The sequence below is a fragment of the Dermatophagoides farinae genome, chromosome 7, assembly GCF_024713945.1.
Source record: "Dermatophagoides farinae isolate YC_2012a chromosome 7, ASM2471394v1, whole genome shotgun sequence".
Taxonomy (NCBI): Eukaryota; Metazoa; Arthropoda; class Arachnida; order Sarcoptiformes; family Pyroglyphidae; genus Dermatophagoides; species Dermatophagoides farinae.
The window spans coordinates 995,619-1,118,125 of NC_134683.1; the positions used below are offsets into that span (position 1 = coordinate 995,619).

The 122,507-nt window shown below is 29.6% G+C and overlaps 22 protein-coding genes and 1 long non-coding RNA gene across 35 annotated transcripts in view; 12 read left to right on the plus strand and 11 right to left on the minus strand.

Annotated features, from left to right (window-relative positions):
• The window catches only part of LOC124497277 (uncharacterized), a 4,135-nt gene extending 1,242 nt beyond the window's left edge, over positions 1-2,893 (plus strand). Inside the window, exon 2 of the mRNA XM_047060916.2 lies at positions 1-2,893. This exon is cut by the window's left edge and continues 718 nt beyond it. Within this exon, the coding sequence (XP_046916872.2) occupies positions 1-2,737 (2,737 nt within the window). The 3' untranslated portion in view covers positions 2,738-2,893.
• Positions 2,894-6,658: 3,765 nt separating this feature from the next.
• On the plus strand, positions 6,659-8,445 carry LOC124497278 (uncharacterized). Its single transcript, XM_047060917.2, has 2 exons — positions 6,659-7,307; positions 7,468-8,445. Exons 1-2 carry the CDS (start codon positions 7,140-7,142, stop codon positions 8,152-8,154), a joined length of 855 nt encoding a protein of 284 aa, XP_046916873.2. The 5' UTR covers positions 6,659-7,139; the 3' UTR covers positions 8,155-8,445.
• An 11,819-nt stretch (positions 8,446-20,264) lies between these two features.
• LOC124496572 (uncharacterized) lies at positions 20,265-22,782 on the plus strand. 2 transcript variants are annotated; one of them, XM_075732421.1, is made up of 3 exons: positions 20,265-20,932; positions 21,010-21,976; positions 22,039-22,782. In XM_075732421.1, the coding sequence occupies exons 2-3, from the start codon at positions 21,141-21,143 to the stop codon at positions 22,175-22,177; spliced, it is 975 nt and encodes a 324-aa protein (XP_075588536.1). In that variant the 5' UTR covers positions 20,265-20,932; positions 21,010-21,140; the 3' UTR covers positions 22,178-22,782. The 2 variants fall into 2 exon arrangements, with proteins under 2 accessions (XP_075588536.1, XP_075588535.1); XM_075732420.1 differs by having other exon boundaries at positions 20,267-20,928.
• Positions 22,783-24,521: 1,739 nt separating this feature from the next.
• LOC124496859 (uncharacterized) lies at positions 24,522-26,315 on the plus strand. Its single transcript, XM_075732422.1, has one exon. The coding sequence runs from the start codon at positions 24,576-24,578 to the stop codon at positions 25,410-25,412; it is 837 nt and encodes a 278-aa protein (XP_075588537.1). The 5' UTR covers positions 24,522-24,575; the 3' UTR covers positions 25,413-26,315.
• LOC124496860 (uncharacterized) lies at positions 25,409-26,315 on the plus strand. The gene has a single exon (XM_047060423.2). It carries the CDS (start codon positions 25,409-25,411, stop codon positions 26,267-26,269), a length of 861 nt encoding a protein of 286 aa, XP_046916379.2. The 3' UTR covers positions 26,270-26,315.
• A 781-nt stretch (positions 26,316-27,096) lies between these two features.
• Positions 27,097-28,681, minus strand: LOC124496861 (uncharacterized). Its single transcript, XM_047060424.2, has 2 exons — positions 27,886-28,681; positions 27,097-27,819 (listed from the first exon to the last, which is right to left on the minus strand). The coding sequence occupies exons 1-2, from the start codon at positions 28,679-28,681 to the stop codon at positions 27,104-27,106; spliced, it is 1,512 nt and encodes a 503-aa protein (XP_046916380.2). The 3' UTR covers positions 27,097-27,103.
• Positions 28,682-29,271: 590 nt separating this feature from the next.
• On the minus strand, positions 29,272-33,569 carry LOC124496400 (uncharacterized). The gene is made up of 5 exons (XM_075733090.1): positions 32,436-33,569; positions 31,682-32,361; positions 31,525-31,591; positions 31,376-31,459; positions 29,272-31,307 (listed from the first exon to the last, which is right to left on the minus strand). The coding sequence occupies exons 2-5, from the start codon at positions 31,752-31,754 to the stop codon at positions 30,197-30,199; spliced, it is 1,335 nt and encodes a 444-aa protein (XP_075589205.1). The 5' UTR covers positions 31,755-32,361; positions 32,436-33,569; the 3' UTR covers positions 29,272-30,196.
• A 1,826-nt stretch (positions 33,570-35,395) lies between these two features.
• On the minus strand, positions 35,396-36,668 carry LOC124497282 (glutamine synthetase). Its single transcript, XM_047060924.2, has one exon. The coding sequence runs from the start codon at positions 36,653-36,655 to the stop codon at positions 35,420-35,422; it is 1,236 nt and encodes a 411-aa protein (XP_046916880.2). The 5' UTR covers positions 36,656-36,668; the 3' UTR covers positions 35,396-35,419.
• A 233-nt stretch (positions 36,669-36,901) lies between these two features.
• LOC124496863 (leucine-rich repeat-containing protein 47) lies at positions 36,902-39,174 on the plus strand. The gene is made up of 3 exons (XM_075733086.1): positions 36,902-37,410; positions 37,477-38,672; positions 38,735-39,174. Exons 1-3 carry the CDS (start codon positions 37,119-37,121, stop codon positions 39,014-39,016), a joined length of 1,770 nt encoding a protein of 589 aa, XP_075589201.1. The 5' UTR covers positions 36,902-37,118; the 3' UTR covers positions 39,017-39,174.
• Positions 39,175-39,700: 526 nt separating this feature from the next.
• LOC124497327 (uncharacterized) lies at positions 39,701-47,388 on the minus strand. 4 transcript variants are annotated; one of them, XM_075733154.1, is made up of 3 exons: positions 46,820-47,388; positions 42,759-44,947; positions 39,701-41,772 (listed from the first exon to the last, which is right to left on the minus strand). In XM_075733154.1, the coding sequence occupies exons 2-3, from the start codon at positions 43,189-43,191 to the stop codon at positions 41,255-41,257; spliced, it is 951 nt and encodes a 316-aa protein (XP_075589269.1). In that variant the 5' UTR covers positions 43,192-44,947; positions 46,820-47,388; the 3' UTR covers positions 39,701-41,254. The 4 variants fall into 4 exon arrangements, with proteins under 4 accessions (XP_075589269.1, XP_075589267.1, XP_075589266.1 ...); XM_075733152.1 differs by having other exon boundaries at positions 46,558-47,388; XM_075733151.1 differs by having other exon boundaries at positions 46,424-47,388.
• A 93-nt stretch (positions 47,389-47,481) lies between these two features.
• Positions 47,482-52,271, minus strand: LOC124497287 (uncharacterized). Its single transcript, XM_047060931.2, has 5 exons — positions 51,295-52,271; positions 50,353-51,216; positions 48,799-50,273; positions 48,377-48,748; positions 47,482-48,321 (listed from the first exon to the last, which is right to left on the minus strand). Exons 1-3 carry the CDS (start codon positions 51,504-51,506, stop codon positions 49,973-49,975), a joined length of 1,377 nt encoding a protein of 458 aa, XP_046916887.2. The 5' UTR covers positions 51,507-52,271; the 3' UTR covers positions 47,482-48,321; positions 48,377-48,748; positions 48,799-49,972.
• On the minus strand, positions 51,966-53,356 carry LOC124496484 (uncharacterized). Its single transcript, XM_047060002.2, has one exon. The coding sequence runs from the start codon at positions 53,114-53,116 to the stop codon at positions 52,115-52,117; it is 1,002 nt and encodes a 333-aa protein (XP_046915958.2). The 5' UTR covers positions 53,117-53,356; the 3' UTR covers positions 51,966-52,114.
• Positions 53,357-53,404: 48 nt separating this feature from the next.
• Positions 53,405-58,182, minus strand: LOC124496486 (solute carrier family 15 member 2). The gene is given in 6 exon segments (XM_047060003.2): positions 53,405-53,840; positions 53,917-54,555; positions 54,557-55,186; positions 55,271-55,851; positions 55,917-56,085; positions 57,582-58,182. Coding segments are annotated over 6 exon segments (2,454 nt in total). The 5' UTR covers positions 57,741-58,182; the 3' UTR covers positions 53,405-53,564.
• On the plus strand, positions 58,146-60,067 carry LOC124496487 (RCC1 and BTB domain-containing protein 1-like). The gene has a single exon (XM_047060005.2). The coding sequence runs from the start codon at positions 58,146-58,148 to the stop codon at positions 59,925-59,927; it is 1,782 nt and encodes a 593-aa protein (XP_046915961.2). The 3' UTR covers positions 59,928-60,067.
• A 625-nt stretch (positions 60,068-60,692) lies between these two features.
• Positions 60,693-61,696, plus strand: LOC124496540 (uncharacterized). Its single transcript, XM_075733155.1, has 2 exons — positions 60,693-60,764; positions 60,837-61,696. Coding segments are annotated over exons 1-2 (816 nt in total). The 5' UTR covers positions 60,693-60,763; the 3' UTR covers positions 61,652-61,696.
• Positions 61,697-61,983: 287 nt separating this feature from the next.
• On the minus strand, positions 61,984-74,907 carry LOC124496864 (ATP-binding cassette sub-family G member 1). 5 transcript variants are annotated; one of them, XM_075733161.1, is made up of 5 exons: positions 74,891-74,907; positions 65,901-67,746; positions 64,858-65,649; positions 64,203-64,792; positions 61,984-63,007 (listed from the first exon to the last, which is right to left on the minus strand). In XM_075733161.1, the coding sequence occupies exons 2-5, from the start codon at positions 67,145-67,147 to the stop codon at positions 62,496-62,498; spliced, it is 3,141 nt and encodes a 1,046-aa protein (XP_075589276.1). In that variant the 5' UTR covers positions 67,148-67,746; positions 74,891-74,907; the 3' UTR covers positions 61,984-62,495. The 5 variants fall into 5 exon arrangements, with proteins under 5 accessions (XP_075589276.1, XP_075589275.1, XP_075589274.1 ...); XM_075733160.1 differs by lacking the exon at positions 74,891-74,907 and adding an exon at positions 73,097-73,647; XM_075733159.1 differs by lacking the exon at positions 74,891-74,907 and adding an exon at positions 68,043-68,743.
• LOC142597732 (uncharacterized) lies at positions 69,392-70,878 on the plus strand. Its single transcript, XR_012832362.1, has 3 exons — positions 69,392-69,638; positions 69,702-69,824; positions 69,876-70,878. It is a non-coding gene; the product is annotated as an uncharacterized LOC142597732 (long non-coding RNA).
• A 3,114-nt stretch (positions 74,908-78,021) lies between the features above and the next one.
• Positions 78,022-85,151, minus strand: Ttd14 (TRPL translocation defect 14). Of its 4 annotated transcripts, none has more exons than XM_075733164.1 (10): positions 84,516-85,151; positions 82,840-82,966; positions 81,091-82,366; positions 80,951-81,018; positions 80,261-80,298; positions 80,094-80,131; positions 79,902-80,030; positions 79,561-79,838; positions 79,208-79,498; positions 78,022-79,141 (listed from the first exon to the last, which is right to left on the minus strand). In XM_075733164.1, the coding sequence occupies exons 3-10, from the start codon at positions 81,488-81,490 to the stop codon at positions 78,473-78,475; spliced, it is 1,911 nt and encodes a 636-aa protein (XP_075589279.1). In that variant the 5' UTR covers positions 81,491-82,366; positions 82,840-82,966; positions 84,516-85,151; the 3' UTR covers positions 78,022-78,472. The 4 variants fall into 4 exon arrangements, with proteins under 4 accessions (XP_075589279.1, XP_075589280.1, XP_075589277.1 ...); XM_075733165.1 differs by lacking the exon at positions 84,516-85,151 and having other exon boundaries at positions 79,205-79,498; positions 81,091-81,368; positions 82,151-82,366; positions 82,840-83,324; XM_075733162.1 differs by lacking the exon at positions 84,516-85,151 and having other exon boundaries at positions 79,205-79,498; positions 82,840-83,324.
• Positions 85,152-85,531: 380 nt separating this feature from the next.
• On the plus strand, positions 85,532-91,810 carry LOC124496380 (Protein strawberry notch). Its single transcript, XM_075733156.1, has 7 exons — positions 85,532-86,156; positions 86,220-86,588; positions 86,671-90,248; positions 90,309-90,455; positions 90,524-90,729; positions 90,798-91,254; positions 91,312-91,810. Exons 3-7 carry the CDS (start codon positions 86,897-86,899, stop codon positions 91,407-91,409), a joined length of 4,260 nt encoding a protein of 1,419 aa, XP_075589271.1. The 5' UTR covers positions 85,532-86,156; positions 86,220-86,588; positions 86,671-86,896; the 3' UTR covers positions 91,410-91,810.
• Positions 91,811-92,218: 408 nt separating this feature from the next.
• On the plus strand, positions 92,219-107,167 carry SppL (signal peptide peptidase-like protein). Of its 2 annotated transcripts, XM_075733167.1 has the most exons (10): positions 92,283-92,331; positions 92,476-93,042; positions 103,028-104,545; positions 104,626-104,810; positions 104,925-105,044; positions 105,128-105,206; positions 105,273-105,531; positions 105,602-105,914; positions 105,981-106,090; positions 106,165-107,167. In XM_075733167.1, the coding sequence occupies exons 3-10, from the start codon at positions 104,238-104,240 to the stop codon at positions 106,231-106,233; spliced, it is 1,443 nt and encodes a 480-aa protein (XP_075589282.1). In that variant the 5' UTR covers positions 92,283-92,331; positions 92,476-93,042; positions 103,028-104,237; the 3' UTR covers positions 106,234-107,167. The 2 variants fall into 2 exon arrangements, with proteins under 2 accessions (XP_075589281.1, XP_075589282.1); XM_075733166.1 differs by having other exon boundaries at positions 92,219-93,042.
• Positions 107,168-110,332: 3,165 nt separating this feature from the next.
• LOC124497263 (uncharacterized) lies at positions 110,333-111,859 on the plus strand. The gene is made up of 4 exons (XM_047060900.2): positions 110,333-110,453; positions 110,525-110,757; positions 110,820-111,399; positions 111,463-111,859. Exons 2-4 carry the CDS (start codon positions 110,541-110,543, stop codon positions 111,740-111,742), a joined length of 1,077 nt encoding a protein of 358 aa, XP_046916856.2. The 5' UTR covers positions 110,333-110,453; positions 110,525-110,540; the 3' UTR covers positions 111,743-111,859.
• A 144-nt stretch (positions 111,860-112,003) lies between these two features.
• LOC124497262 (uncharacterized) lies at positions 112,004-115,831 on the minus strand. The gene is made up of 3 exons (XM_075733168.1): positions 114,179-115,831; positions 113,380-114,114; positions 112,004-112,892 (listed from the first exon to the last, which is right to left on the minus strand). The coding sequence occupies exons 1-3, from the start codon at positions 114,825-114,827 to the stop codon at positions 112,240-112,242; spliced, it is 2,037 nt and encodes a 678-aa protein (XP_075589283.1). The 5' UTR covers positions 114,828-115,831; the 3' UTR covers positions 112,004-112,239.
• Positions 115,832-119,858: 4,027 nt separating this feature from the next.
• LOC124496557 (uncharacterized) lies at positions 119,859-121,421 on the minus strand. Its single transcript, XM_047060087.2, has 3 exons — positions 121,282-121,421; positions 120,578-121,202; positions 119,859-120,506 (listed from the first exon to the last, which is right to left on the minus strand). Exons 2-3 carry the CDS (start codon positions 121,124-121,126, stop codon positions 120,054-120,056), a joined length of 1,002 nt encoding a protein of 333 aa, XP_046916043.2. The 5' UTR covers positions 121,127-121,202; positions 121,282-121,421; the 3' UTR covers positions 119,859-120,053.
• Between the last annotated feature and the right edge of the window lie 1,086 nt (positions 121,422-122,507).

A 122,507-nucleotide genomic window follows, 5' to 3' on the forward strand; every position in this document is an offset into this window, starting at 1 on the left:
ATCGAAATCTAAAGTATCTGGCGACACTATCCGAAAACAACCGAAATCAAAAGTTCCTGGTGACTTCCAGTTTGAGGAATCCGATGAATTGGCTGAACCTGCGTTAAAAAAATTGAAACCAATAGTACCAGATGGTGGTCGTCCTATGGACATTTTAGCTGAATCTGATGAAACAAAAACTGATGGTCGAAAACAACAGCAATTTAAAATTCCTGGTGCTGGTGATTCATACGAATTTGATGAATCAGACGAAAAGGTTGAAACAGTTGGAAAAAAACCGAAATCTGGTGGTCCAATCAGCATTTCAGCTGAATCTGGTGAATCTGGCGAAGCTAAACCTGATAGCCGAAAACAACCAAAATCAAAAATTCCTGGTGCTGGTGATTCATACGAATTCGATGACTCAGACGAAGAAGATGAATCAGTTGAAAAAAAATCAAAACCTGGTGGTCCAATCAGCATTTCAGCTCAACCAGTTGAAACTAAACCTGGTGGTCAAAAACAATCAGAATCAAAAGTAACTGATGGTCGTCCTACAAGCATTTCAGCTGAATCTGGTGAATCAGGTGAATCTGTCGAAACTAAACCTGATAGCCGAAAACAACCAAAATCCAAAATTCCTGGTGCTGGTGATTCATACGAATTCGATGAATCAGACGAAGAAGATGAATCAGTTGGAAAAAAACCAAAATCTGGTGGTCCAATCAGTATTTCAGCTGAATCTGGTGAATCTGTCGAAACTAAACCTGATAGCCGAAAACAACCAAAATCCAAAATTCCTGGTGCTGATGATTCATATGAATTCGATGAATCAGACGAAGAAGATGAATCAGTTGGGAAAAAACCAAAATCTGGTGGTCCAATCAGTATTTCAGCTGAATCAGTTGAAACAAAACCTGGCGGTCAAAAACAATCAGAATCAAAAGCAACTGGTGGTGGTCGTCCTATAAGCATTTCAGCTGAATCTGGTGAATCAGACGAATCTGGCGAAATCAACCAAAAACAACAACCGAAATCAAAAGTTCCTGTTGCTGTTGATGATTCATACGAATTTGATGAATCTGAAGAGGAATCTACGGGAAAAAAACCAAAAACTGGTGGTCAAAAACAACCAGAATCGAAACCAATTGGAGGAGGAGGTGCTGCTGGTAGTGGTGGCCCTATTTCAATCGAATCTTATGAAGATAACGAGGAGGAAGGGCTTTCCAAAAAACTACCGAAATCCAAAGGAAGTGGCATCGCAGTAGGCGGCTCTAATGATTCTGGAGAAAAAACGCCTGAATCTAAAAGACCTGGATCTGGTTCTGATGAAATGAAATCTGTTGTCGAAAAGCAACCGAAATCGAAAATTCCTGGTGGTGGTATTTTTTCATTCGAATCCGATGAAGATGAAGATGAAGAAGATGGTGGTGGCCGCCCTGCCAAAAAACCTAAAAAATCAGATGAATCAAAATCTGTTGGAAAACAATTTAAACCGATGATACCTTCAATAAGTGAATCTGATGAATCTGGTGAAGCAATGCCTGATGGTGGCTGGAAACAGCCTGAATCGTCGAAACCAAAACCATCTGTTAGTGTTCCTGTCAGTTTGTCAAAAGAATCTGATGGTGGACCAAAATCATCAAAAGGTCCTACATTTTCTATGGAAGAATCATCTGATGAGTTAGAAGAATCATCAATCGAATTACAAAAATTAAAAACATCACCACCTAGAACTGATGTAGCGAAATCTATCGGTCAAAAAGAGAAAGGTCCTGGTATTTTATCTTCGAGTGATTTCAGCAAATCTAAAGAATCATCATCATCATCAGCTAGTGATGAAAGCTATGAAGAAGAATCTGAAGAATCTTCGAAAGAAAGACCGTCAAGTGGTGGTGGTTTTAGTTTTGGACCAGCGAAAAAATCACCATCATCAACAACAGTTAGTAGTAGTGGTGGTGGTAAAGAAAAAAAACAAAAAGACTCAGAAAAGCCATCAATTTTAAAGGTACTATCGTCAGCTGTTGATCATATAAAAAAATTAGGTGATCATAAACAATCATCAACACCGAGTAGTATTCCAAAATTTAGCAAAACTGTTGACGACGACGATGATGAAGATAATGTTGTGGACATTAACAGACCAAAAATTGTAAAAAGTAAATTTCCACGATCACCAAATGAAAATGAAACAACAACATCATCATCATCTGTAAATCCAATTATTATTGATATTGTGAATGATGAAGATTCAAAACCCGAAAAAGGAAAAAAACAAGTTATAGTTACAAAACCAGAATCATCCGATGAAATTTTAGATGAAGAAAAAGGAAAAGCATCATCACCATTACAACCTTCACCAACGCCACCACCACCACCACCAACAACAACACCACCATCACCACCACCAAAACAACAACAGCCATCGTCATCATCATTATCCCCATCATCAGGAGTAGGAGGAGAAACAGGAAATGAAATCAACAACAACAACAACAACGATAAACAACCACCACCACAATCAACAACAGAAAATGATAAAGGAAAAGAAGAATCAACTGATAAAGATAAAAGTCATAATGATGATGGTGGTGGTAATGGTGGAAAAGTTGGAAAAGTTACTGAAATCATCAATAATGGTATTGAGACAATTAAATCGAACGAAGAATTTCTTACACCAATGGCTATTATAACTACATCGGTATTGATCGTTGCAATCGGTGTATATTTAACACTTCATAATCAAAAAATGAATTGATACGCACACACACACACGATTGATTGATTGATGGAATGAATTTTTTTTTCCTTTCAATTCACTCCTTATAAAATTGTTTGTTTAATTTTTTTTTTGTTAAAAAAATTTTGCTGTGTGATATATATATGATGATGATGAATATAGAAAATTAAAAAAAAAATTTTTTATTTTAAATTACAAAAAAAGTTTTTTACTATTCATCGCCAAAAGATGGCGCTAATATAATCATTTTTGAAAATTTTTTTTTGAATTTTTTCGAATTTTCTTCGTCAACAAAAAAAAAAAAAAATCACACACATTTGAAACCACAATAGACGACAATAAACAATTTCCTGTCATCATCAATTATTGTCATTTGTGCATGTATGTGTGTGTGTGTGTGTGTGGATTGTTTTGCACTGGGTTAATTAGTCAACTTTTTTTTTTGCTACTTTCATCAATCATATATATGATTATTCTGGTGATGATAATTCTATGTGTTTGGCTAAAATCCCAAAAGTTTTTTTTTCTTTTAGCTTTTGATCGTTGATTTTGGCTGTCATCATTATGGATCAGTATTGTGGAAATTAAACAATATGTTAAACAACAACAATGATGGCGACAACGATGAATATTAACAGAGAACAATAATTATAATTTGAATGATGATGATTTGACAAGTAACAATCAACCAACAACAGGCAACTGATGAATGAAATGTTTCAAATTCAAATTATGAAAATGAAACAATGTAGTAAGCAAAAACGTCGACCAAAAATTTGACAAATTCATTCAATTAATTCATTTTCAACTACAAATTTTTTTGCATCTGAAACAATGAAAAAAAAATTAAGCAACCAGTAACACGATTGAATGTCAAATTTACGATGCACATTGGCCAAGAAACAAAACAAAACAAAAAAAAATTCAAGAGAAAAACATCATTATCAACAACAACAACAACAACGACAAAAAAAAGAGTTAATTAGCACCATCATTTTTATCACTTCAAAAATCGAATGAATGAATCCAATTCTAGGAAAAGCTAACCATCGGTGATAGGATTCGGTGAAACCAAATCCTACCACTATCCACTGGATATTGGAAACCTTATTTTATTTCGTGTTTTGTGAAATAGACGAAAAAAAAACCCCGTCTATAGTAATTTCATGACGAACGCGGTAAACAAAAACAAAAAAAAATTTTGTTTTTTTTCGATTCGTAAATTCTTTCTTTTTTTCTTTTGTTTTTGTTCTGACGTCAATTTTGTCCGAGTGTCCGGCTGTGTTTTTTTTTCTCTCACTTGATGATGATGATCATGATGATGATCATCATCATTATTAACAATGACGGCCAATTTTTTTTTAACGAAAAAAATTTTGTTTTTCTTGAAAATAATAACCAATGGAAAAAAAATTCTACAGAATAACCAATGGTCAGATTTTATATTCCACCATTTTTTTTTAAAAAAAAGAAAAAACTTTCAAGTGATTCTTCCGGTTGAAATATAAAAACGATTAATCTTTTATTTTCCCACTATTTTTACAATAATAATGATGATGATGATTATAAAAAGCTAATAATCGCTAAAAGCTAAAAAAAAAAATACTACTGGCTGTTGTGTGTTGAAGTGGAAATAGAAATCCCTCTTTCCTCTCTTCGCTTTTGCGTTTATCAATTTCATATTCCATTCTCTCTCTCTCTCTAGAATGAATCTCTCTCTCTCTCTCTCTCAAAAAAAAAATCTCTCTCTCTCTCTCTCTCTCTCTCTCTCTCTCTCTCTCTGTTTTGCGTTTATCAATTTCATATTCCATTATACAAATTATAAATAAAAGCAAGCTAGTAAGATTAGAATGAATCTCATTTCAATTAGTCATATTCTATAATTATACATTGAAAATCATTCAGTAAACAAAAAAAAAATCTGTTGATTTGAATATATACGTACATTTGATATTATTCGCCTTGGTTACCGTATTGTTTTTTTTTCGGATTTTGTTTTTTATTTTCCACTATCTGTATATCATCTAAATTCTCTGATGATTCTCTCATGCAAACAAAACACACACACACACATACATAAATCAAATTCTTGTTTTTACATTGTAAATAAAAATTCAGATTCAGATTCATATAAATTGATTATATAAATTTTTAATTATGTTCCAATTTCAATGTTTGAATCATCATCATCATCATCATCATCATCATTGTTATAATTGTTTTCTCTTGTTTGTCAAGTCGTTTTCTATTGTTTTTTTTTTCTCCACCAAACTATGATTCATACACACACGCACAGACTATATTCTGGTTTCAGTATGACCTTCGGTGTGTTGATCTTGGTGTATTCAACAAACAAACAAACAACAACAACCACATCATTATGAACTGTGTATGTCCCAAAAGTTTTTTTTTTCATTCTCGGTCATCATTTGTATATTGAACATTCACGCACACACACACACACACACACACTGTTGAGATCATTAGTTGATTATATCAATGGAATAGTATTCCAAACTAGTGTTTTTTTTTGTATTGTTGATTATAAATGATGATAATAATAATAATTTACAAATAGAAAAAAAATACTGGCCATGAGCAATATGAATGTTTTTTTCTCAATTGTTAACTCATAACTTACTTCAACTTTTTTTTTTGTTTTGACTTTGACAACAAATAACACAATGTTTATGATTTGAATGAATAAATGAGAAAAAAAAAGTTTTTTTTTCCTCCCCGCTTATATATTCATTCAAGGATGTTTTTATTCAAATATTGACTTTTTATTCGTATTCAAGACAATGAAACAAAAAAACAATGTATATCATCTGCAGCAATAATTTTTCGTTTTTGTTCATTGATTGATCGTTTGATTCAATGAATTAGGCTTGATCAGAACAAAAAAAAAAAAAAAGTTTCCAAAATGTAGCCTGAATCAATGATCATGGCCATTGATGTTGTAATATTAGTAGTATATATGAAAACAATTCTACAGAATTTTGTCAGAATTTTGAAATTCTGCACACTACCCCTGAGAATATATTGCTGATAAACCAAACAAAATAAAAATTCCATAATCATTATCGTTCTTGACCTCTCTATGCTATGAATATTTTAAATTTCAACAGAAATTTAATCGTAATAATGGACATTATTGAAAAAAAAACGATGATGATGATGATGATTGAAAATGAAAAACATTGATACGTGATTCAAAATGGTATTTTAATCTGAAATTTTTTTTCTCCTACATTAAAGAAAAAAAAAATGACCACAAAAAAGCTGATAATAATAACAAATCCTAATGTACACACGTAGTTGCAATTGGGATAGAAAAATTTTCGAAATAAAATCATGATGACCACTGATGGCTATATATCGAATTGGGTGCATTTTTTTCAGCCGAAAAAAACGCGTTTCAATTTATTTTCAATAATGGTGGTTTGCACACACACACACACACACACACGAATTAAGTCGATTAATTAATTATAAAATTAATGACGATGATGATCAATAATGATGGTGGTCCACATGTTACGTAAATGAAATTTTAACCATCGCTTTCCCTAATTCTTAATTTTCAATATGGCGCAAGTTTGTTTGCTTTCATCATCATCATCATCATCATCGTCATTTTTTTTGCTGATAATAATTGTCAGGTATTTCTCAATTGATTGATTCAATTCAATTGATTTAATTGATTACCAGAGAATTTGTATCGGGTATTGGGTATCTATATTTTTTAGCTTCATTCTGTGTGTGTGTATGAACAGTTTTCAGTGAACAGAATAAAAAAGAAAAATCTGAGCAAAATCATCCTTTCTAGCCGTTTTATTTTTCTCTCGTTCTCGTCAAACATGTTTTCGTTTTCATTTTCATTTTTCATTGCAAAAAAAAAAGATTTACGACACATACACGCACACACACATACGGATAGATAGTTTGGCTATTCATCTTCTTATCTCGAAATTCTTTTTTTTTATTTATAATCAGCATTGACAACGTTAACCAGAACGTTTATTACAAAGAATATTCTTCATCCATTATATAGTTGCTTGTTTGTCGTTATTGTTATCGTAAGTGTATTTTATGTGTGTGTGTGAATGATTTTTTCGTTTTTTTCTTTCCATTCACAGAATCACACTCTGAAGTATATAAAGATCAAACAAATCATTAACTTTGCTTTCAACAAAAGACAATGAAAATTTAATTTCAACAATTTATTCTTGATTCTTGATTCTTGTTGTATATGGTGTGATTTTTTTTACGCAATAAAGTACCGAAAAAAAAGAACAAATTAATCAATATATTCCAGAACATTCAGTAAAATAAACCAGAAACCAATCAACCAATATTAAATTGATCATTTATCGATTATCATTCGAACGAAAAACATACACACACACACACAACAATCATGTATCGACAAATCATCATTTTCATCATAAATCATTTATCATTATCCATCATAATATGGTTATCCATATTGAATGTATTACCATTGCAGTACCATCAACAACAGTATATTGATTGTTTTGAACAACCAATGATTACCGATAATGGTAATGGTAATGGTAAACAAACGGTAAGTTTTTTTTTGTTTTCATTGGAAAAATTTTTTTTTTGTTTCAAGTTTTTATTTTCAAAATTGATTATCATTGAAATTGTAAAATCTTTTCGTGATTTTCTGCGATTATTTTTTTTTTTTTGCTTTTCTCTTTCATCATTTTCTCTGGAAAAAACAGTTGTCGACAACTAAATCGATTCAATCAAAATCGAATCCATCATCATCATTTATAACGTTAAAACGATCAATTCGTAGTACAACATCATTTTTTGATAATTCATCACCATCATTCTCATCATCATCATCATCACCATCGAAATCATCATCATCAAGTTTATGGAATGTATTCCATTGGTTTCGGCCATCTGATCGTATGTCCGTTACATTTTTACCAGTAACAGGCAATAATGATGATAATGATAGTTTTAATGGTCGTCATAGTCGTTATAATAGTAATAATATTGGACGTCGAAGAAGATTTCTTTTCAATGGTAATCATTTTATACCATCACGTGGTAAAAAATCACGTTCCCCATTGATTATAAAAAATTCTGATCAAATTCCCTATGTTAACTATAATGATGACAATGAGGAATTGGTGGACAAATTCATTGAAAACAAAAACAACAACAACAACAACAACAACAACGATGAAACTGATTATGGAAATGAATCAATGGAATCAATTCAAACAGTCAAAGAACCATCCAAACAAACAATGACAATGGCAACTGATTGGATCAATCGATCAATAACCAAATCATTATCATCAACAGCAACGAAAACAAAATCAAATAAAATGATGATTATTTGGGCATTTTTATTACCATTGGATAATGATGATGATAATGTTAAACATTATTAAATTCCTTGTTTTGTCCTGTGTAGTAAGAAAGTTTAAAAAAAAATTCACAACAACAACAACAACAACAAAATTCCAGATTTAACAATTTCTATTTTGTCGAAAACAGAAATACAACAACAACAACAACAATTTCCATTGAATGTACACTATAAACAGACACCAGAAAAAAAACAAAAAAAAACAAGAACCGGAAAAATAATAAATAAAAACGGAAGTTTTTTTTTGGGTTAAATTCTTGTTTGTTTTTGTTCAAATTGAAACACACACACACACACAGATTTCAACCAAACAAAAAACTTTTCATCATTTTTTTTATTCCAATCTCTCTCTCCCAAACAATGAAAATTAATCAAAAAAAAAAAAAAAAAATATGACAAATAATGTCAAAGGATGAACAAAAAAAAAAATTGAAAATTTGCAAATTCAATCATTTTAGATCATCAGAATCATCAGCATCATCTTTTTTTTCTTGCAGCAGTTTATGAAGCGAGATGTTTGATAAAAATCTCGAGTTTTTTTTCAAATGAATGAAAATTGATTGAAATGAATTGAAATTCTTGGAACTTTTTTCTCCATCATCATCATCATCATCATCATCATCAATTCAACTTTGTTTTGATGATGTGACGAAACAACAGCAAAGTTTTGTCATTGTCGTCTTTGAATGATAATTAATTGAATTCTTAGGAACGAAGAAAAAAAAACTAGATAGATAAATATTCTGACGGTGAGAGAGAATTTTTTTTTTCATCAGATTTTTTTTTCTCTCCAAATTCAATGTTGTTGTTGTTGTTGTTTGGCCATAATAATCATTGTACATTATTTATGTATATTTTTCAGCTTCACCATCAGCTTCAGCTTCTTCTTGTACAGGATGGTTGATCTTTTGACTTTTAAGTTTTTTTTTCTTCCTCTATAATTGAAAATTTTCGTTTTTCGTTTTTTTTTTGGTTCGCCACAATAAATTCAATTTGCTGTTCACTGATGTGGAATTTAATATTGAAAAGAAAATATCTGACCAAACAACAACAACAACAACAACAACAACAGCAGCAGCAGCAACAACAACAACAAGAAGAAGATTAATTGATTTATAAAGTGTTGCTTCATGGTGCATCGTTGTTTGTTGAATCAATTTAAAAAAAAAATTTTTTTTGAATGAAAATTCAAACAAAAACAGTGATCCATTTTCCGGTTAGTTGATCATACCTAGTAGTAGTAGTAGTAGTAGAAGTATTTGTTGTTGTTGTTGTTTTTGTTGTTGTTGTTGCAATTTTATTACAATTTATTCTTGAAAAAAATTTTTTTCCAATGTTTTTGTATGTAGGCAATCCATTAGCTGATAAGCCTGTATGTACGACAACAGAATTGAAGCAACAACAGAATAGAATGTAGTGGATACAATGCAATTTTTATTCTGTGTAATTATTGTCTATAGTCAAACAAAAAAAATAAAAAAATTCCGTGATATAATCTAGGTAAGATTAAAACATATGTGTCTGTGTGTGATGATCGAGTTTACCATTTTTGTTTTTGTTTTTATTTTGTTCAATGTCTCTGTGCTGTGTGTGTGTGTGTGTGTGTGTGTGTGTATGTGTATGTCGTGATAATAAATGATTGTTATTCTTGTTGTCATCATTTTTTTTTTTTTTTTTTTGGTTGTGAAAATTTTTCAAACAAAACAAAACAGAGAAAATGAGAGAATAGAAAAATGCCGCACAACGGCAAGAATAATAAAGACGCACATTGCTCAACTCTGATCAAGATAATTGAATCATCCGTTTTTTTTTATTCTTGAAGATGAATTGAATTTTGTAAGGAAAAAAAATAGAAAAGAATCCATCGTCATCATCATTGTTTTTGTCGGTAGAATGTGAATAATAACATGAATGAAATTGAGACTAAACTAACCCCCTCCTCCGCACTCAAACATACACACACGAAAATAAACCTGAAAGTTTTCCAAAAAAAAAAAACAAAAAGCCCAATTTTATTGAGCAAACGTTTGTGTAAAAGATAAATCTTTTTTTTTCTTGTTCATTTTGTATGTGAGAATTCTACAATATGGCTAGAAGAATTTTTACAAAAAACATCATCATTCCATATTCCACATTCACAATTCATGTATATATATATCATTACTATGGCCGATCATCATCATCTTGTGTTTTATGTTTATTTTAGGCTACAAATACTGTTGTTACAAGATCCAAAATAAAAAAATTGAACAGAAAACGAACCGAAAATAATGAAATTTGATTTTCACGTGGTAGTAGGTATATATGCAAAAAAAAATCGAGAGTTTTAATCATTGATCCAATTGATTTTTTGTTTTGTTTTGTTCAGTTTTGCTTGATTTGATTTGTTTATTATTTCAGAAAAACATTTGAATTTTTTTTTCATTACTGAAAAAAAAAATAAAAACACACACGCTGAATGTTTGTGTGTGCGTGTGAATGTTACGCGACGATAAAAAAACCTTTGAAGACGAGAATTTTTTGTTTTCATTACCATCATCAGATGAATATAACGACAACAGCAACAACAACAACAACATCTGTGGCCCTTTCGTTACGATGAGAAAAGTTTTTTTTTATTCGATTCTATGGTTCTTCATTCTGGATATAAACATTATTCTTTATTTTTCCATTTTCCATAGTGAAAATTTCGATTTTTGAATTGGAAAAAAATACATAAGACAGAAAAAAAGAATGATACATTGTGTGTGTGAGAGAGAGAATGAGAAAAAAAAAGAGCACGAGAAACAAAACTTTTTCGTTTCCATTCTGAATCTATGAATTCTGAATGTTGGAATCATCAATTTTGAAACAAATATCACGAAATAAAACAATATACGACGATGATGGTAATAAGATCACAAGAATTTGATTCAGTCGATGATTTTTTTTCTCTCGTTTTTCGTTTTTATTATTTTTCACATTAAAAACGTTTAACCGGTGAAAAAAAATTTCACCGTGATCAATAAAGGGACAAAAATACAGATAATAGGAATAAAAAAATGGAAAGGATTCAAATGTTCATAAAATTCAATATGTCAAACGTAAATTGAATTGCAAACAAACAAAGGAGAATGATAAAATTACGACTTTTTAAATGATAATATTTCATTGTTTGATTCCGTTGTTTGTTTCTGTTTATCAAGTTTTTTTTTGTTTTTTTCTTTGTATTTTTTTTGCGTTTACAGTGAAAATTTTTATTTTTCATTTGCTAAAACGAATTAGAAATTTGAGCGAGAGAAAAAGATAACAAAAAGCTTAGGGCTTTAAGGTTTCACGGTCATTAACTAGTGTGTGTGTAATTCTATATCTGTAAATCTTTAAAAGTGCATGTTTTTGTTGTTTTTTGGGTCAAATTCTGGCAGGAAAATGTTTCATTTTCTTTCAGCAAAAAAAACCGCATCATCTTAATTATAAACAGAAAAAAATCTTCAAACCATAAAGAAACCCGATATATCCACACAATAATAAACATTAATGATGATGATGACCATCATTATCGAGTAAGTAAGTATTATTATCTCTGCACTGGGACGAATATCTTATTCTGGTTCCGTTGTGGTTCAACCGGATAATTTTTTTGTGTGTGTGTGTTCAAATTACTTAAAATATAAAGATTAAAGTCCATCCATGTACAAAAAAACATGTTTCAAATAATTTAATATTTTTTTTGTCATTAAATTCATTGGATTTTTTCCATTCATTCATCCATTGTTTGAAAGGTAGAAAAATCGAGAATATTTTTCTTATCATTTAATGGAATAATAATGGTTTGATAATTGTAAAGAATAATTCCTACCCACAAACCTTGAAAATGTAAACAAAACAATTTATTCGTGAATGAGTTAAACAAGGAATATTTTTAATATTGCCGAATCAAACTTTAAACAGATTCTACTTACAAATATCAAACATACATACATACACCTGCTCAAATTACAAATGAAGAAAAAAAAATCATTACTTTACCCGAGGATTCATATTACATCAGTCCAACGACCGATTAAATTGATGATAATGATGATGATGTGTGTGTGTGTATGCTATGATTACCAAGGTGAATAATTAATTTTTTCAGTAGTTCAAAAGAAAAAAAAAATTGGCATTTTTTCTGGAATTTTCCATTTCATAAATAATGTTGAAAAACTTTTTCTTCTTATTCTGTCATAAGAATTTTGTTTTTTTTTTGCAATTTCTTAATTCAATTTCTGATTTGACCTGATGATGTTTTATTTTTTGGCAAAGAAAATTTTGTCTCAAACATTCGAAACTGTGTGATAATTGGTTTTTGTGTGTGTTTTGGTGCGACATGGTGTTTCTGGAACATATCGATAGTTTATGTATTCCAAAAAAAAACGGAAAAAAATTCTGTTTCATCCATCATTAATTGAAAACAAGTACATTCTTGGCATTTTATTCTCTCTTTCTCTAGAATCTATTTTTGAATTTTTTTCTTATTTTGGAAATTTTTTAAAAAAAAAACAAGATTCAATTAATCTTTTGCTGTTGTTGTCTGGTTTTTTTTTACCAACACGCACGCACACACGCACACACACACACAGATCATCGATTATGAAATGGATATTTTTGTTGTTTTTTTCTTGGTGAAACAAATGTCAAATGTCGACATAACACGAAGAATTTCTTTTCTTCTTCTTCTTCTTGTCTTTTAGATTTTCAATTTGAATGTGAAACGAAATTTTTTTTTTCAATTAAAGAATCGTTATTGAACACGTTGGAATGTGTGTGTGTGTGTGTATGCCGGAACCATGTATTTATCTGAAAAATTCAATCATGGTGCAACAACAACAACAAAAAAAAATCAATGACCGACCTTGGATTGTGAATGAATGAATGAATAAATGAATTCCAAAGATAATTAGGCAATAACAACCAGAAAAAAACGAATGTGACCATCATATATAATTATATTTTATTACAGTAATCACAGAATAAACAAACAAACTCAATTGATGATGATGATGATTGACAAACAGCACAAACAGAAATTCTGATACACATAGCTTCACAACCAAATTTTCATCACCTTATCATGTGTGTGGTGTTGGTTGAATAATATTCAATATGTTTACCACCATTTCCGGCCAAATACAAAGCAAAAAAAAAAATCAAATGAATATATGTTTTATTTACACACACACACACACACACACAAATATGATACAGTAGCATCACGGTTATTGATAATGATAATAATGTATGTGTGTGTGTGTGATCCATCGAAATATATTCTATTGAATGGATAGAATCATTTTGATCATTTTTTTCCCTTTTTTCAAATGTTATTTCAAATCATTGAATATTCGTGTAGAATATGAATTTTGTTCACAGTGAAAAAAAAATTTCAAATTTCAAATATTGACTCTATTCATCATCATCATCATCATCAAGAAATCCATGAAGGAATTGGTGAAAAAAAAAGAAATGTAAAACTGTCGATGATGATGAAGATATGAAAAAAAATAGTAGTAATGCATATCTTTCGTTATATACGACATACTCACTTTGTTTTCCATCATTCAAATTCATCATGAATTCATTTTTTTTCCACTTCTCTTTAGTATCACAAAACAGAAAATTTCCATTCAATCATTGAATATAAAATTGAATTTCAATGGCATAACAATATTGACTCAAGACACAACACACACACACACACACAATGTAAGCTTTCAGAATTTTTTTTTTTTTTTGATTCTTCAAAAAAAAAATTTAAATTCAAGTACACTAACTACTAACAATTTGGTCTTCTACAACATGTGTGTGTTCATTGTTTCATCACTTCATTGACATTTTTTTTTCTTCGTTTCATGAATCCCAAATGTATGGAATAAGAATGGAAAGAAACAAAAAAAAAAAAAATTTTCAGGTGAAAATGTCAATGTTTTCCATATTTGTTTGTTTGTTTAATTTTCATTCTTTACATTTAACCTTTTTTTCTCGAGTATTGTTCATTGATGATTCTATAGACAACAACAACAAAAAAGCAGAGAATATTCTTGAGGTGGGGAGGTGGCAACCAATTTTCTTTCAAGTTTTTTTTTTGTTTTGAATTACTCGCCATTATTCTTCATTTTTTATTCTTTTCATTCCCTGTATTTTTTTTTCTCATTCAATCAATCAAAATTAACTGACTGGAAATTATTGATTTGAACCAAATCCTAATAATCTGGGAATATGTGATCGAAACAAAGAAAAAAAAAAATTGAATAATTAAAGTTATGATGAACAATGATCGATTACCAATGATGATGATGATGACAAATCTATTATGTTCACCACTGTCAATGAAATGACATTTTTTTTCCATTATCAATAAATGAATCAATGAAAAGGTACGGTGAACAACAATTCGAATCGATAAACATCAAATGATGATGATGATGATGATAGAAAATTATGGAAAAAAAACGCCAATTGCCTGTCAATGGCAATGTTCATTTTAAATGCGACAACTAAATAAGCAAAATATGACAGAGGAATGAAACAAACAGAAAAAAAAGAGGAACAAAAAAAATTGAACATACATTCATTTTTCTTTTGAACAAAGCAAATTTTGCAAACATACATGAAACAAAACAAAAAGTACATGACATGAACGAATAAAAAAAATTCAATTCATGAAATACAAGATAATCGATGAATGGAATTGAATGAATTTTATCATCATCATCATTGGATCCAAGAAGAGATTCAAAATTCATGAGAAAAATTTCACCCCATTCAAAACATGAATTACGGTTACGGTGTAAGTGTGTGTGTGTGTGTGCCAACATCAATTAATTTTTTTTTATCTTGGGCACATTAGTGTTAAAAACAATAAAAAAAAGTACGGTACAATCTCAATTTTTATTTTGAACAATGAAAAAGAGCCAAATAGATCATAATCGATCATAAGAACTTATTGCATAAGAATATTTTGATCACATTTTATAGATTCAATTAGAATAAAACGAGAAATTGAGACAAAAACAAGCAAACAAACACTTGAATCGTAATGGATGGAATTTTCTCCTAAAAGGAAAGATTTTCTCTCTCTCTTTACAATCTACCTGGAGCAATTTTGTAACTAAACAGATATATGCAGAAACAATTTAAAAATGGATTGATTTCTATCTATCAATCACTTAGTAGTTGTATTCAAGGATTTCCATTTCATTTTACCAATTTATTACTATTGAGATTTGGATATTCCAAATGAACTGTACGTTATATTTAGACTTTTGTTTGTGTTTCTAATATTGATTTTTGGATTGTTGATTTTTCAAAAAAAAAAAAAAAAAAAAAAAATAAAAAAATTTCATTCCATATGTTAAAAATAAAATATTGATCAAACAATTTCAATAAATCATTCATCAAAAATTTGTACTGATGATATAATAAAAATAACCAAATATTTCATGATCTATTCGCATTCATTGTGTTCCGGTTAATTTGAGTGGACATGAAACATGAACCAAAAAAAATGAGACAAAAAACTTGGATTTTTTTTGCTATATTTAGAATCCATTAAACATAAAAAAAACTACAAACAGCCACTACAAAGTGTTGATTTAAAGAAAAGTCAAACTGAAAAATCAGACAGAATCAAATCAAAAAAAAAGAAGAAATTTATAAATTATCCTGAAGCCATTTTCATCACCATTGATTAATCAATGGTAAAATGAAAGAAGAAAAAAAAAATTTACCAAATGCCCCAAAGCGTCAATGTAATGGTGATTCATTCAATTCAATGGATTCAAGCAAGAAATTGAAAAATTGGAAAAACATCGAAACATTGAAAAATATAAAGTCAACTAGGGAATTAATAATTTGATTTTCTAAATATGAAACAAAAAATGAAAAAAAAACCCAGAAAAAAAACGAAAACTTTTATTCATTCACTACAGAATGATGATGAACCTATTGATGTGTGAAATCTTTGTTCATGCTGAACACGTCATTGGAAAAATTCTATTTTCGCAAATTCTATTTCCATATTGCATTCATATGCAACAATGAACACCGAACAAATCGCAGTCATATTTTTTTTTGATTGTAAATCAAACAAAACAAAAATTTAACACCATAATCAAATTGATGATTTATGATTGATATATCAAAAAAAAATTGATTGACATTTTAATTGTATGATGAATTTTAGCGATGAAAAAAAAACGAAATTTGATAAATAAAACTGTCACATTCTGATGTTTGTTCAAAAACGCCCATTTCGCGATAAACACTCCCACGCGCAAACAAACAAACAAATGTTGCTCCATATGTGTGTGTGATATTCAATTCATTATTTGTTTGCCAATTTTTTTTATATATATCTGCAATAAAAAAAAAGCTAATGATTTTTAATTACAAAAGGCGAATCGATTTTGGCAGTGAAAAAAAAAAACAGTGAAAAACAAAAAAAAAATTCAAACAAACCACCCACAAACACACAGACATACACACAAGATGATAATTTAGATATTTTTTTTTAATAAATAATGATCTTGTGTGTTTGTGTGCGTTTTTCTTGATTAAAACGGAAATTCAACTCGGTCCGATAACAACAACGAAACAAAGAGAAAAAATACACAAAATTTGTTGAGATTTTGTTGTTGTTGTTGTTGTTGTTGTTGTTGTTTCAACTACAATCAGATAGTGTTCATAATGAAAATGGAAAATAAAATTGGATTTCTGGTCGGACAATAGCATTGAAGTACAAGTAGGGAGAGAAATTTTTTTTTTTTGTGAAAAAAAAACTTTCCAATTGGATTTTTTTTCTCTCTTTTCATCATAACATGACCAAAATTGGAACAACTTATTTTCTTTTCTTTTCTTATTTTTGCCAACACCATTTTTCATTTAGTTTTTTGTTTCCATTCATAATCATCATCATCATCAACAACAACAACAAGACAATCGATGATGAGATTATTATTTTTTTTTGTATTTAAAATTCTTGTGAATTTTGTTACGTCAATTTTTGTGTGTTTTTCACCAAAAAAAAAAAAAAAAAAAAAAAAAATGGAAAAAAGTTTTATAATATCGATTCTGGAACAGAATATTGGAATACACACACACACACACACCGAAACACAGAATCGCACGCACACACGCAACCAAGCACGTACAGCAAACATACATGAAAATTGTGCAAACAAAAAAAAAATTTCACCACTTTTCATTAGATTTACACTAATGACAATTTAATCATCATCATCATTATCAACATTTAAACCGAATGAAAGTTTTAAACTTTTGGAAAATTTTTGTGTTAAATAAAGATGGTGTGGCAAAATCATGCCAACACGTTTATGGTTGTTGGACAAAACTGTTTTTTTTTTCGGACACACAGAATGGATTATTTTTTTTTTCGAAACCATTCATATTGCCCGATCCAGTATGTATGAAGACAAAAATATTTTTTTTCCCCCAGAAAAAGAAAATCAATATATATTCACAAGCCGGAAATTAATAAATTTTCTTCACTTTCAAATGAAATGGGATTTTTTTTTCAATTCAATTCAATTCAAAAAAAAAACGTATTACACACAAGCACGCACACTGCAAAACTAAGGTAAGAAGGTAACCGGAATCAGAAAGTTTTTCTTTTTTTTTCGAGAAATGACAGAATTCAGAATCCACAGAAAAAAAATCTTGATATTAATTAATTACCTTTTTTCCTCATCATTCTTTGGCTGTTTTTCATCATCATCATCATCATCATCATCATCGTCGTCGTCATAACCAAGCAAACCGAAAAAATTTTGTTTTTTTCTTGCGAAATTATCGATTTTTTGCTTTCTTTCCATTTTTTTTTTTCATTTCGATTTCATCGATTTTTTCTCTTTTTTTTTGTTCGCTGGGATCAAGTTTTTATTTTCCATTCACCAAATGTTGTTGTTTTTGTTGTTGTTGTTGTGAATTGATTGATTTTTATTCATCGAGATAAATAATCATTTCTCTCTCTCTCTAGAGAGTTTTTCGGTTTCTAATGGAAAACAGAACCAAGAAAATCGCACACACACACACACACAGTGGATGGAAAACAGAAGAAAAAAAAACAAAATTCACAACATCCATCAAAATGGAAAAAAAAATACCTGGTCTTGTTTTTTTTTTATTCAAGTAATGATCAACATAGGAAAAAAAAACATTTTTCACTACAGATCATTACAGTTGCTATGCAGTGTGCACAAAAAATTCCAATCGTTAACTGATGATTCAAGAAAAAATCTGGATAATTGAAAATTGTTTTCTCCTTCTTATTTCTTATTTCTTAATGATAGATAGGTCAATTATACTGGTTTTTTTTCACGCCACCACCATCACCACTACCACCACCACCACCATCATCATTTAATATAACGATAATGTTAATCATGTTTTGTGCAAATTGGATTGTAACAAACAAACAAACAAAAAAAAATTGATTCATCATCAATCGCTGGTTGTTCAATTCATGTGGTGATAATCATTATTATCAACCAGAGAGAAAAAAAAAACAAAATAAGCGGGTAGTTTCATGAAACAAACAAACAAAAAAAACTCGACCATCATCATGGATGACCACCGTAAAGATTTTTGTTTGTTTCGAATGCAATACTTCGTCATTATTTGATTTTTTTTCTTGCATTTCATAATAAGTATGGTAAAAAAAAATCGAACCAGTATCTCTGAAGTGGAACACTGAAAAAAAAGTCATGATTGAATGAGAAAAAATGAAATGAAATTCATTATGAACACCTATGGTTATGACTGTGTTTTTGAGAAAGCGAATGAAAGAAAAAAAACGTCTGGCTACCGTAGAGACGAAAAAGAAAAGTCACTGGAAAAAAGAAAGCAAACAAGACAGTGAAAAAAAAATCGATAAGAAAACAAAAAAAAAACTAGGAAACAATGAGGGTGAACAAAAAAAAAATCAAACAAATATCGAACCAATTTTAATATTGCTGCCATAACCAGATACACCCAATTGTTATATAATCATCATCATCATGTGACAGCATATTTGGCACATTGTTTCAATAATGATGAATTCAGGTAATGAAACAAACAAACAAACAGAAAAAGAAGGTCGTAAAACAAAATGACAATTTACACATTATCATTATCATTATCATCATCATTATGATCAGAATTTTGATGACATCATCATCATTGATAGAAGGAACATTGGGGGGGACGAAAAAAAATCCATATATATCACATGTAATAATAATTATAACAATAATTGTTATTATTATCATCTAGAGACGGAGAAGTGGAAAAGTCATTTCAACACAAATGATAAATCAATGATGATGTGAACGCGAAATAAAAAAAAAATCAATTTATCATCATTATTCTTGAATGTAACCATTTAATGATTATGGTGGTGGTGATGATGATGCTAATGGGGAGGGGAAAAGGGGTCCGTTTGGTTAGAATTCTGTGTAATTACAATCTATAATAATGAAAAAAAGGGCTATTCATTGTTAATATATCGATCAATTCTTGTTCAGAAAATTTTTTTTTTGTGTGGAGAACTGGAATGAAAATGAAATTCTTGGTTTCCGGTGATTAAAATTTGTCTATTTACATTTTTCTTTTCATTTTGAGATCAAGAATGTGGAAAATTTCCCATTCTCTTTATTCATTTTTCAGGTAATATAACAATACCTATCGGTAACCAGAGAGAGAGAGAGAGAGAGAAAAAAAAAGTGATGAAAATCAATTCAATCTCAGTACACACATGCAAACATAAATACAATATATACACAGAATATACAGAATGAGAATTGAAAAGTATGCATCTACATTATACAAATCCATATATTAGTTTCAATGTGTGTACCATTATGATGATGATTATAATGTTGATGATTGTTTCAATTGCGCTGATGCAAAATTCTATATGTTTGGTAGAATTCTATCGGTGTGTGTGTGATGGTGTATATGAGAAACAAAGAATATCAAAGAGAGAGAGAGAGAAAAAAAAACTAAGCCGCCCAGCTAGTGCCTGCGTGTGTGTGTGTGTGTGTGTATCTAGGTATCCAAAATGTACAGATACATATAAACGATAACGATGACAACGATGATGATGATGATGATGGGTAAATAAAGAATCGCATATGAAAAGAATAAGAAAGAAAAGTCTTTTCAATGTTGTCTAGAATCAAAGAATTGAGAAAAAAAAAATATATATTCACATTTACATAATCATCGAATCAGTTGTGAAGAGGCAGTTAAAACAACAACAACAATAACCACCAAGTGGACAAGCAAGCAAATATAAAATCGGCCAATAAATACAAGTGTCACACAATAAAACAACAACCATAACAACAACAACAACGAAACAGCGAGATCACTTTTGAATCATCATCATAATCATCATCATTCAATTATTGTTGTCGATATTCAAATGAAACAAAACAAAACAAAACAGAAAAAGAAATTTCCAGAAAATAACTAAAATCGATCAATGGTAACCATCGTTGCATAAAATTATCAAAAAAATAATTTCATTTTGAAAAAAAAAATTCAAACCAAAAATAAATATAAAAAAATTATTATTATTATCCAGAATAGAAAAAAAATCGAATAATCGCAAGAATAAAATTCAAAATATTGAATTATCATCATTTTGCGTGTTATTGCCAGAATTTCAGATATAAAAAAAAAAAATTTCAAAAACAACCGTTATTCTATTGCAACATCATCATTATTGCACAAGTAATAGTAAACTTTGTGATTTCGTTAATTTTGCGTGTTTGTATGTGTGTAAACAATAGTGATCAATAAAAGTGACATAAATTGATTATATATTCTTGTTGTCGTTGAATTTTTTTTTCAGAATTTCAACATTTTTCAGCGATTCAAGAAAAAAAAAAGAATTCATTGCATTTGAATCAAGAATTTGATCATTTTGCAAACACACACAGAGAGAGAAATCATCATCACATTGATAGAACAGAAATAAATAGAATGATGATGATGTTACAGAAATCAAATCAATCAACAACAACAACAGCAATGATGATGATGGGAATTGTACGAAAAATGTCAACATTTGTCGTAACAGCAGCAATAAAAAATCGTTCATCATCATCATCATCAATCATTATGGCTAATAATCAAATGATTATGATGATTATTATTGGCACAGCAATATTAATACCAATTTCACAACAGGCAACATTGATGGATACGGAAAAATTCACAACATCCGATCATTCTAATGTAGTGGCTGATAATGGTGTATCATCAAAATCATTATCACCATCATCATCATCATCGAAATCATTATTATTACCACGATTTATTGATTATAATAATAACAATAATAATAATAATGGTGATTTTGATTTCATGATTGAACCAACATTTGATTGGCATAAACGTGCAAATGGATTTTTACCAATGCGTGGCCGTAAATCATTGGAATCAATTTATCATTATAATACAAACAATAATAATAATAATATTTTTGAAAATGATTTACCACCAATGGAAAGTGGTTCATCATTATTGAATAGCAATAATAATAATTTAATGGATCAAACAATGATGATCACATCACCAATAATGAATGGTGATGAATTAGAATTAATGGATTTATTGGAAAAACGTAATCGTATCAATTCATTTATGCCAATGCGTGGACGTAAATCAATAATGGATAATCAATTAATTGGTAATATACAACAACAACAACAACAACATCATCATTTTGTACCACCAATAGCAAGATCAAATTATTATGGCCGTTTTATGACCGGTATTGGCAATGTACAATCATCACAGCCATCAGCATCGCGATTGTAAGTTCCGAATTTATTCATAATAATTTCATTTCATTCAATTTTCAATCAAACAACAATAGTTTGAGATCCGGTGTAATTGGTACTAGTGGTGTCAATGGTGGTGGCGGTGGGGGTGGTGATGGTGGAATAAGCAATCTATACCATCAAACGGATCAAAAACGTGGCAAAGGTGTAGCATTCTTTGGTTCACGTGGATAATAAATTACACAATGGAAAAGGAATTTGATTCGATTCGATTCGATTCAATCAATAATCATCATCATCATCATTCATGATTTATTCAAAGAAGAAACAAAAAAAAATTAACACCACAGACACCTACCCACCTACCCACCTACCTACACACAAATACAAACGATTAAAAAAAAAGATTGAATCTTCTTCTTCTTTGTTTTCATTTTAAAAATTTTGTCCACAACACATTTGAATGCAAAACCAAAAAACAACAATTTTATTCACATTTTTGTTTCCTTTTGATTAATTAATTGATTAGTTTTGTAATATTTGATTATCATGATAATTATCGATCATTCATTCATTCATTCATTAATTGGAAAAAAGCGTATTTCTCTATAAAAAAAAAACAAACAAAAAATCAAAACACACACACATTGAAAAAAAAACACAAAAAGAGAAAAACACAGTCCCCCTCTGCCGTACAAACAAAAAAAAATCCAAATATTTTTCACACACACACACACACAATCACGATCATCAATCAGCAATTATCGATCATTGATCATCAAACAGATTATTATTATTATTATGATTATTATTAAAAAAAATGGATTTTATCGTTGTTTTTCATCATGAGTAAATTTTGTTAGCCATACAACAACAACAACAAAAGATTCAATCATCATCATCATGTGTTATCATTATTTTAATTATCGAAAACAAATAGATGGACAACCACAAACTAACCAAGTAAGAAAAAAAAAACAGTGGTTGAATAAATAATTTATATATATATTTGTAGTGTATGTAAGGCCAAATGATGATGATGATTGGTGATTGAGTAGTAAAAAAAAATTTGTACGTGTTTTGTTTGTTTAAATTTTGGTTTTCTTTCGATCAATGATGATGATGATAATGGTTTTATATCCAAAAATGATTCTGGATCATCATCATCATCATCATCATCATCATCAATGAAATTGAAATTATGTGTGTGCTACGTGTGTTTGATAGTTTCATGGTAATAAAAATAAATTTTTTGTTTTTTTTTCAAATAAAAAATTCATGAAAATTAGTAGATACCGGAGCGTTGGATCAAAATTGATGTATCGTATTTATTCATTCATTCATTCATTCATTCATTTTTTTTGTTGGATTTGTTTTGTTTACCGAAAATGGAAAATTGCAATTTGTTTTGTCCATCGCTGTTGGACAGTATATTCTCCAATTGAAATTAGTGGATGAAAAAGAGATAAAAAAAAATTTCCAATGATACTCGATGGAAAAAAATGGGTTTATATACTAGATTACAATCAATTAGAAACATTAATTAGGTTATAACATTCATTAAATCAAAGTCGAACATTCCATTTAAAATATTCAAACATCACAACTTTGATCATTAAAAAAAAATCAGCATTGAAATTCTTGATTTCCCAACGAACTTGATTTCCAACTAAAAAAAAAAAAAAAAAAAAAACAATCCCATTCATGATTGGGATCCCATGAGAATGAAATTTGATTTTTTTTTTGTTTTGTTTTGTTTTGTTTTCATTATTATTATTATTATTGATTGCAAACCGATCAATAGATTGTAATGGAAGAATCGAGCCATTGAATTGTGTAATGAAAATGAAAATTTAAGAAAATGGAAATTATTAAGAAAAAAAGTTTTTTCTTTAAATTCAACAAAAAGTTTTCTGTAGTTTCTAGTTTTTTTTTCATTTTCATTCATCGTTTCTGGGTTTCACTTTGCGTGTTTTCTCTCTCTGTGTGTGTGCGTGTTGCGTTTACAATTTCAATTAATCTAGGTCGAAATAATTTATTGCTTGTGTTTTTTTCCTTCATTCATTTGGTCTATATTTGCCATCATCATCATCATCATCATCATATTTGTATCATTTAACCTTGAAGTCGTTTTTTTTTTGTTGGAACCAGAAACCGAGAAATAGAGAAAATGCAAAAAAAAATCCCCAGAAATTTTTTTTTTTTTTTTTTGATTAGAATTTAGGTCAGTTGGATTGTTTGTGTTTTCCATTTTTTTTTACACTAAAATTTCAAATTGTCAATCAAATCATCATGATCGATTGATGATGAACAACAAGATCAGTAGAAAAAAAAATTTTATGACCAAACTTCCTGGATGATACAGAAAATTTGCATATTTTTTTTTATTTTAGTTTAGTTTAGTTTGGTTTGGTTTCTAGGATAAAAAACAAATAAATGAATGAATTGTAACAATGTAATGTGTCCACTTTTTTTCTACTGTTTTCAGATAGAAAAACAGCATATAATTCTGGGTAAAAACCGTTTGATTTTCTTGTGATTGATCATCATTTTGTAACAAAAAAAAAAAAAAAAAAAAAAAAACACAAGTTGAATTTCAAATTCAAAAATCAAAAATTAAAAAAAAAAAAAAATGAAATCGTCGAATCATTTATACATCATCGTATTATTTCTATCGATTGTATCGATAGTTGTTATCGATGCTACTGTTCAAGAAAATGAATTCGAATCAAATCAATCTTTGTATCGATTATGGATGATGAAGATGGCAGAAGAACCACAAACATATCAAAGCTCGAATGATATATGGTCACTTGCAACAAGTGATGGTAAATGTAATGATACCAAATTTGGTACCGTACCCGATCCAAATGATTGTACTGGTTATTATATCTGTTCAATGGAATATGCATATAGACGTCATTGTCCACCATTAACATTGTTTGATTATCAACAAAAACAATGTGTTTATCATACAAATGCTGAATGTTTTTCAAATGAACAATTTATTTGTCCACGTAGATTTGGCCTTTTTAGACATCGTAAATGTGATCGTTATTGGATATGTGTCAATGGTAAAGCAACAATAAAATATTGTTCATATGGTAGAAAATTTGATGTTCGTTTCAATCAATGTCGATTATCATTATGGGCAAGTTGTGTGGAACAACACCAAACATTGAATGATACTGGAACAACAACAACAACAACAGCAACATCGGAATCAATGTCGACAACAACAACAACAACAACAGCAGAATTATCAACAATAAAACCAACAGAATTACCATCAAATGAAAATGATAAAAATTTCACAATGACACTAACGCCATCTCTCAATTCATCGGAAAATGAATCAACATTTAATTTAACAACACCGACAACAACAACCACCGTATCGATGATAATGACATCTTCGACCCCATTGGATCCGAATAAAAATCAAAATCAAATGATTCATCAACTATGATAACTTCTATTTCAAATAGTACACCGATAACAACAAATAATACCAATTCAACAACAACTACTACTGCTATGACAACCACTACAACAATGATTATTACTACAACAACAACAACAACAACAAAAATGACATCAGTAAATAATAATGCAAATTTTGAAAATGTGGAAAATTCTTCGACACCAACAACGACAATAATTGTTGAGGATCCTGTAGAAAAATCAAAGAATACAACAACAACAACTACGGCAGTTCCAATAACAACAACATCAACAAACGAACTTTCGAATGAAACTTTGAATTCATCATCATCAACAACACCAGCAAGTACTATGATACCAGAAATACAAGAAATGGAAAATATTACATTGACATCTATAAGTAATAATATAATTACAAATAAAACTTCACTGCCGACATTTGGCCATGAATTGATAGCAAACGATAATCCATTACTACAGCAACCGTTACCTATTCAATCAAATGTTGATCAACCAAATGCAGAAAGTTTAGTAGCAACAAAGAAACCCGCATATGGAACGAAAACACGATTATTAACTAAAACAAATATTTCATCATTTATTCGTTCACCAGTTAATCGATCTAAAGCGAATGTACGAAAGAAAACGACTACGACGACGACCACGAAAAATCGAAAACGATTTCCAATAAAAGTAAACAACAACAATAGTGGTGGTGGTGGTTTAGATAAAAATTCAATCATGAAAAACAAAATTCCAATGGAAGCCAAATCAGAATTGAATCAAAAATTATCATCTATCTCAATGGATGAATCATCATCATCAACACCACCATGTGATTATGATGATAATGATGGTAATGTCGTTGCTGTTGACAAATGATGATTATTTGATAAATGAAATTAAATATTTTTTTCATTGAAAAAAAGTCTGATATATAAAAAAAAATATTTTTTTTTTCATAGATAATTTGGAATTTTTAGATTTTGTGATTTTGGCCTTAGATTACAATACATATGATGATGGATAGAAGGTTGCTGTTGTTGTTGATGATGCGTTGATGATGATGATGATGAATTCATTTTCCATTTCAAAAGGCCATTATTATTATTGTTTTCATATTCCCAATTATTGTATGCCAAATTTTTCAGATTATTTTCTGGCCAGTATGATTGTTGTTGTTGCTGTTGTTGTTGTTGTTGAATCAAAATAGTTTGTTCATTTTGAATAGAATGATTATCATCATCAACGTCATAATCTTCAATTTGTTGATCTTTGTTGTTGTTGTAAATCAATGTTTCAATCATATTTGATTCAATTTCCTGTTTATTTTCCGGTTGTGGTGGCGGTGATGAATTTTTTTCAAAATTTATCAATGATAATAAAATCTCATTATTATTGTTGTTGTTGATTTGATTTTTGTTGTCACTACCACCACCACCACCAACACCACCACCACCCATACCATTATTATCGATTGAATTTTTCATAAAATTTTTTGATAATCGTAATTTTCGTATCAATAAAACGGAAATGATAATTATTGAAATTATTATGGCCATTGTTAATGTACAAATCATGATGAATATGTATGGATGTTCATTGCCAATCAATTTGATCATACGAATGTAGCGTGAATACCAAACATTTCGCCGTTGAATGATATGTGATTTAATATTATTGGCAAATGAAAATTGAAATAGCGATGGATTCTTTTCAAATTAAAATTTCAGTATCATTTGTCATCGGTGTGATTGTTGTTGTTGTTGTTGTTGTTGTCGATGATGATGATGATAATGATAATGTCGCAAGAGAATTTTTCGATTGTTCGGTAATATTTTTCAATGTTGCCATTGTCGTTGATGATGGTAACGATGCAAAAGGAATCGTAATATGAACCATGTTGGATGATGACAGTTTTCGGATATTTTTATTCAATTCCATATTGTCATGGATTTTAATTCCAGATGTTTGGTTATAGTGTTGCCAAAATTCTGGATCTGAAAAACTACGAAATTTCGAACGTAATTTATTTGGTTTCATCGTTGTTGTGGTGGCGGCGGTGGTGGTCGTAGTAGTAGTTGTAGTGGTGGTTGTTGTAGTTTTTTCATCATGATTATAATGTCCATAATCTTCACATGTTTTATCATAACTATAACAAAGACATGTAAATCTATATCGATTTCCATTCGGTACACACAATTCAGAACAGAATGATTTTCTTGATGATGGACATAATGGTTCAATTTGTCCACTTGGTTGTGTATAACGATGAATTAAATGGAATTCCTGATTCGATGATAAACGAGATGACCAATAAGTTAAATCGGCCAAATAATTTTGTTTGGTTGGTTGATCTTCAAGTGTTTGACTTATATAATCAATTTTATATGCAAATAATCCATTGTATTTGTATTCAACAAAATATGGATCTAAAGATCAAAAGATTTTGGTGAACAAAAAAATGATCAGATTTGACCAGAAAAAAAACAACTTACAAATAAGATTGAAATTTTTTACATAATTATTCTGTAAACGAAACATTCGTGTATGTTTCTGTATGGCATCGGAATTTTGATGATATTCATCTGGTGATTGTAATGATATCTCACCTAATTGTCCATTTGTCACAAAATAGACAACATAATTCGATTGATCAATCTGTACATCGTATATGAATGTACGACTTTTATAAATCATTGCCATTTCAGTACCATCTTGTTGTGCTATTTGTAAACGATTTTCATTAGCATCTGACCAATCAATTTCATGCCAAACAAGTAAAGATAAACCTGGACAGATTAATAATTTTCTTATCGTACGACGATATGATGAAAATAATAACGATGTTGGACGATTAATTGATGGTACGTATGGTGATTGTTCATTAGCGATCGATGTAAGAATAATGTCTGATTGATCAGCAACCATATAAAGAAGATTATGTATCCAATCAATGGCCAATTGTGTTATTGTAAACCAACGATATTCACCTTCTAATTGTATTTGATTATTTTGATTATCAATTTTTATACGATATAATCGATGATTATCAGTGATGAACCATATATGATTCTTTTGTAAATGAATATCATAAGCAATGATTTTCTCATTTTGATATGGTGATCGTATTATTATTGTTGTCGTCGTACGATTATTATTATTATCATCATGATGATGATCACCATCAATAGCACATAATGGAATAATGGCCAATTCATCCGATGATGATGTTAATTGAACAAAATTAATTTCATTATTATACATTGAACATAAATTTTTATTCATCGTCATCATTGATAATGAATTGGTCATCGATAATGATTGGGTAATAATGATTAATATGAATGAAATTGATAATAATGCCATGTTTTTTTTCAGAAAACAATAACGAACAAACAAACAAACAAAATTTCCAAATAATGATTGATGTCCACTCATTCAATCGATGACCATCACCAAAAATCGAATGAAATTGTTTGTTTGTTTGTTTTTCTGATCTGACTACAATCGAAATAGAAATGAAAAAATTCATCTGAATCAAAGGAAATGGACATTTTTTTTATTTTTTCGTCCAACCACACTTAACTCTTATTGGATTTTTTTCTTCATTTTCGTTTCGATCCTGTTTAGATCGATCGATCGATTGATCAATCGATCTGATTGCGGAATTCATTCGTTTTTTTTGTTTTGTTTTTAAGAGAGGAAGTTTTAATTATTTTTAGGCTTTAAATAAGAACAGCAAAATCAAAATCAAAATGAAATTGGTCATGGGAATAATTTACTGATTCGAATCTCGTTACGGATCTGTCGGTTTTTATTGTTGTTGCTGTTGTTTTTCAAAAAAAAAAAAAAATTCTAGCTAAAAACAAGCAAATAATTGGTTCATTAGGGAAAAATTCAAATCATTTAATCATCTTGGTGGCGTGGGAGGGCAATGGGCTCCAGACAGAAAAAAGCTTTTTTGATAACAAAAAAAAAAAAAACAAAATGAAAATGAAAATTTCAATTTTTCAAAATTCTCAATCATCAAATCAATCTATCTAATGTCAATGGGTTAATGGAACTTTCTTTTTTTTCGTTCATGAAATCATTATGTTTCTCCCAAGACTATCTACGATTGTTTTTTTTTTCATCAATCTGAATGGTCATTTGTTTACTGGAAAAAAAAGAAAAGGGTGAAAGAGATGGAAAAAAATCGGGTCATGGAAAAGGATAGTTCACATATGGATAAAAATGTTGAATAATTAATATAATTGTGTGAAATGGGATATTTCATGTGTGTGTGTGTTTAAAAGTCCTAAAGTAAAAAAAAAAATCATGATGATTATGATTATGTAATGAATTTGTATATATCATAGAAAGACGATCCTAATGTATTAGTTGAAGCAAAATAAAAAAAAAGATAACAAATAAGAAAATTATGTACGACATTTATAATATAATTGTGTATATATATGAAATGATGATGATGATGAATTGATGATATAAATGAAATGTGAAAAAAACGGATTAAGTTTAAAATTGAGATAATAAAAATGGATTAAATGCTAATGAAAAGTGAGAAAAAAAAACGAGACAGGTACTGAGGATGATTGTGGTTGTAATTGTGATAAGTGTGTGTGTCTGTGTACGTGTATGATTAATTGATTGATTCAAGGATTATCTGGTCAATAATAAGGTCGAACATTGATGAGATGATGATTATGAGGATGATGATTGGAATATATGTTTGTGGTGTGTGTGAGAATGTTTTCGATAGAGAATGAGAGTTGACGATTATTTTCTATTATCAACACCATTATTCATTTAACCTAATGATGAAAATGGATCGGTTAATAATTTTTTCGTACGTTCTAAATCCATTTTGGCTGTTTTAGATCTAATTTTTTTACTTGAAAATGTTGATACTAATGATGATGGCGATGATCGATCCAATGATGATGATGAATGTTGTTGTAATCGTTGAAAATCATGTGGTGATGATTGTAATGAACTTGTTGTATGACTTGATGATGATGATGATGATGATACACCGGTTAAATGACTAGTGTTTGAATCCGATTCAATGGCCGTTGGTTGTACAGAAATTGTTCCATATGATGATGATGAGGCTGATGGTGATATTAGATTCGATGTTGATGCACCAACACCATTAGTATCATTAAACACTTGATTTGTCGTATAATATTGTCCATTTGGTCCACTATAAACCGGTGCATATAATGGATAATTCATACTACTTGATGGATGATTCGATGGCGAAAATGATGAATATGATTGACCATATGATGATGTTGGTGATTCAAAATAATAACTATTTGTTGCTGCCGCTTTATATGAACCCATTGGTGATCGTTGTGATAAACCATTCTGATAATCATTTGGTCCACCACCATTATCAACAACACCTTGTCCTTGATCATCCATCATCATTGATTGTTGTGGTGAAATTGGATATGGTGTTGAATCATATGATTGTCTTTTATAACCGGCAGCCATTGAATTTTGACCATTTGGTTCACTACCTGCACCATTTGGATCATCATAATTCATACCATATCCATCGGATGAGCCACCATTATTACCACCATTATAACCACCACCATATTTTGATGATGAATCGGAATCATAACCTGATGATGATCCATAACTTGATGAACTATCACTACCATAGCTACTACCGCCACCACTATAACCAGAATCATGACTACCACCACCATATGATGATTTACTATAACTTTTCATTGGATATGGAACCGGAACTGGTTTCATAATATATTGTTTTACCGGTACATAATGATGACGAAGAATATATTTATATACCGGTTTTGGTACATAATATGGTACCGGTACTAATTGTTTGACAACATGAACCTGTTTTTTCTCTTCACAATGGCCTTGTCCACCAACTAAAATCCTAAAGAAAAAAAAATAAAAATTTCAAAATTTGATAAACAAAAAAAAAATATGAATGAAACAACAAACATTTGTTCACCACCGCCTTTTTTATCGCCACCACCTCCTTTGATCAATGTTGGGCCACTACATTTTCCACCGGAAATTAATATTCTGTATTTTTAAAGAATAATTAATTCAACAATCAATCGATCAATCAAAATAAAAATCACACTTACAAATTACCGCCGCCTTTTTTTTTACCCTTTTTATCACCAGCCATTTTGATCAAAACAGGTCCCGATCCTATTTTTTATTTTATTTTATTAATTGTTTATAAATGAAAATGATTATGGAAACACACACACACACACACAGACATTCATTCACACTTACCACCAGCCGAAACAATTTCACTTAACAACATTAGAATAGCAAAATGTAGAATATTTAATTGAAAATAATACATTTTTGACTTTTACAGTAGTTTTATTGCAGAGATTTTTTTTCCAATATTTGATTCAATTGATGAGTGAAAATTTTCGCTAATCAGAATTGATGAAAATGATACATTTGATGATGATTGCACAACAACAAACTTTGAACACCGTACACACACATACACAAGAGACACATGCACAAAGACAACAAAAAATAATGATGATGATCAGATTCGTTGATTGAGATTCGAAAAATTTCAATTTTCAATTCAAAATTTATCGATGTTTACCATTGGAACGACAGTGGCCAATTGTGCCATAATCTATATGGATCATGTCGTTTTTGAATTCTCGGTTCGTCTGTGTTCATCTCTTCATCTCTCTTTCTATCTCGTCAATTTTCTCTTTCTTTTTTTTCTTCTTCTTCTTCTTATTTGCCATAATGAAAAATGATAAAATTTTGATAACCATCATAACCAGAGCAGAAAAATTTTTTTTTTCCTTTTCTTTTCTTCGTTGTCTCTTTTTTATTATTATTGGCTGTGATTTATATATCGCAAAACCAAACATTGTTTCAATCAAAGAAAGAAAAAATCGTCGGAACAAAATTGTCACTTCCAAAGAAGACGTCGTTGACTACCAAAAAAAAAAAAAAAATCGAGATTTACATAATGGGCAAATATTAGAAAATTATTGTTGTTTATTATTACCTGTTGACTATGATGATGATGATGATCGTGTCATTAGCAAAATAAATAGAAACAAACAAACAAAAAAGAGCCACCAGTAGTGATTTTTATTCACTGATGAGAATCAAGTTGATTTTGTTTTTGTTTTTTTTCGGGCCATTATTTTTTTTGTTTTGTTTTGTTTTGTTTCAAAATTTGCTCATTATTTCAATGATGATGATGATGATCCATCCACCAATCTATTGACGTCTAATTGATCGAAAGTAGAAGATCATCATCAAGTGGGTGTAGTGTTGTTTCGTTTGTCTTTTTTTTTTTTTTTTTTTTGAAAATGTGAAAAAAAAACTGATCGGATCATCCAAAAGGCTCATTATTAATAATGGCCAAAAATAATTGTTGATAATAGCAACAGCAGCAAAAATTAATGGCAGGCAATTGTTGTTGTTGTTTTTTTGTCGTAGCTCGAAATAGAAATTGCCTTAAACTATTCACAAATCAATATATATATCGAATCATCTTCTCCCGGTAGATTTTTTTTTTGAAACAAAAAAAATTTTTTTTTTCTTGTACACGTTTGATTTGATTATGTGCTCATCAATTATGCACCCACACTCTGGTGGTAGTAGTGGTGGATCCACTGAGAAGAAAGTGGTGAAAAAAAAACAATGAAAGAGAAATGGTCGTTGTCGTTGTCTTTGCTTTTTGATCATTTAAAATGGATCACAACTAATTATTCGGTTGATCAATTATTTAATCATTTATGACGTTTGTTTTTTTTTCACTAAAATTATGAATGATCATCTGTTGAGATCTTTTCATCATATCTAATGTGGCACACGACAATATTTGGAGAAAAAAAATATTTGAAAATTTTTTACACAAATTATAATTGAAAAACTTTTGAAAATTCCCTCCCTCTTCCCCTCCTTCTTCCACACTCACACAAAATATATAATCAAATTAACAACTAAATATAGTTTTTTGACTTTTGTTACATTATTATTATTATTATTACTATCATCCATAACGATCCATTTGGGACATATTTTCATATCAATCAAGTGTACATTTTCTTCAAAATAAACACGCACACACGGATGACTCAAAATGGTAAAAAAAAATCGATGACAATTGATGATGATGATGATTATAATTAACGACGACATATTTTTCTTCACGAAAGAGTCATTGATGATGAATGTTTACCAACAACAACAACAAAAAAAAACAATGTTGTCAATTGCATGACGATTGTTCGTCAAGTTTGTTTTGTTTTTGTTTTTGTTTTTGTTCGAACTTACATCCGTCCATCCATCCGTACAACGTAATGATAAAACATTTGATGATTCGAATGATTTATTCACATATGACATATAATAATAATCGATATTGCTCGATGTTTATACTTTTTTTTTATTATTATTAACCACCTTTAATTTGAAAGAGGATTTTTCCTTTTTTTTTCGTTGTCTTTTGTAGCCAAGAAAAAGCAAAAGTAAATTTTTTTTATTCGATGGTAATTATTATTAACGATTGATAATCGATAATTATAATAAATTACTTTTGTTTTAATCCATTCGTCATTTATTATATATATAAAAAAAAATCATCGATTGACAAAAAGGTGGATGAGGAAGAGAAAATATAAATGTGATTTTTTTTTGTTGTTGTTCTCATAAAAATTCCAGCGGTGAAAAATCTAACCAAATTCTTTCATCAATCCACAAAAGATTAATTAATCGGTCATTGAACGATTGATCATATCTATCGATTGATGATATACGACAACGGATTAAAAAAAAAACAAAACAAATCCATATAGCCAATATCTGTTCGATTGATTGGTTTTTTTTTTCATTCGTCAAACTGATTTTTTTTACGGCGACAATTTGATTTTTTTTTTCGAAAGCAAACAATTATACTAATTTTGGAAAATGATTTTCTTCATTTTTTCACTTCTTTTGTATTTATTGAATAATGATGATCATGGTGATTATCGTTATTTTGGGGATCTATTTTTTTTCTTTTTGACTAAAAATGAATCCAATTTTGTCGATGATAATCATCATCGTCATCAACATTTGTGAAAGCACGAGACATGTATATATATGACTATGATGATGAGATATATTGGTAACGACAACAACAACAACAACGAAACACTGTATTTGTCTTCAAGGTATCTTTGATTATCATCATTATCATCATCATCATAATTTGACGACAGATCAATTATTTTCTGTTGTTTCGTTTCGGGATTCATATTTTTTTTTTTTTGTTACAAATCCGTCTATCGCCCTATTGACTTACTTTTGTTTTTATTCCATTGTCACCATGATGAAAGTTCATTGGCTTTGTTTAGTTGAAAAAAACCCTTTTTTTTCTCATCTTTTAAACTTTTACTCATTATTTTTGTTGTTGTTTTCCACAAATTTACCATGAATTTTGGATTTTCGTGTAAAAAAAACAGCCATTGTTGTTGTTGTTGTATTATGAAATTTAATTTTTTTTTTTGGTCACCATAACATTCGAATTTTATTTTTCATTTGTAAATTCAAATAAATTTCGTTGTTTATATGTTCGAACGAACGAAAAAAAAACAAGCGATTTGAATCATTATAATGATGAATAACAACAATGGCAGCAATGTTGATTGTAATCATCTTCTTTTGATTCAAAATGATTCAGCATCATGGATAATATCAACACCATCATCATCATCAATAAATACAACAACGATTCATGAAAAAAATTGGTTCGATTTTCGTATCAAAGTCATTCTACAGTTGTTGATTTTATGTTTTATTTGTTTTGCGTTATATATTCTATGTACGGCACCACAACACGAACAACAACAACAACAACAACAGCTGCAACATCGACAATCAAATGATGATAATTATGAACAACAACAATTATCAAAAGATTCATCATTAGAACGAATAAAATCGAATAATTATTGTTAAAAAAAAATTTTGTCTTAAATTTTTTACTTTCAAATTAATTCATTTTACAGTTTTTGTTGATTTACTACTTGCTGATTTTTGTGGTTGCAGATGATGTTGTTGTTGTTGTTGTTTACTAGCATTATTTGATTCATTTGATCCACTTGTAGCTGGTGTATCCGATGATGATGATATTTCATTCAAACAAATTGTTCGAATAATCATTTCACATACAACATATGGATCCATATTGGATGCTGGTCGACGATCTTCAAGATAACCTTTACCTTCATCATATGTTTGTCTAGAAATACGTACAGATGCACCACGATCAGCAATACCCCAACTAAAATGATCAATCGATGATGTTTCAAGACGTCCAGTTAATCGGCGGGCATTATCTGCTCCACCACTTGGATCATATTTTTGTATATGTGCACGATGACGTAATGCTAATTTTCGACATGCTGATTCAATCACTTTAAGACCACCATCTTGACGCATTGCTTTGGTGGAAAAATTTGTATGACCACCGGCACCATTCCAGTCACCTGGTACAGGTTTTGGATCAAATGTCACTCGAACATACCAATCTTCAGCAATACGATGTAATAGAAATCTTGACATCCAAAGATCATCACCAATCGATATTCCTTCACATGGTCCAACCTGATATTCCCATTGTGATGGCATTACTTCGGCATTTTCACCGGCAATCTTAACACCGGCATACATACATGCACGATAATGTGATTCAACAATATCACGGCCATAAACTTTACCTGCACCAATACCACAATAATATGGACCTTGTGGTGCTGGAAATCCACCAGATGGCCATCCAAATGGTTGTGTTTTATTCCAACCATCTAACAATGAATATTCTTGTTCAATACCAAACCATGGTTCCTGATCGACAACTTGATCCATTACTTTTTTACATGAATGACGGGTATTCGATACACATGGTGTTTTATCATAACGCATTGTTTCACATAGAACAATACGATTTTGTCCACCACGAAATGGATCCATATACATTGTCACTGGATATAGATAAACATCGGAATTATTACCTTCCGATTGTCGTGTGGATGAACCATCAAAATTCCAAATCGGTAATTGTTGTATATTTTGTGGAACAAAATTCAATGTTCTTGTTTTGGCACGTAAACCTTGTCGGCCATCGATCCAAACATATTGTACTTGTACTTGATTTTGTGGCTGTTTCAATGCAAAATAACGACCCATTAGATTGGCATTTGATGCATACATTGAATAATTCATCATTTCCATTCAAAAAAAAACAAAAAAACAATAAAATAAATCTTAAAAAAATTATTATGATTAACCAGTTGCAAGATGTCAACGATTATGATCACAAAATAAATAATTCTTGAATGTTCTGAAAAATTTTGTTTTGTTGTATAATAATAATAATAATTCATTTTCGCAAATAAATAAATTGGCGCGTTAAAAAAAATTCAAACAATATAAAATATGTCACGTACTATATTGATGGATCATGATGTTTGTGAACACATGGACACACAATATATTGTGTTTCGATTTATTATTTTATCACAAGTTGCCATCGATTGAAATTTGACTGTTTAATAAATTTTGATAACGATCAAAAAATTGCTTTGTCATTTCATCATCAATTTTTCTTTTGGAAAAAATTTTCATTTTTTTTCTAATTGTTTTTTCATCATTATCATTATTAAATTGTGATTTTGTAATAATAAAATTCAAATCAATGGCAACATCAAAAAAATCGAATAATCAACAACAACAAAATCCTAATGAACGTGTTGAATGGGGATTATTGTTGAAACAGAAACCACGTGAAATTGTTTTATCTGGTGATCGAATTGCTAGACAAATTGAAGAGGAAAATGGATTGAATGAACTATTGTTCAAGATAAAATCATTGAATTTTTTGGAAATTACCGATGCTTCGTCATTGACATCGATCAATACGAATATTTCCAATTTAAACAATTTGACTAATCTTGTATTGGAAGGAAATAAATTGTCATCAATTCCAGGTATGTATTCTGTCGATGGATTCTCTTGGATTTATCTACAATTCAATTTTTTTTTCATATTTGTAGCCGAAATTGGGCAGCTTACTAAATTGAAATGTCTTAATCTGTCTCGTAATGAAATTGAAATATTGCCGGATAAAGTTTTCGAAAATCTTGTCCATCTACAGTCATTGAATTTGGAACAGAATCAATTGAAAGTATTGCCCGAAATGTCAAAATTATCATCATTGATTTCATTTAAATGTGGCTCAAATCAATTGAAATGTTTTCCAAGTACACTTTGTGATAAAATCCGTAAGAATAAAGAATTATCTGCTCAATCATCGATTCCAATCTATGAAAATGGTGCCATACATTTGGCCGAATTGGATGCATCACATAATCAGATTGAAGAATTACCATATATAATTGAACGTTTGGTTGCATTAAAATCATTGGATCTTAGCTATAATCAAATAACAATGATTCCAGCAGAATTGGCCAATTGTCCAAAATTAAAGGATGTACAATTAAAAGAAAATCCGATTAAAGATCGTCGTCTATATAAATTGATTGAACAATGTCCAACGAAAAAAGTTCTTGATTATCTTCGTATGAATGCAAGTCCAGCGAAAAAATCCGGTAAAAATGCTAACGATGATGATGAACAGAAAACGAATGATGATAGTTTCAATGATTCAAATGAAAAACCAAAACCCGAATATACAATTCGAATTCAACAGAATCCAGTGGATAAATTTTCTGTATTGGTTTCGAAATTGATTATTAATCAAAGAAAAATTGTCGCCTGTATTATTCATCAAATGGATCTATCGAATCCTAAAGTTTTGAAAAAAATTCTAACCATTCAAACAAAATTACATCAGACTGTATGTGATAATCGTCAAAAAGCTACTATTGCAACACATGATCTCGCAAAACTATTACCACCACCGCCTACATATGCATCGCAGACATCACAATCGGAAAAGAACCAGCTACCAGAACCGCCGACATCAAGAGCTATTTATTTTGATGGTCGTGTACCAACTAAAATACGTTTAGTTCCATTAGGCCGTGCCAATGAAATGACTGCAATGGAATTATATCGTCTATTGAATGATGAAGCCGATCAATATAGAAAAGAAAAGAAACGTAATACCATTAGCGGTATACATAAATATATTCATTTATTGAAAGGAAAACAATTGTATCCAGTATTGATGGATTATCGTGATAATGTTTTATCATTACCACCATTAACTAATGCTGAATATTCTAAAGTAAGATCTATCTCTTTTTTTTAATCGAATCTAATTTAACTATCTTTCTATATATTCAATAGATAGGTGCAAATACAAAATCAATGTTTATCGAAGTGACCGGTGAAAGTATACCAACATGTCGTATGGTCATGAATGAATTGATACATTCATTAATAATGGCAACAATTATGGATGATGATGGTGAAACATCGGTACCAGTGTTTATTAATAATGAAATGATTATTGAACCCGTTGTTTGTGAATTGACCGATATAGCCAATACACAGAATGAATTATTGGTTAAATATCCAGCAAAAATTGATTTACAATTCGAGGAAAAGATTCAAATCATCAATGAATGATTTGATTGATACAAAATTTACAAATGGATAAAATTGAATCACTGTTTGGCTTAATATTATATGTCGCTTTTTCTTTCTCATTTTATTCACGGTTGTATACGTGATCATTATGATCATTTTTTTTTCGTTGATGTAATAAAATCCTTTTTTTTGTTTGTTCATTATGCTTACCATACATGCACGCACGCACGTACGCATTAAATCGTTTAAATTTTGTTTCCTTTTTTTTTATTTGACAATCGATGAATGAACGGTCGATTGATTGATTGATTGATTGACGGGGCATAGACGGGAAAAAAAATCTTTAAATGAAAAAATCCAAAACCCCGATCGTTATAGCAAATATACACACACACACTTATTATGCTCCAATTTTTTCTGTTTTGTTTTATCTTTTGTAACTAAATATAATCATCGGTGATCCAAAAAAGAAATTTGTAGCCTCGGCATTTTTTTTTTTTTTTTTGGCTACCTATGGAGGATATAATTTAACTTTTTTTTGTTGTTTTTGTTTCATATTGTAATTTGAATAATTTATATGACCATGAAGATGATGGATATAATGATTATAATTTGCAAATTATCAGTATATATTGAATATTGGACAATGCCAATACTTTATTGATTGATTGACATTGTGGTTGACCACACCACACCACACACATTTAAATCTTTGGCGCATGATTTTGGCTAAAAAAATGGACTTTATTCTTTCTTTCACCAAAAACAAAATGTGAAACCAAAAAATATGAATAAAATAAAAAGATTAATAAAATGTAAAATTAGTGACCAATGCACAATTAGTGGAAAAGAATCAAAAAAAAAAAAATCAAATCAAATCAATAATTATAGCGAAAAAAAATTAACAAATTTGAACGAATTTAAAATATTCAAATGATGATGAATGATTGCGATTGGCTTGGATTTTTTTTTCGTTGTTTCGTTGTTGTGGTTGTGTCTGTGTATGTTCTGTTACTGCTATGGTTAGTTAATGTAAAGAATAATATTACAGATAACGTTATCAAAAAGAAAAAAAAATTCCATTTTTTTCAAAACCACTGCTAATTATCAAATATATATGTTACACATATGGTAGTTATATATAGCCACTTGTTGATGTTTTTTTTTGTTTTGTTTTGTTTCATTTTTTTGTGTTTACAGAGAGATAGAATGAAAGAAAGAATTTTATCCAATGTATGTGGGTGTGTATGTGTGTGTGTGTTGGCCGATTCTGAAATGAACAATTGTGAATGATGTGGATCAATATATATTAATATATATAAATGACTAGTGTGATGTGTGATTTATCTGGATTTAAATGATGATGACGATGATGATGATGATGATGATCAAAACGATATAAAATGAGAAAAAAAATCTGTGCACACGCCCCATTCATTTACATACACCTCCAAAAATTAAAACCAGAGAGAAAGAGAGAAAAAAAATAAACTAATTGTTGAGCTGTACTGTTCATATCAATCAATCAATCAATCAATCAATCAATGATGATGAATTAGTAGTTAAAATAATTTTCACATTCTAAAAAATATATGAAAGAAGATTATCAGCACCGGTGTGTGTGTGTGTGTGTGTTCATTGATTTCATTGAGTAATAAATTCATTCAATATTGATGAGTTTATGTTGGTGTTGGTGTTGGTGTGTGTGAACTATGTATTGATATATTGCACGAATAATAGGTTTCTGTTTCGTAATATTCGTGTCGTAATAATCTTGCAGTACAAATAAAATAATATTTTCATCTTGATTGTGATTGCAGTTATATAGTAGTTAAATTAATTAACTAATAAATAAATCGGCCGAGATAAATTCAAAACAATAAAAAAAAAATTCAAATTGGACTTGTTGAATATCATATGGACATGGATATTGTGGACAAAGTATTAAAAAAAAAAATTTTGAAAAAAGAATCGGCAAATGTTTGTTTCGGTTATTATTGTTGTTGTTGTTGTTGTTGGACTTGTCATGATTTCATCAGAAAAAAAATGATCAACATGATGATGATGAAGATGGATAGAGATGATGGTGCATGATGAGGCAGCGTGATGTTTATTCTTCATTTTTGTTTGGATGATGGTGATGAAGATGACGATGATTATTTAAAAAAATGGATCAAAAAAAAAAACAAAAACAATTTGATTGATTTGTTTATGTTTTCACATGCTTGTAATTACGTATCTTCCATCATTTTCTTCACTTTTTGTTGTTGTTGTTATTTATCCACGACGTAACACATAGCTCATATCATCATCAATATATTTGAAATCTTTAATTTTATCATCAAAATCTGTATGTTTCTGTGGTGAATAAACACCATTTTTATGATGATATAATGGTACATTTGGATCATCAATTTCATCATCATCATCACCAACACCACCACACATTTTCATCATATGATCATTATCGGATGTACCATTGGTTTTTGTTGGTCGTTGTTGTTGTCGACGACGTTCACACGTGACCAGACCAAATAATGTGATCAATAATAATGATAATAATGCATATAGACAAACTAATGCAATGATTCCAATGAATAATGGCCAACCATCGGTCAATATTGAACCAGATTTATATAGTATTGTAAATATAATCAATACCAATGCTAATGCCAGATAAACAATGGCCATTGTAATCATTGGACAAAGCCATAGACGACAAGCAACAATCAATGTGATGATTGTTAATAAAAATGGTACGATCGATGCCATGCCCAAATACCAGAATGAATCACCTGATGTGAATGATTTTTGATTGGTAATGAAAAAACAAAAAAAAATAAATTAGAAAATATGAACATGATCGATAAATAATCAATAAATATAATATCAAGAAAAAAATATCGCAAATCAATTACCAAAGATTCTATAGAATCATTTCGAATCATAAACAACAACAACAACAACATTAATCATCGACACATTAATAACTTTCTTTCATTTCATTTCGTTTTTTTTTTTTGGTATTTCAGATTTTCGATTTTATCATCATCGATTTCATCGAAAATCAATCAATTTTTTTAATGAGAAAATCTATCTTGTTTTTCTTCTATTTCAATCACAGAAAAAAAATTTTTTTTTTTGATTTGTTTTGTCATGGCGCCAGCAGCTTTATTATTACCATCATCAAATAGCATCGACGTGTTTAACACACAAACAAACTCACACACACACACACACAGTCTTCGATGATGATGATGATAATGATAATTGGCGTTGGTGGTATAAAACATCAACCAACATTTAACGGACATCAAGGTTTTTTTTTCTCCATCATCATCATCATCATCATCATGGCTTTGTCATAAGCCGAAAATGAATGAATATATGATGGAGATGAACAAAAAAAAAATTTTTCAAATCATACACCACACACACACACAGAGAAAATTCATTAGAAAAAAAAACGACAGACATTTTAAACATAAATGGCAAAACAACAAGAATAAATATACGACGACCATATGTATTTTTCATTGCATTTTAAATAGGAAAAAAAAAATTTCATTTTGCCGACAACGACAACAGCAACAACATTATCGTCATCATCATCATCATCATCATTCAAAAATAAACTTGTTGAAAAATAAATTTTAAACACTCGGTGCTCATGTCTCGTTCGTTTTTTGCCATGTTTGTTTGTTTGTTTTTTTTTCAGCGTAGGTTTTTTGATTTGCGATTAATTTTTTTTTTTTGTAAAATTTTATTTTAGTTTACTTACGTAGACAATTATTAAATTGAACATTATTCAACGATTCTAAGGGCATTTGTTGTGAAATATATGGACATTGATCTAACAGTATTGAACTTTGTACCAGCCATCCATTGAATGGACAATCACGTTTATAAATTATACGTATCAAATTTTCTTCAAATGATTCAAGTGATGATGTTGTTCTTGTCTTTGTTGTCATTGTTGTTTCCATATAACCATCATTGGATCGTTTTTGTATTAATCGTTGAAATAATGATTGAATTTTTTCATTTTGTCCACTTAAATCTCGCTGTTGACGTAGACCAACAGCTTGTTCTGTTGAATAATAAACACCTAAATAGATGGCAATTATGGCACCAAAACCAACGAAACAGATTGTTAATAGGAATATTAATGTTCCCTGTAAACAACCATGATGTTGACTACGTTTAACAAACATTTTTGATGATTATGATTTGAATTCCACTGATTTCCAACGAAAAAAAATGGACAATAGATTCTTATTTATTTTTCAACAAAATGTGAATAAGTTTGTTGTTGTTGTTGTTAACTTGGTAGTTGGCACCTTCACCCACTAACCTAACTTGGTTTCTTTTTCTTTTGCTCACTTGTTGAACATGTATACAACATAAACACACACACACACACACACACACAGTAAAAGAGAGAGAGAGAGAAAAAGAGAACTGGTAGATACAATCAATCAACCATTTAAACTTTGTTGTCGATAATTTTGGTTGGCCAAAGTTGTTTATTCTTTTCTTTTCTTTTGATTGGTGGTTGATTTCGATTGGTAGTGGCGGTAATCTTGGATATTATGAAGATTAAGAAAGAGACACTTGAACCCGAAAAAAATCATTGAGTTTAACTTTCACTAAATATACAAGAAAAAAAAAGACAATTTGAAATTCGTTACTTGAAAATCTTGCTGTTTACTGATGCTGCTGCTGCTGCTGCTGAATGAATGAATGAATGAATGCGTTTGATTGTTGATTTCGTCAAGTTTTTGTATTTTACAAATTCAAGTTTCATATTTCGGTTGTTTTTTTTCGTTGTAGCTGAATTCGGGTACGGCCCAATATGTGTGTGTGTGCGTGTATGGGTAAATAATGATAATGATGCTATTGAAATGAAGCAATTTTCTAGAAAATAACGATATTATTGTTCATCATCATCGTTGTTGTTGATGTTCACGGTTTTTTTTCCACAGAAGAACGAAGAAAACATTTTACCATCATCATAACATTATCATCTTCATCATCATTCTGAATTGAAATTGGCTAAATCATGATTGTCGTCGTCGCCGTCGTTGTTGTCGTTGTAGTTGCCGTAGCCGTCGTTGTAGTGGTATACAATACCATTTCGATAATGAATGTTTGTATTTTGAATGGATGTATTTGAAACAACAACAACAACAACAATCTTATGCAGAAGATGGATTTTTTTTCTGTTGTTTCAGTAGATCGAGCAAATAATAAAATAAAATAAAATAAAGAGTCTTGTGTATGTATTTAGTGTATATCCTTGGGTTGAAATCAATGGCTGACTTATGGATAATAATATATGGGGATGCTTGTCGTCGTCGTCGTAGTCGTCGTGTTTTTTTTGTTCGACTCTCTAATGTATTCTTCTAATGCTCTCAATGAAAAAAAGCGAATAGAGAAAGAGACAGAAGCAAATAAAGAGAGAGAGAAATGCAATCAAAAAAAAAAAAAAAACAACTTTTAACTGAACTGAAATGAATGATTGAAAAAAAAACCAGATTCAGAAACAGTAATTTCATAAAAAATTGAAAATGGTATTATTTTCTTGGTAAATAGTAGTCGATTTTGATGATGATGATGATGGTAGTCAATGTTTGTACAGAATGTTTTTTGTTGTATTTTTTTTATAGTCTTCGATGATGATGATGATGATGATGATTTAGGAGGACAAAAAAAAACGAACGAACAAACACACAAAGCTATTTATCGTTAATATTTCTGGTTTTACAGTTATGAAATTTGTTGTTGTTGTTGTTTTTTATTCCATGTTCTTGTTTGTTTGTTTGGTCGATTAATTTTGTTGTTGTTGTTGTTGTCGTTGTAATGTTATTTATGCAAATATTTTTCTTCATTACATAAATAACTGACGATGATGATGATTATCATAATCGGATCGGATCGGATTGGATTGGATGGATGGATGGATTCAATCTAGATTTTTTTTTCATAAACAAACAATAAAATAAACATTAAAATTTTTGATCAATAATTTTTGCGTTTTTTTTTAGAAAAAAAATGAATAAAATAAAATTATGCAATCGATCGATCGATCGATCCACATGTACACATGACATTTATTTCGTATTTTTTTTTTGCCAGATCTTTTCTCTTTGAAACAGGTGACGAATTTATGAATAATGATGATGTTCTACAGGTGTCTTTTTTTTCTGATCATCATCATCATCATCATAACATTCGAATCTAATTACACCCACATACGGCAACATACATAAAAATAGACAACATTTATTTATTCTCATTCATTCGAAATCACAATACAAATATCGAACGTTTTTCGTCGATCGAAATTTTTTTTTTTGGGGTGCCATCGATAATATCGGTGACAAGAGAAAAAAAAACGATTTGCCCATATCATTGTTTCGTTTTTAAACAAACACAGATATTTAAATTTTTTGAATTTTTTTTTTTTTACAAACATCATGATGATCATGCAATAACAGCAAACATCATCATCATCATCATTATCATCAAGTGGCCTATTCATACATGTGTATCAGACCATCCATCCATCAATTATCATTATTTGGCAAATATCATGGTATGATAACAACAACAACAACAACGACAATGAAAAAAAAATCCATTAGATAGATAATTGTAATTTCTTTTCAACTATGCATGTTTGTGTGATCGATATCGATCTGAATAATCGAAAAAAAAACAATTACAAAAATCTATTTTAGATCGATTGGTTTGATTTATTGATTTGAATCATAATGATCACACACACACACACACGCATAAATATTAAACTATATGGATGGAAAGATATTGTTTTGTTTTCACTAAATCAGAATTTTATGAAAAAAAAATCAACCATCATGATGATTATTTATTATGGTAATCATAACGTTGTCTACAAGCACACATATATCGTCAACCTCAATATATGTGGTTTACGACCACAACAACGATGAATGTTTGAATTGAAAATTATCATTTTTTTCGGTTTATACATTGATGATCATGATGAATATTTATATCATGCAAGTATTCATCGTCGTCTTCGTCGTCTACGTCGAGCTGGTTTCCCCTTCTCTGTTAATCTACATTATCCGATTAACCTAATTATTATCATGATGATGATGATGATGATGAACAACGAGAACTTCACGAAAAAGAGAGGCTAAAAAAATGATGTCAACAAACGGTATGTTGTCGATTTCATTTTTTTTTTCACGACATTCATCACTCGTATGTGGATGAATGTCGTGATGATTTTGGTCATTGATTCAAATGATTTGTCTATTTTTTCACTTGCAATAGAGCGACTTAAATCGACGAAATAATAACCGGAAATAATCGTAAATTTTAACCGAGAAATTGGAACTATTTTCGTTTGGTTATATGGAACATTGGCTTTTTTTCATTCATTCATTCACATACCATATGTGTTTGTGTGTGTAGCTGTCGAACGAACAAACAAAACGAAAAACAACAACCGAAGAAAAGCTGCCAGAAGTTTTTTTTTCTGGAAAAAAAACATTCAAATTCAAAATATGTGTTCAATTATGACATACATTCATTTGCGTTGTATATATGGATAATATAAATTCGACATATGATTTTGGCAATGTGTGTTTACAACCATCGAGAAAAAACAAAATTCGGAATAATGTTACACATTGTCATTCGAAGAAAACAAAAAACATGGCAAACAAACAAACGAATGAACGAGAAAAAAAATGGTGCTAAAAATGAAAGCGCGAAACAAAAATGATCTAGGCCATTTGTTTGGCCCAAAACTGCAAACAACAAAAACAAAAACAAAAACACACAAACCACTTTTTTTTCGTTGAATTTCAAACAAAAAAAAAACCTCAATTGAATTAAACGATGACTCATGTATGGATGAGAGATTGATTCAATGCAATGGACATTGGATTGTGTTGAACCAACAAAACTTGAAAACGAAAAGAATCAAATCTCGAAAAAAAATCAAGAATCGTTTATATCCATTCACACACACACACAGACAAAACAAAAGAAAACACACACACACACACACACTATTGGAACACTTGATACGACTGCAGTAGTTCCAGAATAATTCTACTACCAAAAAAAATAAAAAAAAATTCGGTCAATTTCATCACCCCCGAGAAGTGGTAAAAGCGAAAATTGTAGCACAGCTATATATTACACGATGATGATAATATGAGTGCACAATAGTGATATTTGGTCGAGTTCATTCATTGCAACAAAAAAAAACAGTGAACATCATCCAAGTGAATATTTCATAATGATCCAGGATCGCGAATATAGAAATTTAAATGGATGGATTCTGATAATAAATAAACATTTAAAAAGAAACAACAGACTGCATCGCCATCTAGTGTCGATGAAATTAAAAATTGTTTATTTTTTTTCTTCGACATTTACATCGTCGATACACACACATATCGCAATACAATCGATAGTTTTGAATAAATATTTTTTACGAAAAAATTTATATTCATTTTATTTCATTGATCATTAACAAAACAAAAGTTTTAAAAAAAAGTTATTATCATCATTCAGAAATAGTTTTACAATATTCATAGACAAATGAATAGATTAATCTGGAATGTCGAAGAATTCGCCAGTCCGAACATGGTAATCGTTCATTAGCATTGAATAATGATTTCGGATCAGAGATGGTAAATTCGAAATATACATTAACATCCTTATCGAATAGAAATAATGGATGAAAATTATCATTCAATGGAGGCAAACAATTTTTAAAAACGCTTTTAACTTTTTTCGTTAAAAGAACAAGAGCTGAACTTTCCTTATCCTTCAGTGTTTCAACTAAAGAATCAATGCAATTATATTGAAAATCATAATTTTTATATATTTGACCAATTCCATGATTTCGTAACATGGACCGGATGTGATCGATTGAAGAATTGGCATCATTTGAATGGACTAATGCTTGAGATGATCTATTCATTGGTTCAATTGAAGATGATTGTAGATGTGGAGAACAGTTCTCGTGCTGATGAAAATTTTTTTTGCCATTAGATTGGTTGGATAAGTTTATCTCATGATTATCAATCGGTGATGAAACCGTTTTGGTATTAGTTTTTTGAGCATCATGTTGAGCCATTATCAGTTCATCATTATCATTTTTCCAATGAATTTCTTCGCTGATTAGTATCGATTTGTTGTAGACTGGACCGATTCATTCCTGGTCGTTTATTCGAATGTTGAATTGTCGTATTTTTGCCATTTCCTACCAGTGATATAGTGTTATTATTCAGCGAATGAGTTTTCTCCATGATTGTCTTCATAACAAATTTATCCTTTACAATTAGTCGATTAAAGTTTCATATCTGCATATTTTTCAATATGACTTACCTTCGGTTTTTTGCCATTAATTCTAGAATTCTTCAGTGTTTTATTTTTCATCTGTTCAACAATCGGCGTCGAACACATTGGTGATGATTTTTTCTTTATACTTCTAGCTGATTTGGCTCTTTGATTTGCTTGAGACGCTAAACATGATGGTGTTGATCGTGATTTTCTTAGATTTTTTTCGGATGATTCATCTTGAGGAATATTGTCGTCGACATAGAAATTCGGATGAACAACGAAGAAATGTTTATATAATGTTGCAACACTGCGAAATTCCATGCTGCAGCAATTTGCCGAAGAGATCTCGCCTCTTTGGAAGGCATACAGTGATTTCACACTGTCATTATTCTTGTCCAATTTTCTTCTCGGTTTTGACTAAGAAAAATTATAAATAGTGACATATAATTAAAACTTGAAACATTTACCTCTGAAAAACCAACAGCAAGTTCATTCGCATGATCAAATTTGGATCTCAATGATTCTTTGATCAATGACGAAATTTCTGGTGAGTTGATCAAAGCTTCCACCTTTTTTTGCACGGCGTCGAACATGTCGAGTTTCGTTGCGTAAGATCTATACTTCTTCATAAATTTGGCGAGTTTGTCAACATATTTTTCGTAGTTCTGGATGAATTTCAAATCATTTCCGGAGTCGATCGATACGAACAAATTCTGTAAACAGTATCGCAAAAAATTGTTTTCGTTTTTTTTGGTCATATCTGAAAAATTGTGTTGAAAAATAGTAAAATGTTGATGATAATGATGGTTGTGAATAATAACGACCAGCCAGCAAAAATGATATCGAGTGCTTGTTTGGCATGGCTTTTTATATGACTTGACCATGACACTCGTTGATAAACAGCTATCTGCTAGAAAATCCATGCGTATATCCAGGGTCAAATTAATAGTAATAAGTAGTAGTAATAAAAAGATTAAGTCGATTAAATAGAATGTTGACGTGTATTAACAAAACTTCTGCAAAAACCCTACAATGTTTCTTGATAACCTAGTGTCCAGGTCGCTACTCGTATGATAATCCCTGCAGGTTCATGGTAGTAAAAGTCACCTTATCATCGCCCTTGATCGAAAGTGGTGATCGAGTGAATCCTAGGCCATAAAATAAGTCCATGACTCATGACCACGTTTTTTTCGGCAGAAACTTAGCAACAATCAAATTGATCAACAAAAGATTAAAAAAAGAAGAAATTGTCTAAGTTCGAGCCAACAAATTTTCCAAACTATCATGTTTGTCACAACCAATTTAATATTGTTGGCTCAGTTGCAAGCTAATCGAATGGTCATTATGGCCTCGAGACATTTTACCCTTTTACCTTTCAAAATGTAAGCTATGCTCCGCCTTTTAAAATGGTTGTTTAACTTTAACAGTGCATTTTGATCATTATCAAAATGAACAAACATGCTTGCAAGCATTTTGCTTGACGGTTGGAAAAAAATATTTTACATTTGGTCTTTGTGCAAAAATGCTCGTTTTTTTTCTCAAGCTTCGTCACTCGTCTTGTTCATTTTTTCATTGCTTTTATGTTGATGTATACATTTTTTTTTGACAATGATTTGTCTTCGTTTATGAATGATGTCATGGCTAGATAGATACGATTCTTGTTCCAATTGTTTCTGATGTTGTTGATATTTCCCATTTTGAACGTAAAAATTTTAAATAAATTATTTCAAATATAAACAATGTGAAAGAGATGATTATACCAATCACATAGAAATAAATGAATGTCAATATAGTTTGACCGGATAATACGACAGTTTTTGGTTGTTTTTTAGCCTTATAAACGATGTGAAAAAGTGCATCTTCAGCTTCGGCACGTAAATGATTCAATAATAATCGTCGATCAACATATTTCATTAGACCATAATAATATAATGATTTTAGTCTTTGATGATTGTAAAAGGACAAAAAAAAACATATAAATTAGTCAATTTGAGCCAATTATATTTAGAAAAAAAACTTACAATCGTAATAATGGTTCACGATTCTTATTATCAAGTGTTGAACGAATTGCATATGTACTCAATGTTGGTATCATTACATCATTGGATACATGAAAATGAGTGGATGGATAATATTCTTTCAATGATAATGCACGTTCTGTATTGATGATTAATACATAATCATCTACAATAAGATTGTCCAACATGTGTATACTGATTATATCGATATGTGAATAATATTCAACACGATCCATTAACATTGGAAATGATTTGCTGAAAAAATATTTAGTCGATGAATTTGGTTCAAGCATTATACGATATGTTGACGGTAATTGAAATAGATCATCAAAATGATCAATTTTTTTATATTGTTTTGATAATAATATTGCAGTGAAATCATTTGAAAATAATTGCCTCAATATGAATGAACCGATTAGCCAAAATAATAACGATGTAGACATCAATGATGTTGACATTAGCTGTCGTTGTGATTGTCCAATTAATAATGAAAATGAATCGATATTGCTTGCAATGATTTTTATGAACCATAATCTTCGATCATTTTTCATGATAATCACAGAACTTATAGCACCAGTGATCAATAATGATAATGCAATCAATATCCATATGAATAATGTAAAACATTCAAATATACGAAATGGATTATCATAAAATCTGGGCAATTTTGTGAAACTAAATATCGAAATCAATTCTTTGTTTGGCATTAGATATGTTTGATCAATAATTTTTTCACGGCCATTCACAATAGCAAATATGTGGCCAATAAAATCCGATTCATTTCGTGCAAATTGTTGTAAAATTCCTGTCCATTGACCATCGATTAAATGGCCACCATAATCTTCATTGGATCGTATGAAATTGATGCTTTTGATTTATTGAAATTCAAAAAAAAAAATGAAAAACAGTTAAATTCATTCGCCATTATCAATTGTTACAACATACCTGCATTGAAGATATTTTAATATAATCAAAAATAATTGATTATTCGATGAACATACCATCGTTTTGTTGGTATGAACATTTTCATATACTTCACTATAGAATAGGCCAATATTTATATGACATTTTGCCTGTTCTGGATCATCATTCGGATATAATGCAGTACCATTGATCCATTTAATACAATATTTATCCAATGTAATTGATTCCTTCATTGATCAATCATTGAATCATCAAACAAGATATTAGCCATGTATGATAAATAGATGATGATGACGACGATGATGATGAATTTGCAATTTGAAAATAAACAAAATATATCTTGTTGTTACTTGTTTCATCGAATAGTTTTTGGATTCTTTTTTTTTGCTGTTGAAATGTCTTGTGCCATGTATATGTGTGTGTGTGGTGGATATATATTCTTGACAATCGCTGTGACCTTGTCAAATTATGTTTGTTTGATTATAATTGAGATTCACAATTGTAGTGAGAATTTGAAAAAAAAATCGATACTATCCAGGATTGGATTTGATTTTTATTTATATCAAAAAAAAAAAAAAAAAAATGTGAACACACGATTGATTGATAAATGAACTGCAGTGAGAAAAAAAATCATTTGATTCAATGTAGACAAAAAAAAGGTCAAAATCGAAATTTCAAGCACATGAAAATTGATTGATTGAATTGTTTCTTTTATTATTATTATTATTATTTGGGTAATGAACAAAAAAAAAGTCAATAAAAATTCTTGCCGACGATGAAAGAATATATATTTATTATCTATATATTTGTATTCAGTCAATAATAATAAACATATTTTTGTCTAAGTAAATTGTAAAAATGATGATGGATCCAAATGTTGTAATTGATTATTCATCGATTGATTACTACCCTGACTTGGTTGACGTCGATGACCGAATCGATTTGTTGTTGTTGTTGCTGTTGTTAGTGATGATGATGATGATGTCTGTGATGACATTAAATTATTTTCAACAACATTCGATTCTATTTCAACATTTGTGGTGGCCATTGTCATCTGTTGTTGTTGTTGTTGTTGCGATTGATTGTTGTTGTCGATGAGCAACAAATCGTGGTTAAAATTATTTTCCGGAATCATATTAATTGTTCGTGGTGGTTTCATTGGTGATGGTGATTGTTCTTTTGGTGGTTCTGGTTGTTCAATTGAATTATGAAAATGTACTTCACTCATTGATGATGGTGCCGGTATATTTCCATCTTGGCTATCATTTTGATTACCCGGATTGTTATTGAAATTTTCGAATGCATTCGGCATGAATGATTGAACACGACCAGAAAACAATGAATTATCCAATGATTTTAATCGATTAACATATTCTTGTTGTACACAACGTCCACGACAATCATAACCATGTTGACGTAATTGACATTGATCAATTGTTTGATAATATAATCCCAATAAAACGTATTGAAATGTGGCCAAAAATAATAGTATAAAACAGAAAAAATTTTCACGCAGACCAGGATGAAATAATCCAATAGCGAATAAACCGAATGCTACGATACCATTTATGATCAAAAATTGTGAATAATGACGACACATTGCTATGAATGTTGAAAATGATAAAATACCAATGAATATATAGAATATAATGGCAGTGGCAATAAATGTTGTCCATGATGAATTATCATCATTATGATGTTTATCCGATTCCGTTCCATCCACGCTAATCCAATAGCCAAAAAATGAATTAACAAACAAACAGAAAACATTGACCAATGTGGACACTTTAAGTATATAGTCCAATTTTGTATCTTCTGAATTGAATAAACCAGTGTTGAACATTTTTGATGAATTTAAGATTTTCCGCCCAATAATAATAAAAAAAAATTAATTAATTTTTCTGGTAATGTTACAAACACAGTGGATGAATTATATCGTTTGATTTGATTCAATTCGATCGATCGATCAGTTTTCGCATTATTGAACACCCACACAAATACCATTAGAAAGAATGAAAGAAAGAAAAAAAAACACCACCAAAAATGACAGGCGATAGGTGTTTCTGTTGATTAATTCATTGTAATCACACACACACACACACAAATAGAAAACAAACAAAATAATCATCGATTAATCGATAAAATAATAATTTTTTGATATTAATTTCTCTACTATGGTTGATGATGATTGTTTATTATTATTTTTTTAGACAAAAAAAAGAGGCCATTCAAAATAATAGTTATTTTTTGTACAAATTTTTTGTTTTTTGTTTTGTTATCTGATTATAATCTTAAATTCTAGTTCTACTTGTACGACTAGTCCATGTAGCATTATGATCATATTCATTGTCATCAAGTATGACTGGATTCAATTTTGGTAATTCACCTTCAGCAGATACCATTGACCATACTCTTGAACGACGTCCATCATCATTATCGTATGGTTCTGAATCATAATGTTGACCAGTAGAATCTCTACCTTTATATGGTACATAAAAATAGGCTTGTGTAGCGAATATACCGATATCGATTAACATGAGTATGGCGAAAAAGAAAAATTCCATTGACTATATAGAAAAAACAAAATCAATCAATCAATCAATCCAAAACAAAAAAAAAATTTGATAAAAATCATTCTTTTACCTGTTTTGGAAACAATTTAACATCAGCAATAATGGCAACCAACAGATTACCAATGGTAACATTTAATAACCAAGCAGCTTGTATAACAGATTTCATTGATTTTGGTGCTTGTGAATATGAAAATTCTAATCCAGTTACGGAGAACATGATTTCTGCTGCCGTTATCAACATGTATTGAAATAATTGCCATAATACGGATATATTATTCCCATCAATTAATTGTATTAATTTGAAATTAATTTTATCCACCATGGTCATATCACCAGTGATCAATTGTAAATATGTTGCACCTTGATCAAGTTTATATTCAGTTTGTGCATGGCCAACATTCATATATGATGATTTTCCTTTCACTTCCACTTCGAATGGTTTCAATATTCCAATTGTATGGACATTGGTCGTATTAGAATTCTGTTGATATATTGTATCAATAACAACATTATCATTTGTATCGGTCGATGAAAATGTTTCATTATTGAAATTATTCAAATTAAATATTGTAAACATTTGTGCACCACTACCATGTGGTTTACTAAGAACATTATTATCCAAAACAAATATCAATGGCATTGGTTGTTGTATTGATTGTTCACCATTGTTTTGATTATCACAATAAATGACCAATGTTTGATCATCTTTTCAATGAAATATTCAAATCATTTGGAACAATAAATGTATCCATCAATGTTGTTCTTTCAATACTGGTATAGATTTTCAATGAATCTTGATTGAATTTGATTCGTGAATCCAATTCATTGAATATGGACATGTTCATAGAATCAATATGATGATGACTATTATTTTGTATTAACATCAAATGATTAGTACCACTATCCATTATTGGTGGTAATTTTTGTTCAATTTGTGTTTGTAAAATACCACAAGCGGTGAATGAAAGACTAGCAAATAAACCACCAACAACCATACGACGTAATGGTTTATTCAATCCAATTCGATCAAAAATTGGATAGATAATATTTTGAAAAATCGGTATAAATGAAATAATCAATATCGGATTAATAACCTGTATTTGATCCGGTTTTATTGTATAGAAACCAAAATCACCATTCAATCGTATTGCTTGTAATGTCCATCGTGATGATTGTTGATCGAATAGTGCCCAAAATATTGGTAATGAAATATAAAGAAATAGGATACGCATCAATGTTTTTACTTCAAGTATTGTATGACGATCATAATGAAGATCAGCATGATCAAGCCAATGTTCTCGTTTCAGGGTTGATGGTGAAAATTTTCCCATTAATGCATGCTGGAAAACAAAAGAATGAAAACGATTTTTTTTTCAATTTAAAATTTTTCGAAAAAAAACCATCCATATACAATCAATACATACATAAACACATTTACAAACAGTGATGATTATGTTCTGTTTTTGTCGCGGCACAACACGATAACCGGTCCAAAAACGTCCAACCACAAATAATACTAATGCACCAATCATAAGTATAGCCGGTATACCGAATGCTAATGGATAACAATCAGAACGGCCCATACATCCAACATCTTCACGTAGGATTGGTGTTAAAAATGTTGATATCAAACTACCACTATTGATAGCAATATAGAAGAATGAAAAAAATCGTTGTAATTGTTGTTCTTGGCCACGAATAAATTGATCACCACCGAATGCAGCAACACATGGTTTAATACCACCGGTGCCTATCGCTATCAATGCTAATCCAATCAACGTTAATGGATTCGAACCACTGATCGATGAAAGTGCAATAACAACACTACCAGCTACATATATACATGATATAATCAATATGGTCCAATATTTTCCCAAAATTGTATCGGCCAATATAGCACCGGCTAATGGTGTAAAATAACAGGCCATTGCAAACAAATGGAATGCCATTGTTGCTGCATTCTCTTCATAGCTTAATCGATTCATTAGATAAAGAATGAGAATTGCTAAATGAAAATGAAAAATTTTAGTCAATAAAAAACAAACAAATAAAACAAAAATTCAAAATTACTTCTCATTCCATAAAAAGAGAATCTTTCACAGAATTCATTTCCAATGATAAAAATGACCGATTTTGGATATGGTAATGGTTTTGTTGGTTTTTTAACAACATCATGATGATCATCCGAATATTCATTAGGATCTTTTTTCATCGACGACATGGATATTTCATTATTATTCTTGTCCATAATTGAATAAAGATAAAGATGAAAAATTATATTAATCAATTAAAATCACAAATCAAATCAGTGACACAAAAAAAATTGGTAAAAATCGATAAATCAACCAATATCATTAATATCCATCCATCAATAAGAAGAAATAGAACAAGAACAAATCACAAGACTAGATTATTAAGCAAAGACATTTATATTCACATGATGTGCCTGATATCAATTTTTTTTTATTAATTAAATCATCATCTAATTGTAATTCCATTTGTAGAGAGAAAAAAAAAACAATCGGATCGATCAATTAAGAAAAATAAAAATTGTCTGTACATTTTTTTGTCCCCACACCCAACAACCAGAACCACTACATTCAATCATCGTGTTCTCTGTCTCCTATATCAGGTATGTCATGTCATCATCATTTAAAAATGATCAATAGGATGTCACTTGATGACAAATGTTAAAAATCACAGCAATATGCAATTTTTATTTCATTAAACTCACATTATCATCGTCTCATTGTTTTAATCTTAAATTTATTTAAATATAAATCTTTAACAGCTACCAGAATCGATTACAATCAATCAATCAATCAATCGATCATAATAAAACGATTTATTTATGTCATGTGATCATTCATGATGGATGAGAAAAAAAAATTATGGATTAAGTTGATTTTTTTTTCTCAACTTTATCAATGATGATTATCTTTTAGATATTAAAAAACAAAAATTGATTGAAAGAGTGAGAGTGCAAAATAAAAAACAATAGGATAACATTGACATTGAATTTCAATAATAATAATAATATAAAATGGCGACACAATTAATCAATCGATCGATCAATCAATCAATGAATATCTCTCTCTCTCTCTCTCTCTCTCTCTCTCTCTCTCTCTCTCTCTCTCTCTCTCTCTCTCTCTCTCTCTCTCTCTCTCTCTCTCTCTCTCTCTCTCTCTCTCTCTCTCTCTCTCTCTCTCTCTCTCTCTTGCTGTCTATCTATAAATATAATCTGATCGATAATCGACTATTTGGGAATAACTTTTGTCTGTATATTGATTGAAATCATTATTGTTTTCTAATCGATTGATGATCGATGATGAAATCTGTAACAAATTGTATTTGTCCACATTTTTTTTTCAACACAAATATAAACAAAAAAACAAGCAAGAAAAAAAAATTCAATTTTTTGGTCAATTCAAATTTCCAGACAAAAGATGGCGTCTAACGACATTTTTACAACACGCGACGTTTTTTTTTTTGTCGAGAGAAAGATACAAACAAAAACTGGTTTTCCCACTTTTCTCGATTACTATAATAGTAGGTAGATAAATCGATAGATAGATAGATGTCTCATATCCTGGTTTGAAAATTTTTTTTAACCAGTTTTTTTCTGGTTTTTTTTTTTTTTTTGGTTATAGAAATTTGGAAAGCAAAACGCCCACACACACAAATAAAAAAAATATGGTCATCCAGTGGTCAAAAATAAATAAATGTACTACGTACCTTTATTGTACGATAGTTGCTTGAATCATCATCATCATCATCATTTTGTTTGGATAAAAGTCGATGTCGTTCACCCGATAATTTGGCCGAATCATTTTCCACATCCAAATTTGATTCATGTGGGTGTATATGGATGAAAATTTTGAACTTTTTAATCATATCAGCGATGGGTAAAACATGTAGATAATCGGATCCAGTTTTTTTTTTTCTTTTCGATAAATCTAGTTTCTCTTTTTGAATCTAGTTTAGAATGATGAACATAGAAAATTGGTTTAGAATGTTGTCGTAGTTGATAAACGGATTCAATGTTGGCATTCGATTCGATTCGATTCAATTCAATTCATTCATTCATTCATTGATAAAGTATTTTCGATTTCAGAGTTTTATCATCATTTTCAAGATTATTTTCCAATTTATCATCAAAAACAAAAATTTTTTTTTGTGATAAATTTGTGATAATTCACAGTTATATCTCGCATTGATGTTTATGTGGAGAATTAATTATCAATTTTTTTTTCTTTGCTGTTTCTAATATCAATGCTATTAATAAAAATATAATTGATAATGATTATCGTCAATGATCCACACCAATCATCATCATTATTATTAAATTGGCCAATATTACATCGACTAAAACATTCATTTCTTCAACAAATTCAATCATTTCTTGTGTATGGTGATCGTGGTACTGAAGTATTGATCATCACTGCCAACGAAACCATCTATACATTTGGTGAAAATAATAGATGGCCATCATTACCATTAGGACATCGTGAACGAATTGATGGTGAAAAACCGGAAGAAATTGTTGAATTTCGAAATCAAAAAATCATCGATATTGTTTATGGCCAAAGACATGTTATGGCTGTTACTGAATTGGGTGAATGCTATAGCTGGGGTGATAATCGTTTTGGACAATTGGGTAATAATACATTTTTTGAATCATTAAAACCAATACTTGTTGGTAATCATATACAATCATTGGCATGTGGTTCATATCATACGCTTGCATTAACAAACACTGGACAAGTATTTGCATGGGGCCGTAATAATTATGGCCAAATTGGTATCGGTTCCAATAATGATCAATTAATACCGGTTAAAATATCTGCATTGGATTCGGAAAATATTCATATGATTAAATGTGGTAGTTCACATTCATTTGCCGTTACTGATCATGGTAAACTTTATGGATGGGGTGGAAATTCATTCGGACAATTAGGTATTGGTAATTGTACCCATCAGACCGTACCAACGATGGTTAAATTTTCCAATGATGTACCCGTTAAATCGATTGCTTGTGGTGAATATCATACATTAATTCTAATGATAACCGGTGAAATTTATAGCTGTGGCCGTAATGATCAATGGCAGCTAGGATGTACACAAATATCTAGTAGTGAAGGATCATTAATACCGGTACGAATTTCATGTAAAGATCGTTTTGAATCAATTGCATCACATTTTGCTACAAATTTTTCGGCTGCTATTTCAACATCAGGCTATTGTTATGTATGGGGTGATTGTGTACAGCCAGGCGAACAACAACCACATCATAATCATCATCAACAAACGGATATCGATGTTGAAAGACCATCACCACCGATTCGTGAACCACGACAAACACCATTGATTTCTATACACGATGCATTCATACATTATTGCCGTAAACGTATTACACCATTTTTATATGATCTAGATCATGAAGAACGTATCCGTATGCGTACGGTTGGTTCACGTTTAGTTGAAAAATTACGACAATCATTTAATGATCAAGCCACTTCGGATATAGAATTCATAATTGATGGCCAATCAATATATGTTCATCAATGGTTTCTACAATTATCTAGCCAATATTTAAATCGAATGCTTTCAGATGAATGGATGGAAACGGCAATGATAATGGATAAAAATGAATATGATAGTGCTGATGTACAGAATAATGGACAACAGAAACAGGAAAAAATTCGTAAAAAAATTGAATTACATACATATTCCTATGAAGTATTCTATGCTTACTTACGTTATCTTTATACCGATATATTGGAATTTGCAGAATCATCATCAACACAACAAACTTTAATAGAATTATTAGATCTAGCAAATTGTTATCTGGATACGGATTTGAAACAAAAATGTATCAATATGATGCGTCATAATTTATGTATAACAAATTGTTGTGATTATTATCAGCTAGCCATACGTTATCAATTAGTGGATTTTGAAAAAGAAATCATCATTTTTGCTTATAATAATATTTTCGAAATTTGTCGATCAAATGGATTTAAATCAATGTCCGGTGATTTATGTAAATCATTATTAGTGGCCATCAGTGAAATGGCCTAGAAATGTCAATGAAATAAACAAAAACAAAAAAAAAATTTTTTGATTGAATGAATGATGATGATGATTTTGATTTGGAAATTTAAATAAACAAAACAAAAAACAAAAAAAAGCACATACATTGATGACGTATACATATATAACACATATTGATGTGATTAAATATTACGAACCAAAAAAAAAAAAAAAAAAAAATGATCGCCATGATCGGTTAGGTGTTGTTGGCGTCATATCAAGAATCATTCGATTCAATGGAATCCATAAACGGAACATCTCTCTCTCTCTCTCTCTCTCTCTCGCTTTTTTTGGGTCTGAAAACTCATCAAAGTGTTTGTTTACAGACACACACACACACACACACAAAAAAATGAAATGTGTAATGAATTTGTGAGAAATGAAAAAGAAACAAGAATCAGCAAAATGAAAATGATGATTTAGTCAGCATGATTGGCAGTAAGAGAGAGAGAGAGAAAGAAAAAAAATCTATCAATTTCATTCAATCATCCAATACCATTAATTTTCGGCTTGTCTTTTTTTTCCATTCTTTTTTGTTTCGGTCGAAAATATCTGTTCAAATTTTTTTTTCTTCTTTTTTTTCTTCTGTTATAGAATTTATAACAGAATTCATTTTCAATTCAACATATATATAGCTATAATTACAAATGTGTGATTTGTGATTCTTGGATGGAATTCGGAATTCACATTCTCAAAAACGATAATCATCATCCATTCATTCATGATCACTAATCATATATTCGATGAAGAGAGTGGTGGTGGTGATGAACATAAATCAACCAAATAGATGAATTAATGAATCTATAATTTAGAAATAGAAGCAAAGTAAGTTTTTTTTTTCGTCGATGTTGTTTCATGGCTAATTTAACCAATGTTTGTTTGTTTGTTTTTTTTCAGTGTTTTTCATTCGTCTCACTGTCATAATCAAAATTCATTTTACACAAAGTATTCACTGTCCAATGATTATAATGAACCCGGTTGTTATTAATTTGCAAATGATGATAAACAATAATTTACCAACGATCGAGATAACGCCATCTGTAGATGAACAAATCAATCAAATGGATGGATTACCATCATCACAGACAGAGATTGTATCCACCATAACAAATCCGAATTCAAAACAATCATCATCAACAATGAAACCAATTGGATGGCAAAATAAACTTGGTTTAGCCGCCGTTTGTCTCATATTGATAATGTTCACATTGGATGTATTAACATTATGGTATTTATTGAAAAAAATTTCCTCATATGAACGATCAGTAAATCTATTGGAACGGATAAAATTTCTAATCGATTATTCCGGTACATTATCCGATAAAGATTGTGAACGATTATCACTTATGCCACAATATGATGAAATAATGTTACGAATACGGCAAAATGTTACGACAACAGATCAATTGTCTATGAACAATATTGATAAACAATCATTGATCAATGAATTGTCCATGGTATCGGAACAGAAATCAAATCTATTAACAGTAATTGTTGTTACATTTGTTGCAATGATCATTCATTTTATCGGTTTTATCGGTGTATTACGACAATCATTTACTTTGACATTATTCGAAACATTATTTCTGATCATACTACTGATCATGAAACCATCGTTATCATCCAACAAATTTTGGCTGGATCATATGGATCCTATATGCAGTTTGTTTACCATTATTTTTCATTTATCAAATTCGTCTTTATTATGTTAAAATTCGAAGGAAAAAATAAAAAATGGTCATTGTTGGTGACCAGTATTTTTTTTTCTCGTTCATATCATCATATTGCCATATTATAATCATCGTTGACGATCCTTGAATAATAAAAAAAAAAATTTTTAATTTCCCTAAAACGGAAAAAAAGTACCCACCAATATAGTGATTGATTAGCAAATTTTTTTTTCATTGACAATTTAATTAATTTGTACACAACTGATTGATTGATTGATCATCGAATAGGATTATCACCAAATTGATTATGTTGGAAAAACCTTTCACTCACTTTCTCTCTCACTCTCTCTCTCCCGGAAATGAATGTGATGAAATTAATAATAATAATTATCAATTTAATTTCATAATAATCATATAATATGGTCATCACAAAAATTAAAATTTTTTTCTTGTTTCACTTGTTGCTATTTGTTTGTCTGTTTATTGTTTGCAATGCAAATGTGTCACACGTGTCACACATAAACACAGAAAAAAAACAAGAAAATTTTCATCATTGAAATACAAAACAAAACAAAGAAAAAAAAATATCCAAATTATAGTTTTCAGTTGTTGTCCATGCCCCTAAGTTTTTTTTTCCAGAAATTGTATTATATCATTTATATATTAGAATATAATAATAAGATCACATTATGAGTGAGAATAATAATAGGTCTGTAGGTGTGTGTGTGGGGGGGAGGGGTGTGTGAAAGAGATATTTGTGCTTGTGTTGAAGGATGTGTTGGTGAATTAGAAAATTAGAAAAAAAAATTTAAAAAATTTTTCTGCAATAAAAGAGTATTCTTCAGATTGTTGTTGTTGTAATCCATCATAATTCCCATCAATTATGTTATCGTCTTGAATTAGCTTTTCGATACAATACAATATATGCAAGTACACGTGTAATAATTGCATAACTACCCAATAGGCACATTAAGAATGGTAAATCCTTTTCATGTAAATGAAAATTTTGTAATATTAATGATGGATTTTGATTTTCCGATGCCGATAGAATTCTTTCTAAACGATCAGTCAATGATGGTCCATTGGATGAATCGAAAAAATTCGTATTCTGCCATACACAATCCATCATTTCTTCAGCATCATCGCCCATTATTGAACGGATACGTTTCAAATCAAATGGTTCCGGTTCTGGACAACGATTAAAACCATAGAATGTTATGACGGTTGATTCGAAAAATAATCTATAATAGCTTAAATATGTAAGCGGCTGTATGATTCGTGGCAATTGATCGATCTGTACCAGAAATCCAGTGAACAATAACAATGGTATCTGTGATGTGGCAGCAAATATACTGGCCGCATTAACATTGTGGACAAATATTGCCGATATTGTTAAACCTATATGAGAAAAACAAAACAAACAAAAATGAGAAATTGAAATTAAAATTCATTATTATTATAATCATGCAAAAAAGAGGAAAAAAAATTTAAAAAAAAAATTCCGAAGAAAATCTCAGTGAGTAATAATAATAATTATCATATATAATCTTCATTACAAATCTTTTTCCTTCATCATTCATTCTTGTTGTTTGATGATAATTATCATCATCATCATCATCATCTGGTAACAAATTAAAAACTAAGCAAATTAGTCAGTGAACGCGACAATTAAACAAAAAAAAAACAAAACAAAAAAACTAACAAACTTGAATATCCTTCAGAAAACGTGTACGTTATTTTTTTTTTTTTATTCATTGTCGGTTGCTCTTGGCATTCTTTTTTTTTTGTATGTGAATAATTATAATAATTTGCTGTTTTTTCTTCTTCGTTTCACTTTAAAAGCACAAATATACATGATTTTGAATGAAAATCATATGATAATGATGATGACGATGACAATGGCCATGACAATAAACATTATCAATAACATCGAATAGTATGGTTATCGATATCATTTATCATCATCAATGATGATAATAAATACAGGATGTTACCCGTCTCTTGTGAACGATATCAAAAAAAAAAAAAAAAAAATTCGATTCTATTTCTACCTTATTTGTCACATTCATTCATTCATTCAATTTTTTTTATCAATCAAATCATATCGTTAAACGGAAATATTTTTTGATTGATTGATAGATCGATCATACACATATATAAATAGTGATCGATAAATAAACAGTGGTGGTGGTGGGTGGATGTACAAAAAAAAATTTCATTTTTTTTTGTTACTTTTGGCTAACCTATTGCTTTTGTTGGGTTTTTTTTTTGATATTCAAGCTCAATATTCTTTTTTTTTCAATGAACAAAACAAAACCTTGGAACAGTATATATAATGGGACACATTGTTGTTGTTGTTGTTGTTGTTGTTGTTTATCATCCATTCATTCATTCATTCAGTTTGTTTGTTTGTTTTTTTTTCTCTCTCTCTGTGTGTGTGTAAATAAAAAAAAATGGCTGTCTTTGTGTGTCAAACTTTTGTTTGTTTGTTTATACAGGGGGCAAAAAAAAAGATGCAATAAATAAAATGAAACTATGAATGAATGAATGAATGAATGAAAAAATGTGTATAAAAGTATAAAAGATAACTTACCAAGACCATCGGCAACCAATGAAATCATTATTAATAATGCAATAAAATAAAGAAATCTCCATGTTTCCCAATATTGATTTGTAATCAAATATGTAGTAGATCCATATAATATTGGCAATATTAATGCAGGTAAAAGATTTGTAAAATTTTTGGCCAAAAAATATGAACTAAATGAATACCATCCATTGAAATATTCTTTATAAAAAACGCCCACCTCTAATGGAAATGTTAATATTGTTGGCATCATTGATAAAAATGAACAGAATGTCATTGCAAAAAAAATGTAACCAAAATTCAATATTGCCATTGCACCTGGTCCTTCTAGAAATGAATTGGCCAATGAAAATGATTGATTACCATCATAATCAGAACGTATTGTATTGACCATATGCATAATGGTGTCCTGTGAACAGCCATCAGCTTGTCCCATTTTACTATCATTATAAAGTACAATATTGAGCAATATGATCGATACGGTTGCAAATATCCGTAATAGATATTCAGTTGGATCACGAAATGATAGCAACATACAACGCATCCATAATAACATTGTTTTATAGAATTCACGACGTTTTATTTGTTTTCTTGATCTGAATGAAAAGCAGAATTTTTTTTTTTTCGTTAAAAATTAAAATTTTACAATCAATTTTCTTACCTTTGACATATTTTATTTATAGAAACAGTGTCAGCATTCCAATTTTCTGGCCACAAACGTACTTCATCCGATATCAGTGTACCATCATTATCATTCATCATCATTGTCGTTGTTGTTATTGTTGTTGTTTCAATATTATTATCATCAATATTACTATTATTACCATCATTAACAACAGTAATAATTGTTGAATCTTTTGATGTTTGATGATTAGAATCCATCGATGTCAAATGTTTATTTTTTGTTGATGATATTGTATTTGAATATTTAATCATTAAACATCCTTTCTGATGTTGTGTAGTTTGATCATTAACTAATTGTTTAATCACTTCATGGCCATAATCACCGGTAGCAACTTCAAGTACAAAATCAGCCGGATTATGATAAGTTGGACAGGATAATTTATATCTACTTAAATATGATACCAATTGATCAGTAGGTCCATCATACATACATTGGCCATTATAGGCCAACACATAAAGACGATCAAAGTTTTGTAAAATTCTTGCCGTTGGTTGATGAATCGATGCTGCAATGGCCATTGGTTGTTCTGTATTATGTGCCAATTCTCTTAATAAACTAACACATTGTAAACATGATACAGAATCAAGACCACTTGTTGGTTCATCCAGAATCAAGATGGTTGGTGAATGTATCAATTCCAATGCAATACATAATCGTTTCTGTTGACCACCGCTACAATTTTCTGCTTTAACATTACGACATTGATCAAGGCCAAGTTTATTTATAATTTGATTGACCAAATTACGATGATATGTACCATCGGGTAAACTATTCAATTCAACAACAACAACAACAAAAAAAAAAAAAAAAGATTAAAAATTCTATTTCGAAATGAAATGATAAAAAAAAATGTAAAAGAAATAAAGAAATGAAAATAACCATGCAAAGCCTCCTGCTCTTCCACAGCAGCCGGTTTCATCATCAAATAAAGCATTATTATCATTATCAATAACCGAAGCGTAGTAGTAGTAGTAGTAGTAGCAATATTGATAGCATTTTTTTCATAAGAATCCACAGACCTAATGACCAAATTGGAATCCGGATATGTTGTTGCATTATAAACATTTTCATTATCATCGATCAATTTAACTTTACATCGATTATTTCGTTGATAATTACGTAATTTTGATGCAAACAATAATGTTTCATAAACAGTTAGACAAGGCATGAATGCATCATCTTGTGCCATATATGCTAATTTTGTTCGTTTAGTACAATTAGCTACAACAATATCACCGGTAACACCACGACGACGACGGCCACTAATACATTCAATCATTGTTGTTTTACCGGCACCACTTGGTCCCATAATGGCCATCAATTCACCGGCACGCATTGAACCACTAATTGTATTCAATAAACGTTTATGTGTATTACCACGTCCTTTTTTCTTTATAAATGTTTTCCATTGAAAACGTGATACATGATAAGAAAGATTACGCCATATTAATTCAACACCATCTTTGGTTGATTGCTGTTGTTGTTGTAGTTGTTGTTGCTGCTGCCGGTGTTGATTTGATCGATTTATTATTGAATCACCATTATTATTCATTTGTAATTTATTTTTCGCTATCGATTCCATATTGGTCAACATAACATTGTTATTATTTTTTTCAAAATGCCAATTATTATTCGATGATGATGATGATGATAATGGTAATTGTGGTAATGATGGTGGTGGTGGTGGTGGTGGTGGCGATGAATATAATTGGCCATTTTGTCTAGATGATGATTCAACAATTTTCGGTTTTTCATATTTATCGATTAATGATTGATTCTCATCATCATGATGATGATTATGATTAGTATCGATTGTTTGGTCCAAATATCGTCGATGTTGTTGATGAGATTGATTTAAATGATTGACATTTGGAAATGTTTCCAAATATCTTGGTGGTTGTGGTGATGGTTGTTGTTTTTGTTGTTGTGATGATGATGATGATGATGATGATGATGATGGTGGTGATGATGATGAACGTATCGATCCAACACCACTACTTGATTCACCATCGCCAACACTATTACCACTACCACCATCATTTGATGATTTCATTATTGTGACCTGTGACAATGATGATAATTGTGGTGGTTGTGGTGGTGGTGTTGTTGTTGTTGTCGATATTGGTGATGATGATGATGATGATGATGGTCCAAGTCCATTGACATCCGATGATGATGTGATATTGTTATTATTGTTGGATGTTCCAAAAAGAAACATGTCTCTTTTTGATTTTAAAGATTGTGATGAAGATGATAATGATGACATTTTTTTGTTTTCGTTTGTTTCGTTACTTTAATATATAGACTCTTTCTGTTTTTTGTTTTCTGATTTAATTCAAACCAAAATGAAGAAAAATTTTTTTTTCTTATTATCTCAATTTCCTAGTCCACGCGCATACGATAATCGTTTGGCCAAGAAAAAAAAATTGAATGAATGAATGAAAGTGATTAATTGTGATGATGATGATGATTGCAATATATGAAAATACATTCGTATCTATGTTGTGTTCATAAAACAAGAGAGAAATGTTGATTTGGACGGACGGACGGGAGCCAATTTGAAATCGTAAAAAAAAAGAAACATATGAGGCACACAACGTTGTCACAAGTATACAAAAGTACAAAATTGTCACTGGATTTTGTAATAATGACTGTGAATGAAAATAATTTTTTTTTTGTTTGTTTGTTGATATTAATCATTGATGAAAAACGATTTTTGTTTTTCGTTGTTTTCGTCGTTGTTGTTGATAATAATTTTTTTTTTCAATTTACTTCAATGAAACGCAAGAGAAAAAAAAACAATGGACAATAATGATGATGACGATAATGAAGTTGCCGGTCGATTATATAAATGCTATGATGAACCTGGGATTAAAAAAAAAAAAAAAAGAAATTGAAAAAAAAATGAGAAAAAAATTTGAATAATTTTCATTTACCGGTACTTTTAAAACAGATTGTATGGGAAACGAAATTTGTAAAATTTGGAAAAGAAATTTTCTACGGAACACACACACACACACACAAAAAAAAAAGAAACGTAAACATTCGATTTTTTCTTTCGAAAATATTTCCTGTTACTAAATTTGTTTTTTTCAGTTTTCGTTATTTAATTTTGGATCGATAAATTTTTTTTTTGTTTCTGTTTATTGTATCAATTATACATTTGTGGTTTATTATGAATGAAAATGAACAGATGACGACGATGTGGATGATGATGATGATGATGATGATGAGAGAAACAAGACCAATAAAATTCAAAAATAAATACTGAGAGAACGACAACAAATGAATGAATGTCCGTTTATTTCATTTCATTTCATTTGATTTATCGTTCTCCCTTGAAACATTCATATATAAACACACACGGAGAGAGAGAGAGTTTTTTTATATTTAAAAAAATGAATTGAATCATCCTTCATTTATATATGGAATGATGATGATGATCACCGTGTGTGTTTGTGTGCATTTTTTTTTTGTTTCTGTATATGATGATGTACAAACGACTACCATCAAGATATGCTTAACAACAACAACAACAACAACAACAACCACAACAACAACAACCACGACAACGACAACAACTTGAAGAATATATCATCGATCAAATGCACAACAAACAAAATGTTCATGAGAGGGTTCTCTTTCTTTCTTTCTCTTTATCACTATCTCAATGTCTCAATCATCATCATCATCATCATCATGATCGAAGAAAAACAAAAATAATCATGCTAATATCAGTTGGTTGAATATAATAATAATAATTTTTGTTCATTTCAATGCTGATACAGCTTATTATCACTATGGTGGATGAATTTTATTTTCTCAAAAGGTATGTTTGTGTGTACACACACACACACATATTACTTACAGACTAAAAAATAACTGATGATGATGATGATGATGATGATTAAAGTCAACTATAAACAGTCATCTCTTGCATCTCCAAGAAGAAAAAAAAAATTGTGTACAGATAATGATGGTTTACCTATGCTGGATTCATTGATTGACCACTATTTTCATGTGTTTATATATATAAAAAAAAAAAATATGAATAGGACTATGATGATGACGATGACAAAATTTTGAAATCAAAACGTAAATCTAATTGGTGAAAAAAAAAATATTGATGTAAATGTTCATGATAATGATGATGAAACATGGAAAGATAAAAATTTCTGATTTATCATCATTTTGTAGTGGTTGTTGTCAACCAAGAGATTAATTAATTAATTAATTAATTTGGTGAATATTGTCGATTTGAAACAATCGATACAATCGGTCGGTAAATATCGATTAGTGGCTGTCAATTTGTTATGTTTTAAACTTGAAACAAAAAGAATTTGTCATCAAAAAAAAAAATTTTCCTTGAAAAAAAATGATGATAATCAATACTTTTTTTTTCTAATCATTTGTACATCATGCTTGATCTACATGCATGAAATGATACATATGCATACAAATCAAGTTCATATTGATCCCTTTCTTTCTCTGTTTTATCGATGAAGAAAATATTTTTCTGATCAAATACATCGATAATAATAATGCTTTTATATCGATAACATCGATTGTCAATCATCAATAATGTCCATCCCTTGACAATCATGATGATGATGATGATCATTCATTGGATTGATGATTATAGCTGAATAGATAGCCGTTGTCTGCTATGATGACGACAAACCAAACATTGATTAATGAATGAATTGGCTGATTGGTTTTTTTTTCAAGCCAATCACGAGTTTATAACCAACTTAATGGTATGGTATGATGATGATGATGATGATAATCTTAATCCAATGATTTTTCATTTTTCATTTCAGATATTGAATTGAACAAATTTTTTTTTATCATGATAATCAAATACCGATTTCACACAATTAATCATTTCAACCATTTGAATGTTTTTTTTTTTTTTATTTTTCGAAATTGGTTCAAAGTCCAAAGTATTATTTTTTCCACAATTTGACAATTTTTTTTTCTTTTTCATATGACAGACCAAGAACATTGTGACAACAACAATATCGACCGGCAGAATAATAAAAAAAAACAATGAAAATTTATTGATTTTTTTTTCTGTTTCTATCAACGAATTTGACGTTTTTTCCCTGATGATAATCTTTATATATTTTCATTTTGATGGAAACCAGATATTATATCATGACATTAAATATGCAGCGAAAAAAAATTATGAATCGAATAGAAAAGAATGTAACACGTTTTTTTTTTCTTTACATCGAATCAATCAATCAATCAATTAATCAACGATTGTCGATTCATTTCATCTCCATTCGATTGATTCTATCATTGATTAGCCATTTTCAAATTATTCAATCAACCACCATTAATCGATGATGAAGAAAAAAGACTGGTTTTCCGTTTTTTTTTTTTTTTTTGCTGATTACGATGATGATGATGAATGTAATAATAATAAAATAATTTTGCGAGAATGACAAGTTTCACAAGAAATAAAAAATTCAATAATCAGTGAATCATCATCATCATCATCATCAGCATCATTATTATTATACAACATCGTTATTATGGTAACAATCAAGGACAAATGATTATTGCTAAAAAAAATCAAACACTACTATTGAGAATTATTGAATTGAGAAACAACAACAAAAAAAAAAGATTTGAATTTCACAGAATTTATCATCATCATCAGTTTATTTCATTCCATTTCACTTCACCCACTAACACATAAATGATGATTTTATTTGAATTGGATACAATTTTTTTTCACACCTTTCTTTTTTTTTTTGTTTCTGTAAATATTTTTACAAATTTTTTTTTTCGTTGTTTCTCATTCTTTCGAAAACAATTCTAACCGAATCATCATCATCATCATCATCGAAAAAAAAGTCATCATTCATATATTCAAGTGTTTTCACAATCGATGAATAAACAAAATTGGAAATATTCATCAATTCATTGATGATTCATATTCTTGAGAATTGTTTTTTTTTCACTTGTTGTTGTTGTTGTTTTTTTTATTGCCACTATATCTCATCGAATCTTAAAATCGATAATTATTGCTGTAGTTGTTGTTGTTTTTGTCGTACAATAATAATAATAATAATAATAATAATAATATTTACAACATCGATGTTCATGTGTACGTCTAAAAAATGATAATGGTGATGATAATCACATCGAATGTTGATGATGATTGATTTGATTTGTTTTGTTTTGTTTTGCCTTGGCGCGATATATTTTTATATAAATGTTTGATGAATCAATCATCGAATAATAATAATAAAAAAAAATATCGATAAACTGTACAGAAAAAAAAAATTTTGTTGTTGTTGTTGTTATTGTGTTTGTTTCACCAAAATAAAAAATAACAAACAAAAACAATCATCATAAAAAAAAGGGATAACCAACCAGTAAAAAAAAAAACATTGGATTCACGTGAATGTTTTTTTTTCGGAAAGTTTTCCGAGAAAAACTTTTCTTATTTTTTTTTTTTAATATTATTATATCAAGATTTGATTTGGCAAAAATAAAATAAAAAAAAATTGTACTTTTTTTTCCATTGAAATGAATAAATGAAAACCTACGATCACCCATTCAGACAGACACACATCATACACACACACACAGGTATACCTATCTCTCTCATACATCAAATCAAATGTGAGATGTATAAAGATAAAAAAAAAAAAAATTTCACACCTGTAGTGAAAGTTCAATTTTCTTGACAATTTATGATTTCAATGACCTTTATAAATGTTGTTTTTTTTCTGGTTGCTAAAAAAAAAAACAAATTTTGGTATTGAACAAGGAGAAAATCAATAAGGATCCCCTGAATGAATGAATGTTGATTTTACCAACACGAAAAGCGCAATCTCGGAAAATGTTTATGGTTATTTTTTTTTTTTTTTATACACCATAATTACCCCACTCAAACTACTACTGTAAATGATACATACCGTAATACTATTCGATTCCATTTTGGCCATTCACACATTCATTTATTATTCATACATTTGTTAAAAATGTCATTGATGTATGCAATAAAACAAAACAGAAAAAAAATGGACAAACAAATGAATAAATCGATGGAAATGGCAAACGAATCAAAAACAAAACAAAAAATGGCCATCAGCTATCGAACAAGAAACAAAACAAAACAAAAGAGTTGAAATTTCCATAATAAATCAAATCAACAACCAACGAACGAAACAAACAAACAAACAAACAACAACAATAATAATAATTTCACCATTGACGAGAAAAAAAAACCTACCAATCGAATGTAGATGATGATGACGTTTTTTTTTGATGGTTTTTTTTTTGGAAACAAAAACCATCAAAACAAAATTCAAATTTCATTGGTAGAAAAGGATCAATGAATATCCACTTTGATTGTCGATGGCAAATAATCACACATATAACAATTGTATTATTGGATAATCATCATTATGAAATTTTTTTAAGAAAAAAAAATCACTCAGAAAGAGTGTGACATTCCAAACACTCAAGAGAGAGAGAGAGAGAGAGATAAAGAGAAAATTACAATACAAATACCAAATATTGGTTGGATAAAACAAACAATATGACTATATTGTCGCTGTTGTCGTTGTTTAAAACTGGAATAACAACCTCATCGAAAGAAAAAAAAATCCATTTAAGCCATGAAAACCAGTTGTTGTTGTTGTTGTTTTTGGTTGCATTATGATAATGATTAACGATGGACGATGATCTTTTTTTTCAAGTTGATATTTTGTCACTATTATACACCGTGGTTTAGAAAAAAAAATCATTATCATCAAGGTTATGAAATGGAATGGAATGATGATGATGAAAAATTCACACCATCATTCGTTATTATCTATTCGTAAGGGTACATATAATGGCTTAAAATTTCAAATGAATGAATTGCCATCTCCCTTCCCCTCCCCCCCACCGCTCACAGGTAAGGTGCTTCGGTTCATCGGCTTCAAATAATCATCTTGAAAGTCAATGGCAAAAAAAAAAATTTCTTTTGTTCTGTTGTGTTTGTTTGATTGTCGATGAAGATGATGATGATGATGATGATGATCAATAAAATAAATCAACAAAAAAATGAAAAATCAAATTGAAGATAAAATGAAATGCAACAAACAAAATTTGAAAAAAAAAATTCTAAACTTGACCATCGTATCATTATTTTCGGGGGCCAAAAAAAAAAATTTCGTTTTTTTTTGTTCAAAATCTAAAAATAACTAACCTTACATCGATGATTCATTTAGCCATTTAATCGAGAAAAAAAAATGATGAAAAAATTTGATGACCACGAATTTCTTTTCTTGACCAATAGAAGACAACCAAACAGCACAGACTGATAATTATTTTCTTCTTCTTCTTTTTGTTTTTTACAACCAGGTAAAAACAGAACAGAACAGTGAAAATAAAATCAGAATAGATATTGATTTAAACGAACAAAATGTTTTTGTTGTCTAAACTTGGCAAGTTTTTTTTTCCATCATTGGCCATATCGATATTTGACTTTTGTGTCGGACACAAACAAAAATACTAAACGATGGACGACGACGACAACGACAACGACAATGGTGATGACACGCGCATGATGTATGTATGCCAGGTGGTTGTTTTTTATTTTTTTTGGTTTTGGTTTTTCGTTTTGAATATACAATTTTCATTTCAATAGAGTTAATTGGTAGCAGGTATGTAGTGGTGAATGTTCAATCCTTTTTTTTTGTGTGTGTGTGTGTGTAAACGTTTAGAGAATGTTCATGTATGAATGTGTGGATCACACACACATACCACACCATACCATTTAATATGATAACTGAAAGTGACTGGTCAAAATTGGATTGGATTTTTTTTTTTATATTGTGTGTGGCCAAGATAGGGTAGGGTGGTGGCTATCCGTTTATATTGATCAACTATTTCTGTATCATAATAAATAGGGCAATAATAAAGGATTATATTTCCACTGGAACACTCGTACATACATTGATTGATGATGATAGATCCATATATATTCGTTTTATTTTCTGGTATGTGAAATTGTTGCAGTATCTGGTTAGTTAGTTGGTTGTCACAACTGTCAACACACACACACACTGCACGAACAAACATGAAATATTCAAATCAATTGTCAATTGGTTGTTTCCTCTATTTTTGTTGTTGTTGTTGTTGTTGTCGTTGTTAGTTTCTATACAATCAAAAATGTTGATTATGATCACGACAACACGACAAAAATGACAAAAAAAACGACCAGAAACAACCAGATGAATAAATTCATAATGAGCTATAGCTACACATAATGAATTTTTGGTTAGGTATAAAAAAAAAAAATTTTTTTTTTTTTTTGGTTTTCTAGCTTCAAGAATTTTTAGTTACTTTTGGTTGTATTTGTTTACATTTTTTTTCTTTACCATTCAATATAATCACTAAAACGTCCGTTTTATTTTCCACTTTTTTTTCTCGTTATGCGCAGTTCATATTTCGTGAAGAAAAAAAAAATAAATGAAAACAAAACATTGGCAAGTGAAAATGATGAGTGAATGAAATGTGCCACTATTTTTGAATCTTTTTTTTTCTCATAATCAGATTCTATATAGTCATTGATATCATGACAATTTTTTTCTGGTCTGGCTATATACATGATGGTCTACATTTCAAGTTCTGCGATACATGCGTAGATTGACAATGCACACCCACCCACACACACATTTGTTAAATGTTTTAGAATAACGGTATATATTCAGAATGATGATAAACAATGGAAAATGAAAAATTTCTTCACACACACACACAAACACATAGCAACAATCAAAAAAAAAAAAAAAAAAATCAACCCAGACATGATTAAATGACGTAAATGAAACGAATGGAGAGGAATGAAATGGAATGGAAACAAAAATTAATTGCAAACACAGAGAAAGAGAAAAAAGAATGAAAAAAACCAGAACAATATGGAAAATTGGATTGAAAAATTATTCAAGAGAAAAAAATAATAATAAAAGAAATTGTAAAATGATGAAAGAATACTTACATTTTTTTTTGGAATAATGCGAATATTCTGAACAAGTAAAATATATATTCAACAGGTTGAAAATAGAATTTTAGCGGTTTAATCATAGAGATCGGATGATGTTGGATTCATTTGAATAATCATGATGATGGAAATAAATGATATGGACATTTATTTTTTTTTTTTTTTTCGTTAGTCGCTGTCGTGTTGTTTATTTTCAACCTGTTGTCAAAATGATCTTGGATTTTGATAAATATAAACAGATATAAATATAAATTTAACAGACAAATGTTGACACTTGACGTATGTACGTTGTGCGATGTGAAATTTGAAATGAAATGAAAAAAAATTTCAATTTTCTGTCATTGTCATCTTCATCATCATCATCATCATCATCATAATCATTGTCGCAAAAGATCATTATCCTCCGCATCATCATTCGTCATTTAGTTCAATGTACGTTTCCGATTCTTTTCCGAAAAAAAAGAAAAAACAACAACAACAACAACAAAAAACAACAAGGAAAATTGTTCAATCATGTTTTTTTTCGTTGAATTTGTCAGCAAGAAAAAAATTTTTTTTTTCTTTTCTTATGATCGATAGAGAATCTAAAAAAAAAAAATTCAATTTGGATGCCATCGACCTCCACATTCACCATAGTAGTAGTTTGCTAATTTCCGTCCATTTGAATTGATTTTGTTTTTCATAATGAATCCGTAGCTTTTTGTTTTTCTTTGTTTCTTATTATTATTATTGATCATCAATCAATCAGAATTTAATTGAATGAATCATCGTTTCCAGACACACACACACACACACAGACACACACACATCCACAATCCGACTTCCGATGGAATCGTTCGGAGAAAAAAAAATCAATTTCCTGTTGTCATTTATCATGAACCAAAGGAAATTCTATAGAACACAAACAAACACACACACACACACGATTCTCTCTTACTATACGACATCCATAAATCATTTTTTCATTATAACTCGATTGTCGCCATGATCATGATGACGATGGTCATTTGTTCAAATTCAAATCGATAACAAGAAAAAAAATGAATATGAAAAAAAAGATTGTCTATCAATTGTCAATTGTCATTGCTCCCAAGCATTTGCCATTCATTTTTTTTTCGAACCAGAATCATCATCATAAAAAATATTCACATTCGGTACCAGGTAAAAAAAAGAAAATTTTCCTCACAGAAAAAAAAAGAATGATTCATAGGAAATGTGTGCGTGTGTGTGTGTGTGGAGGAAAATGTTTTTTTTTTTGTTATACTTGAATTGTTCTCTGAATTTCAGTTGTTGTTGTTGTTGTTGTTATGGTTGTTGTTGTCGAGGAAAAAATTCATATTTCATTTCCTTCTCCATTTAATGATGATTCATCATCACAATCAATCAAAAATCATTGAAATTAATGGTCTCTGTATTTATTTCCATCATTTTGTCAATGATGATAATTTGAATTACCGAAAAAAAACCAATGAAAAAAAAAATTTTTTTTCCCCATTCACCCATTCCTTTTCCACATTGACAATGGATCAGTCGTCAACAACAAAGGGTCATTTACATTGTTGAGATGATTGTTTGTTTGATGATTTCAACAATAATGATCAAACTTGGATCTTGAAAAAAAAGCCACAAAATGAATGATTTTTTTTTCTTGTTTCATTGTTTGTTGTTGCTTTTTTTTGGAAATTTGAAACCAAAAATCGATATTGTTTTTTTTACAATGAAAAAAAAACAATATCGATTGCACACAATGCACTAAGAAAATCAATCAGTGGAATGATTGGAATATGAATACAGATGGAACGCTTTTTTAAAATAAATTTTTTTTTCATCCATTCATTCATCAAGTATAAGTACACAGTGCATATATATACTTGCGTTTTAATTGATGACGTACAAAACAAAAAAAAATTATGTAAAATGGATTGAAAATGACCGTGAGAAATAATTTTATTGATCATTGATTGATTGATTGATTTTTTGCACCAGAAATGTGATTATTATATGATGATAAATGTGTAACATTAAAAATGGCAAATGTTTGTTGGTTTTTTTTCACACACACTCACACTCACGCACAAAAATCTTTCTTCTTATCATCGTCATCATCATCATCTGATTTGGTGATGCCGTTCGAATGGAAAATATTCAACTGGTTATGAAAACATGAAATCAAGAATTTTTACTGGAATTAATTATCACCATCGCATACACACACACACACACACACACACACACACACACACACACACAAACACACACGACAACAGCAACAACCTGTGGATGGATGGCCTTAACTTGATGTACAAAAAATTAAAAAATTATAATTTTTGTCACTATAGTAAATCACAAATTCGCATAAATAAATCGAGGAAATTGAAATTTGAAATCTTATCATTTTAAAGAGAAAAAAAAAATCTTTTCTCCGTTATCACAATCTTGTATCTTGTTCTCTTCATTCAATTCTACTTAGAATTTGTTGTTGCTGTTTGTTTCATTCCATTCCATGAATTTATGTATGATGTTTGTAGTGTGTACATTTATGTGGATAATAATTAGTGTACTTGTATTGTATGAATTTCATGTTGAAATTCAAATGAAAAATTTTTTTTTTACATTCACTGATAAGAATGATGCACACACACACACACACACACATTCAAGTATGCAAAGGTGTTGAATTTCAATTTGAAATGGTGAAAATTAAACAAATTGACAACATAAAAATGCGATGATTGATTTTTTTCTTGGAAAAAAAATTATACAAAAAAAAAAAAAAAAATTCAAAACAAATCACACACTGACACGCACACACACACACACACACACTTGAATGACGTGCGATGTGTTTGAAATACGCGTGGTTGAAATTTTTAAAAAAAAAAATGTGAATCACCTGAAATGGAAAATTGAATAAATTTTCAGCCATTTTTTTTCTCTGGTTCTATAACATGCATGTAAATTTTTTTTTCTGTTATTTGGTTTTTCAATCTTCTTGATGATGATGATGATGATTATGGCAAGGGCATAGTTATTATTAATGATGATGATCAATTGAAACTTTAAATTTTCATCAGCCTAACGACACCATCTGTCGTCGGTGGAAGAATTAATGATTGAATGTTTCAAAATTGCAAAAAAAAAAATATTTTATTCCACTATTAGATGCTTTTCTTTTGCTTTGCATATGTATCATATGATACCAGTCGATACTTGTTGTTGTTGTTCAGTTTTCTCATGTTGTATTTTTGTCAGATATATATTGGGTTATTGTTAGCCAAAATCTGTAACGTTTATATATATGTGTTGCAAACTCAAATAATATTGACGATTATAAATGTATATAATAAAAACTAAATGCGTGTGATGATGAATATAAAATCAATTTGAATAATAATAATACTATATTTGTGTCCGCGTGTGTGTGTATGGATGGGTGGGTGGATGGATGAGTTCATAGGTGAAAATTTAAATGCAATGAATTTGAATTAAAATGCGGCACAATTGTGATTTCAAGATGATAATGATGATGATGATTATGGTGGGTGGGTATGTTATTCATTTGTGTTTCACAGAAAAAAATCAATAATGTCCATTGGCTGTTTTTGTTTTTGTATTAATCGATATATCATTTGTTTTTGTTGTTGTTGATGATGTTTTCGATTTACATATACTATTATTATTATTATTATCATCATTTGTTTTTGAATTTTCTTGTCCATTATTAATGCTGTTCACGTTGCCATCATTAATCATAGGTTTCATTTCAATTTGACCATTATCTTTTGTTGTTGTTGGTGATGATAATATATTATTTGAATTACGTAATAATTCACTATATTTACGTCGTGATTTTCTACCAGTTGGACAATCACCATTACCGGTTCCATTCATTTTTGTTAAATTATTTTCATTTACAGATTCATCACTGGATGAAATTGATCCACGATGACCACCGGAAGAAAGTTGACGAACACCGCCGATACATATTCGGCTTGGTGATTCCAAACGACGAGATAATTCAAACATTGAATATTCTGGATCATTAGTCACTTCACGTACAATATCCAAAAATGGTGGCAATTTAGCTTTAAGCGCTTGACCACTTATTGTTGTATAAGCTTCCAATAGGATTAGACCATTACGTGGAGCCTGATAAATGTCCATTTGGAAATAGGTTTGCTGCCAAAGAAAACAACGACGAGTTTTATATATAGTATGATGATTATCATCTCGCTGTGCCAATAATGTCTATATAATGATAAATAATGAAAATTAATTTATATAATCAAACAGACACACTAACTGACATACCACATAATCACGATGAGTGATCTGTCTACGTAATTCAACCATCTGTGATCCGGCATCAGATCGTCGAACCGTTTGCTGATAGCTCCAATTACCGTTTTGGCCACGTTTCCGTATACGTGATTGAATCTTTGGATTCGATGTGATTAAATAATCGTGTACAACATCAAAATCTTGATACGGTGGCATTGACATTGATGATGTTGATGGTGGTGGTCCATTGACCAGAAATTTAATTTTATGTGATTCATCCTGTAGACGATCACTTGCTTCAATTCCTACACGACGACATAAAGCCTAAAACGTTGGATCATGTTTAAAACATAAGGCAAAATAATTGAAATCTAATCACAATATACCGAAATTAATCGCCTCATTTTCGTATCAAAATCAGTAGAATTATCAATAACATCCATATATGGATGGCCAACCCAGGCTTCCATAGTTTTTCGATCTAATTCTCTAGCCAATTCGAGGCCTTCGGTACGTACAGGATTGCCTTCAATGTTATAATATTCTTCAGCACCATCAGCTGATGTAACCAAATGGACAACCTGATTATAACGATTATCACGTAGATCGACAGTATTCCATTTGTTTGCACGTAAAAACCGTTGCCAACATTCATCGGACATGTCTGTTTATTGTGAAAAAAGAAAAATTTCAATTAACCAGAAAAAAAAATTCACAAGATACATACATGCTGTAGCATCCATAACACCACGATCACAAATAATCAAACAATTACGATTACAACTCTGTGCTAATGTAAAAAATGTTCTTTCAATGGAAATCATGACTTTGATAAGATTTTCTTGGAATTTATCCGCTGTGAACAAACAAAAAAAAATTCATCAAATCAAAAATCGAAAATGAATTACGTTCTACATACCTTCATCTTTATTTAATTCAGGAAAACGAATACCACCACTGTGTTTGTTTGTTATTTTCATTGAAAAAAAATTGACCAAACAAAAACAACGAACAACAAAACAACAAAAAATCAATTAACTTCAAAATACAAACATCCAAAATAAATAAATAAATGATGATAATTACCTAAACAAAGTGGTAGCTGTTTCTGGTACACGATATACCTATAAAAAAAACAGAGTAAATTATTGAATAACAATCATGAAACAAACAAACAAACAAACGAAAAAGAAAATGAAATTTGACATTGAAAAAACAATCAAATTCCAATGAAAATTGTGTAACTTGATATAAAATAAATTTCCAAATGTCATTTTGGGATAAATGACAGAAAAAATTCCAATTTAAATGTTGCGTGATTAATCATATAATAATAATAATAATAATAAAAGAGAGAAAAAAAATCATCAGAATTTGGAATCGATTATCATCAAATGACTAAAATGATAAATGCAATGTAATTTACTTTTGTGTGTTTGTGTGTATTCGAACCTAATTCTGTATTATATGTACTTATCGTTTATCTATCAAAGTCAATGATCGTCGAGTTTTCTTTTTTTGCTCATAAATATCATCATCATACACATACATCTATCTCGAATTTTGGAAATTTTTTAATGCAAAAAAAAATCCAAGGTCGACTAGGTAGATGAACAACAACGAAAAAAAAACTAATTCGAAACATTTATAAATTATATCACATTTTTTTCAATGCCTAGCAACAACAGATGATGAGAAACAAAAAATTCAAAAAACAAACATGACTAAATCTGGTAAAATTCAAAAAAAAAAACAAATATTCAAAATCACAATTACCTTCCAGCCAAGATTTTCAAAAAATGTCGATATTCTTGCCTGGCCAGTAGTTTTACCACTACACGGACCTGGAATAATAAGTGAATTATAGATTAGGGGATTTTTTTTTGTTTGTTTGAATACAAGAAAAAAAAACTTACCACCAGTCAATGCTAATCGATAGACAATATGATCAGAATTCGGGTGATCATTTTGATTAACATTATAACCACCACCACCACCACCATTCATTGTAATTGGATTGATCATTGACAATGGTGGTGGTGATGGCGATGGTGATGATGTTTGCAATGGATCCAACATTAATGATTCAATACGTCCATTACCATCGGTAGTTGGATTACCTTCCATTGGATTTGAATTAAAATTCATCGTTAATCGATTTTGTTTCATTGGTATATCAATTTTTCTGGTCATTCTATTATTATTTGATTGTTGATGATTTTTGTTGTTCATAATCAATGATGTTTGTGACGACGACGACGACGACGATGATGATGATGATGATGAATTATTAGTATCAATAAAATTGTTATTCATTTAAAAAGGTGAGCATGTGTTTGTGTACAAAAGAACGAAAAAAAAACCAGAAATAACAAACAAAATCTAGATAATTCAAGTGCACTCACACACACACACACACACACAAAAATACTGATTGATCTATACCGCTATTATTTTTTTTGACAATTATTATCGATTTGTGTGATGAAATGCGGAAAAAAATAGTGAAAACAAAAACAACAACAACAACAACAACAATGATAAGAAAACAATTTTTATTTGTTTTTTATATAATGCAAAAATATTTATAATCGACCAACAGACAGACAGACAGACAGATAGACAGATGAACAGACAGGAAATCAATAAAAAAAATGGATTGATTGATGTTAAGATGAAAAAAAAAATCAAACATATTTGATGCATGCAAAATTCTTTTCTATTTTTGTTTTTATTGTTGTTGTTGTTATTGTTATTAATGATCAATGTGGTTAATGTGGAGATGGATATATCGATCTGTGTTTATTATTCATTGAGGTACTTGTAATGATAAAATATTTAGGCACTTTTCAAAAGTGTTAAAAAATTTTTTTTGTGTCTTTGTGTTTGAGTGGTTGGTTGTGTGTTGTATGGTGGTGGTGTGTATGTTTGTTGTGTTGTGGTGTTGATTTTTTGGTTTGTCTTACTTTTTTTAACTTTTTTTTTCATTTCTTTCAATGATGATATTGATAATATTGTAACAAAAAAAAAATGGTTATTTTGACAATCGAAAAGAATTTTTTTTTTTTTTTTTTTGAATCTATAAATTGCCCAATAATAGTGATTTCGATGGATAATAAGCTCTTTTTTTCAGCGATTCATTTGCAGATTAGATTAGATTAGATGATGATACGTGGTTGCATGAGAAACATTCTGTGTAGTGAATAATAATAATAAAAAAAAAATTTCATTTCATATATGTCTGGCATCAATGTGAATGGAATGTGATAAAATTTATCCAAATTGAAAATGAATGTGGCGCACAAGAAAACATAAAATAAACATCATCACATCATTATCAAAATTTAATCTGTGAGTTTTTTTTCCAATACGACACACACACACACACACACAAACATGAAAGTGAATATAATTTTCTAATGATGAAAATCATTCACTTTCATTTCAATTCATGTCTGGCTAACAACCGGGCTTTATACTAAATTTTTTTTTCTTCTAGTACATGATCATCATCATGTACCATCATAATCACAGCCACCATTAATTCAATGATGAACATTTTTTTTTCAATGATGATGATGAAATGAAATTCATTTTGATTTGTGAAAAAAAAACAGTGTGCTTTATAGCAATGACAGAAAAAAAAGAGATCTGAACATACTTGCCTGATATTTCAGATGATGATGATGATTAGATGTTATTTTGGATCATAATGATGATGTTGATGATGATGATGACGATGACGTAGATTCATGATGGAATTTTTATTTCCATTGATGACAGAAAAGCTGTCTGGAAAAAAATTTAAAAAAAAAAATTCACAAATTATAAAATTGAAATCAAAATCAAAAATCAAAGTTCATCATCATCGATTGTCGCATCATTATGGATTGATTAATAATCTGTACAATAAATGTACACATTTTAAAATGTTTTTTTTTTAATGAATCAACCGGAATGATTTGGCCGTTGTTGTTGTTGTTTTCAATGAAGGTATATGAATGTTGTAGTTGGATATATATAGAAAAAAAAATTCAAGCATGTTTAATCTCGCCTGTATCAGTATCAGTATGATGATGATGGTTTGAGAATTCAATAACCGGATAGAGTCGGCGCTATCGATGATGATGATCATCATCATTTATTCAACTCCTGGACAATAAATAACTACAACAACAACCGCCATAATCATCATCATCATCAAGCAAACAAACAAACATTATCATTAACCATATCAACCAGACTTTTATTATTATTTTTTTTTCTTCAAAAGGAACCATTGCCAAGGAGAAAAAAAAATGGAATCATGCCTTTTGATGATACAATCATCATATAGACGATTCTTGATAAATAAAGAAATATAAAAATATCAAACATATCTCTTGGTGGTTCATTATACTATGCTTTATATATATATAAACTCAAGAAGAAAAAAATAGCATCCTATATATAGCAGAATCTATTCTCTATATAGAATCGGCAAAATAAATGTAAAAATGATGATGAATGGCAAATAGAATATGAAAAACTACACACACTATAACGCCATCTATCGTCTGAAAGCGAAAAATGCGACAAACTCTTTTGATTAAAAAAAAAAAAACATCCGGCAGTTTCATTCAGAATATTTCAATCAAAACAAAACTCAAAAAAAAAATCATGACTAATCAATTGTTGCTGAATGGCTACAATTAGAATTGAAAAAAAAATGAAAACATGATGACGAAATAGCTCAAATTTCCATTCAAACAAAAAAAATTGTCCTTTTACAACACAGAAAAAGATTAAAAAACGTTCATTGTATATCGTTCATTGTCTGAATAATAAATTCTAAATTTAGCTTCATTACCAAAAAAAAAAAAAAAGAATCCTCTAGGCAAAAATCCTTCGCATGCTGCTGCTGTAGCTGCCATTTGAAATGTCTGACATTTTGAATATCTAAATTTAAAAGAAAAAAAAATTCTTTGTTTTTGTTATCAGTTATCCCATAAATCCATCGCACAACGATAATAGACAAGGAACATGTCAAGGTTCGAATTCATGGCAAATAAAAAAAAAAAAAAGATTTTCATCATGTAAAGAGGAGGAGATAGGAAAGAAAATGTCATCATCATCATCATCATTTTAGATATCTTTTCAAGGTTTTTTTTCTCGTCTATTCTATTGGTAGAAAACAAAAATGATATTCACACACAAAAGGGTTGTGTAACGTTTGTGGGCTGAATTTGATACATCAATTCAAAAAAAAAAAAAAAAACAAACAAACAATGTCGCAAATCGGATAAATGTACTAATGGAATGAAATGATGTCAGAAAATGATGGTACATTGTGTGTACTTACCATATATATCTTTTTTATCTTTGTTTTGTTGATTTGTAATAAAAAAAATTTCCACCTACCACCACCACCATAACAATTATAATGGATAACATAAAATCCGTTTATTGAATCATCAAAATATCATATTTTTCTTCTTTTCTTTCTTTCTATAGACACACGACAAAACATCACTACATATACACACAAACACACACAAATCTAACAATAACTAAATGATTGATAAATATAGAAAAAAAATCATAATAAACAAAATTGAAACGTTTGATAGATTAACTTATAATAATGTTGTTGATCATGATCATGATCATGATAATGATCATCAAAACATTTATGATTAATGATGATAAAATAATTATCACACACTGATAATAACATTGTTGCTACTGCTGCTGATGATGATGATAATCTGGTTTTTATTTTTTGGCGCAATATTAATCAAAATCAATCAACAGTAATCGATCAATTATTCAAATTTAAATTAAAAAAAAAACAGATGCTGTTGTTAGAATTTTTTTTGTTTGTTTGTTTGTCGAGTTTTAATCACAAAAGATAAAGATTTCATTAATAATGTGATGATAAAAACTTTTTGTGAATAAAATTCAGATCACAATTTTAACAACAACAACAACAACAACAACAATAACGGATGTTGAGAATCCATACCGAACAAGATTTTTATTTTTCGGCGTGTATTTCGTTCGTACACATGTAATTCGATTGCTAGGATCTAAATTCCCATAAACACACACGATTATCATTTTTTCGTGCCACTTCTTCATGAATACAGGTGTATTGAGAGTTTTACTATCACAAAAAAAAAGAATAAACGTAAACATTTCCATTTGCTACTTCTACATTAGAAAATCTTTTTTTAGTAGTGGTCATATTCTCAAGTAGAACAATAAAAAAAAACCTATGCTACTACTTTTAGAATATATACTACTACTACTTTTCATTGATCAAATGGGGAAAGGAACCAAAAAAAAAAAAAAAAAACATGCATGTTGTTCGTCGTCACTCTCTCTTTCTCTCTTGTTGTTGTATGTGTGTGTCTGTGTATCATCTTTCATTCATGCATGTGATGAAAAAAAAAAAAAAAAATACCACCATACAAATCAAATAACACACACACACACACAGTGATTATTAAACAGCGTGTTCTTTCATCATCATTTATTCCTCATCCTGATAAATTTTTTATCATTCATTTTTGGATCGAATCCAACAACAATAAAGAAAAAAAATTCGATCCAATTATCTTTTCGATTTGTCCATTCCAAATATTTTTTTTTTCTCTCACCAGATTTCCTCGTTTATTTACTGTGTGTCAGTCTATAATATTTCGATTTTGTCTTCTAAAATCATATCGAATGTTTTGTATGATTTCGAAAAGTTTTTCAAACAAAAATCTTACAATCCTATTACATCATCATTCATTTATTGAATTTTCATTCTTGTTTGGTGTTCCAATCGGATTGAATTATCATGATGAATGACAATGTTCATAATGATGTTGTTGATGATAATGTTCAATCAATGACAACAACTTCATCATCGATGACAACAACGACAACACTGACGACTGATATTCTTTCTGCCGCTTTAGATGAATGTGGTCTTGGTGATTTTTTTGCAAATCCGGTATGTTTTGTTTTTCGTTTTTTTCAATTATTTTTAATTAAAAATTTTTTTTCTCATGTACAGATTGTTCATGATGATCTAACAAATTCATTACCGAATTCACCTGGTGATCATAATACAATCATTGCCAATAATAATACGGTGATAGTCGATAATAATAATGTTGGTCATTATCAATGGCAACAATCATCATCATTGGTTGATGAACAATTATTGTCATCAAACACAGCTGTGTCATCATCATCATCATCTGATCATTCCGAATTTAATAATCAACAACAAATTTCAACATCATCATTTGATTCACAACAACAATCCATTATTTGTACCAATAATCAAATACCAACAACTAATAATACAAAAGCAACCATCATTCCTATTAATGCTATAAATACAGCAATAAATGGTCAACAACAACCATTACTTGTAAAGGTTTTTTATTAAATTTTCAAGAAATTTCCATTTCCATCAATACTAATTTTCCATTATTTTTTCTCACACCATTAAAATCTAGAAAATTCAACGATATGTTTTAACTAAAAATAATGCTCAACAACCACGTTTGATGGTAGCTACATCATCATCATCATCATCATCAGCAACTAATACTGCTGCTATTCAGAATTCAAATAATGTCCATATGATGAATCGTTCGATGACGGCTGTACAAAATTCAAAATTATTAATTACAACAACAACAACAACAACAGCAGCAGCAGCATCTATCACAGACAACGAATATGATATTGAATGATATAAGTAATCAAAAAAAATTGACCATTTCACCAAATGTTAATGGTACAATTAAAATTAATGTCACTACATCATCACAACCATCACCATCATCGACTACTACGACAACGACTGCATTGTTAACAGGATACAATAAACAACAACCAACACAAGTGATTCAATTATCAAATTCCCAACCTGCTGGTATACGTATAGTAAATCGAATAATTCCACAACGACAACCATCACAACAACAACAACAACAACAATCTCATTTAATACGATTACCAGGCACACAAAATGTGATACGAATCCAAGTAAAATCACCACCAAATACTGCACAGCAACAAATGATGAATCAACGACCGACATTAATTCGTCCACAAATTGTGATACCAACAACAGCCATATCAACATCATCATCATCATCATCAATGTCGGTTATGACGAATGGAATAAATAATAGCAATCAAATGAGAACATCACAGAATCGAATCAATATACAATCATCAAATATTATCCGATTTCAACAACAAACAAATGGATCAACAAATTTCATTTCAGATATGAATAGTAATCCATCTACACCGAAAACACCATTAACGCCATCTAAATCATTTTCATCATCATCATCATTCGAAAGTAAAGATGATGATCAATTGGAAAAAGATATAAGACTTAGTGAAGAAATGCGAAGATTACTTGAAGATAATGAAGAAGAATTAGCTAATCTGGAAACATTTGCAGATTATATGCCCACTAAATTGAAAATCGGACTTCGACATCCAGATCAAGTGGTTGAAACAAGTTCATTAGCATCAATTCCACCACCAGATGTATATTATCAGCTTATGATTCCAGATGAAGTTATTGATGATGGCCGTTTATCTGCATTACAATTAGAATCGATAATCTATGCTTCACAACAGCATGAAAATTTTCTTCGTGATGGATCACGTTCCGGTTTCTTGATTGGTGATGGTGCCGGTGTTGGTAAAGGTCGTACAGTAGCCGGTATAATATATGAAAATTATCTACGTGGACGAAAACGTGCCTTATGGTTTTCGGTATCGACCGATCTCAAATATGATGCTGAACGTGATTTACATGATATTGGCGCTAGCCGTATCGAAGTTCATTTGCTCAACAAATTTAAATACGGCATCAAGATACATTCACCGGATAATGATAATGTTAAACGTGGTGTGATATTCTCTACTTATCATTCATTAATTGGTGAATCAACTAGTATAAGTGGAAGATTTTCTACTCGATTCCAACAGGTGTTACAATGGTGTGGTGAAGATTTTGATGGTGTAATCATTTTTGATGAATGTCATAAAGCAAAAAATCTATTTCCAAGCGGTACAACCCGTGCGACAAAAACTGGACAAGCTGTATTGGATCTACAACGATGTCTTCCAAAAGCACGTGTTGTATATGCCAGTGCAACGGGTGCAACTGAACCAAAAAATATGGGCTACATGACTCGTCTAGGTATATGGGGACCTGGTACACCATTTGAAGATTTTAATCAATTTGTTGCTATGGTTGAAAAACGAGGTGTTGGTGCAATGGAATTGGTGGCCATTGATTTGAAAATGCGTGGCATGTATATGGCCCGGCAATTATCATTTAAAGGTGTTCAATTTCGTATTGAACATGTACCATTATCACGTGAATTCATTCGTATATATAATTGTTGTTGTCGATTATGGGTGTCGGCAAAAACAAAATTTGAAAAAGCATTAGAATTGATGGAAGCCGATCCACAAGTGAGCAAAGCAATTTGGACACAATTTTGGGCATCACATCAAAGATTTTTTAAATATCTTTGTATTGCATCCAAAGTTAAATTTGCCGTTGCATTCGTTAAAGAATCATTACGTTGTGATAAATCTGTTGTTATTGGCCTGCAATCCACTGGTGAAGCACGTACATTAGAACAATTGGAAGATAATGGTGGTGAATTGAATGATTTTGTATCGACAGCTAAATCAGTGTTTCAATCATTGGTGGAACGACATTTTCCAGCGCCTAATCGTAAAAAATTGGCCAAACTATTAGGACGTGATACAAGTTTTTTTGATGATTTAGGTATCAAATTAAAACGTGATGCAAATGATGAAATAATTGCATCAATCAGTGATGATGATGATGAAATGATGGGCAAAGTTAAACGGCCAAGTGGCCATAAATTTTTTGATAGTGATGATGATGAAGATGATGATTTTGTTGAAGTTCCAGATGATGAAGATGATGATGATGACGATGACGATAAATCAGATGATAGTGATATTGATTTTGATGAAATTGATGATATTATGGATGAAAAACTTGGCCTAAAACCTGGTGGTAAACCAAGTGCATCATTAAAATTTATGGATATTTTATTGGGACCATCATCATCATCATCTTCTATGGCAACAACCAATGGTCGGAAACGAAAACGTAAAGCATTATCTAGACAACGACAGAAACGTATTCGTATGCAGCAACAAAATAAACGACGACAACAACAGCAACAATCAAAAAAATCATTGAAGAAAAAATATGAAAAATATTATAATGATTTCAATAATGTTGGTTCCGATATTGGTGGTTATTGTGAAATGTTGAAAAATGAGCTGCTTGAACAATTGGAATCATTTGGTGAACGGTTACCACCGAATACATTGGATGAATTAATCGATGAATTAGGCGGCCCGGAACAGGTAGCCGAAATGACTGGCCGTAAAGGACGTATTGTCAGCACCCAAGATGGACAAGTACAATATGAGGCAAGAAGTGAAAATGATGTTTCATTGGAAATGTTGAATCTAGTGGAAAAACAAAGATTTATGGATGATGAAAAACGTGTGGCCATTATATCGGAAGCGGCAAGTTCCGGAATATCATTACATGCTGATCGTCGTGCACGTAATCGTTGTCGTCGTGTTCATCTAACTGTTGAACTTCCATGGTCGGCTGATCGTGCCATACAACAATTTGGTCGTACACATCGATCGAATCAGGTTTCAGCACCGGAATATGTGTTTCTAATTTCAAAGCTGGCCGGTGAAAAACGTTTTGCATCAATTGTAGCGAAACGTTTGGAAAGTTTAGGCGCACTCACTCATGGTGATCGTCGTGCCACAGAATCAAGAGATTTATCACAATTTAATATTGACACAAAATATGGCCGTCAAGCATTAGAATTTGTAATGAAATCCATACAAGGTAGTAGTGGTATAAAACCATTGGTTTCACCACCAGAAAATTATTCAAGTGATGATTTTTTCGAAGATTGTCGCGTCGGTTTGGCCGGTGTTGGCCTGTTGACTATTGATCGTAAAACTGGTGCCATTACATTGGACAAAGGTTTGTGATGGAAAAAAATTATCATCGTGTGAATTTATTATTTTTCTGTCTATTTTCCAGATTATGCCAATATAAATAAATTTCTAAATCGAATACTTGGTCTTGAAGTTGAATTACAAAATTCACTTTTCCGTTATTTCAATGATACAATGGATGCCGTGATCAAAGGAGCAAAACGTAGTGGCCGTTATGATTCCGGTATCATTGGTATGTGTCACACATTTAGTGTCGTTATGATCATCCAATTAATTAATTTTTTTTTTTCGTTAATGTAGATCTAAGCAATGAAGTGGGAAATGTACGAAAATTAGATTTGGAAAATTTCATTCTAAAATCATCATCAAGAGCGGTCAAGATTCAATTGCATACCGTTTCAGTGGATCGTGGTATATCATTTGAACGTGCCGATAATTTACGTAAACAGGCATTTGATGAAGAAACTTATTTTAAAGATGAAATTGGATATTATGTTTCAAATTCGGTTTGTTGAATATTTTTTTTGAAAATGGTTTCGAATCTAATTTTTCTATATTCCATGTTTATTATTAGACATATCAAATTCGTAAGACAATATTTTTGGCCATACCCGAAGAGAATCCGCAGAAAAATAAAGACATGAAACAGATTTTTCGTATTTATAAACCATCGCTTGGTCTACAGGCTAAATATGAAACAAAAAATACATTAAAAGAACGTGGACAAAAATTAAACGATATGGAACAGGTGGCCAAATTGTGGAATGAACATTATGAAAAATCTGTTGATGAATGTACACATTTATTATTGTTTGGCCGTTGTCGTGCATCGATGATGGTAACAAAATCATCATCATCAACAGTAAAAACAACAAGTGGTTGTGATGTTGGTATTCGTAAACGTAATTATTGTGTATTATCCGGTGCTGTTATGACCGTTTGGCCTGAAATTGAAAAAGCTATACCACAAATTCTTAATCATAAGCTACAGGTTGTTCGATTAAAAACTGAAGACAATCTTAAATATATTGGTAAGTTTGTTGTTGTTGTAAAATTTGTGTTTTTTCACTTTTTCCATTTATAAATAGGTCCATTGATACCGCCAATGTATGTGGATGAAGTACGAAAATGTTTAAATCGTTTAGCAAATGGTGAACAAACACAATCATCATCATCATCGTTATAATTTTTCAAATTTTGATCATTTATAAGCCCATTTTCAAACAATACCTTATCATGAAACTTTGTTTTTTTCTTCTTCTTCATTTTGATTCAGCTCATCATCATTATCATCGAATACACCCTCACACCCACACATTATTTTATTATTTCATTTTCTATTTTTCATACATATATAGTGTGATTATTGATCTAATACCCGGGACCAAAAAAAAAAAAAAAATGAACCCGGGCTAACTAGTCCCATAATAACCGTATATCATATCCATACATTTATAATTACATTACATACATAATTAAATTTGATGATGATTCCACACCAATTTAGGTTGATCCAAATTTTTATTTTCTCTACTACCTGATATATATATAAAAAAAACTAATTAAGATCAGATTTATCAATCAAAATTGAAATTATTTTTTCAAATTATAAAAAAATTTGTTATTTTATCGTTTTTTTTTTAATTGTTGAATTTTGATGGAAATGAAAATGAAAAACGAATAAAAATTTAAAAAAAAGAAAAAAAATTTTCTCTCAAAAAAATCTTTTGTTGTTGTTTGTCTGAATATCACAATTCAATGCTACTACCACTACTACTTACTCTTATTCTCACTTTATCAACAACAGCAGTAGCAGCAGCAATGGATTCTCTTTTGAATATTTATCGGATCCTTTCTTTTCAATATACTACTTCTTTGTTATTGTCTTGTTACCACTACACTGATAATGGTAAGTAATGTATTTGTGGCGTCTGTATTATTATTATTTTATGGTTGGATATATATAAATATACGATGATGATGATGATGTTTATTATGATTCGAATTCATTTTTTTTTCTCGTATATAATAATCTTTATTATTATTGAATTGATAAGTAGTAGTCATCATCAAATAATCGGTTGTAGTGGCTCTGTGTGTATGTCCAGGTGATGTTGGTTTATTCTTTTTTTCGTTTTTCGTTTTTTTTTTTTTTTTTTTGCTTTCTAAAATTTTTCTTCTGATGCTGTTTGTTATTGTTCCAAACATAATGTATTGTGTGTGTGTGTGTTTTTGTTTGTTCACAACTATAGATAAATTCAGTTGGGTGTGTGTGTTTTTCTATGTTTATGCGGCGAGTATTCGATTCTTTCATTCAGATCCTATTTTTTCAAATGATCATCAATAGACCGAAAGAAAAGAATTCTACATCTACCATCGATTTCGGTGTTGATGTTATTATTCTGTGCATGTGCGTGTAACCGTTTGCTTATTTTGTGTACAGACCAAAACGACAAAAAAAAATCCCAGAATTCTGCTACGGTTTTCATCATTTCTACATCGACAACAACAACAACAACAAGAATCGCTTTTTGTACATCATCATCATATAGATTTTTTCAATGAAAGTGGAAAAAAAAATAAAAACACTACGAATCTCATTCAGGATTCCTGACTCGGCCATTCTTGTTTTTTTTTTTTTGCTTTGCCTTGCTTGTCTTTGTTTGGGTGTTTTGTGCAATATTAGTTCCTAGAAAATTTAACTCATTGGATCAATTCTAGTGTTGAATTTCAACGTTTTTATTCTGTCATCATCATCATCATCATCATCATTGAAAAGTTCAAAGTCGTTAAAATGTAATTGAATCTCATCTATCCAGGTATGTGTCATTTGATTGGGAATTTTTTTTTTATTTAATTTTAATTTTAAAAATTTCAATTTTTTTCATTTCGAAAGTAAATCAAGTTTTCTTTTTAGCTATTTTTATCCAAACATGAACACTGAAAAGAAAAAATCATTTGACAATCCTTTATATTTTTTTTTGTTAAACGATTGCATCGAATCATTTCATCATTTGATTCGATATTTGGTACTAAATAAATTATCATGTGCTTGAAGGGATAATCTCGTCATCATTTCTTTTTTTGGATCTGGTTTTTTTTTGTCCAATGATGAGATAATTGAAAATGGTAATCGGTTTCTAATAATAACATTTGTAAAAATTAATCAATAAATACGGCTCTACTTGTTTTAAGGCTGCTTGAATTTTCTTTGGAACTTTTTTTTTGGTTATTTGCTAATTTCCCCTTATGAAAATGGTAAAAAAAAAGATCAATTAATTGATTGATTGATTGATTCATTCATTTTTTTCTTTTGTTTTATCAATTTCACCGAAACAATGATTCAGATACATAGATATTGCCGTAATGAAAAGACAAATATAAAACGAATCTTATCTTATGGCAAATGGGAATCGAAAATAATAAAAAATTGAATCATATGACCTATTCAATTTTGATTGAATTTTCAATTCAAATAGGACAGGGATGGAAAATTCAAATTTGATTGTATTTGAATTGATGATGATGATGATGATGATGATAGGATTTTTGTATTTTTCATTTTTTTGTTGTTTGAAAATTCAGCAAACAAAAGAAAAAAAAATATTCCATAATTTGTGCTTTACACACATAGAATGAAATGGATCCTAAAAATAAAATAAAAATCAATGTGGATTCAAATCATAAAGATAATAATAATAACTAGGCAATCACATCATTGTCATTATTAAATTCGTTTTTTTCCACCACCATCACCACCACGGCCATCGCCACAATCGATTGATTCATGTTTATTCAGGCTTGGAATTTGTTTATCGATCGTTATTTTTTTTGTTTGTTTGTTTGATTTTTTTTTCATTCATCTTTTTTCGATTCAATTCTTTGGGATTCGTTTCGATCCAATCCAGTTTTTTTCCGTTGGATCGTATTCTCACTCTGTTTGAGCCTTGAACATCATCAATCAATGATGATGATGATGATGTTTTCAGCAGAATTTTTTTTTATCTCATTGTTTCTTCCATTTCTCTCTCTCTCTCTCTGTTTCACTCTTTTTGGGTTGCTAAAAAAGATGACCTAAATTGTTGTTTTTTTTTATTTTTCACAAATAACGTATCGTTGACAATCGATTATTGTGTGTGTGGGTGTGTGTGAAAATGTGTGTGTATGTGTGGGTGTGCGTGTTTATATAAATAGAGAGAGAGAGAGAGAACATACACCCATCTTTTTTTGTTTTATCTTTCACATCACGATTAAATATTGATGATGAATTATGATTGTTTGTTTTGTTGTTGTTGTTGTTGTTGTTGTTGATGTTTGAATTTCATTTTCAATCATCAAATTTTTCCATATCAATATATACTTGACACATTTGTTCAAATTTTCATGTGTATGTGTCTCTTTTTCATCACGATCATCATCACTCAATTCATTTAATGTTGATCTAGATATTTCGTTTTTTTTTGTTCTTGTTGTTGTTGTTGTTGGTTGTTTCTTTTTCTTTACTTTGATTTTTTCTTCTTCACTTGAACATTCGATGTTATTTTTTTTTTTGTTATTTTTGGCAAATTTATTGTTTTGAAATTCGTGATAAATTATACAAGTAGTTTTTATATGATGACGGATGATATGTTTTACATTTGTGTTTGTGTGTGTACCAAAACAGCAATGTTAAAATATATAACATTATTATCCACTTAAATAGCCAAATAGTAATACTGATGATGATGATGATACGATGATATCGATTAATGATAATTATGATACCACAATGAATGAATGAATGATGATCATCATCATTTTCATCTTTTTATTGTATCTTTTAATGGTTTTAAATAAGTGGAAAAAGAAAATTGACTGAATAAGACCACAATGTCCATTTTTATTTTCTATTTTTTTTTTTATTTTCAGACACATTGTCCAATACATGTAAACTGTGTTGTTCCACTGTTGTCCAATTTGATCGATTCATTCATTCTATTCATTGTTATTTAAACCTAAATTGTATTTGAAACCGAAAACTTTCAACTCTCCCCTCACACACACACACACACATTCATTCATTCCGATTAAGTTTTCTAAAAAATTTTTCAGTATCATTGATCATTATCATCGGACATCATTTTTTTTATATCTAGTCTTCATCCATTATCGTTAGATGTTTATAATAATGATGATGATGATGATGATAATGGTTAATAGTTGAACTATCATATCTTTCTATCCTAGATGAAAATCATTTGTTTGGAAAATGGTCTTTTATTTTCTGAATGGCAGCCATGCAGCAGCAGCAGCAGCAACAGCAGCAGTAAATGATGATGAAATTGTACAAACAAGATTGATTGTTGCTTGTTATTCATCTCATCTTTCATTTACACTGATAATTGTTATGGATAAATTTTTTTCTTCTTATCTTTCGATGATGATTGACCCTCACCAACACACACACACACACACAATGAAGATACAAACCATTTATAAATGAATGGATAGTTTTGCTTGTTTTGGTTGTTTCATTCATTCATTCATTCATTGAATTCAATTCATCTTACGTTATTTTTTTCCAACTCATTTTGTTTGTTTAATCGTGATGTTTATTTTGTTGATTCAATGTGTTTGTGATCCCAATTTTTTAGGTCTTCAGGTTATTATTGTTTGACCTAATTTCTCTCATTTATCATCATCATCATCATCATGGTTCATTTATGTTTTAACAAGTCTCTACTCTTTTTTTTGAAAAAAAGGTTGGGGTCAATCTTTTCACCGGTACCTGACCATCTTTTTCACATTACATAAAGATTTCGCTCTTTTTTTACACTCAAACACACACACACATTTTGTGAAAACTAAATTTAGTAAAATCTACATATTTACCTAACCTAACCTAATCTTATCTATCTATCTATCATTTCATCACCAATCCTGACTGTTGATGATGATAATGATGGTCATCATTTATTCATTCATCATTAATAATTTCGATTTCGCTATAAAAAAAATTTTTCATTTTTTTTCAAATTTTTTTCCTATTATTATCATTTGTGTGGGTGTGTGTGTGTTTTTTTTATGGAACAAATGTAATTGAATTTTAGAATATAAAAAAAATTGATCATATATGAACATTCATGTGAATGAAAAAAAACGAGTGGGAGTTGTAAATTTGTGTGTGTGGGCGTGTGTTGGTTGATTTTCTGTTATTATTATTATTATTCGGACAAGGGTGCACATTTCTCTTTTTTTTTACAAATTTCCAAAATATTATTAACCCGTTGATTATATGTTTGATATTAATATGGTGAAATTTGATATGAATGAATGAAAAATACGGTTCATTTAATCGAGGACAAATCCTTGATCATTTTCATAATAGCATACAATGTTTGATCCGATCATTATTGATAATGATGATCATGATCCACTGTAATGTGAATAAATTGGGTTTGTGAATTTGAATAATAAATTATTTAACGATGATGATGATGATGATGATGATTTAAATAACGTTGTGTTTTTATATACTGAACTATGCAAAAAAAATTGTAAACAACGATAATAAGCTTAACCGGAATATACTCTTTGCATTTAATTTCGATTAGTTTGTTTCTTGGTTAATGATTTTCATCAAAATGAGAGAGAGAGGGAGTTAGGATGGAGAAGAAAACAATTTATTTTTAGCCATTGGAATTATTCTATTTTGCTTTTGGCCATCAGTCACTGGATTGTTCAAAGAATTGGTCTGTGAAAAAAAAATCTGGATTTTTTTTGCCTGGTGTATGTTTACTGTAAAAACCTACGCACACGAACACAGAATCAGATTAGTTGGTTTTTTTTAATCATTTCCTTACTCCCAGAATATGACGTTTGTTTGTCTTGCATTTTAATATATGACAAAATGATGAAAAGGTCGCACGAATTCATTTGCACTAGAATCGTTATTTTTTTTTTTTTTGTTACTTGAAAATTTTCATTTCATAGCACTGGACACTCTAATGATTTTAATGTCATGTGTGTGTGTGTTTTATTTTTAGCAACAAAAATTTGACAACCAATTGAAACCATGAATCAAATTGATTGTTTGGAAACAAAAAAAAACCAATTCGTGCGATAAATTTTATTGGTTTGTACACTGTCAAAAATCAATGAATGTATGACAATGTCATTGGCCATTGAAAAATTCATTTTTTTTCTGTGTTTCTCTTGAGAAACAAACGATTCACATCCACGATCACACACACACACACCATTTTTTTCCCATTCCAAGAATGATGTTAATGATCGATTGACCTTTTTTTCTCTTTGTTTTTATTTTTATTTTTTTTTGACGCTTTGTGTGTAAAGAGAGGGTTACCAATGTGAATAATTGTGCGTGTGTGTGTGTGTTGTTGTTGTTGTTGTTGTTTTCATTTTGTTGTTTAGAATGAATAATTTTTGTTGTGAAATTACAGTTACAGGTTACAAATATTTTTTTTTCTCAAATTTCATGACAAGTTTATTTTCTCAGAAAATAAAAAATGAAAAAAGAAAATCATGACAAACAAAAAACAGCGACAAGAAATTGAAAAAACATTAACATACAAATATATGCGCTGTGTGTGTGTGTGTGTGTGAACAAAATACAATGCAAAAATAAAAACAGGTGTGCCAAACCACCGGAATCTTTTTTTTTCTTGTTCATTTTCCATAGATCCGTTTTCGTGAATTTTTCAAGAATTTGTGTGAAAATTTTGTTTGTTTGTTTGTTTGTGCTGTTTGTATGACATAATTACAGATTCAATAGTGTAGCCATAGTGAATAAAGAAAGGGTTCATCATCATTAACATATTATTTTTGCCATTTTGGCCAACAACAACAACAACAACGAAAAAGTGTATAAAAAAAACTAATTTTGTTAACCCATTTTTATCTACGACCTTGACAATGGCAATGACCTACATTATGTGATTATTATTATATGTAATCATTAATGAATGATGATGATGATTATATGCCACACATTATTATAATTTTTTTTGTTCGGTTTCATGATTATGATTTTATTGATTGAATTTTTTCTTTTATATTATTATAATAATGACTTTAATCGATAAGATAATCATGATGATGATGATGACCTTATTAAGAAAAATCGAATTCATAAATCGATAAAACCAACGGGTTTTAAATCAAAACATAAAAACTTTTTTCCTATTCATTTCTTTTATCATTTTTTCTTTTACCATTCATCAGATAATCATGATGGTCCATATGTTTCATTTTTTTTCCTGCTTCCGGTTTGTTATTGTTTATTTCACTGGTTTTTTTTCTTTTTTTCTTTCTCTCACAAAAAAAATAAGATGGTTGGTTGGACAACTTATTGTTGTTCATTTTGGCCACCACCACCACCATCACCACCACCACTTGCATAGAAACCGACCAACCAAACAGAAAAAAAATACTCGTACCAAACAATAGATACAACAACATTTCAATTCAATTCACATAGATTCTGATGAAAAAAAAAACAAAACAAAACAAAACAACAGGACATTATTCTATGTCTTTATGAATTGAATGTGGTAACAATAGTTCACAAGTATTTTATTTTATTTTTTGATTTGATTTGATTATAATTTATTTTTATTCTTGATGATGATGATGAAAAAAAAACAAGATGTGAAGATGTATTTTTTTTCATTAAATTCTGGTTTCATCATCATCATCATTATTATTTTTTTGGACAATTTTTTTTTTCATTCATTTCTTCGTCTTTAAATAAAAACCTTATTATTATTTGTGCATTAAATAATGCTTCCTGGATTCATTCATTTCACTTCACTTCAGCCAGTTTGTTTTTCTGTTTGATCGATTTTCTCGTTCAGGTATGATGAGAATCATGATGATGATGATGGTGATAATAATAGAAGTTTTTCGTTCATCAACAGACAGCTGCCGATTGTGTGATGGCCATTTCTTTTTTCTTTCTTTTTTTCTCTCTTGATGATGATGATGACATTTTTTTTTCTGTTACTTGTCGATATTAATTTTTATTTTCCAATAAGACAAGAAAAAAGACTTTTTCAGACATCACCTGTGAGTTGTTTTTTTTTTGTCACGAATTGAATGTTTTTGATTATAAAGCTGCAGTGTTTGGTTTCTATTTTGATGTCTTAATTTTAAACAATGCTTGGTTTGAACAATAATAAATCACACATGATGATGATGATGATGATGATGTTTAATTTTGTTCAAAAAAAAAAATTTTTTGAATTCATTCAAAGTTGTTTTTCTAACAATGCCAAAAGACCATTTTAGAATTACCGAAAGAAAAAAAAGCCGGTTATTATTATTATTATGGTTGTGTTTGTCTGTGTGTGTGTTTTTTGTTGTTTTGTTTTCATGGTAAAATCAATCAACACAGATGGATCCTTTTTTCTTTACCATTTTGACCTGACAGAACTGATTTTCTCATTTACAATGATCATTTCCATTGTTTTTTTTTATATATATCATATAACAGCAAACACCACACACATGTGTTGATTATTTTAATTCTTCAAAAACTTGCCATTGTTTTGTTTTTGTTTTAATATTGTTGTTGATCGACTTAATTCATCATCATCATCATCATCATTGCTTTTTTTTGGTTCAAAATTCAAGTTTTTTTTCCACCATTTTTCCAAATTACCATTCGGTCTAACGATTTGATATGATGATTGTGTAAAACTAAACTGTGTGTGTGTGGGTGAATTCAAGTGAATTTAGTCTTTGAGGATCTTGTAGTATTATCGTCGTTTATAGTATCATTGTCATTGTAAATTGAGAAATGGAAATTTTTTTTTTTCGTTCATTTTATTATATAACCCTTATGTTTAATCATGCGTATTTGGTATTCACAAACGAAAATATAATCTCCATGCTCTATATATATACGAGATACACACGCACACCAATTTGTATTTCAATGACCAAAAAAAAAAAAAAATCCAATTCTCTAATCCAGATCAAGTTCATGTTCACAGTGAGAGACAGAAAAAAAAATCAGCAAGGTAATAATAATCATTACATTTAAAAATTCAGTGTTTTTCTTTTTTCTTTTCGAATTGAACCATTTGCAATAATTTTTAAATTTTAATTTTGCAAGATTTTAGTAAACCTATAGTCATTGTCTGCGCTGAATTGACTACGAATAAAGAAAGAAAAATAGACAAAACAAAACAAAAAAACGTTCAATTTACATAATTGGCCATGAAATACGATCATCATCATCATTTTGATTCATGTGTTTGTTTTGTTTTTTTTTTATTTCCCATTGCAGCAAATCCATTTTGGTAACAACAACAACAACAACAACAACAATCAAACTTTGACACTGAACTACTACTACTACTAGCTTACATCATCATTATTATTATAATATAATTTGTGTTTGAATTTTTAATTTTTTTTTTTTTGTTGTTGAATATTTTCATTGAATAATGATGATGAAAACAATATAGACGAGATAGAAGAGAATGAAAAAAAATGTCGCATATAAAAATGATTATGGTGACCATATATATTCCATTCATTCATTTTAATTTTTTTTTTTAATATGCAGAAATGAAATGAAATGAAATATTCAATGATGTGATGACCTCGAACACCTTGTGATTGTTGATTGACAAAACAAAACAAAAAATAAACAATGAATTGACATCATCATCATATTATGAATATGTTTATGAAACTTTGTTTTTTTTTGTTGGCTGACTACTGTCAACCATCATCATCATTATCATCATATCATCTTATGTTTACTTTTGTTTTTTTTTATTTGGTATAAACATGTCGAAACATTACTATTTTTATCTGAAACTTTGCAAAACAAAAACAAAACAGAAGCAAATATGATGATGGTGATGATTATTTTATTGTAAAAGGTCAATTTGGCCAAGTTGATTGTAAGATGTTGTTTGTTTTGTTTTGTTTTGTGTTCGATTTTATATTTATGTGTGCAAATATATACAACAACATATATGACAAAGTGTCGAAACATTCATAGATGATAGAACAAAACAAAACACGGATAAATTTTCGTACAATTTTTCAACAAAAATTCGTGCAAGTAGATCTTTTTTTCCATTTTCATTAATTTTGTTTTTTTTTTAATCATCTAGAGATCTGATCTAATCTTTCTTTCTTTTTTTTTGTTCGATTGAATGACAACAAGATGAGTTTGTTCATGTTTACAATGTCAATAATGATTGTGGACAGAAGAAATTTGGGTTGCACTTGACTTTAATGTTTTATTTTTCCCATCAACTTTGACTGAAATTGTAGATTTTTCAAATTGATTATTTTTAGCTTGAATCGTGAATTTTGTATCCAATTTTCAAGTTTTCACATATGAGATCTTTATGAATCAAATGAAAAATCGACCTTGTTAATGATGATATTCGAATTGTAAAATGAAATGAATTCGATTCGTTTCATGATCCGAATCGAAGTAAATTTTGTTTTGGCCTGATACTTGTTTTGTTTTGTTTTTTTTTCAATTAACTTTTTGGCCTTTTTTTTCTCTTTTTTTGATCTATCTCTCTACCTTGGAATGAATCATTTATTTAGTGACGGCCAAATGATGATCATGATCATTTTCTCTGGATTCAATCATGAATTACTTAATCATGATCATCAATGAACGAATTTGTTCAAAATGTGTATCATACAGATTAGATTTTCATGATCCGATCTACACAACACATACAATTCGCTTTCATTTCATTTTTAATTTTTTTTTTTTTTTGATCACGACCTAAAATTGACTAGATATTCAGGTGTTGTTATAATCGTGATGATGATCTATTAATCAATTTCATTCAAAATAATGGTCAAAATTTGTTGATTATTGTCATCATTGGATAATTGATCATTGTTGTTGTTGTTGATCATCATCATATTTTATTTTTTTCACATCTTGCCATAACATCATCATCATATGTGTGAGTACATTACGTGATGATGGACATTAACAAAGAAAACAGGAAAAGGTGTTTGTCTGTGTAGGGGAAAAAAACAACAACAACCGGAAATGTTATTCAATTTTTTTTTATTTATTTATTTATCATCACTAAAGAAATGGAAAACACCATTAACCGTAAACACATCGTACACACACACAACGATGACGAAAAATTCACATCTTTTTTCTTCAAAATAATTTGAAATGAAAGTGTCATCTTCATCATCATCATCATCATCATTTTCGTGTTTGGATTGATCTAAATTTTCACATCATCATCATCATCATCATTTTAGCTTTTAGTTTATTTATTTATTTCATTTTGACTCGAAAAATGGATGAAATTTTCTCGTTTGCTTCTTTGAAATTTTCTATTCTGTGTTGTATTCAAATGCAAATTGAATGGATATGAATGAATGAATTTTAAATTGGCGATTGTGAGGCAAAAATAAAAAAAAATTTCTTTACTTTATCATCATCATCATCATCATATTCATCTTTTTTTTCGCCAACAACAGCATTATATTATGAATGAATGGAAAAAAAATCCATTCAATCCATCATCATTCACAAACAAAGAAAAAAAATGATGGATAAGATTTTCTTTCCACTTTTTTTTTGGATCGTATGGTCCATACTATAGGGAATTATCTGTGTGTGTGTGTGTTTGTGTGTGCCGAGTGTTGCATTGAAACGGGCATTCATTCGGTTTTTTTATCTCCATTCAAAATATTTAAATTGCTTCCAGTGTTGTTTTCCATTTTTTTTACGCAAAAATTTTGTAATTTATTCATTCAAAAATTTCTCCTTTTTTTTCTCATTTATCACAGATTATCATCTCCAATCATCTCCGATTTTTTTTGCGTGTGTGTGTCCATCAGATGACTGTGGAATTTGAGAAAAAAAATAAACTTTCAACGTATAAAACCAACGGAGAGGAAAAAATTGTTTTGCCATTTTTTTTTCTTGGTGACATTTTTCATTCATTCATTCATTTCCATTTAGTCATATTATAATAATAATCATCATCATCATAATTTTTTCTTTTGGCGACAAAAAAAAACTCTACCAATTCATTCATATATCTCTTTGTCTCTGACTCTCTTTCTTTCTTCTCGTTTCTCTTCTTCAATTAAAACACACTTTGATGATAATAACCATCTTCATAATGACGATGATGATAATGGTTATGATGAAGCCACAAATTTGTCTCTATCTCAATCATCATCATCATCATCATCAACAACAGAGTCCATAACATCCAAAAAAGAAAACAAAAATTTTTCAACTTGTTTCATTCACATATATATCTATTCACACACACATCTTTGCTATATGGCAATTAACAACAACAACAAAACTTGTTCGTGTTTTTTATTTCAAAAACTAAAAAAAAAAAAATTTTTGTTTTCCAACAACTTGCCATAACAAATCATCATCGACAACAACAACAACAACAACAAAGAGACAATAATCATAGGGCATCATCATTTTTTTTTATTGTTTGTTCCAATAATTGGAACTTGAGACGACGACGAAAACAAAACAAAAAAAAACGAGGTGTGTTAGTGTTCCAGCAATCTATTGTTTTCATCGATAATTTCAATTTCACCATTTTTCTTGTCCATTTCAAAAATATAAGATGAGATCACAATCAACGACAACAAAAGTGTAAAGATCTGGAACATTTTTGAACATCATATGCTTTTATTTTCGATAGAAACAAATAGACTTTTTGGTCATATTTTTCCCTTCAACAAATTGTTATCACATCACTTATCATCATCATTTTTCATGTTTTCAGATTGTTTTCAATTTCAATTTTTGTTGTTGTTGTTGTTGACGCCCATCCTCTTGATGCTAATACCACGATTTATATCCCACCTACACACACGCGCGAAAAAAATATTCAATCATCATACAGTAGCATTTGAAATTTTTTTTTTGAACATCAAATCATCGAATTATTGATCTAGATTATATATAATTAATTGATTGGAAAAAAATAAGAAACGCACACACTCATCATCATCAAACATCATGTCATCACATATTCATAGTTTAGCATCATCAACAATAAATACAATACAGACTTTTGTACAAAATCAACAACAACAACTTAATAGTAATCATCATCTATTACATCATCATTTGATTAGTGATAATAATAATGGTATAAGTGGCGGTGGTGGCACTGGTGGTGTTGGTATTGGTGTCGGCAACCATCATATTCATCATCATCCACATTTACAGCATAATCATCATCATCATCATATGAATCCACATTTAATACATCATAATGTTGTTGATCCAAATATTTCATCCACAGAATTTCAATCAAATCAATGGTTTGTTTGTGTTTGTTTTTTTTTTTTTTTTTGGTTCATTAAAATTCTAATTAATCATGATTTTCATTTTGACAATTTAGGATGTATACATTAATGGATTCATCACGTGTATCAACATTTTTAATACCAATGTTATTGATTGTTTATGGTAGTTTTCGTTCATTAAATATGGAACAGGAAGCTAAACAAAAAGAAAAAGAAAGAGAAAAAGATGGTCTATTACCATCAACATCATCATCATCGTCGTCATCGGGTGATAATAATAGTAAGTAATGATGCCATCAAAATAAAAACCGTGATCATTTATATTCTTATTGAATTCAATTTCTTCAACAACGCTATATTTTTGTTTACTTGGAATCGGAATTGCGTAAAAAAGATGTACAAACATTGGATACAATGCAAGCATTATGTCTTCCATTAGGTGCATCCATCTCATTATTAGTAATGTTTTTCTTTTTTGATTCAATGCAAATGTTATTTGCAATATGTACGGCAAGTAAGTATGATGAATATGGATGATGATGATCTTGTGATCCTTCATATTAATCGATTCTTTTTTCTTTTCTCACTGAAAAATAGTCATCGCAGCCATTGCATTAGCATTTTTATTATTGCCAATGTGTCAATATATTATGAAACCTTGTACGGAAAAAAAGAAGTAAATATAAATCAAATTTTTGATTTGATTCAATTTTTTTTCATTCTTTTTTTTTGTATCCATTAGGATCTCGTTAGGTATTTGTGGCCGTTTTACGCCGGCCGAACTAGTCTCATTTTCATTATCGGTTACAATTGTTTGCATTTGGGTGTTGACTGGCCATTGGTTATTGATGGATGCAATGGGCATGGGACTTTGTGTTGCATTCATTGCATTTGTACGTTTACCTAGCCTCAAAGTATCAACATTATTATTGACCGGTTTACTTATCTATGATGTATTCTGGGTATTTTTTTCATCATATATATTCAGTTCAAATGTTATGGTATATGTTTTGTTTGATTTATTTGTTTTTCTGTTGTTAAATTTTTATTTTTTATTTTCATATATACAAGGTTCGTGTGGCAACAAAAACAGCAGAAAATCCTGTCGGTATTGTATCGAAACGTTTTCATTTGAATGGTGGAAAAGATGTGCCGAAATTATCATTACCTGGAAAGCTAATATTTCCATCATTACAGAATAGTGGACATTTTTCTATGCTTGGTCTTGGTGATATTGTTATGCCCGGTTTATTACTTTGTTTTGTATTACGTTATGATGCATATAAACGTACATTATTGAATTCAGCCGATGCTGGTGTACCGCCACCAAAACATTTGAATCGATTCACTTATTTTCATTGTTCATTGATTGGCTATTTTTTTGGTAATGTTTAAATTTTCAATGAAACATCTTAATAATTATATAGATCATCATTTTCAATAAATATAGGTCTATTGACAGCCACCGTATCATCGGAAGTGTTCAAAGCAGCTCAACCAGCACTACTATATCTTGTACCATTCACTCTATTACCATTGCTTACAATGGCCTATCTAAAAGTATGAGTTAAAAGTTTTTGTTTTTTAAATTTCTTAATTTTCTTTCTAATTTCTCATTACATCAAACAAACCAGGGAGATTTACGACGAATGTGGAGCGAACCATTTATTACGACAAGTTTGCCCAAAAATCTTGATGTATGAAATATATCTAATATAATCAAGATCGATAATCAATTTGATACGAACGATAAGAATGTTGCCCACATGTCACATACACACACACTGGACATTCTTTTAACCGGATGAATTTCGAAGAAAAAACGAAAAAATACAAGCCGCACAGTTGAAATTTAACTGCCAGAAATTCAACTTAATTCATTTTTTTTCTGGCACTTCAAAATCAATTACCGGAAGTTATAGCAGCCGTGTTTATATTCTAAATGAAACCAAAATTCCATTCAAATTCCTAATTCTCTAACTATCTATCTCTATATCTATCTTTATCACTTACAACAACCTCCAACGCACACAGACACACACACAACGAAATAAATCCCATCTTTCTCTATTTCACACTTTCCAAAAAACCCACCCACCCACCAATCAAACACTTTATCTCTTTTTCTTACTTGTAATGACGATTCTATATAATTTTGGAATTTTAAATGTGATTTTATTCCTTTCCCACAATCTTACACCCACCCACACCCATTTATTCTGTTTCGTTATATTTTTTTTTTTTTTGTTGCAAATAGTTTACATTCACTTACTCACTAGATTATTACTGATCATCATAATTTCATTCCATTTGTGAATATAAATACATATGATAATTATATTTTGATATAAAGAAAAAGATTTGATTTCAACAACAACAACAACAAAAAAATTCAATTAATGATCTTGATCCATATTACACACCATTATTGATTTGATTTGATTCTGTAATACAAACACACACACACACACGCGCATCTTATGTAAATTCATTCATACATCATCATTGACCATTTTCCATTTGTAAACAAAAACATATGTGACAACGAAATCATATCATTTTGATTTGTAATAAAATGAAAAATTTATATTCAATGAAACAAAACAGAAAAAATAAAATTTAAATATTGTGATCCCATTTTTTTTTTTTTTTTTTTTTTTTTTTGGTTTCTTTTCATAATGATTCTCGAAATAAATGGGTAGTTGCAAAAAGACATTACAACATTGTGTAAAATTAATTGCTTGTGTTAGTAGTGGATTCAAATACAAATGTACTAAATGTATCAGGTGCTCTACATTATTTTATTATTTATTTTGTCATACAAATTTTTTTATAAAACAATGTAATCAATGGTAAATTCATCATGAACAATTGGACAACTTGAAATTTAGTTATGAAAAATAGTTGACCACAATGAAAACCGAAATGATTATTGGACATTGTTTGTATGAATAGATTTGATTTTATCATCAAATTTATATGGCGATTATGATACTTTACAATCGATTTTCTTGCCATCTGATTTAATAATAATCGACAATAATGATGATTGTATTTAGGTGGAAAAGTTAAGCGTGTAAATATTACGGTTGCAATGAAGTATGCTGATAACATTCCCAATATGGCCAGTGTGTTTGTAGGGGTCATTTCAATTTGACGGCTATAGAATACGCACGTTGTTATGGATAATATTTTTGAGGCTGTTTCAAAACTGAACATTGCCAAGCTTACTGTTTTATCCAACAATGCTACATCCGAATAAATTTCAACATATTCTTTTTGTATGCTAATCTCAAAATATTTTATTTTTGAAATATTTTTTGATAATTCATCTTTCTTCAAGAATATATAGACTTGTTTCATTCGTATTTTAAGAAATTCAAGAATAAAACCAGATGCTACTGTGCCAACTAATAATGTAAAACTTATGATACCAACTTGAAAACAATACAACAGAAAAAAGATTATGCCAAATAAAAGCTCAAGTAATGTTATCTGATTGTGGAAATAGGTTTTTGTAATGAAATAAATTTCTATAACATATGTGATAATAAGACCAATAATAACACCAACACCAGATAAATAAGCTGCAATTTTTATTAATAAATAGTAGATAATCAAATGACGACGATAATTTGTTGCTATTTGTTTTTCGTCAAAAATTAAAGTTTTATATGCTATACTTTGTATTGGTGATTTATAGGTGATTATCTGAATGAAAAAATAGAACCAAGTCCATTCACTAATACAAAATAAAATAGTGATTGCTATGATCAATAGATCTAATCGTTTACAATCGATAATTTTCTCCAAATATTTGATACTTATCCATAATGAGTTGTCTACAGAGCAAATATATATTACTAAAACAATAATAACCAACCAAGCATTGAAAGATGTTAAAATTGCTTGTCTAAGTCTTCGATATGTTCTCGGTATCCGTTGTCGTTGATATTCTTCACACGAATATTGGATTTGCAGAACAAAAAATTGAAAATAACGAAATCCATGATAAACAATCTCTGATATTTTCGGTTCGGTATTCAAGTAAATCAAATGGGCTATTTCCAATTTAACAAAGATGACAATATTTTCGATTAACATACGTAAACGATCCATGATCACTGACGAGACAAAAGTATGGTTTGTTCACCATTTGAGTTGTGTTGATCGACAGAATAAAATGGTTGAGTTTAAATATTCTAAATTTCCACAAATTTAAATCATTTTCATTTTTAGTTCAAGAAATTTGTTCAAATTTAGACAAAAAGTATCGAAATTCCAGAAAGCAATATCGATTGATCAGTAAAAAAAACTTTTTCGTCGTCTTGACAAAATATTAACGCTCTATCATCATAAATTATAAGAATGTCTCATTGCATTCTCATTTGGAATGGAATATTTTTTTTTGCCTAAAAATTTTTTCATTCAAATGAATCATTTATTTGTATGCAAAAACAGAATAAATTTTTTTCTCTTGAAATTCACGAAATCGATCACTATTAACAATGTTATTGTCAATTAGGAACTTTTAATTTCCCCCCTCTCTCTCTCAAAAAAAATTGTTTGAATTTGAATAAAAAAGTTTCGATTTTCAGCAATCGATATCGATTGATTAAAATTTTTTTTTTTCAATTTCTTGATGATATATCTTAAATTATCGATATATGATTTTCAAATTCAAAAGAAAAAATCAGTTTTCACTTGATAGCCAAATTTTTTCAAATAAATCATTTTTTTTGAATTAAATTTTTTTTGTTATGTCCAAAATTTCATTTCATGCCCCGTATAAAATTCTCTTTGGTTTTTTTTCTAATATTCTCATTTTCAATCCCTATCATCATCATCATCGGGGATAAAAAAAAGCGAAATTTTGAAATCAAACGTCTTGTTTATAGAAATTTCACTAACAAAACACCTGGATAACAGACATAAAAAAAAACCTAGAAACAAAATGGAAAAAAATGCTCATAATTTATTTGCGTCAGATATAATGAATTAATGGGGAAAAAACAAAAACACGGAACTAACCTGATCATCATCAGCATTAAAAGGTGGTGGTGGTGGTGGTGGTGACCACATCATTTGATCAACAATGACGTAAATTGTGATTTGATTTATATCAGAACGAAAAAACAATCGTTTTGTTTCGACAATTGAACAAAAATATTTTTATATTCGGTTGCCAACAACAAAATCGGCGTCATTTGATGACGATGATGATGATCATCGTGATGATAATCAAATGCCAATGATAAATTTGTAATGGTTCATCATCATCATCATCAACATCAACAGTGAACCAGCATCACCTGTTGTATGTTGAATTTTGATTTGAAAATTTAATTTTTTTTATGATCGTCGAGGTCGTTGTCGTCAATCGTCACAAAAAAAAATGTTTTCGTTTTTTTTTGTTTTGCTCCAAATGTGATGACGTAAATTGATTTTTCCATGTGTACGTAATTTAATTAATTGAATTATCAATCAATCAATCAATCAATTGGACAACAGAATTTTGTTTATCTTTCTCTTAATTTACTATGACCATCATTTGAAACGAATCGTAATATTTCTTGTTTTCCATTGGTGTTTGTGTGTGTGTGTGTGTGACAAATTGATCCATAACGATTGACGACTATTTTCATCATCAGTTTCTATTTCAATGCCATTGGTAACGTTTTTTTGTTTTTTTTTTTGATTTAAATCTAGGAATTGGATTGATAAACAAAATTTTTTTTACATCAAGAGAAAGAAAAAACTACCTGGGTATATAATGACCATCTACCTGTGGTTTTGATTTCAGTTTGATTATCATCATCAAAACGCAGCTGATCTAATCGATCGAACCCGTTATAATTCGAATTCGAATGTGTTAACGTTCTAATTTTGGAATCTTTTTGTTTTATTATTTATAAAAATTTCGGTAAGTTTTTTGTCTTGAATTTTGAAAATAATTTTTCTAATAACAAAAAAAAATGGATTCATTTTTTTCAGTCGAATCGAATTGAAAATGACAAAATTAACATTGAAAACATTGGCCACGATAACGAAAAAACCATCGGTCGATGAATTGGATCGCATATCATTAGTGGAAAATATTTCATTAACAAATACCATACATGATCTTCTCAATGAATTGAATCAATATGGTACAATGGTTAATGAATGTTCGAAGAAAAAATATTTGCTTGTAAAACAGCTACAAAATGAAATTGATCACATTCATGGTAAAAGAATTTTTACCATACAATTTTTCGTTAATTTTTTTTCCATTTTTTTTCAATCATAGAATTGGGTAAAATTCCAGTATTAAGTGAATATTTTCAACTATTATTCAATCTGGAATCATGTCAACAACGAATTGAACAACATGAATTAGATATATCGGATATTGTAACCGAAATGTGTATGACAAAACATATAATTATCAATATGGTACAAATTGATCAACAAACACGATTACTAGCCAATAGTAAACAACATTCATCATCGACATCATCATTGGTATTATTGAATTGGAAGAAAAATATGGTGAAAAAAATTAATAACCAAACTAAACGACGAAATTCAATCATTGATGATGATGATGATGATGATGATGATGATGAATCCAACAACATTATAGCAAAATCGAATGGTTCATCAAAGATATTGAAAAATTTATTCAAATTTCTACGAAATTCACCAAAAACATACAACAAGAATCATCGAAATTGTTCGATACGTTCCATACATAAATCATCATTGATCGATGATGATGATGATGATAATACTGCATTCAACGATCCAACGTTTGAAACGATTGAACGTTTGAAAATGAAATTGAAATTTTTAAGCAAACATCGACAATCGAATGAACAATGTTTTCGGTGAGTATTTTGATTTGATTTTTTCTGGTTATTAATAATTATTGGTTGTTATCGATCTCGTAGACAACTTATACAAGATTGTTTATCATTGAAACAAGAACTAAAACAATATTATCAACAACATTATAAAGAATTAACCGAAAATCAACAAAATCTGAATCAATATTTTCGTTATCGATTACGTACAAATGAATTACAATCACAGATTGTTACAATGGATCAATCAATTAATGATTATCGACAACAATATCGTAATACAATGGATCGTATACAAACATTAAGCAATACGATACATAAAAATCGTAATAATAAAGATGGCTATATATGCGATATCCAATCATAAGATGGCGACACCATTGGATGTTTTTCTTTTTCTAATTTTTTTTTTAAATTTATGGCGGCAAAACGACAACAACCACCATTAATCGGATTCTTTTTCACATTTATGATTTGAAATGAAGACAAGGAAAAAATTCACATTTTTTTCGTTCAATCAACAACAACACTACCTCTTTTGTTTTGCAACGAATGTGATCTTGAACTTGTGAATGGTATTGAATTAGATGTGAAAATGAAAAAAAAAAAAATAATTAATTCGTTTGTGTTTATGTTTAGCAAATGAATGGTGATTATTTTATTTTTCTTTCTCAGTGCCTGTGTTTGTGTGTGTGCGTGTGTGTTTATCTAATATATATTTTTGTATTATATAATAGAATAAATACCGAAAATGTTATTATTGTTAATAAATGTAATTTTGGCATCGTTGATGAATTCATTATTGATGAATATCGATTATTACTATTAGCCATTATCATTGATTTATGATCCATTGATGTATGTCTACCTATACGATTGGATTGTTGTTGTTGTTGTTGTTGTTTGTTGTTCGAGATCCTGTGATGATGATGATGATGATTGTTGTTGTTGTTTTTTCTTCAAATGTGGATTATGTTGTCCATATAGACACATATTGGCACAATGATCACAACGACAAGCCGATAGACCGGGTGGTGCCTCGTCACATGCATATGCAGTTTCATTCATTATATAACGTGGCCATTCTTCATTCATAACGGATTTTGGTTGCTGATCCGAAATAATGATTGGTCTAAATTGAAATGGAATCTCTTGTAATGAGCCTAGATGTTCAAGAAAATCTTTAGCCGTACAACGTTGTCTGGTTAGATTACCACATGCTGAATCAAAATCCATTAGATAGGCACCGAAAACTTGTACATCATGACATGATTGATAGAATTTTTCGGCAAATAATTCCGATAATACATATGATACTTCTAGTACCATTTCACCTTTTAAACGATTAACTTTAACAAAATCACGTTGATTCGGTGCACAGAATAGATTGCAGAATAATTTCTTCACATTGGTTAAACATGATGGACATGAACGTTGTATAAGATCTACGCTCATTATCAGTTTGGCCATTGTATCTTCCATTTCTACCGTACAACATAATGGATGGCGTAAATTTTCTAGATTTTTTTTGTGTGTGGGCGTGTGTGTTTGTTCAAAGTAGAAAAAAAGTAAAAAAAAAATCAAAATAAATAAACCAAAATCCAATAATTGTATGTTTGTTTCTATTTCAATTTTTGTTGTTGTTTTTTTTTGTCCACTGTAATCGGGTCAACACGCACACACACACACACACAGAAAATCGATGACAACGGACTAATTGACATTGAAATTTTTCTGTTTCTCTTGCTTCAGTGAAAAAAAAAATTAGAGAAGATATCAAATGAAACGAAAATCGATCATTTTGACCTGTATTTAACATAACAATAATTTTCAAATCTTATTGTGACAATCAGATTGAAAATTTTGCTGCTGCTACTGCTACTGTTACTGCCTATCAGTCAAATTTTGTCCTTGATTATGGATGATGAAAAAAAAACTAATCTGATAATCGCCATCTGATTTTTTTTTCCTCCCAAGCATATATTGCTCGTAAATGTATCATACCTTCTTCATCGAAAAAATGTGGACAACTAGTCAGTAATAGATCGTAAAAATTTTCCGTATCAATATCGGCAAGATCAAAATAATTTGGTTCATGTGGCCGATAACAGTATCCCATTTGTTTATGGCCACAAACATCACCAATAAGACAGGTACGATTTGACCATTCATCATTGTTGATCATCTCGATCGATGGTTTCATCGTTGTTGTCGTAGTCGTTGTTGTTGTTGTTCTACTTTTAGATTTCTTTCGATTTGGTCGTCTATGGTTATTTTGTTGATGATGACTGGAATTTTGATGTGTTGAATTGTGGTTGTTCCTAGTGTTATTGGTATTTAATTTCTTTTTCTTTTTCTTATTCGATGTTTCGGTCATTTCAATTGTTCTTGTTGTCGTTGTCATCGGCTTTTCAGTCGTGGTCGTTGTAGTCGTAGTCGAAGTAGTCGTCGTCGTCGTTGTTGTCGATGATGATGATGATGATTTTTCATTCGATTTCAATGGAACAATAATAATTGATGCATTGGCATCTTGATCTTGACCAGAATCATCATCATCATCATTTGTATCTTCGTTTCTATCATCTCCGTCATCATCATTATCTATGATTGTTTCGGATTCAAATTTTTCTTCAATTTTTGTTGTTGTTATTTTTGGCAAATTTTCAATAGTTGATCCTTGTGATGATGATGATAATGATGACCTTGTCATCATTGATGATTTTTCTGTTGAAGAATAATCTGAAAAGATTGAATTTAATGTGATAATTCACAGGTGAAACAAATGAAAAAAAAATTCACTTACTACGAGCCATTGATTCATCCAAATTTTCACCATCACCACCACCACCACCACCACCATCATCATCATCATCATCATCATCATTATCATTGAGAGGTATTTCATCATTATTCCTAATCATCGATGATGATGATGACGATGACGATTGTTTATTAAACATTGTCGTTGTTGTTGTCGTAGCTGACGATGACACTTGTTCATCACCATCAATATTGATACAATGAATTGTTTTAAATGATAAAAACAATAAAATAATCATCATCATCAATAAAATCATTGGCATAGATGATTTGTGGACAAAATTTAAATGATAATGATGTTTATGAAATTTCATTTTTAACAATAACGATGATGATCGTTTTGTATTGTGGCATTGATGATTATGATTATGTGATTGATGAATATGATCCATTTGAATATCATCATTATCATCATATGACAATAATGGATTTATCTGATCAATAAATGACATTTTACGTGGTTTTTGTTGCTGTTGATGTGATGATGAGGTCTTTATCATTGATGTTGGATTAATGTCCCCCCAATGATTAAGATGATGATGATGGTGAATATATGATCGATGAATTGTTGGCAATAATTTGGTCAAATTTTTACCATTATCATCGATAATGTTGTATGTTAATTTCCGCATTATATTCTTTTTTTTGTCACCTGTTTTTGTGTGTGTGTGTGTGTGTAATATTCGCTATTACAAATGAATGAAAAATTTTTCGTCATTCAGATATATACGTGACTTATGTGTGTATATTATACAACGCAAACATACGTTACGTTTAATCTGATAAATGTGGAATATATTGCTGCTGCTGTTTCTTTTTCTTTTTAAGAATGGCACAATGATGATAACGATCATCGAGCAAAAAAAAAAAAAATTCAATTTTATTCACCTTGCAACATTAATCAATCAAGTATCCATCACGAATGAATGAATGATCATATCAATTTTTATATTAAATGTAAATGTTTTTCATATTTAGAAAAATAAAAAATAAAAAAAAATTACGACCACCAAAAACCTAAAATAACCGGTCACACTTGTTGAATATGTTGTTGTTGTTGATATGGTTGATATATTGATAACAATAAAAAACCACTACAAAACATAACAATCATTATTATGGCATTCAATTATGATGATGTAATAAATAGAATCACGTAATCATCATCATCATGATCATCATGATCATAAATGGATATTTTATGGTAACTGAGTGCATATATGTGTTATTATCATATTAATAGAATTGAAGAATTTTCAATCAAAATTTTTTTTTTTTGTATTCATTCAATTAATTTACCAATCATGATGATGATGATGATAATGGAAATTCCAACTACGTAGTACACACACACACACAAATATTATTCAATCGATGAAGAAAAACAATTTTTTTTCTCTGGTAAATCAATTATTAGTTTGGGTAATGTACTTTTCAAGACACAAAAAAAACACATGAAAATGAAGAAAAAAAAATTTGTTGATCAGAATTTTAAATTTTAAACATACACACACACAAACATATGCACATCGAATGAATGAATGAATTGATCCATGTCATGAACAATTTGGTAGCAAGATAAAATCGAATAAAATTTGATACTTTTTAAGCGAACAAAAAAAAATCGCAATCCAAATCGTTCCACACAAAAGAGATCGTTCGTTTCACGTTGTTGTTGTTGTTGTTGTTGTTGTTTATTTGTTGTATCAAAATTTGACAAGGAGAGAGAGAGACAGAGATTGAGAATAGAAACAAAACAAAACAAAAAAAAAATCAACAACAAGGTTTTAAGTATTATTTTCAGATAAATCTGAAAATAGATTTCTTTCATTGAGAGCCAGACAATATAAGCAAAAGCTAGCTAGTCCCCACATATACACACAAGTTGTGATGATGACGATGACGCCTCGATTAAATCCACACACACACACACACATAAAAAAACAATCCATGAATATGAAATGGCAATCAATTTGATGATGATTATTAGTCATCAATATCAACCAAAAGAACTTGATGATAATGATTAGTTATGATCCATGAATAAAATGAAAAATATTTATTGATTCAATGTCGTTTCCGTTTTCAATTTTTTTCATTTCATTTCATTAATTTCATTTCATAAATTGCGAATTATCAATGGGCCTTTTTTTCGCATGTTGAACATTGGCCATGGTTCCAATGTTCATCATTGGAATAAATTCATTTTTTTTTAAATTCAAAAAAAAATTCATTTGTAAAAATCTTAATTCTATACTTGTGTGAACCGTGACAGTTGGAATTTTTTTTTGTTTGTTTGATTGATTCAGCCATGAATCCATGGCCCAAAATATAGTTTCTATTCTGCTTCTAATGAAAGAAAATCATTCGGCCAATCATCTAATAATGGCTGGTAATGGCAGCCAATAATAATTATTGATTTCTGATCAATAATTTGAATCAATGATTTTTTTCGATCTTACCATGAATAATTTACAACAAAACAAAGCGAAATATGAAAAAAAAAATTTCAATGCAACAAAAACAAAAAACAAATCAATCGATTTTCAGCCAAACAAGAAGAAGGTCGTGGTCAACAACCACAACAACAACAACAACAACGAATGGCCTAATCATTGACCGGAAGAAATGATTGATTTTCATTGAAAATTTTCATTTTAATATGACTGTATGATTATTTTTGATTGGAAAAAAAAATGTTTGTCAATATGACAAAATCAGGTCAAATAACCAAAAATTCATAGTTGATAAAAAAAAAGATTTATCTGGTGTGCATAAAATATTTCAATTCATTTCGTTTCGTTTCGTTTTTTATGATTGCCTAACCATTCAATCGCCAAAAAAAACGTCAAATGTTCGTGTGTTATGATGAAATCGATTGTATTTCATTAGATAACCTGGTTGTTGTTATTATTAGATTGAATTACACACACACACACACAGATAGACACTTGCACTGTGCATAATTGCGTGATTTCAAACAAAGCCAAACAAACAATGAATGAATGAATGTACAAATTGTTTGAACAAACAAAATTGTCATTCGTTGTGAAAACAGAAATTTTTTTTTTAAAAAAAAAGGAAAAAAAAGATCAAAAATCAAACACAAAATTTTGTTCGTTTGGTTTAAGGTTAAGGTAACTCGTGTGTAAGCGTTTTTTTCTTGAAAAAATCCATTCAATTCAATTGTTTTGTTATTTTGGGTTTAGTTCTATTTTTTTTCATCATTTGTCCCCTAGGATCATCATCATCTTCTTTTTCATTGATGATCCAATTCCATTCTGAAATTTCTCAATCTGATGATCGATTATTGTTGTTTGAAGTGGTGAATTTCTCTACGGTTTTCATTTTTTTTTTCCATTTTTTTTCTCGATTTGAAAATGTTGCAATCCGTGTGTGTGTGTGTTTGCGTTTGTTTCAATTTAAGCAAATCGAATGAATTTGTTCTGTTTTTTTTGTTTGTTTCCATTTTCGTCTGCGAATGGATTATTAGGAAATTTTTTTTTTATTTTTTAGGAAGCAAACAAAAAAAAACTTGATTAATTTCATTCCCGATAACATCTTCATGGTTAAACATTGTTGATGATTAGCATTTATATTGCATACATCTGGATGAATGAATGATGATGATGATTATTTCATCGTTGAATTGTGCTGAAATTAAATTCAATCATCATCATCATCATCCTCATCATCGTTGAATGTCATCGATGATACAAATAATGTACACACACAAAAAAAAATATGTCTGTTGTTTGTATTGAATGAATGATTGTTTTTTTGGAAGTATCATTTTAGTATGTTTTGCACGTGTTGTTTTTTTTTTTGTTCTTGTTCTATATATAAATGTATGCGTGTGTGTGTAAACAACACGTGTTAAAAAAATTACACAACATATATGTTTCAATTTGGTTGATATATTGCTTTCTTGTTCTATATATTATACATACATCATGTTGACATGAATCTTTTTTTTTCCCAATTTTGTTTTGTTGACAGGTGAAAAATTGGAAACAAACAAACGAATGCAAACACACATCACCTGATCAAGTGTTGAACGATTCAATAATAATCTACCCACCTACACTGTGTTGTGTTGAATTAATAAGAGGTTCAAGATTGATTGAATGCAAAACAGATCTGATTTCATCATTAACAGATTAAAAGAATGGTAATGGTGGTGGTGATGGTGGTATAAATATATTCAAAAGATTCAAAATCTTTTCTCCTTATCATCAATGATGACAAAATGTTTTCGTGATGGCGTTATTCATCATATCATAAATTTCATTTCCCCATTAGCCAATAATGATGATGATGATTTTGCGTGTGATTTTGTTCGGAAAAGTTTTGCTGACAAAAAAAATAGGAAGTAATCAAGTAAAAACAACAAATCCAGAAATTTTCATACCAGAAAAAAAATTGAAGAAAATTTCCAAAAATTTCATGGAGCATGGTCCCATTTTTTTTTCTATCCATTCATTCCATTCTTCATGTCATTGTAATTTGTAATGATCCAAAATCATTGTAATTTGCATTAAAACTGAGACATACTTGAATCAGATTTTCATTCATCTGTGTGTGTTTCTTCTTCTGTTTTTCTTCATATATATCAAAATCAAAATATTAAAATTCACATCCATATATATCACTTGACATTCATCAACACATAATGTTTGTGTGTGTGTGTTTGTGAGTCAATTTCATCATCTCCCATCATTATGGGCAGATTATGATTTTTTTTTCGAAACAAAATAATAATTGATGATGATAATTGAACGGATGGATGAATTGTATTTGTAAATCAAATTTTTTTTTTGTTTGCCATAAACGTTCGAATGTTGTGGTTGGTCTGAGATTGTGCAAAAAAAAAACAAACGAAAAATCAATTAATTGATTTTTCAAAAGTCGAAAATCAACAACAACAACAACAACAAACGAAAACATCAACATTATGATTCATATCCCTAAAATGGCCATGTTTTCTGTCAATAGCGTTTTTTTTTATTTATAGATAATCAATTATTGCGATATATTGTTCAACAACAACAACAGCAACAATTAATGTTATGTTCAATTTATTTTCATCTTTTCTTTTCATTTATTGAATTGATTGCTCAAAAACAATTTAATGCTTGTGTGTATGTGTGTGTGTGTGAGTGTGTTTTAACCACCACCGCAAACGTTTTTCGATTTTTAAATAGTAAAAAAAAATAAATTGTACTTGAACTGAATTTCGATATATACCACAAACACAAAAAAACAGACAAACAAACAAAGTATAATCACAAACACACAGAGCAAAAAAAAAACAATCCATCTGATAATAATAATAGTAATTATCGATTGTTAATAATAATTATTTTACCATGACTTAGTTTGACATTTGATTGATTGATTGATTAGGATTGATTTGATTTGATTTCAAATGTCACAATGTTCACAATATATAATATTTATCAATACACAATCAAAATCATCGCATATATGTAATAGACAAATGTTTGTGTTCGAATTTCGAATGTCAAAAAAAAAAAAAATATCGATCTACTGCGCCATCTAACGGGAGCTGATGAAAGACAAGGATTTTTTTGTTTATGGATGGAAAAAAATTATTTTTCTATATATAGATTATCGAAAATTAAAAAAAAATGGAAACAAAATTTTCATATCTGTCGAGAAGATCATCAATAGTCATGTTCATTGATTGATTGATAACATTAAAATAATTAATTAATTAACAGGTAACAAGATGGTTAGAAAAAAATAATTGAGATAAATTAAAAACAAATCACGTTGAAAATGAAAAACAACAGATCAGAAGAAAAATCAACAACAATGGTAATGGTAATAATAATTTAAAAATGACGTCCAAATGGTACAATTTTCATATGTCCATTGGTGGCTGATTCTGGTATGATACCATATTCAATACATTCATTTGTACCCGATGTTGTTATCCTATGTTTTCGGCAAACAACTTGTTGCGATACTGGTGGTGTTGTATCGGAACTATCCGAAACAGGTGGTATATTATTATCTTGTTTCAAACATTGAACACGTAATACATTGAAATAAAATTGTCCCAACATTGTTGCATAAGAATTTGGTGATTTTTTCAAACAATTATAAAAATCTTCATCACAATCACAATGTAAACGACTATAGAATGAAAGATTGAATACACCATAACCAGTACGGAATGCTTTCAAACGAATTGGACAATGATCATGTGCACGACAACAAAGATCGATATCTAATTTAATACCAAGATCTTCATAATGACTGGCTACATCGCCAACACCGCACCACTATTGTAGGATTTAAAAAAAATGTGACAATTTATTCACTAATTCCAAAAAAAAAAAAAAATAATAATTACCTTTGTACCAGGTAGAATACCACGCCAAAATGTCCAATAATGTTGAAGATTCATTTCATATGGTGTTGCAGCATTATTAGATTGTGCCATTTTATTATTGGTCATATTATAAAATAATGGCTGTTCACCTGTAATTGTATCATTTGAGAAAATTCTTGACATTATGGTCGTTGAATTATTATCATCTACATTTGTTGTTGATGATGATGATTCGTTTGTCGGTTTTGTCACCATCATCATCATTGACATTGCCGTTGTTGTTGCGGTTGTTTGATTTGTATATCTTTTAATAAATACATCTTGATGTTGTATCATTGCCAATTGTGTACATCTTCTAACGGCTTCTAACATTGTTTTATGGCTAACAATTAATGGACGACGATCACCAACTACCATTGGCAATCGTACTGGTAATGGTTCACGTTCTAAATCGAATAATTCACAATAAATTAAATCACGACCAGTATGATCAAATACAAGATCGGCCATTGTTTTATCATTCTGTATTAATGCTTCGAATGGTTTGCGTGGTTCAAAATTTATTGGCATATCATTTTTTCCCTTAAATTCATTCAAATTTTCCGACGATGATGATGTTGGTGATGTTGATGATGATTTATTCGAACTATTTGAAATCAAAATAATTAGAAAAAAATCAAATTAATTCAAATTGAACAATAATCAATCAATCAATCGATAATTACAATGGATCAAAATGGACATGAAATCATTTGTCATTTTACTATCATTGAAATGTAAATGGATTGTATCGGCAGCCATATCATTATCACCAACATCATTTTTTTCTTGTTCACTATGATTCAATCGAAAATTCGGATGATGATAATGAAGGCGGTGATGCCAATTGTTTGGTCGTAGAATTTTATCATTATTATTTGAAATTGAAGTTTTAGGCATTTCAGTCGTTGTCATCATCATCATCAACATTGTTGACGCTGTGGTCATTGTAGTTGAAATAGTCATCGATGCTGATGTTGTTGTTGTATTTGTGATAATTAATTCTGTTTGTTGTTGCTGTTGTTGTTGTTGTGATGGTAATGATGAAATAGCCGAAGATATAGATGATGATAATAATGGCGATGGCGATGGCGGTGATGACGATGACGATGACAACGACGACGATGATGATGATGATGATGTAAAAAATGAAAATAACCGATAAAATGGATATGTAATTGACCAACATGATCCATTTGATATGATGGTGATTAACATTAGTGACGACAATAACAACATTGTTGTCGCTAATGAATGGAATGATGAATTTTGGCCAAACATTTTCAAGTTGCAAAAATTTTTCTCAATTTTTTGGCTTTATAAAATTTATTTATTTATTACGAGATTTAAAAATGAAAATGAAAATCACTTTTAAAAATAACTCTTTTTTTCTGGAAATAAACAAAACAAAAAAAATTTCGTTTTTCGCTTCGAGTTTGTCTGTTTTGCACTAATTTTGTTGTTGTTGTTGTTGTTGTTGTTTGGTATATTTTTTTTTTTTTTTTTTTTGCTGGCAAAAATCGAAACTTATTAATAAAAGGCCATCATCATCAAGAAAAAATAAAGAGAAAACATCATCACCATCATCATCAGTATTATGAATGAATCACGATGTGAAGAAAATTTGAACATCGAAATCAGAGAAAATAAAACAACAACAACAATTTTGTATTATTGAAATATTTGTGATTCACAATGATGATGATGATGATCAATTTTTGGTTCAATTGATTGATTGATCAGGTTGATTTTCGTATCGATGATTATTATGGCCGGAGAGAACAGCAAGTTTTTCATACGTTCCAGAAATATAAAAATGTTTTTTTTTATTTCGTTTTCGTTTCTCAATCAAGTTTGGTAAAAAAATTTTCTCTTTTTTTTTTTGCTGGTTAAATTGGTCAAAATTTATATT

Excerpts from the sequence above, each read along its gene's own strand:
- LOC124497278 (XM_047060917.2), top strand. The coding sequence starts at position 7,140 with ATGTATCGACAAATCATCATTTTCATCATAAATCATTTATCATTATCC. Across the intron at positions 7,308-7,467 it reads ATGGTAATGGTAAACAAACG|TTGTCGACAACTAAATCGAT; the intron begins GTAAGTTTTTTT and ends TGGAAAAAACAG.
- LOC124496572 (XM_075732421.1), top strand. The coding sequence starts at position 21,141 with ATGATGATGATGTTACAGAAATCAAATCAATCAACAACAACAACAGCA. Across the intron at positions 21,977-22,038 it reads CAGCCATCAGCATCGCGATT|TTTGAGATCCGGTGTAATTG; the intron begins GTAAGTTCCGAA and ends AAACAACAATAG.
- LOC124496859 (XM_075732422.1), top strand. The coding sequence starts at position 24,576 with ATGAAATCGTCGAATCATTTATACATCATCGTATTATTTCTATCGATT.
- LOC124496860 (XM_047060423.2), top strand. The coding sequence starts at position 25,409 with ATGATAACTTCTATTTCAAATAGTACACCGATAACAACAAATAATACC.
- LOC124496861 (XM_047060424.2), bottom strand. The coding sequence starts at position 28,681 with ATGACGATGAATAAAAATTTATGTTCAATGTATAATAATGAAATTAAT. Across the intron at positions 27,820-27,885 it reads AAAAAATTTCAATCTTATTT|ATCCATATTTTGTTGAATAC; the intron begins GTAAGTTGTTTT and ends TTTGATCTTTAG.
- LOC124496400 (XM_075733090.1), bottom strand. The coding sequence starts at position 31,754 with ATGTATTATTTTCAATTAAATATTCTACATTTTGCTATTCTAATGTTG. Across the intron at positions 31,460-31,524 it reads AAAAAAGGCGGCGGTAATTT|AATATTAATTTCCGGTGGAA; the intron begins GTAAGTGTGATT and ends TTAAAAATACAG. Across the intron at positions 31,308-31,375 it reads AAAGGCGGTGGTGAACAAAT|GATTTTAGTTGGTGGACAAG; the intron begins GTTTGTTGTTTC and ends TTTTTTCTTTAG.
- LOC124497282 (XM_047060924.2), bottom strand. The coding sequence starts at position 36,655 with ATGGAAATGATGAATTATTCAATGTATGCATCAAATGCCAATCTAATG.
- LOC124496863 (XM_075733086.1), top strand. The coding sequence starts at position 37,119 with ATGGCAACATCAAAAAAATCGAATAATCAACAACAACAAAATCCTAAT. Across the intron at positions 37,411-37,476 it reads TAAATTGTCATCAATTCCAG|CCGAAATTGGGCAGCTTACT; the intron begins GTATGTATTCTG and ends TCATATTTGTAG. Across the intron at positions 38,673-38,734 it reads CTAATGCTGAATATTCTAAA|ATAGGTGCAAATACAAAATC; the intron begins GTAAGATCTATC and ends TATATTCAATAG.
- LOC124497327 (XM_075733154.1), bottom strand. The coding sequence starts at position 43,191 with ATGTTTGTTAAACGTAGTCAACATCATGGTTGTTTACAGGGAACATTA. Across the intron at positions 41,773-42,758 it reads TCAATTTAATAATTGTCTAC|GTGATTCATTCTGGTATTTG; the intron begins GTAAGTAAACTA and ends CATTCACATCAG.
- LOC124497287 (XM_047060931.2), bottom strand. The coding sequence starts at position 51,506 with ATGAAGGAATCAATTACATTGGATAAATATTGTATTAAATGGATCAAT. Across the intron at positions 51,217-51,294 it reads TTAAAATATCTTCAATGCAG|CATCAATTTCATACGATCCA; the intron begins GTATGTTGTAAC and ends ATAAATCAAAAG. Across the intron at positions 50,274-50,352 it reads CGTGAACCATTATTACGATT|ACTAAAATCATTATATTATT; the intron begins GTAAGTTTTTTT and ends CAATCATCAAAG.
- LOC124496484 (XM_047060002.2), bottom strand. The coding sequence starts at position 53,116 with ATGTTCAACACTGGTTTATTCAATTCAGAAGATACAAAATTGGACTAT.
- LOC124496487 (XM_047060005.2), top strand. The coding sequence starts at position 58,146 with ATGATTATCGTCAATGATCCACACCAATCATCATCATTATTATTAAAT.
- LOC124496864 (XM_075733161.1), bottom strand. The coding sequence starts at position 67,147 with ATGTCATCATTATCATCTTCATCACAATCTTTAAAATCAAAAAGAGAC. Across the intron at positions 65,650-65,900 it reads GATTCCAATTTGGTCATTAG|TTTACCCGATGGTACATATC; the intron begins GTCTGTGGATTC and ends TGAATTGAATAG. Across the intron at positions 63,008-64,202 it reads ATTGGTTGCCGATGGTCTTG|GTTTAACAATATCGGCAATA; the intron begins GTAAGTTATCTT and ends TTTCTCATATAG.
- Ttd14 (XM_075733162.1), bottom strand. The coding sequence starts at position 81,490 with ATGAATAACAATTTTATTGATACTAATAATTCATCATCATCATCATCA. Across the intron at positions 80,132-80,260 it reads ACAGCTACCACTTTGTTTAG|TGGTGGTATTCGTTTTCCTG; the intron begins GTAATTATCATC and ends AAACAAACACAG. Across the intron at positions 79,839-79,901 it reads TGTTATGGATGCTACAGCAT|ACATGTCCGATGAATGTTGG; the intron begins GTATGTATCTTG and ends CACAATAAACAG.
- LOC124496380 (XM_075733156.1), top strand. The coding sequence starts at position 86,897 with ATGATATTGAATGATATAAGTAATCAAAAAAAATTGACCATTTCACCA. Across the intron at positions 90,456-90,523 it reads TTATGATTCCGGTATCATTG|ATCTAAGCAATGAAGTGGGA; the intron begins GTATGTGTCACA and ends TCGTTAATGTAG. Across the intron at positions 91,255-91,311 it reads AGACAATCTTAAATATATTG|GTCCATTGATACCGCCAATG; the intron begins GTAAGTTTGTTG and ends ATTTATAAATAG.
- SppL (XM_075733166.1), top strand. The coding sequence starts at position 104,238 with ATGTCATCACATATTCATAGTTTAGCATCATCAACAATAAATACAATA. Across the intron at positions 104,546-104,625 it reads GAATTTCAATCAAATCAATG|GATGTATACATTAATGGATT; the intron begins GTTTGTTTGTGT and ends TTGACAATTTAG. Across the intron at positions 104,811-104,924 it reads GTCATCGGGTGATAATAATA|ATGTACAAACATTGGATACA; the intron begins GTAAGTAATGAT and ends TGCGTAAAAAAG.
- LOC124497263 (XM_047060900.2), top strand. The coding sequence starts at position 110,541 with ATGACAAAATTAACATTGAAAACATTGGCCACGATAACGAAAAAACCA. Across the intron at positions 110,758-110,819 it reads TGAAATTGATCACATTCATG|AATTGGGTAAAATTCCAGTA; the intron begins GTAAAAGAATTT and ends TTTCAATCATAG. Across the intron at positions 111,400-111,462 it reads TCGAATGAACAATGTTTTCG|ACAACTTATACAAGATTGTT; the intron begins GTGAGTATTTTG and ends TCGATCTCGTAG.
- LOC124497262 (XM_075733168.1), bottom strand. The coding sequence starts at position 114,827 with ATGCGGAAATTAACATACAACATTATCGATGATAATGGTAAAAATTTG. Across the intron at positions 114,115-114,178 it reads GGATGAATCAATGGCTCGTA|ATTATTCTTCAACAGAAAAA; the intron begins GTAAGTGAATTT and ends CAATCTTTTCAG. Across the intron at positions 112,893-113,379 it reads ACATTTTTTCGATGAAGAAG|AAAATTTACGCCATCCATTA; the intron begins GTATGATACATT and ends AAAAAAATCTAG.
- LOC124496557 (XM_047060087.2), bottom strand. The coding sequence starts at position 121,126 with ATGCCAATAAATTTTGAACCACGCAAACCATTCGAAGCATTAATACAG. Across the intron at positions 120,507-120,577 it reads GTATTCTACCTGGTACAAAG|TGGTGCGGTGTTGGCGATGT; the intron begins GTAATTATTATT and ends ATCCTACAATAG.